The sequence below is a fragment of the Sturnus vulgaris genome, unplaced genomic scaffold (genome assembly GCF_052056855.1).
Source record: "Sturnus vulgaris isolate bStuVul1 unplaced genomic scaffold, bStuVul1.hap1 Scaffold_192, whole genome shotgun sequence".
Classification (NCBI taxonomy): Eukaryota; Metazoa; Chordata; class Aves; order Passeriformes; family Sturnidae; genus Sturnus; species Sturnus vulgaris.
In genome coordinates this window covers 9,034,587-9,178,765 of record NW_028276155.1, presented here as the reverse complement: position 1 = coordinate 9,178,765, position 144,179 = coordinate 9,034,587, and positions in this window count along the sequence as shown.

Genomic DNA, 144,179 nt, shown 5'->3' with positions numbered 1-144,179 from the left:
TACAGCCCTAGAGTGTCACAATTTCATGAGGCCTCCCAGTGTCACAATGTCCCTTTGGTTCCACGGAGCCCCTGGGTGTCACAATGGATTCTTGGTGCCATGACACCCTGCAGTGTCAGTGTCACATTGGTGTCTGAGTCCCTCTGCAGAGCCCTCCTACCCTCCAGCACATCCACACTCACACCCACCTTGGTGCCATCTGCACATTTGCTGATGCTGCACTCAATGCCCTCATCCAGATCATCAATGCAGATATTGAAATCCACGCTGGCTGGCTCTGATCCCTCAGCCATCCTGTAGGTGCCCTGTGATGGCACTCAAGGTGATCTGTTCCATCACCTCACCAGGCACCCAGGTCAGGCTGACAGGCCTGCAGTTCCCCACATCCTCCTTCCAGCCCTTCTTGGGCATGGGCTCACATTGGCACCTCCAGTCCTCTGGCACCTCCCTGCTGAGCCAGCACTGATGAGAAATGATGGAGAGCAGCTTGGGGAGCTCATCCAGCAGCTCCCTCATCCCCCTAGGATGGATCCCATCTGTTCCCAGAGACACGTGTGAGCATCTGAGTGGCTCAGCAGGTCCCCAGCTGCTTCCTCCTGGATTACAGGGTTCTGTTCTGCTCCCTGTCCCCATCTCCCAGCTCAGGAGAACACTTGTCCTCAGGACATCCTGGCTTATTGTTCCAAACTGAGGACATGAATGGGTTAAGTAGCTCAGTCTTTTTCTCATCTTCAGTTTCTCTATTCCCCACAGCATCCAATAAAGACCTGAGATTCTCCTTGTCTGCCGGTTTGCTAATATATTATTTATAGAAATATTTTCTATTATTTTTCACAGAAGTGGCCAGGTTAAGTCCTAATTGAGTTTTCACTTCTCTCATTTTCTTTCTGCATGACCTAACAACATCCTTAAACACTTCCTGAGTTGCCTGCACCTCTGTCCAAAGGTGATGCACCCTCTTTTCTCCCTGAGTGCCTGGAAAAAGCTCCATACCCAGCCAGGCAAATCATTTTCCTCACTAGATCACTTCTGGCACACTGGGACAGGCTCCTCCTGCTCATTCATGATTTCTTTCTTCAAGTGTCTCCATCCTTCTTGGAATGCTTTGTTTTTAAGGACTGTTTCCTTTTAAAAAGTCAGTTATTCCCAAATCTGTATCCTGAATAGGCTGAGTTCTGTTCTCTGTAAGGCCAGTGTAGAAATTTTGTTGATGCTTCTCCTTGTTTCACAGAATATTTAAAAACTCAATAATTTCATGGTCACTGTACCCCAAACAGCTTCTGACCACCACATCTCCCACCAACCCTTCTCTGTTTGTGAACAGCAGGAGACAGAGCTTTCCTGGGCAGTGGGAGTGTTACCAAACATTCAGTAAAATCAAAAACTCCCAAACACCAATATAGCATTAAAAAGCAGCATTCTTTATTTGGCTGGATACACAGGGGGACAGCTCCTCCCAAAGCCGTGCATGCTGAGTACAGGAAATTTCTGTTTATATTCTGTACTTTACAAACTTATTCATTGATTGTCCTGGACTAAACACATATATGATAATCATTTCCCCAAAATCATGAACATATTTCCCCTGCCCTTTACCCATGGGTTCTTCTGTCCTGGGGGTCTCTCTGGTGGTCCCTGGTGGTCAAGGACCCCAATGTTCCAGTTCAGCCTGGCTGAGCTGGCAGGACACTGAGCTGGAGAACTTCCAGTTCCCCTTCTTCCACAACGGGAATTGTGCAGGTTCCATAGGCCAGTGGTTTTGGAGAACAAACATTGTGTTAGCTCACCTGGGATGGGCAGTTTATCATCTGGTAACATGAGGTCACAGAGTGGGCTGTGACATCACAGAGTGGGTTATGTGAGGCCATTGAGCATCACAGGCTGTCCCTGTGACATCACAGAGCTGACTGTGACATCACAGGACAGAGGTGTGACATCACAGAGCGGGCTGTGACATCACAGAGCAGGCTGTGACATCACAGGAGGGGCTGTGTGACATCCCAGCAGGGCTGTGTGAGGTCACTGGGTTGGTCACTCTGCCCCAGCCCCCCCTCACATTTTCCCCAGACAAGTCCAATGCTGTTCATGCCCACCAGGGTCCCCTGTCCCCCGGTATCCCCCTGGTCCACCTGGAGCCACAGCCTCCCCCAAGGATGTTCCACAAATCAATCCCAGAGCCTGACACGGGGACAAGGGGCCAGGGCTGTGTGACCAGGACATAAAGGCCGTGGATTATCCAGGTCACTGGGGCCTGGTTTGGGTTGCCCAGGGCAGGAAAGATGTCTGGCAGCTGGAGCAGGGTGAGGGAAGGGCCTCCAAGGTGGGGCTGGAGCCCTTTGGCTGTGAGGAGAGGCTGAGGGAGCTGGGCTTGTCCAGCCTGGAGCAGGGAAGGCTGAGGGGCTCCTCATGCCAGCCTGGCAGTGCCAGCCAGGAGCTGATGGAGAACACAGAGCCAGGCTCTGCACTGGGGGGGCTGGAGGGGACAAAAGACAATGGGTGGAAGGGGAATGAGGGGAGGTCAGACAGGACATGTGGAACCTTTGTTCCCATGGGCTCAGACAGGTTCTGAGATGCTGCCCCATCCCTGGCCTTTGGGATTTTCCAATCCACACAAAAACAAGCCTTGAACCCCTTGGTCTGACCCAGTTTCTGACAGGTTTGGCTGCGGATTGCTGAGGTCCCTTCCAACCTCAGCTCCCTGATGATCCCGGCATGATGCAGTTCCCGATTTTGGAATGGGCTGGAGCAGATGTTTATGGGACAGGAGCCCTCTGGGGCTGTAGGGGACCTGCAGCTTGCAAGGTGCACGAGCACATCTCATTAACTGGGGCATTTGAGTACTTTACACAATATCCAAAATTTCCCACCAGAAGAGAAGAGAAATTTCCTGGGTGTGTACTGATGGCAGGACAAGAAATACTGATCTTCCCCTGTACCTGTGTTACCACTATACTGTCTATTATTTCATGTCCCTCTTCATTTGGGTGTTTTCACCTCTCCTGTTTAAATGGCCATGTCTAAGGACATTTCTTCCCTAGACCAGCTGCTATGGCCTTGCCATTGCTCCCAGATTTCCTCCTCCTGTTGTTCTCTGGTCATTCCACATTAGTCAACATAATAATTGTGTTTAAATCTATCATAGAATCAACCTTTCTAATGTCTGTGTCTAAAACTGTTCCTGTATGGAAATACCTTGTTCATGGTGGATACATCAGATACTGCTCTGACATTGCACAGAGCTGAGGAAAGAATTTTGAAGTTTATTGAATTTTATCATGGGTACTTTGTTTTATGTTGGCCACGAAGTGAAACCTTCTGTGCCTCTGAGTCTCACCAGTTGCTGACCCCCAAAGGACACAAACCTGATGAGTTGTGGTTCCCATTGCAGTGCTGGCACTTGCACCTCCCTCCATCCCCACAGCAGAGCTGCCTTGTCCCAGAAAGTCCCTGGCAATGCAGGGATGAAGGAAACAGGACAGGCTGTGGGGATCAGGGGCAGGGCACAGGCAGGGATTTGGGGTGGTTGTGAGCCCAGGGCAGGAGCCAGCCCTTGGCCTTGGTGAACCTCATCCAATTGTCCTGGGCCCATGGCTCCAGCCTGTCCAGATCCCTCTGCAGAGCTTCCTGCCCTGCAGCACAGCCACACTCCCACCCAGCTTGGCCTCACCTGGACACTGACTCAGGGTGCCCTGCATGGCCTCGTCCAGATTAGCAAGAAAGACATTTCACTGCCCTGGCCCCAGTCCTGAGCCCTGGGGACACCCCTGGATGTGGCTCCATTGCCCAGAACTCCTTGGGCTGGACTTCTGATTTTTATGGAGCTGTGCCTGTTTTTGGTTTTGTTTGCTGACAATAAATGAACATCCCTCTGTGTCTGGGGCAGCTCCTTCTCCAAGGAAAGCAGGTGGGAGTTGGTGCCAAGGAGCTGAAAGCTGCAGGCACAGCCTGGAGGGGAGGGTGCTCTGATTTGCACAAGGCTGCTCTGAGTGCCAGGGGTTGGATGAGGGAATTGATGGGGTGAGGGTAGGGACAGAGTGTGATTGATTATCAGCCATGAAGCGTCTTGATTTTCATATCTATTCAGACTGTATAAGGAGGTTCTCAGGATCAATATCAACTGGAGATTACTGATATTAATCTAGAAAAAGGAAAACAAAACTAAATGGGACAAAAATAGTCCCTGAATTAAAAAAACCCATGGTATATTCTCTTTGAATACATTTCTGAAATCTGTATTATTAACCACAGAAGAATTAAAGACTTAAAATGAAATTATTCCCAGGGGCTTGCTTTGTTAGGGTGTTTTGAAATATTAAGGAGCCTTTGTCGCTGAATTCCTGAACTGAAGAGCTGAACAAGTCTCTGGAGAACTAAAAGTCATTAGAGAACCTCCAAGTTGCTGAGGATCCGTCCTCAGCAGAGCAGGAATGAACAGATTCCAGGGGTTTCCAGGCTGCTCAAGAGCTGTGAGCTCACGTGCAGGCACAGGGGCTCCATGGGGACATCTGAGGGGTCTCTGGGCTCCTGAAGATCTGTTTGGTCACACTCAGTCACAGGGGCTACATGGGGACATCCCAGGGCTCCTTAATCTTCCTAAGGCTCATGAGGTGACAGTCACAGGGCTCCACAGTGACAACAGAGGTGTCTCTGCCCTGCCAAGGAGCCAATTTGTCACAGGCAGTGGCAGGAGTGCAGTGGGGACATCCCTGTGCTCCTAAAGAACAGTGAGGGCACGGACACTCACAGGGGCTCCTGTCATGGGCACACTGGGAGCTTCACACAAACTTCATTAGAGAAGCTCCTGTTGGGTCACAAGGTGCAGAAAGGACCCCCAACACCCCAATTACACCCCCAAGCTCCCCCAAACCAGGACCCCCAGGCTTTCTAAACTCCTGTGAGAGGAGCCTGGGAGTGCCTGGATGCAATCCAGCCCCAGACTTTGTCAAGGATTTATGTGTAAAGGATTAAACAGATGGAATTGAATCTTTGTACAACTTTGTCCCTCAACATTAAGGATGGCAAACCAGAAGTATTTATATATATAGAGATATGACTGATTATGATCATGATTTGACAAAAAGGTCTTAATCAGAATTATTTACTCCACAGTACAGGAGCTGTAACATCTATTTTAATGTAGTGCTCCAGGAATTGTAGCACTTGTAGCAATTGTATCAAAGCAGAACTAAGTAGAGATGGGTGTCACTCCTCGAGACCAACGATCCTGGGCTCAGGGTCCTTTAGCTCAGCCTCAAGCAGTGACCCTGAGGGGTGTCTCCACTGCAGGGAGGAATCTCCGCACCCACCCAAGAAGGGAAATGTCAGGAGATGCTGCCACTAAAATTTGGGATGGGGCTTTTCCAGTCTGAAGTGCTGCCCTGTCAGTCAGATGTGCCCAGGCTGTGCCAGCTCAGCAGCTCTGCACAAGTTCTCAGTGGTGTCACTTGGTTGTTCCTTTCTCTGGGGATTTTACCAGCTATGCCACAGCTCCAGCTCCCTCTCAGGATGTTGAACTTCGGGATGGAGGAGTCAGGCTGGTTTCAGCATTATTCACCCCGAAAGCAGCGTGACTCTCCCTCTTCATTTCCCCCTGGGGCTTTGCAATCAGGGCTTTGCTGGAGTTGTTTGAGCCCATTCCAGGCACAGCCTCCTGCTCCAGCAGGAATTGCCTTTCCTGTGCCATGGCCAGCCCAGGTCCCGCTGCAGGAAAAGCCCCAGGCCAGCCCCAGCACAGGGAAGGGCTCGGGCACAAGAGCAGAGAGCCGTGGTGGGACCTGTGCCAGGCAGAGCCTGAGGCACCAAAGGCACCTTGGCAGCAGCAGCTCCCTGCAGGCCATGGCCAGAAGCCTCCCTGGGCAAGCCAGCCTGGTGGCCACCACTGCAGAGCTGCTGGCTCAGGGGGGATTTCTGGCTGGGGTCTGTATTCCTTGCATGTCAGCACATAACAGCCCCATTGTGCCGGTAAAGAAGCCTGATGGCAGTTACCGACCAGTTCAGGATCTCAGGGCAGTCAATCAAAGCACCATTACTCGTTTTCCAGTGGTGGCCAATCCATGGACTTTACTAAGCCAATTGGCCCCTCATTATACTTGGTATAGTGTAGTAGATTTAAAAAATGCTTTTTGGACTTGCCCTCTGGATGAGAGTAGCCTGGACTATTTTGCCTTTGAGTGGGAGGACCCAGACACAGGCAGAAGAGAACAGCTTAGGTGGACGGTAACACCCCAAGGTTTCACTGAGTCACCAAACCTTTTTGGGGAGCATTAGAAGATCTCTTGAAGTCCTTTGAGTTACTTAGAGGGTTTAAGTTGTTACAGTATGTAGATGATTTGTTATTAGCAGCAGAAGGTGAAGAAGAAACTAGGAAGGGTATTATAAAGTTTTTAAATTTTCTGGGAGAAAATGGGTTAAAGATATCCAGGTCAAAGTTACAATTTGTGGAGTCAGAAGTACGTTATTTATGTCACTGGATCAGTAAGGGAAGGAAAAAACAAGACCCCCTGAAAGGGTTTCAGGAATATTGAATATGGGACCCCTGAAGTCTAAAAGAGAAATAAGAGAGTTTTGGGGTCTTCTGGGTTATTGTAGGCAGTGGATAGAGGGATTTAGTGGGAAAGTAAAATTCTTATATGAAAAATTGACTACAAATCACTTGAAATGGACTGAAAAGGATCAGGAAAATTTTGAGCAAGTTAAAGAGGCCCTGCTGCAAGCTCCTGTCTTAAGCCTTCCTGATTTAGACAGGCCATTTCAATTATTTGTTAATACAGCCTATCAAACAGCTTATGGAGTATTGACTCAGGATTGAGGAGGAAGCAGAAAGCCAGTGGGATATTATTCCAAGTTACTTGATCCAGTTCCAAGGGCTGGCCAACATGTTTACAAGCTCTGGTAGCAACAGCATTGTTAGTAGAAGAGGCCCAAAAAATAACTTTTGGGGCACCACTGGTAGTATACACTCCCCATAACATTAGAGGAATTCTTGCACAAAAGGCTGAGAAATGGTTAACAGACAGTCGAATATTAAAGTATGAGACTATCTTGATAACCTCTCCAGAATTAGAATTGAGAGTGACAAATGTACAAAGCCCAGCCCAGTTTCTGTACGGGAACCCAGGGGAAAAATTAATACATGATTGCATAGAGGTCATAGAATTACAAACAAAAATATGTCCAGATTTATGGGAACAGGAACTACGAAAAGGAGAAAAATTATTTATTGATGGATCATCTCGAGTGGTAAATGGGAAAAGAAAATCTGGGTATGCATAATTAGTGGAGAAAAATTAGAAGTGAAAGAATCTGGTCCTCTTAACTCATCCTGGTCAGCACAAGCCTGTGAACTTTGTGCATTACTCGGTACATTGTTGCTACTAAAAGATTTAGAGGGAACTATATTCACAGACTCGAAGTATGCTTATGGGATTATGCATACCTTTGGAAAGATCTGGAAAGAAAGGGGGTTTATAAACACCCAAGGAAAAGGATTAATACACCAAAGATTAGTCAGTGAAATACTTGAGGCTTTAAAAGGTCCAAAAAAGATAGCAGTTGTACACGTAAAAGGACACCAGAGAGGGAGAGAAATTAAAACAAGAGGAAACAATTTGGCAGATGATGAAGCAAAAAGAGCTGCCCTAAGGGAAAACAACAGTGTAATTATGACTTTTAAAGACATAGAAACACAAACTGAAACACCATACTTTTCTTTAACAGAGGTAGAAGCTATAAAGAAGCTAGGGCCAACCCTGAATGCAGGAGAATGGATTCTACTCGATGGTAGAAAAGTAGTCCCAAAACCTATAGCCCGACACATCCTGGACAACTTACACTGAAGAACTCACTGGGGCACAAGGGCACTTTGTGACTACTTTTTATATTTTATGGGTGTATAGGAATATTTGAAATTGGGAAACAAATTATTCAAGGATGTGTCACATGTCAGAAGATGAACAAAAAGATGTTGAGGAGTCCTCCCTCTGGAGGCCCTCGGACAGCCTATTGGCCGTTCAAAAAGATCCAAGTTGACTTTACTGAATTACCTAAAATAGGCAGGTAGAAATATCTGCTGGTTATAGTAGATCAGTTGACTCAGTGGGTAGAAGCATTTCCTGCCATTTGAGCCACAGCTCAAACAGTAGCTAAAATTTTATTGGAGCATATTATTCCAAGATTTGGATTAGTGCAAGTTATTGATTCAGATCAGGGCACTCATTTTATCTCGAGAATAATTAACTATTTAAGCCAAGCACTAGAAATTACCTGGGAATATCATACCCCATGGCATCCCAAAAGCTTGGGACAAGTTGAAAGGATGAACCAAACTATTAAACAACAACTAACTAAATTAATGATAGAAACTGAATTACCATGGACTAGATGCCTTCCCTTAGCCATGTTAAATATAAGAACCAAGCCCCACTCTGAAACTGGGATCTCACCATATGAGATGTTATATGGATTGCCTTACCCCCAAGGCATGACAATGGATCCCTCCCTGGTCGGGGACAAAACCATTCAGGGGGATCTTATAACCATCACAAACAATTTGAGGGAATTAAGAGAGAAAGGCATTTTAGCTCAAACCACTCCTCTCGATTTTCCAGTACATTCTATCTGAGCAGGACAGTATATGTTGATAAAATGCTGGAGAGGAGGAAGTTTAGAACCTCGATGGGAGGGACCAATTCTGGTTCTTTTAACCACAGAAGCAGCAGTCCAAACGGCAGAAAAAGGCTGGACTCATGCTTCACGAGTAAAAAAACAGATACAAAATAAAGATTGGAAAATTATTTCAGCACCAGGAGACCTAAAAATCAAATTTAAAAAAAAGGGAATTTGAAAATTGATTAAATTCCCACCCAGATTAAAAAAAAAAAACATATAGAAATTTTAATAACTTCATGATTAGGTGGAAAGGAGAACTTAACACCAAAAAGCTGTAGTGATAAGAAATTGGCATAAAATCATTGTATCTTGGGACCAAAGGGGAGATGTAAGATATATATGGGAAAAGATATTATTGTATGGTGTTACTGCTTGAAATATCAATTGAAGTTGTTGTGAGAAGTACATGGTTGTCATTTAGACATCCTGCATTGGCTGCCAACTGCAACCTCATTGAGTTTGGAGGCTGAACAGCGCCCATGGGAAAGAATCAGACGCCTCCTTGATGAGTGGGAAAAGCCCAGGTGGATTGAAAAGATTCTCAGGAGCTTCTGACTGCCAGCATTAACTGATTTATTTGAGGAGCTGTAACTCCAGAAAAAGAGACTGGTAACACCTATTATTGAGGAGGCCCAACAACAATTAACACATTGGGAATGTAATAATCATGGCTTAGAATGCCGCCCTTGGGTTTGTATTGTTTGTACCTGTTGTTTTAATTCATGCTGGAGGGTAAATAGGGCAAAAGAAAAAGAGAGACAATTGATTTGTTTCAGTTGTTTAGATTGTGTACGTGGACAGCTAACAATAAAAAGATTTTTAGTGACTTTTACGCTTAACCATTGAGACAAGAAAATGGGACCTTTTTTGCAGCAATTCAACTAATAGAGAACCAAGACCAACTCCTCCTCACCATATTAGCTTTTGTACAGGCTAAAGAACAAACAGTCCATAATATTATAGACCAGTGTATAATAAATGACAATTGTTGTGGAGAAGAAATCTATGTGCCACGTCATAGATTTGTTTCAGCAGCTGATTGGCATCGTGAGTGTATCTATTGGTGGTGACAAATATTTAACTACCAACCTCGATTTCATAGCAGAAAAAGACCAGTAAAACAAACTGTTTAACTGAAGCAGTGTGAAAACAAATTTTGTTATAGTTGGCATATCTCCAGAGCTTTAGCAGATTAGGAAAAATAGCTGATCAATCTAGGGAAAGAAACAGGGCAGTGCTGCAGAACTACAAATAATTGATGCCATCTTTGGAAAAGAAAAAGCTAAAATGGCTTATATGAGCTTCATGAGGCCAAGGATGCCAAAAAGAGACAAATCTCAGGATAAAAGCTTTGCTACCAAGAAGATTGACATCTCGGCCCTTGGTTGCAACCCAAGGGGCCTTGAGACAGGTAGAAAGTTAAAATTCCTGAGGATTCTTTTCACTGTGCTTAGAATAATACCCCTGGCAACTGGCCAAAACTGTAAGACTGCATGGAGCAGAAAAGAAAAAGCCATGCAGGAACAAATTCCAAGACAACAAGCAGCACAAGAGCCAGCAGTAAAAAAACGAACCATTCCTGATCCCTGTGACAAATGCAATCATTCCATGTGGGTCAAGGATAAGATGGAATCAGTTTTTGTGGCACAGCCACATGTTAGTGCTGCCTGTTACGATTGTAGCAGTTTCTTAGAAATTTGTGTGAAAAGTCCAAAATAATTTGGGATTCAATGAGTGAGCTCATTATCGTAACAATGATCAACTTTGTCCCAGATATGAAAATTTCTTGTGTTTTGAAAAGGATAAAAAAGGAAAAGAGCCAAAGAGAAAATTAATTGGAAAACAAAAAGAAACAATGAAGGATAAGAAAAAGATCAGAGGGAAAGAGTTAGAGGAGCTGGATGAGCTGTATAAAAAATTAAAACAGCACTATAGTGACTGGGATTTGCCAACTTCAAATAAAAATCTATTCGTAGATCTGATGCAAGAAATTGCCACAGAATTGGGATTATCTAAATATTTTGTTTGTGGAGGACTTAGAATGGCTGAAAGATGGCCATGGAGAGGTGAGGGTTTAGGTCCAGAACAATTTTTAAAATGGAATCATACTCAAATTTCTAAGACATTAAAACAGCCTGAGGGTTGGGTTCTGAGTCATCAAGTCATTGGAACAGTTTGTATAACTCGGGAAGGGAGAAAATACACTGAAGTGGTGGGATATACTCCTTGCCTATCTACTTTAGTAGCAAATTCAGACAATAACACAAAGACCTGGCGACCCAAGAGTCCTACTGGATATTGGGGAATAGCGACTGAAATGGATTGTGAGTGGAATAACAAAAGTGATTTGTGCTGGCATAACAGTCCTGGAGCTAATCCTTACCAATCCATAAAAGACTTAAAATCTTATTGGGAACAACCAGAAAACACAGAAAACAGATGGAAAGCCCCTGATGGAATATATTGGATTTGTGGGCAACGAGCATACAGTGAACTATCCCAAAAGTGTGAAGGAACTTGTACCTTAGGAGTTCTACGACCCTCCTTCTTTGTCAGACCAAGGTCTAAGGGCAATATACTAGGAACACCACTTTATGAAACCTTAGAAAGAAAGAAAAGAGAACTAAACCTCGACTTTCCAATGGCAGGAGGAAACCAAAAATGGAAAGATGAAGAATGGCCTGCAGAAAGAATTATAGCACATTATGAACCTGCTACTTGGGCTCAGAATAGGTCTTGGGGATATAGAACTCCAATTTACCTATTAAATTGGTTGATAAGGCTCCAGGCAGTAGTGGAAGTCATCTCAAACCATAGGGCAGACGATTTAAAGTTGCTGGCCAAACAGCATTCACAAATGTGAGCATTTGTACATCAAAAGAGAATTGCCCTAGATTATCTGCTGGCAGAAGAAGGAGGAGTTTGTGGGAGGTTTAATGAATCTGAGTGCTTTGTGGAAATAGATGATCACGGGGAAGCCATCACAAAACTTGCGGATGAAATGAAAAGAGTGGCACATGTACCAGTTCAAAAATGGAATTCTATCCTGAAAGCTGATTGGTGGGATAAACTCTTTGGGGGTATCTGGTTGAAAAAATTGGGATTCATGCTATTATGTTCTGGTTTAGGACTATTGTTTCTGCCTTGCATGACACCCTGTCTAATTAGAGTAATCCACTCAGTAATTCATTTAATGCAACTTACAGCCATGCCCATGGATCCAGAATCAACAGCAAAAAAGAAACTGAATTTCTTGATGGTACTGAAAGCACAATGCACTCACACTCGAGGGAGAGAGATCGAGAAAATGGTGAAAGAATGCAAAGAGAATACCCTGGCACGAGAAATGTTAATAAAATTTGAGAAGGAGTGTGAAAAGCTGAATGCAGCATGAGAAATATGAGAAAAATTGGAGGCTAGTATGAAGGAACATAGAGAATATCAAGCAACAACTTTTTAGACCACGAATCAATATGATCAAAAAGAGAAATGGGGGAATTGTGATAAATGTGATTTGTGCTAATTAAATTGTAACTGTATTAGCAAAATTGTATTTAGATCAATAGAAGACAATTGTTACAGAGGGGGGAGATGGGTGAGACAGGGCAAAGGACATCTTCCAGATGTTGGGAGTTGAAGAAGGATGTTGGAAGGGAATAGGAGAAGTATGTAGGTCTGATAAGCAGCATCTAGAAATAAAAGTTTCGACCTTGAAATGGGTCAAATTGGGATGATTCCATGCATGGAACTTAATTTTATTGTGGGAACTTATGCTTAGTGATATAACCTAAGCTTAGGGCGTTTGTGCTACCTGCAAGGTTACACAGCAGACACTGATGAAGAGGATGAGCCTTCATCAGAAATAAGACCCTCAAAAGGAAGAGAGACCCCTAACCATTAGTAAAGCATGCATCAAACAACAGTGACGTAGATTTTTAGGAATAGAAACTAGGAGGAGTTTTCTAGAAACTTCTGTAGCCTGCAGTATATAAGTGGGATTGTTAGCCTGGATGTTTTGGTACGAGAGGAAGGGTGAGCCCCTCCCTGTACCCCTGGTCAGTTTTGCTTATGCTTTATATGAACCTCAATTATACTAAATTACTTACTCTTAAATTTTACATATCCTGAAATATATGTATTCTATACTTTGATTGTATTCAGATCAAATACTTTGATTGTATAAATGTATAAAAATTACTCTCAAAAATTTTCTGCTAAATTTCATCTTGTTGTTTGATAAATTGGATAAATAGAATAACATTCATAACCCTCCCTCCCTCCCTCCCTCCCTCCCTTCCTTCCTTCCTTCCTTCCTTCCTTCCTTCCTTCCTTCCTTCCTTCCTTCCTTCCTTCCTTCCTTCCTTCCTTCCTTCCTTCCTTCCTTCCTTCCTTCCTTCCTTCCTTCCTTCCTTCCTTCCTTCCTTCCTTCCTTCCTTCCTTCCTTCCTTCCTTCCTTCCCCCTACTGAATGATCCTCCATCATTGACCAGGATCCCCAAAAAATGCTCCCAGCTCCAGGAGCCTTTGGACACCTCTCCCAGGGATGCACAGCCTCCCCTTGTTGGGCTGTCTGTGCAGGGCTGGGCCCTGGACTCCATGATCCCACCGGGTCCCTCCCAGCTCAGCCCCTCCCGCAATTCTCACCCTTTGGCTCAGCCTTTGTGTCCTTGAGAGGAGCTGGCAGAGCTGTTGGGGCCGGGCCAGGAGCAGGGCACCCCAACATTCCCCTCTCTGGGACACGGCAGCTGTGGCAGCCCCAGCGTTCCCCTGTCTGTGACACCACAGCCCTGGCAGCCCCAACCTTCCATCCCTGGAGACGCTCCATGGCAGCTTCCAGTCAACGCAAGGCACCGGCCACGGAGCACCCCCAGCCTGGCCTGATGGGGATTCCTCTGCACACAGCTCGGGCAAGGCCCCCCTGGACACCTTCACTGTGCCACACACAAGTGTCACACACAGCTACAGAGCTCTGCCCACAGCTGCCAGGAGGAGATGATTAAAAAATTAAAACAAAATTTAAAATTATAAACCACAATAATCAAACCCATCCAAGAAAACAAACAAATCCAACAAGAACAACAAAAACAAAACCAAAAACCACTAGAGAAGGAGAACATCTCCCCCAAATAGACCCGTTCCATCCTTCACTCGGTACACCTGCACACACACAGGGGCTGAGACTGCAATAAAAGAGAATTCCTTGAGTACATTTGCAGGAAAAGCAGGTTTAGGCCAGGCTCTCAGTTCCGACTGTTCTCAGCAGATTGAAAACGGCCCCTTTGGCACCTGCAGGGCCCTTGCCAATGGCAAGTGCCACACCCTCAGCCCATGGGGGAGAAAAGGGCTCTGAATTGACCACCCTGGCATGGAAACCCTGTTCCCAGGCTGCTTCACACACAGGATTCTTCTGGATGAATCCAGAAAGCTGAGGGTCTGCTCTGGCTCCTCCATGTCCTAAAGCTGCCTGACAGAAGAAATTGAGGGTGGGCTCCAGCAGCACAATCCCTGCTGGCCCAGGGCACAGTGCCAGGAAGGTCTCTGCGTGCCCAGCCTTTGCTCCAGCCAAGAAAAGCTCCCGGCACAGGCTCACCTTTCCTGCTCAGCCACAACCCCCGAGTGCCCCAGCAGCAGGAAACTGACGGCTCTGGGCGGCACCGATGCTGGCAAACGCCAGACCTGGGCACTGCCAGCGTCAACAATCTGCTGGATCTGCAGTGCTGGCACCCACAAATCACCAGATCTGAGCAGTGCTGGTGCTGGAAACGGGGAATTGCCGAGTTTTGGCTTTCTGTGCATGCAAATTGCTGGACTTGGGATGTGACAGGGTTGGGATGGATAACGACTGGACAGGAAAGTCTCACAGATATGTATGTATGTGATAAATGTGATTCCTGCTAACGAAATTGTGAACTATATTAGCAAAATTGTACTCATATCAATAGAAAAAAATTGTTACAAGCCAAAAAAAGGAAATGAGTGAGAGAAAGCAGATGGAATCCTCCAGATGTTAGAAGGGAGTAGGAGAAGGACATAGGTCTGATAAGCAGCATCTAGAAATAGAAAGTTTCGACCTTGAGATGGGCCAAAATGGGATGATTCAGGCATGGCATTTAATCAGAGTCCTATTACGGTAAACATCTGCTCAGTCACACAGGGCGCCTGTGCTACCTGCAGGTCACACCTTGGGCACTGAGGAAGACGATGAGCCTTCATCAGAAATAAGACCCTCAAAAGGATGAGAGACCCCCTAACCCATTGGTAGAGCATGTGCCATACACATAGTGATGTAGATTCTAGGAATAGAAACTGGGAGGAGTTTTCTAGAAACTTCTGTATGAATATGTATTAGCATATAGTATATAAGTGGGATTTTTGGCTTGATTGTTCAGTACGTGAGGAAGGGCGAGCCCCTCCCCGTACCCCTGGTTGATTTTGCTTATGCTTTATAGGAACCTCAATTATACTAAATTACTAACTGCCAAATTTTGTATATATTCAGATATACGCATCCAATATATTTTGATTTTATTCATTTATATGCAATTGTTGCTATTAAAAAAATTGCCTCAAAAATTAACCTTGTTGTCTGATAAATTGTACAAATAGAACGACATTCATGACAGAGAGAAGCATTTCCAGAGTGATCTTGGTGCTGAATGTCTCCTTAGGAGCTCTGGGCACAGAGAAGAATGAGCCCCTTGCTGGCTGGCCCTGTTTGGACAACCTGCTCCTCACCCCCATCATAACTGTGTCATGATATCACCCACCTTTGACTGACAAACCACATTAGAAAACAAAATTAAATTTCTCTTTAAATTAAAAATGTTCTTAAATATAAAAATATAATTATATTTTTCTTATTTCCAATAGTACAATTCTATATTTTTATAACAAATTTTTTATATTTATAATAAATCTCTATACATTAATAGCAACCAAAAAAATTATTGACCAATGGTTCTAAGTAACACAATTCCGTTCATTAATTAAATAATCTCTCCTGGTTATTTATTTCTCCCTCTTTATGATAATTTGAAATATTTGATAATTTGTAATAGTTGATAATTTGTAATATTTGTAGTCATTTGGTCACCTTTATTATCATCTTTTTCTCCGACAGGCTCCAGGGGGGCACTTCGGGTCCAGGGAGACATTTCTGGGGCACATTCACAGCAATTTTGGGTCTGGGGAAAGAATTTAGAAGGAACTTGAGGACGGGAGGACACTTGGGAGCGTCGAGTGGGCACTAACAGAGAACTTAGAGATGCTGAGGGAAAGTCTGGGCTTCGGATGTTACCTGGCTGTTTCAGGGAGGCCCTTGGCGGTCAGGGAGGGGAATCTGGGGCCATTCGGGGTCCGGACGGGCACTCGGGGGCTCTAAGGGGGCTCTGCGGGGCGCGGGGGGTGATGGGAGTTGTAGGCGTGGGTATAATGAGGTTTAATGGAGCCGTGGAGCATCACGGGAGTTGAAGTCGCAGCTGCAGAGTATGTCTATGCGGTGCGGGGCACGATGGGAGATGAAGTCATGGTTAGAATGGCGTTTTACCGGGACAGCGGAGCATCATGGGAGCTGTAGTCCGGGAAGTGGTTCTTACGGAGAGTTTGGGGGTCTGGGAAGGCACTTGGATAACACGTTTGCCTCTGAGTGGCGGCTTCAGATCCTAAGAGGGAAACATATACGGGAAGGGAGAACTTCGGGGGAGCCTGGGGAGCTCTAACCGGGCTCCTTACGGCGCAGGGCAGGACAGGAGTTTTCACCGGGGGGCTGGGTTATGAGGTGCTGCAAGCTCGTGGGAGATGGCAGGAGATGAATTCCCAGAAATAGCTGTAAAGAGGCATCTCTGGGGTTGGGAGCATTCAGGGGATCTGGGGACATTTTTGGGGAGTCTTGAATGGGCCCTGAGAGTGGTGTCAGGAAAATTAATCCACACACACCAGAGGTTTATGTCCAAAAAGGAGACAGAGGAGTCCTTTTTGCTTTATTCGAATAAAGGAAGAGGCCATGGGTCATTCCCCTGGGATCTCTCTAATTTTTGGAGGGCACAGCCTCCTTTTTATCCTATTTTCCCGGCCGCATTTCCCTCTCTCTTTCCCCATTGGCTGAGGTACTTGAGAGGCACAGACTTCCTGGAACGCCTCATACCTGAAATTCCCCTCTAATGTATAACCCTCCCTTTTAATTTTTAATTCTTATAGAATTCATAGTTTTTCCCACGTTCCTTCTTTCATCTTCCGATATCCAGTTTCACTTATCAGCAGCCCTGCAGTTTGTTTGCAAAGGCATGTGACCAGCATTGAACTTGTCAACTTCCATGTCAAAATGGGCTCTTGGAGGACACTGAGCTGTTTTCCCTGGGTACTTTGATCAATTATATGGAAGGGGGAAGGATGAAGAATTTGGGCAGTGTTGGAGCCAAAATGGCATTTTGCCACTTGTGATTTCCTCCCAGCTTTTGCAGAGGGGTGACAGCTCCAGCCCTGCAAACCACTCCCTTTTGCAAGGCACACTCAGACCTTGCAGGAAGCTCAGAGTTCTTGAAGGGGCTGCTGCAGTTGGCAACAGGAGCTGCTGCTGAATTTTTCATGCTGCTTAACCCCCCATCCCAAATCCCACCAAGAGGAAGGACAGAAAAAGATTTCCGTGGAAGAAGGGAGGCCAAAACCTTGGAAAAGGATGAAAGAAATGCTCTGATGATGATGATGATAATAACAAGATAAAGATTTATTTTTGGCAGCAAATGAACACCTGCCGCCCTCCAGCCCTCCCAGATGGGCAGGCCCAGTGGTGCCGTTTCCATGGCATGAGGTGCTGGGAGCCTGGGGAGAGAAGCCAGAAAGCCACGGTCAGTCACAGAAGGCTCCTGTCCCCCCTGTCCCACCAGGGCCTGTGCGTGGGCCAGGCTGCTGGCTGTGCCCAGAGCCCAAACCTCCCAACCCATTCTCTCATTTTTAGAGGAGAGCAGCAGGGCAGGCCACGCTCCACCTCTTCTGCTTAAGCACGGCACAGCAACCTCCTCAGCAGCTGCAAGAGCGAGATTCTCGTGTGCCCACTCCCATCTGCCCCTGTGCCACCTGTGCTGTGGAGCTGGGTACCCACCTCTGCAGAGCTGCTGCCAGGAGAGGAGCTGATCCCACACAAGGTCCTCGTCCTTCTTGAAGGGGATGTCCCTGCACACCGTGGCTGCCCCGGGTAGCGCCGGCACCTCCGTGGAGTGCGTCCAGTGCCGGCGCTTCCCCACCCGGTCTGGGCACTGGGTGCAATCTTCCTGGAAAAAACAAAGAACAATCGCATGAAACTCAATTCAAAATGAGACATAGAAAGAAGAAAAACCACCAAAGCTTATCAATGTTTCAAAGGGCCTGGGGAGGGTCTGACCACTCCATGCAAGAATTAAACCTCTCCCCAGGTCGGGAAAAACCCCACCTTTCCTGCCTCTAAGTCCACCCCTTCCTCAAGGGCCTGAAAAGCAGATCAGCTGGGGCATGGCTTTGGAACTCACTCCCCTCTGCTGTCCCCCATCCTCATGGATGGATGTTTTTGTCAGGCAGGCTGCCCCCACCCCAGGCTGGCTGGCAGAAGCTGTAGGCGAGGCCAGGAGCCAGCTCCCCTTCCACAGCATCCGTCCCCTGTCCCGCCAAAAAGCAGCTGGGCGGGCGGCGCAAAGATGAATATTCCCCATTGCCGCCGAGCGGGGAACCTCCGGCGCGTGGCCAGGCCGAGCCCTGGCATGCCTGGGAGCACGAGCATCCCCCCGCCCCTGCACCGGCTGGGGACTCATCTTGATTTCGTCGGGGCACAGAGCCTGTCCTGTCCTCCAGGAAGGGGCCACAACCAAAGCCCGTGGGCTTTGCCCCGCCAGCGGCCAGCTCGAGGATGGTGTTCTCTGGCTCCGCGTCGTGCTCCAGAAGAACACGCCAGCTGTGCCTCGGCTTGCGGGGACATCACGATGCCATTGAGCTGCAGGGGGATGTTTCCCCTTGTCCAGTCTGTGCCAACTTCACTGCACTGTGCCACCACTTCTCCAATAGGACGGGGAGCCCTGAGCCGCTCCCTCCACAACTCACCGGGGACCCACGGAAGCGTCTCCTCGGCCGCGCTCTCTGCTCCGTGCCACAGCCACAGGGAAATGCTCTGGGGTTTGCTTTGAGCGCCATGAGACGTGAGCAGCTGGAACTTGCTGGGCTCCTGGATCCTACTGTGCAGAGGGATGGATCTCTGCTGTCTCCTGGGCCACCTAGGGGTTCTGCAGCCAGGAATGCTCAAAAAGGTCTTCTAGGCATGGCCTGTCTGCAGGGTCCATGGATAAACACCACCTGATCAGGTGCTGGCACTCTGCAGAGAGAAACTAAAAACCCCTGGTCAGCTCCTGTCCAGGCTCTCCCAGATTCCACAATGTCCACCCCACACTAGGAGTGCTGGGGGCTGCACCCAAAGCTTCCCATCCATCCTCCCTTTTGGAGCAGAGCAGCACACATGCCACCTCCTCCAGCTAAGCCCAGGAGATCAACCTCCTCCCTCGCTGCAGGAGCAGGACGCTTATGTGCCAGCTGCCATCTCCCAAGCCCATTCTTGCTCCCTTGCCTTGAAAACATATCCCCACCTTGAGACACCCGGGGTGGCAAGAAGAACTGGCCCCGGATGATGTCCTCAGGGGTTTTGAAAGGAAGGTGCCCGCAGACCAGGTCATAGAGCAGGATGCCCAGGGACCAGATGGTGGCTGGCTGGCCATGGTAGCAGCCGAAGAGGATCCACTCTGGCGGGTTGTACTGCGGCGTTCCTATGGGACACGGGCACAGCTCATCAGGCCGATGCTGCTCCCTCCCTCCCAGCCAGCTCAAACACAGCCAGCCCCTGCTCCCGCCAAAAAACAACTTGGCTGCAGCCGGCTGAAGAAGGATTCCCCCTCCCTCCCTCCGTCTTCCCCTGTGCCAGCAAAGGGGAGAACCTCCGCTGCCCTGCTGGGCCCTGGCTTTGGGCTCACCTGCCATGTGGGTGTAGAACGTGTCCTGGAGGAAGGTTCCGCAGCCAAAGTCAATGAGCTTTGCCTCGCCCGTGGCCAGGTCAACGAGGATGTTCTCGGCCTTGATGTCGCGGTGCAGGACGCCGCGGCTGGTGCAGTGCCGCACGGCCTGCAGCACCTGGCGGAACAGCCCCCGCGCCACGGGCTCTGGCAGGAACCCCCCCGCGTCCAGCAAGTGCCACAGGTCCCGACAGCGCTCCGGACGCTCCATGACCAGCGCGAAGCCGTCGGGCAGCTCAAACCAGTCCAGGAGCCGCACGACGCCGCGGAAGCCAGGGCACGACACCATCCACAGCAGCACCAGCTCCAGTGGCACCAGGGCGCCCTTGTGCTGCGGGGGGACCGCGATGCCGTCAGCGGGGCCGATGCTGCGCCGCGCCTTCGGCACCCCCTGCCCGGCGCCACCGCAGCTCACATTGCCCGGCCCGGGACGCTGCGCGGCCCCCGCTCACTCCACGCTCGCTCCCCTCGCAGCGTCCCGGCTCCCACCCTGCCTGGCCTGGCCTTAGCCCCGCCCGGCACGCCCCGCCGGCTGCTCCCGCTGGCCCCGCTCACTCACCAGCTCAGCCCACTCCCAGATGCGATCCCGGCCCACTCGCTTGATGGCCACCTGCAAGCCAAGACAAGCGGCGGGCTGAGCTCGCCGCCCGCCAATCCCCCCCTCCCCGCTCCGAGCCGGCCCCGTCTCTTACCGGAGCGCCGTCGGCGAGCCGGGTCCCGGCGTAAACGCTGCCGCAGCCGCCCCTCCCCAGCAGCGGGCCCTCCCGGTAGAGCTGCTCCAGGGGAGGCTTCTCCTCCCGTGCGGACGGCACCGCGCTCTCGGCATTCTGCCCGGGGCACCCACTCGCCCCAGGCGCTGCTGCTTGCCCAGCCGCCCCGGGCTCCGGCGGCTCGGGGCCGGCGGCCGAGCTGACGGGCGGCGGGGCTCGCACCGGGGAAGCTGCCGGCGACGGGGCGGGAGCCGGGCGGCTGCGGGGCGGCTCCGGGCGGAACCGCGGGAGGGGCCTCGTTCGGGGCCGGGGCCGGGGCCGGGCCAGGAACCGTGCCAGGTGGAGCCAAAAGGCGATGATGCTCCAGAACCACCACCAGCAGAGTGAGGAGTTCCTGCAGAGGCTCTTCAAAAGGCGCCGCAGCCAGTGCGGGCAGAGGTGGGCAGGGGCCCGGCTCGCCCACGGGCGCCTTGCGCAGCGCGGCATGAGCCGGGCTGGGAGAGGCGGAACACGGACGGGACGGAACAGGAGTAGAGGGAGTGTGAAAGGGAGAAGGGGACGGAGAGCGAGTCGGAATTCGAGCGGAAAACCGATCGAGAGAAGCGCTGCTGCTGCTGCTGCTGCCGCTGCTGCGGAGCCGCCGGAGCGCGCGGCCGTTCTTCCTCCGCGAGCCCAACGGAGGAGCGGCCGCGCGCCCCGCGGAACGAAAGAAACAAAGAAAGAAATAAAAAACGAAGCTAATTCGTATTGGAGAAATAACCAAATATAGAAATGTAGGAATAAAGAAGATTGTTGGCTTGTGGCTTTCTTCTTTGGGTGAGATGAAGCTTTTCGTGGAGAAGAATTGCCTCTTCTGACAGTTTTGCCAGTGTGAACAGGAGAAGAGCATTTAAATTTCAAGTAGAAAAGAGAAATCTTGTCAGTATTGTCATCTGCTTCATTCTCTGTTGAGATAGTTGCAGGCTGCCAAAAGACCTTGTCTGCAATGTGGAACTTGGTCCCAGGTTTCTTTTTCTGCCCGAGGATGAGGAGGGGAGGTATCCCAGAATCATGGAGTCATGGCATGGTTTGTCTGGGAAGGGACCTGAAAGATCACATCGCTGCAACCCCCTGCTGTGGCTGGGGACCCCTTGCTCTAGACCGGCTTGTGTGGAGCTCCATCCAGCCTGGCCTCGTACACTGTCAGGGATGGGCATCCACAGCTTCTCTGGGCAACGTGCTCCAGGAAAGTGGTTTTTTTCTGAATTTCTGTTCTGAACCTACTCTCTCTCTTTCAGTTTCGATCCATTCTCCCTTTTGCTGTCTCTGCCTGCCCTTGTACAAAAAAACATTGTCTGGCTTTCTTGTAGGTTGCCGTCAGGTACTGAAAGGCCACAGTTCAGTAAAGCCTAAGCCTCAGTCTCTTTTCCAGGCTGAAGAAGTCCAGCTGTCTCAGGCTTTCCTTGCAGGAGAGCTGCTCCAGCCCTCGCAGCATCTCGCTGTCCCTCCTGGGCACCTGCTCCAGCGCGTCCCTGTCCTTGCGGGCCCTGCTGGGGAGCCCAGCAGAGCCGGACGCGGCCCTGCAGGTGCAGCGACAGCGGCTGCAGGAGACACGGCCCTGACAGCGGCTGCAGGAGCCGGCAATTGGCGATTGGCCGCCCGCTCCGCAGAGAGCCGGGGCGCGGGGCACGGCAGGAGTTTTAGGCACGGAACTGTGTTATGAGGTGCTGTGAGCTCGTGGGGGATGGCAGGAGATGAATTCCCAGAAATGGCTGTAACGGGCATCGATGGTGTGACAATTGATAAAAGATTCGTGTTGTGATAAATGTGATTCGTTCTAATTAAATTGTAACTATATTAACAAAATTGTATTTAGATCAATAGAAGACAATTGTTACCGAGTGAAAGGGGGGGAGATGGGTGAGACAGGGCAAAGGACATCTTCCAGATGTTGGGAGTTGAAGAAGAAGGTTGGAAGAAAGTCAAATAAGAATAGTAGAAGGACGTAGATCTGATAAGCAGCATCTAGAAATACAGCTTCAACCTTGAAATGGGCAAAAATGGGATGATTCCAAGCATGGGACTTTAAATTAGAGTCATGTTATGGAAAACATCTGCTCAGTCACACAGGGCGCCTGCGCTACCTGCAGGTCACACCTTGGTCACTGAGGAAGACGAGGAGCCTTCATTGGAAATAAGACCCTCAAAAGGATAAGAGACCCCCTAACCCATTAGTAGAGCATGTGCCGTGCAGTATAGTTACGTAGATTTTAGGAATAGGAACTAGGAGGAGCTTCCTAGAAACTTTTGTAGCCTACAGTATATAAGTGGGATTGTTAGCCCAAATGCTTTGGTACGAGAGGAAGGGCAGGCCCCTCCCCGTACCCCCGGTCGGTTTTGCTTATGCTTTATATAAACCTCAATTACACTAAAACACTTACTCTCAAATTTTATCTATCCCAAATCATACAACTTTAATACTTTACTTGGATTGTATTCAATTTCAATAATTTTTGTAATAATCTTTAATACTTTTGATTGTATTAATTTATAATTGTTACTATTAAAAATTTGTTGTTACATTTAATCTTTGTTGTTTGATAAATTGGAAAAATAGAAAACCATTCATAACAATGACCATGTAGCTGTGCATCTTATTTCCGCCACACTTAAAGGGTTAAAACCCCTTTCCACAGCTACAGACTCCCTTTCTCCTCAGACCTCTCCCGCTTTCCCATCGACTGCCAAGGTCCCTCTGTGCCCCCTTGGCCGGCGACCACGGCGACGTCCCCAACCCGCCGGGCCCCTCGGGCAGCCCCGAGACCTCTTCGGTGGCCACGGACGACGAGGAGCCCCGGATCCGCCGCCATCGCCCCCCGCGGCCGCCGCTCCCCCCGGCCGGGCCGGGCCGGGCCTGAGGCGGGCGCAGCTCCCGCCGCACAGCGCCTGCGCCACAGCAGCTCCGCTAGGCGGCGCCCCCCGCCCGGCGCTGAGGGGCCGCCGCCGCTTCCCGCCCTTGGCCGAGAGCTGCCGGCGATGGCGCCCGGCCGCCCTTCCAGCGGAGAAGGAAAAGCGGTTTAAATTGTTCGTTCCGCCCCGCCTGAGCGCTGGGCAGTGGTCTGTGGGCAGATCCCAGGTGAGCGCTCGGCCGCGGGGCTGCTGAGGGCAGCCCCCCCCTAAGGCTGTGCTGCTCTGGAGGCTGAGGAGGGGGCGAGGGGAAACCGCAGGGACACATGCCTAGACTGGTGCCGGGAGAGCATCTTCGGTTGGAATTTCAAAGACTTCTTCTGTTATTTTCTGTCAAAAATGTGAAAAACGAGGTTCAGTTTCCTGGTAGATTTGAAAAAGTTTAGTAAAAGAATGTAAGAGACAATAAAGCAAAAGGTTACAACAGCCGGGTGCTTGGCATTCCGCCAAGAGCACACACAAACTCAGAAAACATCAACCTGTTGCATATTTATAGACCTTTCCTGTATTATTCAAAATCACCCCCTCTAACCTGTAAATCAACATTTTTTTACCTTTTTTATTTTTTTTTCTTGTGGCTCCTCCTTGTCAGCGCACTCCCTGATAACGGAGATCAGTAAATTCCTTCCCTGGAATTCTGGTGTTCATCACCCCTGTCTTCATCCAGACAGGATAATCCAAGAGTGTGAAGAATTTCCTGATTATCTTTTTACAATTCTCTGATTTAATTGCATGAACAAAAGCTTTTTACATTACCATGTTATAGTCTAAAAAAATATATATCACACTGCTATTTTTAAGTCTTGTTAATAGCAGAACTAAAAGAAACTATATTCATACAGCAACATTTTCCAACATCATACATACAGTATTCATTTTAATGTTTGCAAAAAGCCAATAATGTAATATGTGCTTATAACACAGCTGAAGGGACTCCTCTTGTCAGCCTGTGCTGTGTGTTGTAACTGTAGCTCAGTGATGATAAATCCGTGTTTGGGGTGGCTCATTCAGCACCCAGAGCGAGCAGTGACCCCCTCAGATGCTCCCACTGCCGTTGATGTTTTGCTCTCACCAGATCAGGTGTGCAGTGAAAATGTTCCGTCCCCACTCTGAGTTATGGGAATTCAACAAGTTGTTTTTTCATGTTGAAGCTCCTTATGAAATATGTTGGGATTCAAACAGAATATTCTGACAGCAGATGAGTTATGCTGTTTACAGGATGAACTTCTATGACTTAAAAACCTTGTAAAAGGGTATTTTCATGCTGAAACAATCAGATATGGTTTAGAAGTGCCCTTGGAAGTAAAGCAAAAAAGAAATATCAGGTACTGGTCTTGAAAAAAGTAATTTGGCTTCTTGAGTCCTTTACCATGCACCAGTGCACAGACAGGCAGGAGCTGCTGAGTTCCCTGCATTGAAAACTTCCCCTTTGGCCACAGTCAAAAATAATAATAAAGAAAACTGAAAAAAACCAAGTTTGATAAACCACTGTGAAATAAGAAGCAAGCAAGTTCCAAAGCCTTCACCAAAACCTTGGGCTTTGAAATTGTATAGGCAGCTGATTTATTAATGAAAAATTCTATTTTCACATCATCTGTAGGATTTTTGGGGTTTTTTTTCAGGATTTTATAATCCTTTTTTACAAATCTACCCACAATGAACAAATTTTTAAATTTGTGCAGGGTTTTAACAAATGCTTGGAGGATGATTTTAAATTGCCATTCGATGTGTCAAACCCTGGCAAAATCACTGATTCAGGTAAGACTAAAATATTGGCCATGCACATTCTTTAAATTTTTTTATATTGTCGAGTTCTAATTTTTTTTGAGTAGTCTTAGAGTTTCACATCTGATAACACTGTTAAATACAGTTTCACTGTTAGTATTTTTTAGAAATACATTGATCAAAATCTCTTCATGTTTCAGATGTAATTTCCCAGCAAGTCAAGCTTTGCTCTGAAGTAGATGAAGAGGTCAGCTAAGTATCAACTCTGCATATCTAATTTCTTGGGATCTTTGAAATTTGTTCCCAAACAGTGCTTAAAGCATTATTGAGTAGATATTTCAGGGCTGAAGGAAGTAGTCAAAAGGGAATCGTGTTTTCTGTCTCCTGCTTAAAGCTGAATCACTTAGAGGAGATATTTGTGATTTAGTGAACATGCCTGGAGACAAATCCTTAACAATTTGAGTGATTGCAATGTTGGTTGTTGCTGTTGTTGTTTTTTCTTTATTTGAAGTGCCTATGAAGTCTGTGAGTTTTAATTTAATTTAATCTGTAAGATTTAAAGATTTTCGTTGTATTTGTGTCTCCTGTGTGGTCTGTAATGCCTTTTGATACCTACATAGTGGATGCACAAAGATTTAAACTTTGATTCCTGATCATATATAAGTTTATATCACCATCTGTGGAAAAATATTACTCTTGTGATGTTTCTAAGAGATAAAATATTTTATCTACAACAGTATTAATTAGATAGTATTTGAGATTAAATTGTGGAACCTGTTTTAATAGAATACAGAAACAAGGAATGACTTGTTCTCAAAACTCTACAATGAGGCTGAGAAGATCAAGCAGTGGAAGCTGACTATGGAATCAGAACTAAACCAGAAAGAAAGAAAACTCCAAGAAAGTAGAGAGATTATTGAAGCACAGAATAAAACCATTCAAGAACTGCAGGCCAGTATTGTACAATATACATTGAATAGATGAAGTTAAGTGCTTCCTGATTTAGTATGACAATATTATTGATCCAATTAAATATTACAGAATGTTGCAGTTTGGTTTGTGTCTTGAGCAAATGATTGTTTTGAGCAGGTGTGTGCACGTGTCCTGTATGAGTGTGTGCATGAAGAATTTACCTGTAAGTGTCTCAGTTGCTGGTAAGTCATTGCTCATTAATTATTCTGCCTTTCATGCAAAAGATGACTCAGCATGCAATACCAGTTAAATAGACTTCTGTCTGCTGATACCCAAAATTACATTTTCATGTGGGATTTGAGAAGTCAAAGTGTATTTCTAATGTATTTTTCAATAACAGTGTCTTTTTGCATTTATTCCCTATGAAATTAGTTAAAAAATGATAAACTCCATTTGAAACTGGAAGATGAAATATGGGAAAAAGAAGATCTCCAGAAAGAGTGAGTAATGTAACCAAATAGATGTTTTTCTGGTGAAAATAATCAGTTTTCATATGGGCAGTTTGATATAGCAGTTAAATTGTGAAGGTCATGTACATTGTTACTCCTTAGGTACTTGGTATAAAATTTGTCCATTAAATATATATATATTTATACTTAGTATAAAATACTGTGCACTCCTATGAAAACATGGTATTTTTCCCTCCTTTAGAGCCACTGCTTCGATGCATCTGTGTACTCTGCTCAAGGAAACCTGCACTCTCTTCACAGAAAAGACCAGCAAATGTAAATACTTTTTTATTTTGGATTTATGAGAGTAAATAAGATGTATGAGAGTACTTCTAGCTTGCTCTAAATTCACAAAAAAGTTCTCATGCTGTTCCAGATGTGTTCTCCAGCTGAGATTGGCTGGATGTGACTTAAAATGAGGAGTGACATTTAAGTGGCTCACAAAACTAGGAGTGAAGCCACAGGACTAACACACATCAGGTTTGTAATGCTAAATCCAGAGGATTTTTGGAGCCAGTCAAATCGTTTGCTGAAAGTTTCCAAGCCTGGGAGCTGTTTGGGTGCCTGAACACTGAGCCAGGTTTGAGGCAGTGCCAGACCCTGCTGAGCAGTGACAGCCACTGCAGAGCAGTGCAGCTCCCCTCGAGTCTGCTCAGCCCTCTGAGGGTTTTCAGTCCCATCCAGGGACTGTGAAGATACTGAGAGATATGAAGTGGCACTTCAAGCCTGTTTTGAGGCAGTGGAATCTACTCTAAATTCCCAGCACACTTTAAGAAATTTCCAGAGCTGGCATTTCCTGTTTGCAGCAGTTACACATTAGTGGGGAAAAAAGATCTTAACCCAAAGGTATAATGAGTAACTAGAATTCTTCTTGTGTAACTCAACAAGTCAAGACAGTTGGATAACTTAATAAAGTTGAAATTCTTGAGGTCTTTGAAACATGTTCTCGATTGGCAATTCTGCTTTATATGCAATGTAGAATTGTTATTGTAATCATTAAAATTTTACTAACTTGATCCTGGATATTTAAGAAGTGTCTATTTCTTTTTAGCCTTAATTCTAGAAACACTTGTGTATAGATGTACTGTTCTTTTTTGATAGCTCTGTTTCTTACTATTCTCTTCTATAATTGTTTTCATGGGGAAAAATAGTATCAATTAAAAGAGTAAAAGGAAAGAAGGAAAATATGGACATGGAGTGTTTTTGTAATTTTATAATGACAGTTCTGTGGTCATAGGTATCTGCTGATAAGAAGAAATTCAGTGCTAAACCCTCCATTACAGTTTATCAAATACTAACGGCTTTGATACATGATTATTCAACATTAATACTATAAGAATTAATATGGTTACATAAATTGATCCAAAATTACACTTGTCAAAAATATATATTGGGAAGGAAATTTAAAAGCTGAGCTTGCTTAATATTTCAATGAAATACACATTTTCCCTAGATTGTATGGCTTTTGGCACTGTATTTCATAATGCCTCATTTAATAAGAAATGAGCTGATAATTCCTTTTTAAATTCATTATGCTGATGAAGGAAAATGACTTGGACAGCTGGCATTCTTTTTCAAAAGAAAAAATTTCAAAAGAAGAAATTAAAAAAATTCTTGCTTTGATAGATGAACAGGAAAGAGAAGAAACAAGACAATTGTATGAGGAGCTTCATGGCAACATGGAAGTAAGTGACATAAGCTGGCTAAAAGGAATGTGAGTGTGGACATGCTGAGCTGATTACATGTTTATGTTGGGATACTTTCTGTGTCCATATCATGTCATGTGTGATGCAGGAAGTCAGGTTTTCAGTCCCTCTTCAAGAATTATTTTTGTATTACATAAAGCACATTCAATGGAGAAAGTGCAGCAGCATGAGGGATGTAGATCCATGTGATCTCTGTGATATGTGGGATGTGGATCCATGTGATGTGTGTGATATGTGGGATGTGGATCCATGTGATGGGTGTGATATGTGGGATGTGGATCCATGTGATGTGTGTGATATGTGGGATGTGGATCCATGTGATGTGTGTGATATGTGGGATGTGGATCCATGTGATGGGTGTGATATGTGGGATGTGGATCCATGTGATGTGTGTGATATGTGGGATGTGGATCCATGTGATGTGTGTGATATGTGGGATGTAGATCCATGTGATCTCTGTGATATGTGGGATGTGGATCCATGTGATGGGTGTGATATGTGGGATGTAGATCCATGTGATCTCTGTGATATGTGGGATGTGGATCCATGTGATGTGTGTGATGTATGGGATGTAGATCCATGTGATGTGTGTGATACGTGGGATGTGGATCCATGTGATGGGTGTGATATGTGGGATGTGGATCCATGTGATGGGTGTGATATGTGGGATGTGGATCCATGTGATGGGTGTGATATGTGGGATGTGGATCCATGTGATGTGTGTGATATGTGGGATGTGGATCCATGTGATGGGTGTGATATGTGGGATGTAGATCCATGTGATGGGTGTGATATGTGGGATGTGGATCCATGGGATGGGTGTGATATGTGGGATGTGGATCCATGTGATGGGTGTGATATGTGCTTAGTGCTGGGTGACTGCCAGAACTTCTGTCTTCTTTTTGGACTCTGTTTCACTTACCTGGTGATTTCTCAGAATGGTTGGGGTTGGCAGCAGCCCCTTGGGAACTTCCAGGGTTTCCAATATTGAGCTTCAAATATGAAATTTTGTTTTTAGAGAATGACAGTGGCATTTGAAGAGCTTCGTGTGCAAGCAGAGCAGGACAGATTGGAAATGAGTTTCAAACGTGAGAATTCTGTTTGTTGTGTTCATGCTGCTGGCTCAACAATTTTGTATTTCATAGCATTTATTACACATAAAAAATGTGCAGTGTCAGGGCAGACAGATGTGAATGGTGAGCAGGTCACACTGAGACACTGGGACCCTCTTTTATTCCTGCTGCCTGTATTCACTGCCTGGCCCCTTCTGCTGTTGTTCCTCTGGGCCAAATTTGGAACTTTATTTTTCAAATAGTCACTCAAAGTTCAAGTTTTGTGTGTGAAGTACAGCCTAGAGATTAATATTTATTTCCTGGAGTTGGTTTACTTAAATGGTAATGCATTAGTGTATAGCTACACAAAATTCAGGTAAATGCTGTCTCTATATGTACAGGCTGCTGTGTTCCTGTTTGTGCTCCTGTTTCATTTTCACATGCTCTTTTCTGTTAGTTTCTTATAACAAACATGGAGTAATGGACTAATTCTGTGGAAAGCTGGCAAAAAAAGATACTTTGATTATAAAATCAAATATTGCCTCAGCAGTTACTCTTGGGAAACAAAATGTACAGCTGTACAATTGCAAGCAATGTTAAACTGGAAGTTGTATTGAACTTGGAGTATATTTCAGCTAGAATATTAACTGTGGCTATTACTGTATCTCAAAAGTGAAAGAAGAAGAAGAAAAAGTGGACAAGTTTGAAAAAGAATGCAAACTGCAAGTGAGTCAGAAGAGAAGCAGGTTTGCTCAGTTTTACCATTGAATATGTGGTAACAGCTTTATTTGTGACTAAAAGGGCAATGCAAGAGCCAAGAAGTCTTTCTGGGTATTAGTAGAAAAGACAAAATAATAGCTGAAGCTGCATTTAAGTCAGGTTCTGCTAAGTTTAGTGATGTTTCAGACCTTTAGTCTAGTGGAATTCACAGTTTGATTTTGAACTGGAGGACTTTTTCATTTGGAGTAATGTGACTTGATCAATATTTGGCTAAGATCAACAACCTTATGTAACTTGAATGACAGCAGCTTATCATACCTGGGATACAAATGGAAATGAGTCTCTGTCCCTTTCCCACACTTCATGATGATATTTCTTTAATTTTGCTAGATTTCAGCTCTTACCATACAGAGAGATGAAAAAGATGGTGTAATAAAAGACATCCAGGCTCAGCTGCAGATATCACAAAATAAGATTGCTGACTTGCTAGAAGCAAAATGTAAGAGTTGTGTCTGCTGTGTTTAAATGTAATTGTTTTTAGAAGCATAGGAAACAGGGTTGTGATAGTTGTTCTGTTGCTGGTTGGCAGCAGAATTTTGGGGCTTATCTTTGAAACAGAAGCTGCTTATGTGGGATGAGAACTGGCAGGGTAATTTTTAGGGTGAGTCAAGCAGTGAGAAGTTTTGAAAATTGCAAGGGGAAAACACATTGCTTCAGTTTTACAAATTTACAGTCAGGCAGGTGCCACTGAGACCTTGATTTTCAATATTTTTAAGCCATCTATATTCAAAGTTTTTATAGTATATGATGTCAGTACCATTGGCCTTTGTTAAATTCTATAAATGTATGTATTTTCGAATTTCTAACAGCATTTTTTTAGTAAATATCCTATTTTTAAAAATATATTTTGAAAAATATAAACATACATCTTTTTGCTTAGTACATGGAGAAGAAATGTTAAAGGAATCCCAGGTCAGTCAAGAACATTTGAGGGCAAAGCTGGGAGAGGCTGACATTTCATTGCAAAAGGCAGAGGTACACCTTGCTTACAGTTTTACAGTTTAAATAAACTGGATGAGTATTTGCATAAATAATTATGGATACTTTAGATATGAAACAACTGTAGCTGTTTGTTGCAAAACATGGTTAGAAATTAGATCATGTTTTGAAGGCTACTCAGAAGAACTTAGAAGCTGAATTGCAAACTACAGTGAAAACATTAATTGAGGTCACCAGAGAAAAGGAAGCACAGGAGGAAGAATGTAAAAAAGTGAAGGCTTTGCTTGCAGCTGTGACAGAGGAGTTTGAGATTTCTACTGCCAATTTGAAAAGCTTGCTGCAAAAGGAGCAAAATAGGTAAATTAAAGAGTTTTCATTCAGAGGCATCTTACAGGTTGCAGTCTATGACAAAATCAAGAGCAACTGGAAATGAAGCTGAAATTTGGAGGTTTTTTGATACAGTGGTCTAAATGCAGGGAATTTAATGTAATTTTTTAATATTTGTGCTGGTTGATACTGGTCTATAAAAAGTAAAATTTTTCCCCCTCCAACTTCCATAATTCTGTCTTCAAGAAATACAAATTTCTGTAAGTATATATTTGTTGACTTGAATGTCTGCTGTTCTGAAGTTGTAAAAGTGAAATTTGGTATGTGTTGCAGCTGATATATTGTCTGCCTGTTGAAAGGTAAATGTTCTTCAAGTGCTTGTGGTAAGACACTGTCCTGTTGTCCTTCAAGTTTCAAATGCAGTGCTTTGTACTGTACATTTGGAGGTTTTAAATTATCATTTTCTTAGATCAAAGAAATATGAAGACGAATCAAAGCTGGTTACCTTGGAGCTCCAAAAGAAGTCTGCTGAACTGGGTAAGGCTTGTAGAAAGGCAGAAAATGAGCTAGGCAGTAATAAAAATGTTTTCTGCTGCTTTCTGGAAATGGACTGTCTGTAGTACTTGGAGGAATGATGTTACCTATACCTGTCAGGAATGCCTGCATTTATTTGGACTCACCTGACTCCCCTTTCTTTGGTGGTCATTGATCCTTGCACAGCCAAAGGGCAGTGCTGTGCAGAGCTCCAATGGCAAGGCCATCCATGCAGGAATTCTCATGGAAGCAATTTTGGTTTCCAGCTAAGACCAGTAGCACTGCAGGTGCCAGGAGTAGCAGACAGGATTTCTGTAGCTTGTAGCAGAGATAAAACTCTCCCATTAAGGTTTCTGCAGACCCTCCCCATGCTGGATGTGGCCGGGCTTATCTTTAAATCCTGCTTTGATATCGTGTGGTTTCTGGGGATGTGCTCCTCAGCCCCCAGAGTAAGAGTTCAGCCTTCAGCACTGTTTCCTGCTGTGCAGCACATGGGGCTGGATCTCATCTGACAGATGAGAAATAGAATTGGATGTCCCTGTATAGATTGAGGGCATCTAAAGAGAAATGTTCCAAAGTGAACTGCTAATGCTTGTCTAGAGCAAGGCAGGATGAGACCTGTGAGAATTCCACACCAAACACGACCTTGGTGTGGAGTACTTGCAAAAAATACCAGTATTGTGAATATGCACATAGAAAACATGTGGAAGTTAGTAATAACTGGTTTCCTTTTTCAGCATATCCATGTGATCTGAACTTTCAGCAGTTCAGATTTTTTTTTTTTCTGGAACAATGCAAATGCATGAATACTTGGAGAATACTCTGGTCTTACAGTTCATGGTTTATTTGAAGCCATAATTGTGGAAAACATAATAGGCTCTGAATTTTATTTAAGATAAATAATTCGTTTCTGTTCAGATATAGATTTGCTCATGTATTTCTTAATCATTTTTCAAAGTCTACATTTAGATTGAGTCATAAATGAGCTTTACAGTTTCTGAACTTAATCCAGTAAGTTTTGAGAACTGGCTATTGCAAAAGGATAAGTGTTTTATACTGCCTGCTAAGTATGAAAAATTATTTCTGTTCCATTAATTTTGCATTACATGTGCTGTAGAAGAGATGACTAAGTTAAAATGTGACAAAGAAGTGCAACTTGAAGAGCTGTCAGAAACTCTGGTAAATGTTCATTTTATTAATCTCATGGCATTTGCCTTTCATATGAAATTCCTCTTGCTTTGTAAGTGCCTTAAATGCCATAAATAAATACAGTCTAGTCTACCTTAACATTTCTACTAAACTTTCTCATCCACAATTTCAGTGTTTTCTTTGAAGATCTTGTTTATTACCACTGTTTTTCTTGTCTCCTATGTTTTTGGTTTTTCTTGTCTCCCCTGTTTTGGTTTTCCTTGTCAGGTTTTTGGTTATTTCCTTCTTCATTCATGCCCATTCAAATGCCTTTATATCCCTCTGGATAGAAAGTTTTCCCATTTTTTTCTTACTTACAGGAAGGTAATTAGCTCTGGCCTCTGTGCACCCTGCTGTACTGTGGCACAGGCCCATTTTCTGTCACAGGAGTCTAAGCTATATGAATTACACTATTAACAGAGGTTTATTTTCATGATGATTTTATATTTACAAGTCTAACAAGAAACCATGTCAACTAAAGTTAAGGTAGTGTGAAATCAGGTGTGCATTTCACTACCTCTGCTTGTTGTTACAATCTGTGCATTGAGTGTTCTGAACTGAGTTTCACTAATTTTCTAAAATGGGCAAATTGGAGGATTCTTGCTGAAGAAGGATCTTGAGGCTGCTGTAAAAAAATTGCAGAGAGAGAAAAATTTGGAGAGAGACATCAGAGAGGTCTGAAATAGGACAATAATAAAACATGTTTTTATAAATAGTCAAGTTACACATCCTAACTTGAACACAAGTTCATGGAAGTAGCACACAGAGCAGTGTCCCACCCTGAGCTGCTCTGCTCACAGCAGTGACAGCAGGAGATCTCTGTCCTCCTGTGCACAGGGGCCTGGCTGCTGCCCCTTGCACTCCTACAGTGCCTGTACTGAGGATGGAGGCACAGCCCTGTTGATTGCCTTTCTGCTCTATCCTATAGAACTGGAATTCTCTGATGTTTCTTTAGTCTTTTTTTTATTTAGATGAATGCAAAAGCTTGTAAAGTCTGAAGCAATTATCTTTATTTAAAGTTATGTCCAAGGACTCTAATTTAATAGTTTTGCAGACTGGGTAATGAAACTCACAGCAGGGGCCAGGTACAGCACTGGTGTCAGAGCTCTCATCTCACACCACTTCATATCCCAGCAGAGATATGTAAAGGTACAGTCTGGATAACCCATGGTGTGGATGTTGTTTGGTTCTTCTGAAAGCCTTGTGCTGTTAGCTCGTGTCTGACAACCACCATGAGTTGTAGTTGACACATGTGTGCTCAAAACTCTTCCTTTTCCTTCTGCAGAAAGAAATGCATGGTTTGAAAGCACAGCTGACTAGTACAGCTGAAAAGGAGCAAGATCATTTAAACCAGCTTTTGGCTCTGAAAACAGATCTTCAACAAGAGATGTATGACCATTTTGAAATATAGTATTTAATTCTTTTTGGTGTTATATAGAAGTTACGTTAATCCACAGTGAAATGAGCTGTGATTGTTTTCTAGTGGAAGTTTTGAATCACACAATATAACATAAATTATATACTTACAGTTGTAAATTACATTTTCTCTATTTGTATTATTCTATGGAATATGTAGTTGTTCCATATCTCTGACTTTGTTAACAAGAAGAGAAAGTTTCTGAATTCCTTGTTAATCCTGCTTTGAACTACATCATCTTCACGGACCATTATATTTATATAAAAGTTGACTCTGATTTTCTTTACTTCTTCTATCTCCTTTTTATATCACTGTGACTGCTGCAAATCCTGTATTGGTAGATAAAGGCCTGGACTTTTTTCAGCACGGAGTAACACTTGATAATGGGTATATTTAAATTCAAAGGAGATTTCAAAATGCATGTTCTTATTCCTCTTGGCCATTTGTTTTAAATTAGGTTAAAGAATGAACAACTGACAGTGTGTCTCAATAAGCTTTCATTAGAGAAAGAACAAATAGCACAGGAGAGAAATGATGTGGCTGCAGAACTCAAGAAACTGCAAGAAAAACAAGAGGCAAGTTGTAAAATTCCAGATTTTTTTAAAGGACAGTGCTCAGTTTTACAAATCAGATGATAAACTGCAACATGACATGGTTCTGTAGAGTACCTAAACTGTTTTTTGTGCTTGAATTGGGCAAGAAGTGTATTTACACTTGTGAATAAAGCAGGTCAGATGCTTTGGATGTCTTTGAATTTTTTAAGAAGTCGCTTTGAATTTTATTTCTTTGCTGACATTGGTCTTTATTTAGGAGAGTGAGAAAAAGGAAGAAAATACAAAGCAGTTAGTTGTAAACCTAGAAGAGGCAAATGGCCAGCTAAGGCAAGTAAAAACAAATATTAATATTTGATATTGTTAAAGGAAGTAGATTCAGATAGATAGTTGTGTTCATATGTTGCTTTCTGGGATTTTTTTGATTAATATTTTTCTAGATAATACAGCTAAACAAAAACTACTCAATATTGCTGTTGGCAAGTACAAATTCTATCAGATAAGAAATACCTGTTGCTACAGGAACAATGTCTGCCATCATTTTGTTTTACATAGAAAGAGCTGTCCTGTTGTGCATTAGACATGTTAGGTGTGAAGGAAATGAAAATGGAAGTTCAAGGTTATGGATGAAATGTGACAAGGCAAAACTGGCTGAGTGTTACTCTGCAGAAATCTCTGTACCATCAGTTCAATAGACAGGCAGCCTCCCATGTTTCAGAGCTGCATTACAATAGTCCAGGTTAGGATGTCTTTTCCTTAGGTTAGCTGGAACATCTTCTCCTACTTAAAATAAAAAGTATGGACAGTTCACATCTTGACTTACTAGGCATGTTGCTTCATTTTAAGAACATTTTCATTGAGCAGCTTATGAAATTCCCATCAACATCAGCAGCTCTTTGTAGAAAATAAAATATGAGTTTATTAGTACTGAAAGGAAGTTGAAGGTAAGAAGTAAATATTTACTAATGCTTGTTAATTTGGCCCTTAGAAATGAATTGGAGTCTCTGAAGGAGAAAATGGCAAAGACGGGTGAAGAGATTCAAAGTAAACTGGATGAAAAAGAAGAAAACGTACGTATGGAAATATGTTACATAACCTGCAGGACAGAATTGAAATGTAAAACGTTTGTTGGGATTTTTTGTGCAAAGCTCTGCCTGGGGGATGTGGTCTCTGCCAGGGGCTTTCTCCTGTCACAGCTGCTGCCAGCTGTGACATTGTGTGTCCACATGCTGAGCCCTGGTATTTTGAAAGACAAGCACAGTCACAGGGATGTTTATTCCTTGCTGGGAAATTGAATATTAAAGATTTGTTTGATGTCAGGCAAACAGGGAACCTGTTTTTCTTTATTTTTTTCATATATCCACTGGGTGATGGATGGGCTCTAGATTAGTTTTTATATGTAATGTGAGTTCTAGCTTAAATAGATTCAAATATTTTTACTTTCTGTAGTTTCAAAGCAACCTGGGGTTTTTAGCATTAAAACAGATTTCAGAATTTCATTGTAAAAGTCAAAGATTTACAATTCTAATTTCAGATTAAGAGTATTGAAAATGAAATTTCAAGAAAGGAAAAGCAGTTGAAGAGTCTAGAAAATAATTGGGAAAATTCATTTTTTCATAGATTGTAGGGAACTTCATACAAAGTATTTTTGAAATTGTGAAGATACTGGAGGTTTTTTCCTTCTTCTTTCTTAACTCTATAACCACTAAGGAACTGGTTCACTGCTATTAATTAAATTAATTAACATCTTGTAGTACTTTATGGCTCAAACTCCAGTCATTCTAAGATATCAGCTTGTGTTTCAGTCCCATCAGAATAAACCAGACTGGTGCAAGTGCATGTTTGGGAATGTTGACAGAAATTGCTAACACAGGGCGTAATGTTTAGGACTTAAATAATTAATGTTTGAAATATCTCTTTCAGATTAATAATTTAAAGAAACAGATGGAAAATAAAGCCAAATGCTTTGAAGAGTTGCAGCAGGAGGTGTGTAGAGATTTTGAGAGTCACAAATACATCAACACATGGTATTTTGGGGTGACTTTTCAGCATTTTTCATCTACTGTGATATCTTTAGATACACCTATGTAATTTAAAAATGTTCCTTTCTTATCCTAACTGATCAAATTAAGGAGTCGTCTTTGAAATCACTTGATCTGTTAAATTAGCCTTAATTTGAAAAAAGCAATTACAAAAATAATATCTTTAACAAATTACACTTTTTTCATTTAATATATAGTATTATTTATGTACTTGTAATAAGGACCTATCGCAGTTACCACTTCTAGAAAAGAATTCTGCACTAGCACAAATTGTAGAAACTTCACTGTGAAATATATATAACTTGTATTTTTGGTTATGACATCTTCACACCTTCTGTCAGCAGCATCTTAGTTTTAATTCCCATTCTGCCCCTCATTTGTTATTCCCTGTTGTTGTTCAGGGGGAGCCTTTCTTAAGGTCATGAAGAAACAGGATTTTCACAGTAATTATCTGAGCATTCTTTTGTTTGGAGAATTGTTCTGGAACCTGAACTGCACAAGAGAGAGTTCTGGAATGAACTCCATTCAATAACAGGAACTTGATGAAAGCTGGAATTTTGAAGATTCTGACATTCTCGACACAGTTAAACCATTACATAATTCTGTTAACTTATTAAAGTACAGTGCTTGGTTTTTTTTATTTCAACAGAATCAGGTGCTGAGAAAGAAAATTACTGCAGAAATCAAGAAAACCAGTATTCATGAAGGGGAGGTAGGTTTAAATGACATCACACAGAAGATGAAGTGAGTGTTTTTAAGTCCCAGTGTAACTAATGACAGTACTTGTTAAATACATTGTGAGCTGGTTTATGGATTTAGGATACAGATTTTGCAGGAATGAGCTCATAGTTTTTAGAAGATGCTTCCATTTTTAGTCATTGGGCAGTGACTATTGGACATTTAAAAGAGATGGACTTCACATCACAATTAATTATGTTTCCAATCAGTCCCTTTCTTTTTTTTCCTTTTATTGGTAGTGGACTGAACAGTAACCCCATTGTGACAGAAAAGCATTTAAAAGACTTACATACATTACTCACTTCAGGCTGTTCTTTAAATGTGTTCTGCACTGTAAATCCCTCTGATGGGAACATTGTGTCCAGCTTTGGGTACTGCACTTAGGGAAAGAAGTGGACTTTTGGGAGGATATTCATATGAGAAACTTAAAAGGAAAAACTGTAATCCAAATGCACAGCTGGGAGGAAAATGTCCCATAAAACCTGCGAAAATCTTACATAGAATTACAAGAGAGAGAATAAAATCTCCATCTGTATTTGTTTTTTTCCAAGGAATTCACAGCATTTAGGGTAGTCTTTCCCATTGTGCTGTTGCCATTGTTTCTTTGAGTATTTTCTAACTCACCTCAGGACAAAGTTCAGTTCTTTATAAAAAAAAAGCTGAACATTTAAATAGGAAGCACTTTAATCATATGCCTGAGAAGTAACAGTGTGCTTCTGCTCAAAAATAAGAGGTTAAAAAAAATAATTAACATATTAATTCCTAAACAAATAACAGCAGCAATTCTGCATTCTCAAAAGGTGAATAAATTGCAGTTAGAGATGGAAAATATGAACAAGCAACATAAGGAAGCAGTTGACATCTATCAAAAAGAGATAGAAACAAGAAAAGTGAATGAAAAGAAACTTAACGAACAGGTGAGAGGTGTTAATTTTTACTGCAATTAATTTTTTTTTATTTAAAATGTTTTTATGAAGCTTTATTGGCCAGAGCTCTTACATTTCAGTCTTATCCACAGAAATGGAACTTCTTGTGTATGCCTGTGAGCAAAGCTTTAGTACATCAGGTGCTTAAGTTGAAATATTTGAATATGTCTTTGAAAATAAGAACCCAGTTAAAAGTTCTTTCTTTCAAGATATAGTTCAAAGAAATTCTACCCTTGGTGTAAAGTCAGCATAGCTAAATGAGATTATAACTTCTCCCATATTAGTATTTTTTTGCCCACACATTTTTTGATGGTAATGCTAAGAAATGTTAGGGCAGAGTGCTTGAAATGGCCTTTGGGTTCAAAGTGAACTTGTACCTTTAATCTTGCCCATTTTAACAATCTGCATAAAAGATGTCAGATTTGAAAAGGATCTTAAAAACAAATAAAGTCCAAGTGGGACTACATTGCACCCATAGAGAGAAAAAGAAATTAAAGTAATATTTTTAAAATATATATTGTTATGTTTGTGAATGAAATGCAATTTACTGCTCCCAGGTAGAAAAGCTGAGGTTGCTTTATGAGGAAGCAGCAGTGATACAGAGAGAAACTGATATCCACTGTCAGCACAAGATAACTGAAATGGTGGCACTTATGGAAAAGCACAAGGTAAGAGATTTTACTGATTGCTGGCATTTGTAATGTGTTAATAACCCTTCAAACCCACAAAGAGGCCTGAGTCTGGGAAAAGGAAGCTGAACACATGCTTGACTTTTCATCACCTAAAATCAAATTCATTTGAAGATTTTGGAAACATGCCTATGGGCAGATAAATTTCATTTCTCTAAACTTCTAGGATTTAATTTTTTGTTTTAAAGTTAGGCTTCCTTTAATACCCTCTGAATGCAGTATTTTTCAGTATCAGTTTGGCCTCCTTCTCTGGGGAAATTACTTAGTGCCTGTCAGCAGTTTATCTTGATACATTTTAGTTTACCTTTCTATTACTCTCTTTTGCAGTATCTTTAGCAGATCCCATTAATAAAAATAGCATGGCTGGCTCTTAGCTGCTGAACACATATTGCATAGAAATAAAGCACTCTCTGCCAGTCCACAAAATAATACTGCATTGAGCATTTGATTTCTGCAGTTTCTGCAGAAGCATCAGTGTTTGTTCATGGTGCTTTCTGAATCTTCTGAGGAGCCTGTTTGAAAAAATGATGTTTTAAGACTGGATAGATCTATAATTGTAACATTTCCATGTTACAAATCACATGTTTTGAGTTTGTTGTTGGTTTGGTTTTTTTAACACAGAACGAATATGATAAAATGGTTGAAGAAAAAGATGCAGAATTAAGAGTATATAAAATTAATCAGCAAAAGCAGTTATCATCACAAAGAGCACTGGTAAGGAGTACTTTCCAATGTTAAATAATTCAGTGGAGGGGCTGATGTTCTTGTGTAGTGGTTTGATACTGGCTAAGCTTCAGGCACGCACAAAAAAACCATTCACTCATTTTCCTCCTCTGTAGTTGAGTAGAGGAGGGGAAAGAAAAATTGAAGGGTTCATGAATTGAGGTAAGGATTAGGAGAAAAACACTTTAGGGGTAAAACAAGTTCGAACTTAAACAATATGAAGAAAATGTATTATAAATAGATTTGAAAGCAGGTAATGAGAATTAAACCTTTAGAACACCTTTTATCCCAGTCCCTCCCTCTTGTCCACCAACAGCACAGGGAGACAAAACATGATCTCTAGTCAGTTTGTCACTTGTAAAAATCTTTTTTCAGTTTGCTTAGGGAGTTTTTTGCTGTGCTGTGGGGTCTTTCCCAATGGAGACAGTTCTCTGTGGACTTTTCCAGTGTGGTTTTATTTTTTAGGAGTAGCAGTCCTGCCCGACCTATTGCAACATGAGTCCCTCCCACAGGCAAACAGAATTCCCACAACTGTTGTGCATGGGCCATTAGTTCATGGGGTGAAGTGTTTTGAGGATGAGCTGTTCTAGTTTGGAAACAAGGGGCCTCTTTATCTTCTCTCTTTGTTTGAATTTCCCACTAGATGAGAGTTTTTTAACATCCACTCACTCCAGCATGGGCACCTTTTCTCACGGGCTGTGAGTGGATCTGTGCATTCCTCCCATGTGCTTTGTGAATTCCAGGGACACAGTTTGTGTGTTATAGTTGAGAGGAATGTTGAATTTGTCTTTACAAATGAGTTGTGGATCAGCCTGTAGATAAGGCTAGCACTGAGAGATAAAAGAAACAATGGGATGGATTCCACTGATTGATGAATGGAAAGAGATATTTGCCTTTACAAACAAACTGTAGGGCTGCTGATAAATGAAATTGGATATCGAAAGATGAAAGAAGCAACGGGGGGAAAACTATGAATTCTATAAGAATTAAAAATTAAAAGGGAGGGTTATACATTAGAGGCGAATTTCAGGTATCAGGCGTTCCGGGAAGTCTGTGCCTCTCAAGTACCTAAGCCAATGGGGAAAGAGAGAGGGAAATGCGGCCGGGAAAATAGGATAAAAAGGAGGCTGCGTCCTTTGGAGAGATCCCAGGGGAATGTCCCATGGCCTCTCCCTTTATTCGAATAAAGCAAAAAGGACTCCTCTGTCTCCTTTTTGGACATAAACCTCTGGTGTTTGTGGGTTAATTTTCCTGACAATTTGGGGGCTCGTCCGGGATCTTTCCACCGTCCAGGGCGGCGGGCAGTGAGTGGAGCTGAAGGCGCCTCACCCAGTTTGGGTGATCAGCTCCCCTTGGTGCCGGCCGGCACCGGGCGATCCATTGGGTTCCCGAGACTGTCCAGGAGACAGACGAGTGGCGGACCAGGGGGGTCCGTGAAGAGTCCGCAGGGAAGGATCACTGAAAATCTCACCGGTGAGTAAAATGGGATCTTCGGGGAGCAAACCTGGGAGGGCACCCATGGAGGGTAGCACAGGTAAACCTGAGAGGGCACCCATGGAGGGTAGCACAGGTAAAACGGGGCATCCAGAGCGAAGGGGCCCCGGCAAATGGGATGACGATCCCATAATACCCCCGGAGAGTCCCTTGGGGTGAATGCTGAGGTCTTGGGACAGATTGTATATTCACCCAGAAGTAACTATGGAAATTATGGTAAAATATTGTTATTTTGTGTGGCCAGAGTATAAGTTGGCAAGGGGACTTATATGGCCACCTTATGGAACAGATAAAATTCGTTTGTGTAGAATTTTGTGGACGTATCTAGAGGAGAATTGGAAAGGATGGATTGAAAGGGAATGTGGATTAATATGGGTCAGACAAGAAACAAGAGAAATTTATGTGTTAAGAAAAAAAGGAGAAGAGGAAAAAGAGGAGGAAGAGGAAAGTGGTGAGGATTGGGATGTTTTTCAGCACCTTCCCCCGTCTTGTCCTCCAGTGTTGCCAGCTGCAGGTCGTCTGTATCCTCAACTTTCAGAGCAAGGGGATCAGGAAAATGTTATTCCTACAGCCCCACCTGAGAAGGATAATGGTGTAGGGGGAGGGGAGCAGCATGTTGTATCACCCCCCAGAACTAGAAGAGGAACTCAGTTTAGGGCATCAGAAGCCCCCCAAGAGACAGGGGTACATCAGATGCCACTCTGTCAAGTTCCTTTGGGGGGTCAAGGGGGAGGATTTGGGTTTGTAATTGTACCACTCACTACACAGGATATAAGAGGGTTGAAAAAAGAATTACCCCCATATTTGGATGATCCCATAGGGGTGGGGGAAAAGATAGAGGAATATTTGGGAAATGCGGATTATACATGGAAGGATTGGGATTTTCTTTTGGGAATTTTGTTTGGGTCATCAGAGAAACGAATGATTTTGCAGAAAGCTCGGCAGCTGTGGGAGGATGAACACCCACAAGCAGCAGGGGGGGCTGGACCCAATGCACCTACAGTGGGTGATGCCATCCCCCAGGCAGACCCCCAGTGGGACCCAAATAACCAGGCCAGTCTGGCTCACCGTGATTGCCGTGCTTATTTGATCAGGGCAATCAAGTCTGCGGCTCCCAGAACTAACAACATAGCTAAGGCTCTGTCGTTAGAACAGGAGAAACAGGAAAGCCCCTCTCATTGGTTGGAGAGGATTAGGGATGCCTTGAGGAAGCACGGGGGGATGGATCCTGAAGGGCCAGCCTTCAACACATTGCTTAAGGTGCAATTTGTTACTAAGGCCTGGCCTGATATAAGGAAAGGGGTACAAAAAGATAAAAGTGGCAAAATAAGCCTCTAAAGGAATTGGTTAGAAAACCGCAGCAGATATGTGTAAGAAGGGATGAGGAAAAGGCAGAAGCTAAAGCAAAGATGATGGCAGAGTTTTTGCAGCCCCAGAGGAATAAACCACAGGGTCCAAGGGGTCCCCAGGGACAGAGGGGATGGGGTCGGTCACAAGGAAGGGGCAGAGGGATTCCCTCCTCGGCAGGGGACAGCCGACCCAAACAGCGGCTGGGGAAGAACCAGTGTGCTGTCTGCAGGGCAGAAGGGCATTGGAAAAACGAGTGTCCGCAAAAACAACTGGACCCTCAGGAGGAGGAAGTCCAGAGAATAATAGAAATGGATTGTTAGGGGTGTCAGGGGCTCCTATTATACCAAGGACCCACCACTCAGGAGCCCTTGATAACTTTTAAGGTGGGTCCGGATCGAGAGGAGGTGTGTTTTCTGGTAGACACGGGGGGCCTCTCGGTCCACCTTAAATTTTATACCTAAGGGGGGGAAATTGTCAAAAAGATCCTTGGTTATTCAAAGAGTAAGCGGGAAGGATGAGCGAGTGCATTTTATTCAACCGCTGTTAATAGATGTGGGGGACAGATTTGAACTGCATAAATTCTTGTTTGTTCCTAATTGTGATTGTAATTTACTGGGAAGAGATTTGATGGCTAGAATGGGAATGCAAATTAGCATTGTAAGAAGTGACATGGAGTCCGAAACTGTGATATCTTTGTGTAAAATGTCTGAAAAGGCTTATGCTAAAATAAATCCAGAAGTATGGGCAGCTCCAGGGAAATATGGGAAACTGGACATAGAGCCTCTCCAAATTACTTTGAAGCAACCAGGACAAGTGGTGTCTAAAAAGCAATACCCTCTTTCAAGGGAGGGAAAGAAGGGGTTACAGCCTGTTATTGAGTCCCTGCTAAAAGCAGGTCTTTTAGAGCCGTGTATGTCTCCCTATAACACTCCTATCCTGCCGGTTAAGAAACCAGATGGAACCTACAGAATGGTGCAGGATTTAAGAATAATAAATGAGATTGTCAAACCAAGGCATCCCACAGTTCCAGATCCATACACAATCCTAAATCAAATCCCTTCTTCACATCAGTATTATTCTGTACTGGATTTGAAGGATGCTTTCTGGGGGTGTCCAATCACAGAAGATGGTGGGCGGTGTTTTGCTTTTGAGTCGGAACAAGAGAAAGGAGCGAAAATGATGGAACAGCAATTGCCATGGACGGTGTTCCCTCAGGGATATACAGAGTCGCCGGTTCTGTTTGGGCAAGCTTTGCAGAAAATATTAAGAGAGTTTACTCCACCCTTGGGAGTCGGGTTGTTGCAGTGTGTAGATGATTTGCTCTTGTCGGGGGAGCAGGAAGGGGTGGTTGAAGAGGCTACTGTAAAGCTGCTTGGTTTTCTTGCAAAAAAGGGATTTTGCAGGTGCCGTTGCCCCAGACTGAAAAGGAGTTGCAGCGGTTTTTGGGGTTGGTGGGGTGCTGTGGAGCGTGGATCGAGGGTTTTTCTGTGGTGGCCAGACCTTTATGTGGCTTTTTGGCTCGGGGCAGTCCTGGTGTCGTGGTGTGGACACCAGAAGGAGAGAAAAGCTTTAAGAAATTAAAAGACAAATTGGTTAAGGCCCCAGTCTTGGCTCTTCCAGACGCAGAAAAAGAATTTCAGCTATATGTGGATGTCAAACAGGGTCATGCTAAAGGAATTTTGGTACAAGAGCATGGGGAAACACGGAGGCTTGTTGCCTGTTTTTCTAAGTTGTTAGACCCGGTGGCCAGAGGCTGGCCCCATTGTCTGCAGAACTGTGCAGCCACAGCTCTGATGGTGGCTGAGGCCCGAAAGCTGACAAGGGGAGGGCATCTCATTGTTAAAGTCCCACATCAGATTAAAGCTTTGTTAACTGAAAGAGCCTCTAAGTGGATGACGAGTGCTCGATTATTACAGTATGAATCTTGTTTAATGGAACAGGAGGATTTAGAATTTAAAGGTGGGGAAATTTTTAATCCAGCCTCTTATTTAAATGGCCCTGGAGAAAAGGGGGACCAGGAAGAAATCCATGATTGTATCCAGGTTATAGACCTCCAGACACGGGCTAGGGAAGATCTACGGGATATTCCCTGGCCTGAGGGAGAGAATGTGTTCATTGATGGGTCCTCCAAGGTGGTAGAAGGGAAACGATTTACAGGATACTCTATCGTGAATGGGAAGCAATTAAAGGAAGGGGGGAGGTTACCACACACCTGGTCAGCTCAGACAGCAGAGCTGTACGGGCTTGTGAGAGCCTGTGAATTATACCAGGACAAGACAGTAAATATCTTTACTGATTCTAAATATGCATATGGGGTAATACATGCATTTAGAAAACTATGGGAAGAAAGAGGTTTATTAAGCTGCAGAGGAAAGACATTAGCTCACGAGAACTTAATCTCTCGCCTATTGGAGGCAGTGAATTTACCAAAAAAGGTGGCGATAATCCACATTAAGGGGCATCAGGCAGAATGGTCAGAGAAGGCAATAGGAAACCGACTGGCTGATGAAGAAGCTCTCAAAGCTGCATTGTTGCCAGAAGTCTCTAAGATCCTGCCTTTGCTCCCAGTAACTGCACCGCTGCCAGAAAAACTCTCTTTTCCACCAGAAGAATTTGAAATAATTAAAAAGAGTGGGGCAGAGGAAAGAGAAAATAATTGGTTTACAAGGGATGGTAAGCAGTGGATACCAAAAGCTCTAGCCTTACAATTGTTAAAACAGCTTCATGAAGGGAGTCATTGGGGCTCCCGAGGACTGGCAGAAGCCTTCCTCAAAATGAACACTGCTCTTGGTCTCTTTAACCTGGCAAAGAGAGCTATTGAAGATTGTTTGACTTGTGCTAAAACCAACAACAAAGTTACAAAGAAACTGGCCAGGGGAGGGAGGCGTTGGGCAGTACTTCCCTTCCAGAGATGCCAGGTGGATTTTACTGAAATGCCTCGAGTGGCAAGATTTAAATATCTTCTGGTAATAGTATGTCAATTAACCGGGTGGCCAGAAGCATTTCCAACTGTGTCAGCAACTACAGGATCAGTTGTTAAAATATTTTTGGAACAAAAAAATTCCAAGATATGGGATGGTGGAAGCGATAGATTCAGATAGGGAAACTCATTTTACAGGAAAAATTCTTCAAGGAGTTATGACTGCTTTAGGGATACGGTGGAACCTCCATACCCCCTGGCACCCACAGAGTTCGGGTCAGGTTGAGAGGATGAATGGAGAAATAAAGAAACATCTCCTGAAGCTGGTGATAGAAACTAAAATGCCATGGGTACGGCTCCTGCCCCTGGCTTTAGCAAGGATAAGAGCCAGACCCAGGGGAGATATTCAATTATCTCCCTTTGAATTGATGTTTGGAATTCCTTACCCTTGTAATTCTCAGCCGAGTGGGGGGATAGAGATAAGTGATGTGTATTTGAAACAATATGTGGCTCGGATACTGTCTCCTGTGAAATCTCTTGGACAGGAAGCTCAGCTGGCACAGACCCTGCCTTTGGACTTTGCTGTTCACAACATCCAACCGGGACACTGGGTCCTGGTTAAGGAGTGGGAAGAAGCACCACTGGTGGCCAAGTGGCGTGGACCTTTCCAGGTGTTGCTGAGCACAGAAACAGCCGTCAAGACAGCTGAACACGGGTGGACCCATCACACTCGGGTCAAGGTCTCTGCAGCCCCAGAGATTTGGACATCTCAGCTGGAGGAGAAGGACGGGAAGCCGCGACTGACACTCGGCAGGAGGGGACTGGAGCAGCAGCCAGGGCGTCGACATCGGGGGAAGCCTCGTGTGCCCACCCACAGAGTGCCTGCTGAAATAGTCTGTGTGGGCATCCCTCCTCTCAGATCTCCAGGCACTGGGGGCCAACCCTTGCTGTCATTGTTTTCTTTATGTTAAGCTGTTTCTGTGCCTTCACTCGCCACAAGTGGTGTGAAAGACAACGTGAAAGTAAAAATTAAGTTAGGAAATTAGATTACACAATCAGAATGTTTCTCTTAATAATGTTACCTTTATATTATCAGTTAGGTTGGAGCCAAAAATGGGAAAATAATTGTTTTTGACCTTAGGAGAAAAAGTAGCAAAAACCTTTATGGGAATGGGACATGTTTTCTTGGCTACCTGGTGGACTATAGGTTAAACAATTACTTTTTTCCTCTTATGTGCTGTAGCAACTCTAATCTTTTTACCATGCACGATCCCTTGCTTAGTACAACTTATTCAACATGTGATCAAAGGGATGCAGGTAATAGCCACGCCTACTAATCCAGAAATGGTTACAAAAGGGTAGAAATTGATGTCACTCCAAATAATTACAAAAACAAAAAAAAAACAAAACAAAAAAAAAAAACAAAAAAAAAAAAAACAAAAAAAAAAACTCAGGAACAAAAAATTAAGTAAATGATAGCTAAAGTTTGTAAAGACAATTATTAAAAATAAAAGAGGAGGGATTGAGAGGAATGTTGAATTTGTCTTTACAAATGAGTTGTGGATCAGCCTGTAGATAAGGCTAGCACTGAGAGATAAAAGAAACAATGGGATGGATTCCACTGATTGATGAATGGAAAGAGATATTTGCCTTTACAAACAAACTGTAGGGCTGCTGATAAATGAAATTGGATATCGAAAGATGAAAGAAGCAACGGGGGGAAAACTATGAATTCTATAAGAATTAAAAATTAAAAGGGAGGGTTATACATTAGAGGGGAATTTCAGGTATCAGGCGTTCCGGGAAGTCTGTGCCTCTCAAGTACCTCAGCCAATGGGGAAAGAGAGAGGGAAATGCGGCCGGGAAAATAGGATAAAAAGGAGGCTGCGTCCTCCGAAAATTTGTGAGATCCCAGGGGAATGTCCCATGGCCTCTCCCTTTATTCGAATAAAGCAAAAAGAACTCCTCTGTCTCCTTTTTGGACATAAACCTCTGGTGTTTGTGGATTAATTTTCCTGACATAGTCCTCACTATGGCTTGCAGAAGAATCTCAGCTCTGATGTTTGGAGCACTTCTTTTCCTTCCTTCCCCTCACTGACTTTAGTGTCACCACGTTCTTTTCACGTGTCTTCACTTTTTCCTCTTCTCTGATTCAGGAGAAAATTGTTGTCTGCAGGTTCATTTTTACTCAAGTTCTAGCAATTGTAAAGTTCTTACAGGGTTTTGCAGCTCTGAAAGGTTCATCTCAGTTTTCCAGGGATGACAGACCAAGAAACTGGGTGTGCAGGGACATTTATACAGGGGAGGTTCTCGGGGAGGGCACAAATTCTTTACCAATAGGGGAAGGCTGGGGAGGAGCACAAGGTGAGGTTTACAATACATAACCCAAGGAAACACGGGGGGAGGGAACAATTGAAACAGATCAATGGGGCTTCAAAGAACAGGGAATTGACAGGGAAGTTTCCAAAGTAAAGGGTAGGTAAAAAGTGGGATTGACAACTTAATGGTGGGAGGAACAGGGAACATTCTGGATCAAGGGGCAGGTTTAGGGCAAGATGGACAACTAGGTGGGAAGGTACAGTTTAACAATGCAGGGGGGAATGGAACAAATTATTGAGAAGAGAACACACCACAACATCTCCCTGAAACCATGAGGGATGAGAACACACTGCAATATCTCCCTCAAACCATGAGGGATAAGAACACATTGCAACATCTCCCTCAAACCATGAGGGATGAGAACACACTGGAGCGCCGTTACTGCCGCACATTTCCACCCCTCAGAAGAAGAAGTGCACACAGTTTTTTTCTTTCTTAAATCTGTCATCACAGAGGCATTACCAGCTTTTGAAATCAGACCAGCAATGTGTCCATCATCAGCACCTTCAGAAATTGGCTCTGCTGGACTCAGAAGAAGCTTTCTCTCTCAGAAGCCACTTCTGTGGCTTCCTCCTGTGAAAAACGAGGTTCCCTTTCCTGGTAAAATTTAAAAGGTTGAATAAAAGACAATGAGACAAAAAAATAAAGTAAAAGGTTATAAAGGCTTGGTGCTTGACATTCAGCCAAGACCACCCACTAACTCAGAAAACACTTCTTTAAATGCATCAACATGTTGTATATTCATAGATCTTCATGCATTTTTCAAAATCATTCCCCCCCCCCCCAACCTGTAAATCAATTTTTTTTTTCTTCCCTGGGGTTCTGGTGACCGATAATCCAAGAATGTGAACAATTTCCTGATTATCTTTTTTTTTTACCATTCTCTCATTTTTATCGTTCTCATACATGAACAAAACCTTTTTACATCATTATTTTCTACTCCAAGAAAAATATATGTATTTATCACACTACTATTTCTAAGTTCTGTTAATAGCAGAACCAAAAGAAACTGTATTCATACAGCAAAGTTTTCCAACATTATACATACAGCATTCATTTTAATATTTGTGAAAAGCCAAAAATAAAATATGTTCTTATAACACTCCACCCCCACTGAGAGCCAAGCTGTGTTAAACCCACACACCTTGAGTGTAATAGAATTATAAATGTCATGTTTTACTTCTTCCTATTGAATATTTGGGGAGGGGTTAACTATCTGCTTTAGTGGGACTGAACAGTAAAAATCAGCCCACTAATTTATTTCCTTTTATTGTCTTACAGATCTTATTCTGGGCACTAAAAACTCCAAATGCTTCTAAAACTAAATGGGAGTACCATTTAGTGTACTAAATGGTTTGTGTCTACTCTTCCAGCCAGTGTGTCATGTTCTGACTTCACAGTTTGAATAGGAAATTTTTGTTTTAAATAGTTCAATTCTGCCCTCTCACCCCATTCTCCCAAGTGTTTTAAGGTCTTATCTTGAACACTTATGATCAACTACCTGTTTCCTATAGTACTTCAGTCTTTAATTTTAAACAAGGTAAAGCAAAGCTTCAAGTATAGGGTTGAAAACCAAATAGAATTATCTTTTCTATCTAATGAATATCCCTATTAAATATTTTGGACTGTTTTCTTTTTTCTGGATTGGGCATAGTTAACCCTAGCCTTTGTTTAATTGTTTTTAGGAAAATGAGCTGTCATGTTTGAAACGTGAACTGTCATCCCTTAAGGAACAACTGAAAGCAGAAATTGAAGAAAAGGTGGAGTTTTTCACTAACTGAGCACTGTGGGTGAGGTGTGGCCTGGGCTTGTGCTCTAGAAGTTGTGTAAGGAATGAAATTGAATAGAAAAACAGTGTCTGGTCATATATTTGTTGAAGTTTGTAACAGTCTGTGATTATAAACTGTGTTCTGTAATTGCACCAAGAAGATTCTTAACAATTGAATTCAAATAAATATTTCCTTCCTATCACATAACTCTGTTTTAGGAGAATCTTGTAAAAGAGCACTCTCGAAATATGATTCCTGAAAGTGAAAAGAAACACAAGGTAACTTTAACTTTTTAATTGGTTTTAGAGTTTGGAAGTATTTATATGTGTAGAATCAATTGAAGTGCCATGATAAATTATTTGTGTTCAGCAAAACACATTTTGTGTTCTTACTTCTCTGTATTTCTTGCTTCTCTGTAGATGCTTAATTTTTTTTTCCTGAGATAAGCAGGGATTTTAAAGGGTGATCCCATTCCATGGAGATATTAGATAGCAGTTTATGGAAGGGCTCCCAGTGTGTCATTTTTCTTTCTCAGTTGTTGCTTTATATCTCTAGAATTGTTTTACTTAGTCTTCAAAAGTGTCCATTTATAAAAGCACTTTTTTCTCTATGGAAGGGAAAAAAGTTTATATAGCTGTAAAAATTATTGAAGTATCAAAGCATTCCTGAATACTGAATGCTGCAGAACTTGCCCTTTTTCCCTGTCAGGAGTTTGCTTGTGGTTTTCATTTTGGAACAACAGAATCCACCATCGTTTTGGTGTTACCTTTCTAAAAAAGGACTGCACTGGACTATTGCAATGTTTCTCAGTTTAACTTCTAGTGAAAGGGCTGTTTCAAGTAACACCAATCTTGATATTGCTGTCAATCTTTCTCTGAAAGCCTCTTCCTGCAGTTTTGTTAGTTTCCATTTTCTGAGATGTTTGATACAGTCCACGTGTAGTGGCTACAGTTGAGAATAACCAGAATTTCTGCAGATAAACAAAAAGAACAATGTGCCATGAAACTCAACTCTTCCACAGCTTCCTGTTCATTCTCCTAGTTTGGCAACCAAAAAAAGGATATTTCTACCCCACCCCACTTTGTTTGGGTCTTTGCTTCGTGTTTGGATGGAAAGAAAATAATTCCACCACGTCTCTCAGGTGTCTTCTTGGACACTCAGACTGTAAAGTGGGTCATGAGATTGGGTTTAGACTCTATATTTACCCCATAAAATAGAATTTAAAACTACAAACATTTTCTTTCCCAGACATATATTATAAAGACTCCTCCAACAGATAAACTGCAAAGTGGAAGAAGCACAAACCTGCCCTCGGAGCAGAGCACAAGGAAAAAGCAAAAAGTGCTTGTCCAGCTGGATTGTCAGTCAGACAGCTCTGAGCACACTGACCTCCTGGTAAGAGCCAGAGAACAAATCCTGTGCTGAACAGTTCTTTGTGCTCACTGCTGTGTCTAAGAGTGAAGATCAAGGATTGGGGCTTCTACATTCAAGCCAGTATTTATGTGTATATTTTTACTTAATTGGCTCTTTCTGGAATTGTGGTTATATGTACATAATTTGCTTTCTTTGTATTCAACTGTTATGGCTCATAACAACATCTTTTTTTTTTAATAGTTTAATATCCTGAGGGGGAAAGAAAAAGTATTTTTTAATATAGTGTGACTAAACAACTTTTTAATTTATTAGAGCATAGTCTCAGAAGAGGAAATGTTTAAAAAATTGTACAAAGATTATCCACAAGCTTCACAATTACATTCCACAGCACCAAAAAAGGTATGTTATCCTTTCATAAGATTAAACCAAGCAGTTAATGAGATTGTTTACAGAAACTGATGGATGGCTTTATTTCCCTTCCTAGACACCAGCTCCATGCCATGGGAAATCTCCAGGCTCTGCACTGAAACTCCAAACCATGAGGAGAATGCGCCAGGCGGGGTGGGCGGCGGTTTCCAAAATGGACAGGAAAAGAAAAATTCAAGAAGCTGTAAAGCTCTTTGCTTAAAATGCAGAAATGCCCAGTGCCCTGGCATTGCTTCCTGGTGCCTCCACATCGTTGTTATTCTCTGAGTTAGTACTTTGTTGCATTTTTCTGTCGTGCTCAGTGTGTTTAATATTATTTTCATTTCCTTTACACATATAAACTTCATAGATCTATAACTGCATCCCTCTCCAGAACATTTTCCACCTTTCCTCCCTTGTGCTTCAAAATGTTGGGACACAAATTAGCCAATTTAAAATTTTGAAAAAAATAGAACTACATAGAAAGTTGTTTCAAAGCTGCTTCTGTCATTAGAAATTCTGGTTTTAAAGAACTTCTGTTCTTTTAAATTTACTGTTTTTCTGAATAGATAACACAGTGAAAGAAATGTAGGTGTTAAATGTATGCACTTTTGCCTGACGTCTTCTGGTTTTTTCCATTTCACTGGCTGTTAGACCTGTCTTTTTAGACTGTTTTGTTTTCACTGTGTTAAAACGGTTTTGGAATTTCTAAAATGGAAGTTTCAATAGAGTTACTTGCATTAAAAGATATTTCATCTTCATGAAGAGTAAAATATGCATGTTATAAGATATGAAAGCAATGTTAAGATGCCATTAAATTGTTTTTCTGAAATATAAAGTGTGGGACTAAATGTTGTTGCTTTAAAAATTTGAACACAGACAGAAATCACCAGCTAGCCTTCCTAGGGACCAGCAGCTTCTGCCACAGAAGTGTAAGGATAGATTAGAACATCTGTTTCTGTATTAATCCTGATTAATCTTGGTTTCACAACAATGACAACTCCCAGTTCAGAGCCTAGAGATAACAAAAAACCTACAAGTTTCTTCAAACTTCAAATAGAATGAAAAATCTTCAAATAGAATGAAAAATTTTCAAATAGAATCAAAAATCAATAATCCGAGATTTGTCTGAAGTGGAAAGTAAAACATATTTATTGCCTTCTTTTTGTGTAGTCTTATGGATAGGCCAGTAGTTTGGGTTCCTTATATTGAGTAGGGATGTAAATAAAAATTTTTTTTGTATGTGACTAACAAATATTGTGCAAAGATCTGGAAGAATATATTGTGCTTTCCACATGAGCAGTTGAAAGTGAAAAATGGAAGTTTGTACTGCCCACTTCTAGACTCAAACAGTAACTAATCAATCAGAACCTTGGTATTTTCTAGGGACATGAATCCATAGTATATCACATAATTCTCCTGATACCATGAGTGTGTCCTGTGAGGTGTTGTGTAAATCACCTCAGAAATTACAAAAATATTTCCAGCAATGCTCCAGAAAGCTTGCAGGAAATGCAAAGAGCAGGGAAGGGTGTGAAATGATACCTGCCTGTTTCTGTGCCTCAGGGTCCCTGTGCTTGTGCCATGACAAGTCCACAGCTGCATCTCTGTGTCCCTTTCTCTGGCACCTGCCCCTCATTCCCAGTTCACTGCAGCACCCACTGGGGGAGAATCCAGAGGGTGAAAGAGACCAAACAACTCCAGGGCTCAGACACAGACAGGTCCATGGGGGAAGGAAAAGCTGTGCAAGGAAGCAGAGCCAGGAATTCACTCCCTGCTTCCCCCAGGCTGGTGGGTGTTCATCTCTCCCCAGGTAAGCAGGGCTCCTTTCCAGGCACTTGACACAAACTCCATCACTTCCAGCATCCCCCCCTTCCTGCTTCTGTCCCTTCTTTCCAGACTGATTCTTCTTCTACATGGCCTGGGAGTCCCCTGGAGCCAGGTCAGGGTCACCTGTCCCAGCTGTGTCTCTCCCCCTTTCTGGTGCTCCCCCAACCCCCTCACTGTCAGGGCAGGATGAGGTACAGGAAAGGCCTTGGCTCTGGGCAGGACCAAAAACCTCCTGGAATCTTCCTTGCCCAAATCCAAGCCCAGCCCCAGAGAAGCCCCCGGGAAGGAAGTTAACTCCTCCCAGCCCAAACCAGTCCCCAGCACCAGGGACCAGCACTGTCAGTGCTGTGCACCCAGCCCTGGCAATGAGGCATCAGGATAGTTACCATGGCCACTGTCCTGGTTTGAAAGACAGGTGTTTGCTAAGAAAGGCAGAAGCCTCTCTTGAAATGGAAAAATGTAAATCTTTTCCTGCCAAATTATTATAATTTTGAAATTAAGGCACTCTCAGACAAAGATATGGGAATAGGAATAACAGTTCTTTACTAGGAAAAAAAATAAAAAATACAGTAATACAAAAAACCACAAAACATTGACAGAGTCAGAATCCAACCTGACACCCCATCAGTCAGTCAGGGTGTTGGTGCAGTCCCATTAAATGGTGGCTGCATCCTCCTGCAGTGACAGGTGTGGTTCAGTTGGAGCAGTGCTCCTGTAGAAGGTGCAGTTTTCCTCTGAAGGTCCAGTGATGATGTAGAAGGGTCTGGTTTTCCTCTGGAATCCAGTGGAAAAAGGCTGCTGTGATGTTCTAAAGCTCAGATTTTGTCTAGGTAGGAAAGTCTTGGCTCCTCCCCCTGGCTGGAGCATCTCCCAGTGGGATGATGGAATTTTATCAGCCATGCACTGGGAGTCAGTGGTCCATTAATAGGAGATATCTCCTGGAGGGAGGATGGGTTGTGGAAAAGATAAAGAACACTGCCCCACCTGGTTTTAACAGGTGGTGATAGAATGCACACTTTTGGTTACATCCTGCTTTGCAAGCCAAGACAGCAACCAACTGTAGCAATGGAGTTTTATGATGGTTGCCATGGCACTGACCTTCCACAGTACTGTGGGATCGTTTCCATGGCAAATGAGTTGTGCAAATGTTGTACAAAGTCCCTGGAAACTGGTTAATTGATGGTTGCCATGGAAATTGCAGCAATGGAGGGTGTCTATGTAGGTTGTTATGACAACCAGCCTTGGCAACAGGACCTGAAATGGTTGTGGTGGCAGCCAACCACAGCAACAGGTCTCAGTGAAATGTCCATGGCAACATGGCAGTGTATCCATGATGGTTGCCATGACAGCCATCCCAAGTGCTGGTTACCATGGAAACAGTCCCTGGCTTAGCATTTCCATGTCTGGTTGCCGTGGTGTTGGGCACCAGCAGCACGTTTGGCTGATGCTTGTCATGGTGACATCACAGCTCTGGAATTCCATGGCACAAGCCCATAGCAATGGGGTCCTATTGCTGGTTTCCATGGAAACTGAGCATCACAAATGGTTCAAGCCTTGCTTGCTGTGACACCAGATTTAGGAAGGAATCGTAAATTAACAGTTGCTGTGGTAGTTGCTGTGGTAACAAGTGTGATTGATAATTGCTGTGTTAACGAGTTCCCTGGGTGGTTGTGGATGTCCCATTCCCATAAACAGTGAAGGGCTTTGAGCAATCTGATCTGGTGAAGGATGTGCCTGCTCATTGCTGGGGGGTCAGATGAGAGCAGAGCTCTTCCAACCCAAATCATTCTCTGGCTGTATGGTGAACAGGGGCTGCTCAGTGGACTTTACTGGCTGATCCTGGTACCTGATCACCAGAGTTTGCCCTGTCCTTTCAATCTTCAGTGTTTGCTCTCTGTGTATTCCAGCTTCACTCCGTGTGTGTTTGTGTGCTTTAAGGGCCTGAGGAGCCCCGGGGCCAACTCTGTGCTGCTGTGCTGGGCAGCGGGGCTGGCCCTGGGGCTGCAGCAGCTGCCTGAGCTGAGCATCTGCTGAGCATTCCAGACACAGAGTGGCTGTCCCTGACCTGCCGTGCCTCCAGTTCCTACTGCAGGGCCAGACAGGACTGGGCTGCTCTGTGGGGCTGGGGATGGGACATGGATTTCAGTGCTGGCAGAGGGAGAGAAGGAGCAGATTGAAGCAAGGCTGTGCCTGGGACTGGTTGAGTGTCACGGGAGCTTTAGCAGGGTGTGGGAAGAAGGCAGGTGTTGGGAATCCCACAGGAATTGGCCATTCCTCAACCAAACACTGCCTTTTTTATTTGAAGCAACAGCGAGGGAGGCCAGAGAGACATCAGTAAAGCTCTGGGAGCTCCCAGGGTCAGAGGGAGCTGGGGAAATGGGGCACTGGGTAAAGTCTGCCAAGGAACCAGCACAGACCTAGGCCAGGCTAGGAGAGCTGCAGTGGGGATGACCAAAGGCCTTGGGGGGCTGGGACCCCCCCTGCCAGCAGCAATGACATTTCTGTCCCCTGGCTGTGGCTGCTGTCCCTCCCACTGAGACCCATGAGAAGACACCAGTTTATTCCAGCCCCAGGGCTGGTGGCCTCCTCTCCAATCCCACAGAGCTTTGGAGGGCTCCTGCTGCTCTCCTGCCCTCACCATTCCCACCCCACATCCCACTGCTCAGGGACAGCCACGAGCATCCTGTGAGGTCACCAGTCCCCATTGCCAGGGGATGGGGTCAGGGCTTGTGTGTCCTGCTTGGCACAGCCCAGGCAGGGCTTTCACAGCCACATTCCAGAGTCCATTTCCACCTGGACCCGCTGTTGCCTCTGAGTTCTGCTTCCCCAGCCCCAGGGACGCTCTCCTTGTCTGCCCATTCCCCCACGGTCTCTGGGCAGGGATGGCCTCAGTGGGGGCTGCTGACATCCTCAGCAACTTGGAGGCTGCTGCTGAATTTTACTGCTCCAGAGGCTTGTTCAGCCTTCAGCTCTTCAGTTCAGGAATTCAGTGCCCCAGGGCTCATGAACATTTCAAATCACCCTAACAAGGGAAGCCCATGGGAATAATTTGAGTTTTAATTCCATTCTGGTTAATTAGACAGATTTCACAATTGTACTGAAAATGAATGCATTACATTTAAAAAGTAATGACAGAATATTTTTTCCTGTTTATTCTTTTCCAGTCTATACACTGTTATCAGTAATCTCCAGTTGACATTGATCCCAAGCACCTCCTAATGCAGTCTGAAGAAATATGAAAATCAAGACTCTTTGTGGCTGACTTTGTCCCTACCCCCACCCCACCATTTCCCCCATCCAACCCCTGGCACTCAGAGCAGCCTTGTGAAAATCTGAGCTCTCTCCCCTCCAGACTGTGCCTGCAGCTTTCAGCTCCTTGGCACCAACTCCCACCTGCTTTCCTTGGAGAAGGAGCTGCCCGAGACACAGAGGGATGTTCATTTATTGTCAGCAAACAAACCAAATGCAGGCACAGCTCCAAAAAAACAGAATTCCAGCACAAGGAGTTCTGGGCAATGGAGCCACATCCAGGGGTGTCCCCAGGGCTCAGGATTGGGGCCAGGGCAGTGAAATCTCTTTCTTGCAGATCTGGACGAGGGCATGGAGGGCACCCCGAGTCAGTGTCCAGGTGAGGCCAAGCTGGGTGGGAGTGTGGCTGTGCTGCAGGGCAGGAAGCTCTGCAGAGGGATCTGGACAGGCTGGAGCCATGGGCCCAGGACAATTGGATGAGGTTCACCAAGGCCAAGGGCTGGCTCCTGCCCTGGGCTCACAACCACCCCAAATCCCTGCCTGTGCCCTGCCCCTGATCCCCACAGCCTGTCCTGTTTCCTTCATCCCTGCATTGCCAGGGACTTTCTGGGACAAGGCAGCTCTGCTGTGGGGATGGAGGGAGGTGAAAGTGCCAGCACCGCAGTGAGAGCCACAACTCATCAGGTTTGTGTCCTTTGGGGGTCAGCAACTGCTGAGACTCAGAGGCACAGAAGGTTTCTCTTCGTGGCCAACATAAAAAAAGGTACCCATGATAAAATTCAATAAACTTCAAAATTCTTTCCTCAGCTCTGTCAATGTCAGAGCAGTATCTGATGTATCCACCATGAACAAGGTATTTCCATACAGGAACAGTTTTAGACACAGACATTAGAAAGGTTGATTCTATGATAGATTTAAACACAATTACGGTGACTAATGTGGAATGTCCAGAGAACAACTGGAGGAGGAAATCTGGGAGCAATGGCAAGGCCATAGGAGCTGGTCTAGGGAAGAAATGTCCTTAGACATGGCCATTTAAAGAGGAGAGGTGGAAACACCCAAATGAAGAGGGACATGAAATAATAGAGAGTGTAGTGGTAACACAGGTACAGGGGAAGATCAGGATTTCTTGTCCTGCCATCAGTACACACCCAGGAAATTTCTCTTCTCTTCTGGTGGGAAATTTTTGGTATTTCGTAAAGTACTCAAATGCCCCAGCTAATGAGATGTGCTCGTGCACCTCACAAGCTGCAGGTCCCCTACAGCCCCAGAGGGCTCCTGTCCCATAAACATCTGCTCCAGCCCATTCCAAAATCGGGAACAGCATCATCCCAAGATCATCCAGGAGCTGAGGTTGGAAGGGACTTTAGAAAGTCTGCAGTTTGTGTTCTTTGGGGATGTCCTGGTTTTGGGCAAATTTGGGGGAAAACCTCCAGAAGGAGCCCCCAGACAGCAAACCCCACGACTCCTCCCCCCCCACCCCACCGGGTTCGGGAAGAATTTCCTTGGAGAAGAGTGGGAGAAAAAACCTGTTTATTTAACAAGCAAGACACTCCCCAGCACAGGGAAAAAAGACAACACCAGCTGACAAAAAAACTCTTTCACCGTTCTGAAGGGATGACAAACTCAGTCTCTCTGGCGAGTGGTCGCTCAGTTATCAGTCTCTGGCGCTGGGGATGACTGCTGCAGGTGACAAAGTGTAGCCTCCCGGTGTTTCTTGGGGTTCCCAGGTCCCCGTCCGTTCAGATGGTATCCAGGAGAGGGAGGGGACGGGGTGGAAGAGAAAACAGTCCAGGGAAAAAGTTGGACTGCCTAGCTGAACTAACTAATAAGCAGAAAGCAAGGGCAAAGCGAAGGAAAGAAAAAGGCAGAAGCGAGCAAGCAGGCAAGCAAGCAGGCAAGCAAGCAAGCAAGCAAGCAAGCCGAGCTAAAACCTCTCCTAAACATAGACCATGGGGGAGGTGAGCCGGCTGATAACAAGACAAAACAAAGCTTCACTCTCAGACTCAGTCCTGGAAGCACAGGACATAATACCAAACATAATCAGGACACACGATTGGAGATAGAAACACCATAACATCACCCTAGGACATTCCACCCCTTATCTCCATATCGTGAACATACTAAACAGCATGTAAAAACTTCAGCAAGTAGAAATTTCCATCTTTCACTTATTCGGACACATTTCCTTCTGTCTCATGCTGCCTCACCCCACAATCAGATCTCCCTGAGGCACACATCGTGTTGTTCCATCTCTCTGCATTACCCACCATGTACAACCTGGTCCTTGAGCAAAGACAATCCCACGAATGGGTTTGTCTGTACTCGGGGCAGAATTGATCCAAACTGCCTTCCCCAACAAACCTCTGATATGTGCCACTGGGACTTTGTCTCCATCTACTATATTCAGGGACTTAGACTGGGCAGGGCCCGCTCGGTTGGTGGAACCCCGGGTGTTAACTAACCAAGTGGCCTTTGCTAAATGCTGCTCCCAGTTTTTGAATGATCCCCCACCCAATGCTCTCAAGGTGGTTTTTAACAGTCCATTGTACCTTTCCACCTTCCCTGCAGCTGGTGCATGGTAGGGGATATGGTACACCCACTCAATGCCATGTTCCCTAGCCCAAGTGTTGATAAGGCTATTCTTGAAATGAGTCCCATTGTCTGACTCAATCCTCTCAGGGGTGCCATGCCTCCAAAGGACCTGCTTTTCCAGGCCCAGGATGGTGTTACGGGCTGTAGCGTGAGACACAGGGTAGGTCTCCAACCATCCAGTGGTGGCTTCCACCATGGTCAGTACATAGCGCTTGCCCTGGCGGGTTTGAGGCAGTGTGATGTAGTCAATCTGCCAGGCCTCTCCATACTTGTACTTGGACCACCGCCCCCCATACCAGAGGGGCTTCACCCGCTTGGCTTGCTTGATGGCAGCGCACGTCTCACAGTCATGGATAACTTGAGAAATACTGTCCATGGTTAGATCCACCCCTCGGTCTCGTGCCCACTTATATGTGGCATCTCTGCCCTGATGACCTGAGGCATCATGGGCCCATCGAGCCAGGAACAACTCTCCCTTGTGTTCCCAATCAAGGTCTATCTTCGACACCCCTATCTTTGCAGCCTGATCTACCTGCTGATTGTTTTTCTGCTCTTCATTAGCCCTACTTCTGGGAACATGGGCATCTACATGGCGAACCTTCACAGGTAATTTCTCTAACCGGGTAGCGATATCTTTCCACTCTTCGGCAGCCCAAATTGGTTTTCCTCTACGCTGCCAGTTAGCCTCTTTCCATCTCTCCAACCATCCCCACAGAGCATTGGCTACCATCCATGAATCGGTATAAAGGTAAAGCTTTGGCCACTTCTCTCTTTCAGCAATGTCTAAGGCCAGTTGAACCGCTTTGAGTTCAGCAAGTTGACTGGATCCACCCTCTCCTTCAGTGGCCTCTGCTACCCGTCGCGTGGGGCTCCATACGGCTGCTTTCCACCTCCGATTCATCCCCACAATGCGACAGGAACCGTCGGTGAATAGAGCATAGCGTGTTTCCTCTGCTGGCAGTTGGTTATATGGTGGAGCTTCTTCAGCCCGTGTCACTGGTTCTTGTTCCTCATCTGTGACACCAAAACTTTCACCTTCAGGCCAATTTGTAATTACTTCCAAAATCCCAGGGCGATTCAGTTTTCCAATCCGGGTGCGCTGTGTAATGAGGGCAATCCACTTGCTCCATGTAGCACTGGTGGCATGGTGGGTTGAGGGAACCTTTCCTCTGAACATCCACCCCAGCACTGGCAGTCGGGGTGCCAGGAGGAGTTGTGCTTCTGTGCCAACCACCTCTGAGGCTGCTTGGACCCCTTCGTAGGCAGCCAAGATCTCCTTCTCTGTTGGGGTGTAGTTAGCTTCAGACCCTCTGTAGCTCCGACTCCAAAATCCTAATGGTCGGCCTCGAGTCTCACCAGGCACCTTCTGCCACAGGCTCCAGGACAGACCATGGTTCCCGGCTGCAGAGTAGAGCACGTTCTTCACATCTGGTCCCGTCCTGACTGGGCCAAGGGCTACTGCATGAGCAATTTCCTGCTTTATCTGGGCAAAAGCTTGTTGCTGCTCAGGGCCCCAATGGAAATCGTTCTTCTTGCGAGTGACCAGGTAAAGAGGGCTCACAATCTGACTATACTCAGGAATGTGCATCCTCCAAAAACCTATGGCGCCTAAGAAAGCTTGTGTCTCCTTCTTGTTGGTTGGTGGGGACATAGCTGTGATTTTGTTGATGACATCAGTAGGAATCTGACGCCGTCCATCTTGCCACTTCACTCCCAGGAACTGGATCTCTCGAGCAGGTCCCTTAACTTTACTCTTCTTGATGGCGAAGCCGGCTTCCAGGAGGATTTGGATGATTCTCTCTCCTTTCTTGAACACTTCTGCTGCTGTGTTCCCCCACACAATGATATCATCAATATATTGTAAATGTTCTGGAGCCTCACCTTTTTCTAGTGTAGTCTGGATCAGTCCATGGCAGATAGTAGGACTGTGCTTCCACCCCTGGGGCAGTCGATTCCAGGTGTACTGCACTCCCCTCCATGTGAAAGCGAACTGAGGCCTGCACTCTGCTGCCAGAGGAATGGAGAAAAATGCATTGGCGATATCGATAGTGGCATACCACTTTGCTGCCTTGGACTCCAGCTCACGGATCATTTTATGGATGGGAACCACGGCATCTCGAGTTGTTCTGTATTGTCGGCGATGCACTATGGAAGTGGCAATTGGTACCTTTTGCTCTTCTCCTTTCAGAAGTCCTACAGTACTTGGATTCTCAGACAGTCCAGACAAGGTGTTCAATTGCTGGATGCCCTCTGTCACCACAGTTGCTATCCCAAATGCCCACCTGAATCCTTTTGGATCTTTAAAATACCCCCTTCGGAGGTAATCTATGCCCAAAATGCATGGGGCCTCTGGGCCAGTCACAATAGGATGTTTTTTCCATTCATGTCCAGTCAAGCTCACATCAGCTTCCACCAAGGTAAAGTCCTGTGATCCACCTGTCACACCAGCAATAGAAACAGATTCTGCCCCCACATATCTTGATGGGACTAATGTGCATTGGGCACCAGTATCAACCAAAGCTTTATACTTTTGTGGTTCCGATGTGCCAGGCCAACGAATCCACACAGTCCAGAAGACACGATTTTCCCTCGCCTCTCCCTGGCTAGAGGCAGGGCCCCTCTAAGCCTGTTTATCCTTCTTTCCTTGGGCATATGTCTTAGAGGTTCCTTCAAGGGGATCAGATATATCATCATCATCATACTTGGCAGCTTGGCTACGGGCAACTGGAGCTGCTCTCCTTTTGGTGGAACTTCCTCTTTGGGTCTTGCCTTCCTTCAATTCACGCACCCGTTGTGCCAGAGCAGCAGTAGATTTTCCATCCCATCTCCTCATGTTTTCTCCGCAATCACGTAGGAAGAACCACAGCTCAGCTCGTGGGGTGTACCTCCTCTCCCCATCAGGGGAACGTCTGCGTTGGATACCAGGGCCTCTAATTTGTTCTGCTGAGATTTGGAGAAGGTCCTCTTTAATCTCCTCCCTGAGTCTTTTATGATTCTCCTCTATCTTGTCTTCTAATTTCTGCAGACGTGTTTCCACAGCTGCAATTCTGGCATGTGTTGGGCCATGCACAGCATCTGCATATGCTCGGAGCTTCTTTGCCATATCAAGCACGGTCTCATGCCTCTCGTCCCGCTTCATTATTGCTAAAGCAGAAGCGTATTCATGGGGCCCAAGTCGTACAAGTTTTCGCCACATCACAGATGTACATGGTACCAAGTCCGGATTCCTAGTTGTTATGTCATCTGAGAAGATAATCTCTGCCACTGCCATTTCTCTCAGGCGTTGGATCCCTTGTTCTATCGTCTTCCACTGGGTCTGCTGCATATAAAGATCATCTGCACACAGGTATCTTTGTGCTACACTGTCCAGGACCCGTGCCCAGAGGCTGTGAGGGTTAGGCCCTCTCATCATTCCTTGGTCGATGACAGGATCATGTGACAGGGATCCCAAATGCCTGGCTTCAGTGCCATCCAGAATTGTAGCCTCGCCTGCAGCATCCCAAAGACGGACCAACCAACTAATTATAGACTCATCAGGTCGTCGGGTGTAATCCTTTCTTAGGCCACGGAGGTCCTTTAGGGAAAAAGACTCAATATTGGCCTCTGATCTTTTACCAGTTGCTTTGACTCCTGGTTTTATGTCAGGAGGCGTCGAGGGTCCTTCTCCTGCATCATCATCATCATCATCTACTGGTCGATCAGTCTTGTCTGTGCACTTTCCACTTCTCGTGCTGGTAGCAACAGCCATTGGTTGAGGCTTACTGACAGGTTTAGCTGCTGGCTTAGGCTCACTGTCTGGTGTAGTTGTTGGCCTCGAGCCTGGGGTGTTGGCTGCAGCCTGAGTGACTGGGATAGTGGCTGATTTATCTGCCTGTCCCCCTTCCTCTGTCTGCTGCCCTACAGTATCTAACAGGGTACGGTAAGCATATGCCAGGGCCCAGCTCACTGCAATGATCTTCTTCTCCTTAGAATTACCATGGCACTTCTCTTTCAGGTACTTTGCTACCTCAGCTGGGTTCTGAATTTGTTCACATGGAAAATCCCAGGATGTAGGGTCAGAAAATTCCTTTAAGATTTGGCCCATATCCTCCCATTTCCCACACCATTCAGGATTCCTCACGCCTGGCTCTACTCTGGGGTCAAGGGTCTCAGCCCCTCTAGAAATCTCAGCTCTCATTCTAGAGAAACTGCAGACTGTATAGAGAAAGCTTACTATATTAAACACCAGAAAGATGGTCTCTTTAACACTCAGGGGGAACTGAACATTCTCTAATAAGGATGTAACAAATTCAGAGGAGAAGAAGGAGAACAAAGGCTGAAAAGCCTCATCCCCTGCTTCTCCTCTAACAAACTGAGTGCACAACCACAGCCAAGAACCATACATTCCTGGAACAGATTCCAGCACCTTTATAAATCTCCTGCAGGCCATTAAAACCAAGCCCAGCCCGATGGATATTTTGGTCAATGCCCCTCTGCTACAGAAACTACGCATTAGGGACAATACCGGAGCTATTTCTGGATAAGCAAATAAACCCAGGGACCACAAAGGTATTAAGACTTCAAAAAACCCTAGGGACCAAAATCCCATGCAGGCCTCCACCCCAAAAGACATGAATTCCAACAACATAGCCAATAACTGCTCTATACCAACGCAAAAGAATTTGAACCAAATTATTATTATTAGAACAGGGTTTTTTTCCCACTTTCTCGAGCCTCGAGTTGGGCGCCAATTTATTTGTCCTGGTTTTGGGCAAATTTGGGGGAAAACCTCCAGAAGGAGCCCCCAGACAGCAAACCCCACGACTCCTCCCCCCCCACCCCACCGGGTTCGGGAAGAATTTCCTTGGAGAAGAGTGGGAGAAAAAACCTGTTTATTTAACAAGCAAGACACTCCCCAGCACAGGGAAAAAAGACAACACCAGCTGACAAAAAAACTCTTTCACCGTTCTGAAGGGATGACAAACTCAGTCTCTCTGGCGAGTGGTCGCTCAGTTATCAGTCTCTGGCGCTGGGGATGACTGCTGCAGGTGACAAAGTGTAGCCTCCCGGTGTTTCTTGGGGTTCCCAGGTCCCCGTCCGTTCAGATGGTATCCAGGAGAGGGAGGGGACGGGGTGGAAGAGAAAACAGTCCAGGGAAAAAGTTGGACTGCCTAGCTGAACTAACTAATAAGCAGAAAGCAAGGGCAAAGCGAAGGAAAGAAAAAGGCAGAAGCGAGCAAGCAGGCAAGCAAGCAGGCAAGCAAGCAAGCAAGCAAGCAAGCCGAGCTAAAACCTCTCCTAAACATAGACCATGGGGGAGGTGAGCCGGCTGATAACAAGACAAAACAAAGCTTCACTCTCAGACTCAGTCCTGGAAGCACAGGACATAATACCAAACATAATCAGGACACACGATTGGAGATAGAAACACCATAACATCACCCTAGGACAGGGGATCAGGAACTGGTGAGACTCAGAGGCACAGAAAGGCTTCTCTTCATGGCCAACATAAAGAATTGTAAACACCATAAAATTTTAAAAACATCGGAAGTCCTCCCTCAGAAATATGAGATGACTCAGCAACATCTGACATGCCCATAATCCACAAGGGATATCCATACATCAACATTTTTGGACAAAGACAAAGGTAATTGTAAAAGACATAAACACAAGATATTGACTATTGAGTTATTTAAAGTTATGAAAAACTGGGCAACTCCCTGAAGCTCAAAGTTTGAAGACACTCAATTGAGAGGCTTTGGAATGGCCAGAGCACAGCTAGAGGATGAAATCTGGGAGCAATGGGGAGGACATAGGTCCAGCTTCTCTAGTTAAGAGATGTCCTTAGACATGGCCATTTAAACAGGAGAGGTGGAAACTCATGAATGAAGAAGGCCATGAAATAATAGACAGAATATTGGTGACACAAATAGAGGGAAAGATCAATATTTCTTCTCCCACCATTGTACAATTCCAGGAAATTCCTTCTCCCTCCTGGCGGGAAAAATTTTACATTTCTTAAAGTTCTCAAATGCCCCAGTTAATGAGATGTGCTCGTGCACCTTGCAAGCTGCAGGTCCCCTACAGCCCCAGAGGGCTCCTGTCCCATAAACATCTGCTCCAGCCCATTCCAAAATCGGGAGCAGCATCGTCCCAGGATCATCAGGGAGCTGAGGTTGGAAGGGACTTTAGAAAGTCTGCAGCCCAACCTGTCAGAAACTGGGTCAGACCAAGGGGTTCAAGGCTTGATTTGGTGTGGATTGGAAAATCCCAAAGGCCAGGGATGGGGCAGCATCTCAGAACCTGTCTGAGCCCATGAGAACAAAGGTTTTCCCTGTGTCCTGTCTGACCTCCCCTCATTCCCCTTCCACCCACTGACTTTTGTCCCCCCCAGCCCCCCCAGTGCAGAGCCTGGCTCTGTGTTCTCCATCAGCTCCTGGCTGGCACTGCCAGGCTGGCATGAGGAGCCCCTCAGCCTTCCCTGCTCCAGGCTGGACAAGCCCAGCTCCCTCAGCCTCTCCTCACAGCCAAAGGGCTCCAGCCCCACCTTGGAGGCCCTTCCCTCACCCTGCTCCAGCTGCCAGACATCTTTCCTGCCCTGGGCAACCCAAACCAGGCCCCAGTGACCTGGATAATCCACAGCCTTGATGTCCTGGTCACACAGCCCAGGGTGCTCCTGCCCTGCCTTGCTGCCAGGGCACTCGGCTGCCTCCTGCCCAGCTCCTGCCCACCAAGAGTTTTCTGCCAGGGCAGATGGATGCGGGGAGGGCTGTGGATGTTGTCTACCAGAATTTCAGCCTTTGACACCATGTCCCAGAGCATTTACTGGAAAAGCTGAATCCTGTGGCTTGGACCAGTTCACCCTTCTGTGGGCTAAGAACTGGCTGGATATTCAGGCCCAGAGAGTGGTGTGGAACAGTGCCACATCCAGCGTGTGTGCAGTGGTGTCCCATAGGGATCAGTGTGGGCCCAGTCCTGTTTAACATCTTGATTGGTGATCTGGATGAGGGAATTGAATAACCTGTCAGCAAATGTGCAGATGGCAGCAAGCTGGCTGTGAGTGTGGATGTGCTGGAGGGTAGGAGGGCTCTGCAGAGGGACCTGGACAGGCTGGATCCAGGGCCCAAATCCAACAAGGAGAGATTTAAAAAGACCAAGTGCCAGGTCCTGCATTTTGGCCACAACAACCCCTGCAGTGCTACAGGCTGGGACAGAGTGGCTGGACAGCAGCCAGGCAGAAAGGGACCTAGGGGCACTGATGGAAAACAGGCTGGGCATGAGCCAGCAGTGTGCCCAGGTGGCCAAGAAGGCCAATGGCAGCTGGCCTGGATCAGGAATGGTGTGGCCAGCAGGAGCAGAGCTGCTGTACAACCCCTGACCTGCCCCCAACTCTGCACACAGACATTCCTGCTGCAGCTCCAGAGAAGGAGGATCTCCAGTGCAAACTTTGTTGGGATACCCTTTAGTTCGTTTAAAGCCACAGAGAACACAACCCCTATTGACAGAGTCTGGGGCCACAGACATGGTGGAAAGACGGAAAAATGAGAAATGTCATAAATAATGGGCTTATTTTGTGGACAAGATTCTTAGACTAAAACAGAGGTAAAAACTCCCTAAAATCAAAAATTAAGAGCTATCAAAAACGACTCATATTACAAGTGACTTACAGAAATTGGCAACAGGTTTAATGTTTCTTAAACCATCCGGAGATCAGCGTCCACACTGCAGCCTTGAGGTCCTGGTTCCTCAGGCTATAGATGACAGGGTTCAGAGCTGGAGGCACCACTGAGTACAGAACTGACACCGCCAGATCCAGAGATGGGGAGGAGATGGAGGGGGGCTTCATGTAGGCAAATGTTCCAGTGCTGATAAACAGGGAGACCACAGCCAGGTGAGGGAGGGAGGTGGAAAAGGCTTTGTGCCGTCCCTGCTCAGAGGGGATCCTCAGCACAGCCCTGAAGATCTGCACATAGGAGAAAACAATGAACACAAAACAGCCAAAACCTAAACAGGCAGTAACAGCAATGATCCCAAGTTCACTGAGGTAGGATTTGGAGCAGGAGAGTTTGAGGATGTGTGGGATTTCACAGAAGAACTGGCCCAGGGCATTGCCCTGGCAGAGGGGCAGGGAAAATGTATTGGCTGTGTGCACCACTGAATAGAGAAAGCCACTGGCCCAGGCAGCTGCTGCCATGTGGGCACAAGCTCTGCTGCCCAGGAGGGTCCCGTAGTGCAGGGGTTTGCAGATGGACACGTAGCGGTCGTAGCACATGATGGTCAGGAGGAAATACTCTGCACCAATGAAGAACATAAAGAAAAAGACCTGAGCAGCACATCCTGAGTAGGAGATGGTCCTGGTGTCCCAGAGGGAATTGTGCATGGCTTTGGGGACAGTGGTGCAGATGGAGCCCAGGTCAGTGAGGGCCAGGTTGAGCAGGAAGAAGAACATGGGGGTGTGCAGGTGGTGGCCGCAGGCTACAGCGCTGATGATGAGGCTGTTGGCCAGGAGGGCAGCCAGGGAGATGGCCAGGAAGAGGCAGAAGTGCAGGAGCTGCAGCTGCCGCGTGTCTGCCAATGGCAGCAGGAGGAAGTGGCTGATGGAGCTGCTGTTGGACATTTGCTGTGTCTTGGCGTGGGAATCTGTAAGAAAAGTAATGATGGAATAGTTCACTTTGGAGAGGATTTTAAATATCCCAGCTCAGCTTGGTGGCACTTTCCCCCCACTGCCTGCCCAGGGCTCTGCTGCCTGGAGCTGTCCCTGCCAGCAGCTGCTTCCCTGTGCCCAGGGCTGGGCCCTGCCAGTGCTGCCAGAGCCCAGCCCAGCCCTGGGGGCTCAGCTCTGCCCTGCAGACCCCTCCCAGCACAGGGCACTGCCCAGGGCCAGCTCTGCCTCTGCAGGCTCTGATGGCAAAATCACAGTAACCCTGAGGAGGCTGGAAAAGTGACACTGATGCTGCCTGTGAGGGACCCTGTGCTGATTTCTGTCACTGACCACTTTATTAAGGTCTGAGATATAAATTCCTTATTTCTCTCTACCTGAACTGAGAGATCAATATCTATGTACAATTTCCCATCTAGGAAACCCAGAGCAGTAAACTAAAAAAGCAGCATTTTCCTTTTTCTGTAGTCCTTGAGTTGCTGTGATCCCTGTACAATCTGCTTGGAAATGTTCGAGAGTTAAATGTCATGCTGAGAGCAGCAGTCCTGAACAATGCAGCGTCCTCATCACACAAGGAGAACACTTCCAAGCCTTACCAGCTGTCTCCTTCCACCCAGACGTTGTCCCCCAGTGCTGGGAGCAGCTCCCAGGGCTGGCTGAGAGCTGTCCCTGGCAGGCAGCAGAGTCCCTGCCCCAGCACAGCGCCCTGAGCTGCAGGACCCTGCTCTGCACCACAGCCCTGGGCACTCCTGGCTGCTCTACACAAGAGATCATCAGAGAATGTACTCACACAGTCTGCAGGCATTGGGATGTTCCAGCTTGAGGAGATCACTGCAGGAGCTGCAGCTGCATTGTCCTGCAGCCAGAGGCTTCCTGTGTCAAGGTCTGGGAGTGATTCTGCCCCAGTCACTTCTGAGCATCTTCCGAGTCCTGAGAGATTGAAGCTCTCTGTGCCTCTGTGCTGTGAATGGGGTGGCTGCAGGCAGTGCCCCAGCCCTGCTGAGCTGTGCACAGGAGCTGCTCATGAAGAGAAATGTGTTTTTGAAGCTCTTCTTGGTTTCCAGGATCTCCCTCTCTGTCAGGAGCCCAGCCCAGTTCATCAGCAGAGACACATCACAAGGTTTTTAATGACCCTCTTGGGGTTTGTGCTGAGGCCCTGAACATCTGTACTTGAGTGAGAGTTGAAGAAATCTCTCAAGAACTTCAAGTCAGAATCTAAAGTTTCCTAAAGTTTTAATGGGTCCCACTGAGGGACACAACTGAGAAAGTGTCCCCAGGTTCCAGTTAGAGCAGGAAATTGGAGGCAGTGATGACAAGTGGGGACAAAGTGAAGCCAAGTCTCGGTGCCCTGGGGCACAGCAGGGTCTGTGCCACCAAGGGCTGGGAGGAGACACCTTGTCCTGAGCCACTGGGGCCTCCTGGCACAGCCCCAGCAAGGCTGGCCACTGTCACCCCTTGTCCTGCCCTCAGCATCCCCCCACATCCCAGTGGCCTCAGGGATGTGCTGGGATGAGTCACTGGGGAGCCTTGGTCAGGAATGGCCCTGGGGGCTCCTTCATGCTCCCAGGAACTGCAGGTTTTTCAGAGGACTTTGGGTTTTGCTTTTGCCTTGGAGTCTCTGAGAGCTTTGTGCAATCATGGCCTCCAATTATCTGCTTTAATTAGTCTCTTGAGAACCTTTGTCAGTAACAACACTCAGTCGGGCTGATTAATGCTTCAAGATACTTCAGTTTTTTTAAGGTACTTGGAGGTTCCCTTTTTACACCAACTCTTCTAGTAGTTTATGCAATCATGGCTCCAATTATCTTCTTTAATTAGTCCCTTGAGAGCTTTATATTGACACTCAGTGTGTCTCAATAATACATTGAGATACTCAAGGTTTTAAAGGTAGTTTGGATTTTCCTTTCCTCTCTGACTCTCTGAGAGGGTTTTTGGCGATCCTGGCATCCAGTTCTTTCCTCCAAGGAGTCCATGAGGAGCCTGTGTTGGGGATGGACTTCAGTGAGACCCATTAATGCTTTGAGACACTTTGGGTTTTTCTTCTGCCTTGGACTCCTGGAAAGGTTTGTGCAATCTCCTCTCAGGCTCTGAGGTTCAAGGGCTCAGCTCCAAATGCACCACGGGGCTGACTGGGATCAAGCAAGTCCTGACAAACCATGGCTCTGCCTTGATTTCCCTCTGGTCTGGTGCCATTCATTAGGAATATTTTCAAATCCAGTTATGGAGAAATATTTCCAAGAGATTCTAAGAAATACACATTCCTATTTTGAAGACTGTATTTCATTGCTATTCTCTTTAGAGCAGAGGTGATTCCAGCATTCTGTGATTGATATTGACGCAGGGTCTCTCCTCAGGTCTCGTCTGCTCACAGAAGCTGTGCCTTGAGGTCTGACCCAGTGTGGACAACCTTGCTGCACATTCCCAAAACTCATCCTGTCTGTCCTCACTCACCTGGGACCTGCTTTGCTTGGAGAACTGGCTGCACACAGGCAGAAAGTAGTGGTCCTCCCCCCCCTTTTTTTTTTTTTTCTGTTTGGAAGCAATCTACAACTCCTTAATGTCCCCATTGAAAACAGACACCTTCTATTAGAGTGTGCTAAAGCCAAGGTGCCACCAAGCAGCTTCCCCTTCCCCAAGGCAGAACCCTGCAAGAAATGCTTGAGTCCTTTGGACTCCTTGGTTCCCTGAGGCCTTGCAGTGTCACAGAGGCCCCTTGGTTCTGCACTGTCACAATGGAGATTTGGGTCCATGGTGTCCCACAGTGTCACAATGCTCTTTTGGGTTCCATGAGGCCTTGATCTGTCACAATGGACTTTTGGCTCCTCGAGGTTCCATACTCTCAAGAATGGTCTCTGTAGTTCCAGAGTGTCACAATGGACTCTTGGTTCCAGGTGGCCCCACAGTGTCACCGTGGTCTCCTTGGTTCCACAAGGCCGTGCAGTGTCACAATGGCTCACAGGTTCCATGAGGCCCCACAATGTCACAGTGGCCCCTTGGTCCCATGAGTTTCCCCAGTGTCACAATGGTTCCTTGGCTCCACGTGGCCCAGGTGTCTCACAATGGACTCTTGGTTCCGTGGGGCCCCGCAGTGTCACAGGGGTTTCCTTGGTTCTGTAGGGTCACAATGGACACTGCAGCGCCCCCTGCTGGCCGGGAGGACCTGGCCCTGTGCGAGCACCTCCTGGTGGCCGACCCCTGCAACTGTGAGTGGCTTGTACTGGTTTGTACTGGTTTGTGCTGGGACAAGGCTGGGGTCACTGGGTAGTACTGGGTTATACTGAGAGAGGCTGTGTGAGTGTCCAGGAGGACCTAACACTGTGTGTACTGGTTGTACTGGGTTATACTGGTTTATACTGGGATGGGGTGCTGGGGTGTTTCTGGTTTGGACTGGGTTCCACTGGGAAAGGGAGCAGGGGCGTATGAGTGCCCCCTGCTGGCTGGGAGGACCTAGTGGCCGACTGTGTGTTACACTGGGTTATACTGGTTTGTATTGGGATGGGGTGCTGGAGGTCAGTGGTTTATACTGGGTTACACTGGTTTGTATTGGGATGGGGTGCTGGGGGTGACTGGGTTGTAGTGATTGATACTGGGTTATACAGGGATATTCTGTATTTTACTGGGTCAGACTGGGGTGTACTGGGTTATACTGGGAGGGGTCTTGGGGATGCCTGGCACTCCACTGGGAGTGACTTCAGGTTGTGCTGGCCTTACTGGTTTATGCTGGGAGCTGCCACCATGGGCTCAGGGGCTCAGGGGTGGCTCCAAATGCTTACTGGTTTGTACTGGTGCTTTCCCAATATAAACTTGGGAGCCACAGGACCACACAAGGAGCCCCTAGACTACACTGGGAATGGGTTTGGGTGCATGAGGCCGTACTGGTTTATACTGGGAACTGCTGCCATGAGCCTCAGGAGATCAGGAGTGCTTACGGGTTTATACTGGTGCCTTCCCAGTCCACACATGGGAACACCGGTAGGCACTTGCGGCCAGGCAGGACCTCAAGGCTGAGCTGGCCTTCACCAGGGCCTTGCTGATCCTCAGCTTCTCCAACTTCTCAGCCTGGCAACACTGCCTGTGGCTGCTGATAACCACCAGGAACTACGGCAAGGGCACTGCCCCCTGGAAGGCTGAAGGAAGGCGAGGGATTCCCTAAAAAACTCCCCCAATTTTGTGAGATCCCCAGAATTTTCCAGCCCGTCCCTCGCCTAAAGTGGGAGCTGCTGGGTTCTGTTGTGTTAAATGGGTAGGCCTGGTGTTCCTAAATCCCTATTGTCTTCAATGAATAGATCTGGTTTCCCTAAATCCCCACTGACTTTAATGGGTAGACCCGAACTCCTGGATACCTGGGTGCCCCCATCAAGATATTGGGATTTCCCCCGGTGTCTCCTAGAGATTTTGGGGTGCCTCCTTTGCCCACCCCAGAGCTGGAGCTGCTGCAGAATACCATCTTCACCAATCCCATGCACCAAGGCACCTGGCTGTACCTGTCCTGCATCCTCTCCCGAGGTAACTCAGGGCTCCCTCCCACCCCTGATGTCCTCACCTGGAGTTTTGGGGTACCCCTGAATGTTGGGGTGTCCCCTGACAGCCCCACAGCTGCCAAGGGTCACCTGTGTCCACATCGACTGGGAGGACGGTGGCCATCATCCTCTCCTGGCCTGTCAGGGTGAGTCAGGCCACTTGGGTGCCCCAAAACTCACCTGGGTACCCCCAGAAATCACCTGGATACACCTGGGTACCCCTTGCACACCTGGATCACCAAAACCCCCTTGGGACCCCCAAAACTAGTGTCTCAAGCATCCTCATTGCTTTGACTGGGTAGACCTGGTGGCCCTAAACTTTATTACCTTTAAAGAGTAGACCTGCTGTCCCTAAATTCAATGGGTTAGCTCTAGAGTCCTGTTTATCTCCATTTATCTCTATAAATTCCTCCCAGTTGCCCCACTTTTTGCAGTGCTCTTAGTAACCCCAGTGTCCCCCCTTAGCCCTTCCCAGTGTTCCCAGTTTGAACAGTAACTTCCCAATCAAGCCCTCTCAATGGGTAGACCTGGTGTCCCCAAAACCCCTAGTGACTTCACTGGGGTAGACCTGGTGTCCTTCAATCCCCTTTGACTTCAGTGGGCAGACCTGATGTCCCAAAAATTTGGCGTTAAAAGTCCCAATTTTGGGCTTGGAATTCCCAGATTTCAGGCTGAAAATGGACATTTTTGGGCTTACCTGGGGGCACAGCTCCAGCATGGACAGCAGGTGAAGGATCAGGGATTCGGGATTGGCCTCCAGGAATTCATCCAGGACATCCAGAGCATTGGAACTGTGATCCTGGAGTGGAAATTCCCAGAATTCAGCCTAAGATTTCCTCCAAATTTACTCAAATTTCCCTATTTTAGGGCCAAATTTCCTCAAAATCCCATTGATTTTAATGGATAGACCACGTGTCCCTAAATCAATATTGACTTTAATGGGATACACCTGGTGTCCATAAGGCCCTATTGATTTCATTAGTCATGTCTGATGTAAAAAAAATGTGTATTGGGAGATTGATATTGCAACTGAGAGACGTTGTAAATGATGGTTTATGGCCTCATGGTGTCAGTCTCATAGAAGTGTGAGACATTAAAGGTGTTACGTCCAATGCCATAATATCAGAAACTGCCTCATTCTTAGTTACAATGCCTTAAGTTCGTTTTTTATCCAATCAAATACTTCTGTGAAGTTTGCCAGCATCCTTTTACACCAATCATTAATTGCTTTCCTTCTCATGGCTTTGCCACAATGCATCATTTTTCAACCAATCCTATAACACTTCATAAACCTACATTGATATATCTTAAACTTATAACTTTATAACAGGTTCTGTTGCTAAACTTTACAAACTCTTACTATCTTACTTAACATACTGCTTTGCTTACAGAATGCATATTTCTGTTTGCTTAAAATAGATTTCTTCTAAAACTAAAAACTTATATTCTTGTTTTATATCAATTTTCCTTTTAATGCTCTGATTCCCCAAGCCTTCTCCAAGGTCTTAGGTCAAACCTTGGATCTATCTCAATCTCTGAGCCTGTATGCACAAGGTCCTGAGAGCTCTCTGTGACTGCATTTCCCACACCATCTGTCATCTCTGCCTCCAATTTCCTGCTCACACTGGAACCTGGGGACACTTTCTCAGTTGTGTCCCTCAGTGAGACCCATGAACGGCATCAGAAATGTTGGAGTTGGAATATTGTCCTGGGGTACAATGCAAAAATGTGTATTCTATCACCATCTGTTGAAATGTATGAGGGGTGGTGATCCTTATCTCTGTGGGAGATATCCTCTGCTGATGTGCCATCTGATAAGATTGGGGGATGATCATCGTTATCTATTCACAACCCATCCTTCCTCCAGAAGATATATTCCCTTAATGGGCCATTAAGTCCTATTGTGTGACTGATAAGATTACATCACCCCATTGGGAGATGCCCCAGCCAGGGGCAGGAGCCAAGCCTTTCCTACCTAGATAAAAAACTGGGGTTTGGGACGTGAAGGCAGACCTTTCCACTGCATCCCAGAGGAAAGTCAGACCTTTTCTACATCATCGCTGGAAAACTGCACCTTCTACAGGAGCACTGCTTCAACAGAACCACATCTGTCATCCAGGAGGATGCAGCCACCATTTATACGGACTGCGACCAACACCCTGACTGACAGGGTGTCAGGCTGTATTTCTGACTGTGTTGGTGGTTGTTTCTTTTATATTATGGCATGTATTTTATTTTTTCTCTTTTCTCCTATTAAATTGTATTACTGACTTGGAGTCTCACACTGGTTTTACTTTCAAACCAACACACAAATTTTGGGACAGACTCTTGGACTGGGATATTCTGGGCGTGGACTGATGTGGGAGGACCTATGAATTGGGGGGGATGGGTGCGGGGCTCCCAACTTTGGAAGGAAATTGGGGTCACCCCTGTATTGGGGGGAGATCATGTGATGGGTAACTCTAAATTTTGGTGGTTGTAGTTGAGAGAACCCCAGCTTTTAGGGAGTAGACACTCTTGAATTGGGATACTGTGGGAGAGAGGACCCCAATGTTTGGGGATCAACGTGGGGGGAGGGCAGTGGGGGAACCCAATTTTAAGTGAATAACTGGGGGGAGCCCCCATTTTACCCTGCCCCCTACTGGGGCGTCACTCTGGGGTTCTCCCTGACCCCCCCCTCTTCCCCAGATGATTTTGGGGCTGCGCCGGGCCGGGGGCTTCACCCGCTGGTTGGGGGTCGAGTGCTCGAGTGCGGATGAGGTGCCGGCGGCTGCTGGGGCTGGGGCTGACATCGTCCTGCTGGACAACCTGCCCCCCTCAGGTGAGCCCCAAAATCGGAGGGGGGCCAATAGTGGTGGGACCCCAAGTGTGGGCTGGACCCCAAAAATGGGAGTTTGGATTCTAAAAATGGGGATAAACCCCAAAAATGGGGCACAGATCTCCCAAAAACGGTGGGTACTGCCATAGGTTTGACCTCTGCCCCCACCAGGTGAGCTTCCAAAATCTGGCAGGGGCCCCCAAGAAAGGGAGGACCCTTCAGGTGTGAGCCTGGACCCCAAAAATGGGGGTCAAGACCCTTTAAAAAGAGAGACAGACCAGTGAAATGGGTTGAACCCAAAAAAGTGGGGGTTAACCACATAGATCTTGGCTCTGTTATCCCCAGCTGAGTCCCCAAAATCGAGGAGAGTGGCAAAAATAGGGTAAGGCTACACCAGTAAAATGGGGTCTGCTGTAAATGTGGGGCAGCCCTAATGATATGAGGGGGAATCCCAATTTCAGGGGAGTCAGAGGGTTGGGTAATCCCAATTTGGGAGGTTTAGGGTGAAGGGACCCTTGACTTGGGGAGTTTAGGTGGGGGGATTGTAATTTAGGGGTCAGTGGGTGGGCAAATGCCTGGATTGGAGGCGTTGAATAGGAGGCCACAATTTTGGGGGGTTCTGGGTGGGGGGAAAGCCCAAATTTGGGGTTGTTCTGGAGGTCAGTGGTGGGTGGTGCCCCCAGTTGGGCAGATGTTGGGTGGGAATCTATTTTTAGTGAGTTTTTATTGGGTTTAATCAGGATAACACTTGATTTGGAGGGGTTGGGGGTGGACACCCCAGTTTTGGAGCTCAGTGGGTGGAGTGATCCCTGAATTGGTGGTTTCTTGTGGGGGAGCCCACATTGGGCAGATTTGGGGGGGGATTCTGCACTATGTAGCATCCAGTATACATCCATATGTCCAGTGTACCCCCAAATTTTGGGGAGGGGGTGCTCCCTGCTAACAGGGTGTCCCACCCCAGGAGCTGCACTCGGCTGCAGTGCAGATCAAGGCTGCACATCCCGGAGTGACGGTGGAGGCCAGTGGGGGCATCGTTTTGGAGACCCTCCCCCAGTTTTTGGGGCCCCACATCGACGTGGTGTCCATGGGGTGTCTGACCCACAGTGCCCCCGCCCTGGACTTTGCACTGCAGGTGCTGGAACCCTAAAATCCATCCCCCTGACCCTGAAAAACCAGCCTAGGACCCCAAAAATCCATCCTAGGACCCTAAAAACCTACTCTGGAACCCCAAAACCCAACCTGAGATGCCCAAATCCATCCTAGGGAGGGTGAAACTCACTGTGAAACTCCAAAATCCACCCTGGGAATCCTCAAACCCCAATGGCCTTCCACTAAGGGGTCTGTGAAATCTGGTGTTCGGACCCACAAAATCCATCTTGCACCTAATCTATGCACAAAATCTATCTTGGAACTGCCTAAATCAACCCTGGGACACCCAAAATTCCACCCTGAGGCCCTCCAGAACCCACCCTGGGATCCCAAATTCCCCCTGAGACTCCACAAAGCCCACCCTGAGGATCCCAAATCTCCATCCTGGGCTACTCCCACTCACCTCCCCCCTCTAAGGTAGACCCAAAATTCCACCCTGAGGTCTCCCCATCCCCCTTTAATCTTTGTATCCCCAAATAAAGCCCTACCTCACCTCCCCCACTTGTCCCCCCCAGTTTTTTCAGGGGTCCAAACTCCAGGCGGGGGGAGGTTCCAGACCCAGTCTGAGGATTCCAGACCCCAGTTTGAGAGGTCCAGGTGCCAGGGTGGAGAGCTGAGACCTCAGTGTGAGGATCCCAGATCACACTGGAGGGCTGAAGATTCCACTTTGGGGGTACCAGATCTCAGTTTAAGAATCCCAGACACAATTTAAAGAACCCAGATTACAGTTTGAGGGTCCCTGACCCCAGTTTAGGAGTCCAGGACCTGAACCCCCCCATCTGAGGGACCCAAACCCCAGTTTAGGTGTATCAGATCTCAGTGTGAGAGTCCCAGACCCACCAGCAGCACACCTGGCAGCACCGTAACACTGGGAATTAGGATCAGGGAAGTCCTGCTGTAAATCACAAAATCAGGGTCTAATTCCTGGCCTGATCCCACCCACCCCATCACACCTGTGTGCCCACCTGCCCGCAGGTACCTTTGGGATGTCTTAAAAGAAATTTGAAAAGCAATTATTTAAAACTTTAAAAAACTAACTTTATTTACAAAACTATAGTTGGTTTTCCAGCCATAATCCTTAGGACAAAGTGATCTCCAGGCTCAACGACGCCTGTATGACCCTTCAGACTTAAAGTGCTGCCCCAGTCTGGGGCTGGGGTTGGATCCAGCCACACCCAGAGCCTTCTCTGAGACGAACCCTAGGAAGTCAAGGAGTCCTTTCTGCACCTTGTGAATCAGTAGGAGGGTGTCCCTGATCAGTCGTGCCTGAATGTCCCACTCTGGGCACAACAGGCCCCCAGCTCAGCAGTGCCAGCACCACAGAGCTCGCAGGGACTGTCCCGGTGTCCGCTGCTCCTTCGGCTCCTCAGGATCGAGCTGCTCTGAGCTGCCACACAACGCATGAGTTCACACCCATCTTTCTGCAAGGCCTGAAGTTCTGTGACCAAAACAGAGCCGAGATGAGTTCCCATGTTTGTAGAGACCCCCCACTCTCCCAGCCCTCACTCCCCACTCCCCACTGAAATCCAGAGCAGGCAGCTCCTTGCTCTGGTCCTGGAGATGTCATGCGATGGTCCCTGGGCACAGAGCTCTGTCAGCCCCTGCTGTTCCCCAGCACGATCCCAAACAACCAGGGACCACCAGTAGCCTGGATGTGGCACTGGGCAGGGGCTGGGGGGGACAGGGGCTGCCCAAAGAGGGACCCTGGGCTGGGGCTCATGAACCTGATGGTCCAGTCTTGCACAAATTCCTGAGGGTCCCTCAGCTACTGCAGGCTCTGATGAAGGTGCTGCTCAGCCCTCCTGCTGTCCTTTTCCATCTGGAGGGACCATAAAGATGTGGGCATTGTCACACATCATCCAGGTGACTGGAGCAGCCCCTCCTGGTAGCAGCCCCATTACCAAGAGCCCTCCTCCCTCCCAGTGGGTGCAGGAAGGGGAGATGGGACTGGAGGAGAGCCCCTGGGGCTCTGTTCTTGAGCCAGGAACAAGGATGCAGCTCCAGGCTGTGGGGTCTCTTCCCCAGGCCCAGCTGCAGAGCCCACGGCCCAGCACAGTCCCTGGGACACATCCTCACCAAGCAGTCAGCCATCCTCCAGGTCTGCCCTGTCTTCACCACGTGCTTCAGCTCCTTCCACTTGAGGAGCTCTGTGATAGCAAGGACGGCATTCCTGGAGGCCTGTGGAACAGCAGAAACTGGGAGATGGCTCCAGGGCCTGGGAAAGTTGACCTGGGGTGACTCTGCCTTTAGGGAGCTGCCAAAACATCCGGGAATGGCCCCCAGCTACAGGGATTGAGGCCCAAATCCCTGCTCTCCAACACCTTTGGGGACACACCTGTCCACACCTCGGTGTCCTGACCTGGTGCTGAGCCCTGCTGGAGTGGGCAGGGCAGGTGCTGGAAATGCCAACTTGGCTCTGCAGGGACCCTTCCCTGGGCTGTGCTTGGGGAATGCTGCCCAATGCCTGGAGCCCCAGGGGGGGTCAGCCACCCCTCTCCGTGTCAGTGCTCAGCCTTGGCAGCAGTGCCTGGCCCACCCTGGGGGTCTCGTCATTCATGGGGAGGATGAGCAGGGCCAGGACACTGCACGCAGTTCTTCATCCACTTCTTCTCCTTCCCCAGCACTGCCCTCAGCAGCCTCTGAAGGAGCGCATGCAGCGCTCCCACACCCAGCTTTCCTCCTGGAAGGAACGAGGAAAGGTGAGCTTCAGGAGGCAGCAGCTCCCTGCCCATAGTGATGTGAAAAACGAGGTTCGCTTTCCTGGTAAATTTTACAAGGTTTAATAAAAAAGTAAACAAATAAGAGACTAAGACAGTAAAGCAAAGGGTTAATGTGGCTGGGTGCTGGGCATTCAGCCAAGGGCACACACTCAGAAAACACTTCCTTAAATGCATCAACGTGTTGCACATTTATAGACCTTCATTATTCAAAATCATCAACCCCAACCTGCAAATCAACTTTTTTTGTAGCCATCCTGTCCTACTCCCCATCAATAAATTCCTTCCCTGGAGTTCTGGTTATCTTCATCCAGATAGGATAATCTAATGTCTTGGTTTAATTTGAATTTTTGAATTTCCTGGCCAACGCACCAAATAATGTTATAGTTTTGACTTGCCAATTTAAATATACTCATTTTCTGCTGTGAGACAGAACCAGGAGCAAAAGAGCAAGTCAGGCCTAAAACGTAAAAGAGTATAAAAATCTTTATTAACTACACAAAGAAAGAGAAAAAAAAGCAAATTCAGAATAAGATCTTCAGACCATTCTTTCCCCTTGTTGGGGGTTGAATTGTTCCCTTTTCTTTCTGTGGAATTTTTCCCATTGTTATGTTAAGTATTTGTGGCTACACCTTAGTAGCAATAGTTTTCTCTTGCAGGGGGGTGGGGGGATTCGGGGACACCGGAAAAGGAAAAGGTGGGAAAGGGGTCGGGGGGGGGACTCTTGCTCTCTCACTTCGCCCATGGAGAGAGAGGAGGATGACCCGTGCTCCGCTCTGGCATCTCCCCTGCCATCCAGGCGCTGAGATCCACGCTCCCTACCATTGGACATTGCTCTGCTGCTCTCCCACCTCACCCTGCTACCTCCGGACACTCTGCTGAGCACCACGACCGACACCGTGAGGGAGGAGTCACTTCCCCATCCCTCTCACCCCTGGGCTGTGGCCGCCATCACCCAGCCCCTCTTCAACTCTGATTTGAAACTAAAATAATTAGAAGGGAGGTGGTTGCATTCTGCATCTCAGGAAAGGGGTTCTCACCTTTCCTTAGAAAAATACCTGTCTTTCAAACCAAGACAAGGTGACGCTGGCCCGATGCCAGGCACCCACCAGAGCCACTCTGACCCTGCCCCTCCAGCTGCAAGGGAAGAGAATGTTTAACCAGGAGCTCCAGGATCAGATTAAGACAGGACGAGCAAACACACCAAACAGAAAAACGGGCATCAGACACAGCCTGGGCACAGCGAGGGAATTTATTACCAACCAAATCATAGCAACAGAAGGAAAAGAGAGAGAAATCTCTCCAACTACTTTTCCCCACCCAATGGGGATCACCAGGACCACGGATCACCAGGGCTCTGCCCAACGGGGGTCACCGGGGATCATCCAACACCAATCCTCCCATGGGAGATGGAGCTGGAGTAGAGCACGCAGCTCTTCCCACACTCGGGACACCCACAGGGCTTCCCTTAGTGGTGTCTCCGTTGGTGTCGGGTCAAGTGAGTGAACTGTGAGAAGCTCTTCCCACATTTGGGACACTCGTAGGGCCTCTCCCCAGTGTGGATGTGCCGGTGGACATTGAGGTTGCCATTTTGCTTGAAGCCCTTCCCGCTGTCGGGGCAGCAGAAGGGCCTCTCCTCTGTGTGAATTTGCTCATGTAGGAGGAGATTGGAGCTGGTCTGAAACCTCTTCCCACATTTGGGACACTCGTAGGGCCTCTCCGCAGTGTGGATGCGCTGGTGTTTTTTCAGGTCAGAGCTCCATCCAAAGCTCTTCCCACATTCCAAGCAGGTGTAGGGCCGTTCCCCAGTGTGGACCACCTGGTGCCGGAGCAGGTCAGAGATCTCACTGAAGCCCTTCCCGCATTTCCCACAGTCGTAGGGCTTCTCCCCAGTGTGGACCCTCTGGTGTTGGATCAGCTTGGAGCTCCGACTGAAACCCTTCCCACATTCCCCACATTTGTAGGGTCGTTCCCCAGTGTGGATCCTATGGTGTTCGATCAGCCTGCACCTGTAGCTGAAACCCTTCCCACATTCCAAGCACCTGTGGGGCTTCTCCCCTCCATGAGGCTTCTCCACCAGCTCTGAGCTCTGCCTGCATCTCCGGCCGCCTTCCCGGCTCAGGGAGGGTCTTTCCTCCTCGCAGCTCCCTGGGCTGGGTTTGCAGCCCCTCCTCGAGAGAGATCTCCGGGGCTTTTCTGCCTCCTCCATCCCTGCACACCTGAGGAATGAAAATTCCTGGTTTAGGGGGAAATAACAAGAAGAGAGCTCCATAAACTGGGTGTTTGTTCCTCCTTGCCCAAGTTCATCTCCGGAAGTCACTGAGCATCTTGTCTCTGTAATATCCTCCCAAACACCAAGATTCAGACCCAAAATCCAAAAAACTTTAAGACACGGATCAAAACCTCCCCAAATATCAAGATTCAGACAAAATCCAGTCCAAAATTGTGCTGGTTTGAAAGCAAAACCAGTGAGAGACTCCAAGTCAGAAATACAATTTGATAGGAAAAATGATAAGAGAAATAAATTACATGCAATAGTACAAAAGAAAACAACTGACAGAATCAGAATACAACCTGACACCCCGCTAGTTAGGGTGCTGGTAGCAGTCCAGATGACGTGGTCATGTTGTAGTAGTGATGCTGTAGAAAGGTCTGGTAACTCTGGTCCTCAGGAAACCAGTGGGTAAGGGCTGCCTTGGTGTTCCAAATCTCAGATTTTATCTAGGTAGGAAAGGTTTGGCTCCTCCCCCTGGCTGGAGCATCTCCCAATGGGATGATGGAATTTTATCAGTCATGCAGGGGGACTCAATGGCCCATTAACAGAAGATATCTTCCTGGAGGAAGGATGGGTTGTGGAAAAGATAAAGAACACTGCCCCACCTGGTTTTAACAGATGGCCCATTAGCAGAGGATATCTCCCACACAGATAAGGATCACTGCTCCACCACTTTTCCACCACTCTTTGTTCTTTTGTTTCTTCCCGGGATCTCTGACTGGTTACTTCATGTTTGCTGCTGATTTCCTCTCCCTTTTGAAGATGAAAATGGTAAAAGTGTCTTTGACCTGCCTTGCTGGATATTGTGAAGAGGAACAGTCATCTTCTGCAAGTGGAAGTGTCACAGGTGGAGCAGAGTTCTGTGAGTGCTGTATCAAACCAGACCTCGTCAGAGCTGCCAGAACAACTGGTCCATGCTGCCCTTCACTGCTCTGCCTGTTCCCCACTGTTTCATGCCAGAGTAATTTAACTGTTGTTAATTGGGTGTCTATTTCACTCGAGCCAGTTCAGCAGAACCAGCAGAAAGCAGCCTCAGAATGAATGGGGCTCTGCAGAGGAGCCCCAGACTATTCATCAGCCTACCCGCAGAACTGGCTCCAACTCTGAACCCTTGTGACCACACTCTGAAGAAGACACACTTCTGATATTTCTGATGCACTTATGACTGAGGCACTGCATGTGCTTGTGCAGGTGAGAATCCCAAAGTTCTTTCCTACTTCAGGAAAAATCCTGTAGCAGTGCATACCCAGCATCTGCTATCAGCACATCCTGGCTGCACGTGCAGGAGAAGCAGCAGCAGCATTGTACACGTGGGTTTGTTAAGCTGAACTCCCCGACACTTTGAACAGTGCTCATCACAAACATATTTAATGGCACACCGATGCCATACATTTCTCCTAAAAGCCTCCCTTGTAACTAAACTTTGCTAGAAAGTTAATGCCGAGGATGAACGAGCAACTTCGGTCTCAGTCCGGAGGCGGAGGGGTTCTAAACACTGACTTTCCGAGAGCAGCATCTCTCCTGAAGCGCTCGGGGCCACCCGAGCCGCCACCGGGAGCGCGGTGCAGAAGCCGGCCCGGACTCAGCCGCAGCGCCGGGCACCGCGCATCGCTGCTCTGCAGGGCGGCCCGCACGTCCTCCAGCAGCTGCCGCAGGCTGCCCTTCTCCTGCTGCAGCTCGGCCATGCGCTCCTCGGCCCGCTCCAGCGCCACCATCTCCTCGCAGCGCTCTCGGGAGCAGGGCCCCGGCGGCCGCCGCTCAGGCTGGGCGGGGGCTGCGCGGGCGGATGTGGCTCTCGATGTGCTCGCCCTCCCGGCCCAGCGGCAGCCACGGCCCCGCGCGGGTGCTGAAGTGGCCGCAGAGCCGCGCGTGGAGCTGGCGGAAGGTGAGCTCGGCCCAGAGCCCGTCCCACAGCCCCGCGCACTCCTCGGGCTCTGCCGCCTCCTCCGGCCCCAGCGCCCGGCACAGCGTGCGGGACTCCTCGCCGGGGATGCGGCCCGGCCCGGTGCAGTCCCGCTGCTGGAAGATCTCCTGCAGGGACTGCTCCGGGCCGCTGGCCAGCACGACCATCTCGTTCTCCACGCCGCGCTCCAGCCCGTAGCGGTGGGCGAGGGCGCTGAGCAGCCACTGCGTGCCCCGGGCCGGCCGCCCGGAGGGGTCCCAGCCCTCAGGCGGCTCCATCGCGCCCGCCCGGCCCGCGGCGCTGCCCGAGCATCCTGAGCGCCGCCCGCCCGAGCGCTCGGCCCCGGCCCCGGCACGGAGCGCCCGGCTCGCCCCGCACGGAGCCGCGTCCGCCTTTGTCCAGTGGGAGCAGGGACTCGGGCAAAGCGGGCAGGTGCCGCCCTGCTCCCTTTGTCTGCCAAGCCTGAGCCCCAGGTGTGGTTCTTGTTTCTTAGCTAATTTCTCCCTGGTTTCTCTCTAACACAAGCAAGACAATAGCATCGCACAATCCAGTTTGACAAGTAAGGCTTGTGAACGAGTGAGTGCTTCCACTAAATTAAAAACTCGATGTGCTTGAATGTCGACCTTGTGTTGGCTCAGGCTCCTGACCTCTGTAGATGAGGTGACTTCCTGGTGTTGGTGTGTGGATGTTAAGAGGTCTGTGTTAGAGATGAGTAAGTGTTCAACTCGTTCAAGCGAGCTGCTCAAAGCAGTGATTTTGGTCTCTCTTTGGCTGGGCAGTAGGACCGGCGTTGTTGAATGCAGGCAGCGGCACGAGAAGGCCTCCTCCAGCAGCAGGGACACGCCAGGAGCCAGAGGGGACCGTGGCACCAGAGGGGACCGTGGCACCAGCCGTGCCCGAGGTCTGAACAGGCTGCCAAAGTCAGGTGGTGCTGACAGGCTGCGTTAACAGCCCAGGCAAGGTGTGGTGAGGAGCCAGGGCTGGGGGCCACCCAAGGAGTCCTGTCAAGAGTAAATTGTTATGATATTCTCTCTAGGACAAAAAAGGAGCAAACCAGTTCAGCTGATATGTGAGGAAAAAGAATTCAAGTTCGTTTAAAACACTGCTCAATACAGGGTTGGGTTTCTTTTGAGTGAACTGATGCTAATAAATATTTGCTCCCATATGATGGGGTTTCTCTGCAAATAGGCCTTGATGGGAATTTTCTGACCACCTTTAGTTTTGCTATTTCTTAAATTGAGCACCTGAGTAGCTTTGTTGAGGAATGGAGAACTGTTTGTAGCTCAGTATTTTCTCAAGAGGAGCCTTACATTTTAACACAGGAGGAAGGAAAGGCAAAGGTTTGAAAGGCTTCTCCTGATGAAGTGACACACTTTGAGAGGACTCTGCGAGGAGAAGTCCCCTCAGGCACTGCCAGGGCTGTTTGCCTCCTCTGCAGGCTCAGTATTCTGGGAGTTCCACAAGTCTCAGCTGCCACTGTATTTTCCTCTGAATATTTCTTGTTGTAGAGTACACAGGGAGAATATTTTGTGCCAGATTCTCCTCTGGGCTTTGAGGTGAATCTCAGTAATAGTGGTGACTTTCATGTCCAGATGTACTTTTTATTGATAGTAAGGAAAAGGCAAGAGGTATCATGGAAAATTAATTGCTCAAAATGTGAGTGGCCAAGCACACCAAAAATGAAGTCTGAAGTGAAGAATTTTTTTATTTTTTTTCCCTCGATAGGTGGGGTAAAACATGCAGTGTTAAAAATGTTCTTTGAAGAGATTCAGCCAGCACCCAGGTGTATGAAAATCAAAACAGCAAAGGATGAGGCAGGGCATGGGAAGAATCTTCAGCCCTTCCTGTTGGAGGCACAACAGTATGAAAAGGGCCTCTGGATGTTTTCCATAGGTAACACGTGTTATTTGTAGAGAGGAGCAGATGTCCCAAGCTGTTGGTGGCCCAAGTCCTGCCATGGCTGGCCCAGTTTCAGTCCTAGCTGGACCAGGGTGGCTGGCTGGGCAGGGGAGGAGGTGGGGGGATCTCGGGGGGCTTCCACTTCACGGCCGGGCTGGGGGGCCATGGGGGAGGCAGGAAGGGCTGGTGCTCTGCTTTCCTGGGCGACTGCTGCTGCTGAGGCCATGTGTGAGAGCTGTCAAACCAGACGGTCCTTGGGCTCCCTGGGGGCGAGGGAGAGTTGCGCCTTCTTGGCCGGGATGGTGGAGCTGCAGCAGGGCGAGTGTGGAGAGAGGAGTGGCTGAGGCCCCAGCTCACACAGGGACCCTCCTGCACAGCAGGGCCCAGAGCTGGAAAGGTTCCCCAGCATGGCTGGAGCTGCTGGCACACCTTGGCCCAGCTGGACAGCTGCTCCTCAAGGCCCTGGCGAGCAGGGGATGTGTTTTAGGTCACAGGATGTGACCAAAAGTATGTATTCTATCACCATCTGTGGGGCAGGGATCCTTATCTCTGTGGGAGATATCCTCTGCTAATGGGCCATCTGTTAAAACCAGGTGGGGCAGTGCTCTTTATCTTTTCCACAACCCATACTTCCTCCAGGAAGATATCTTCTGTTAATGGGCCATTGAGTCCCCCTGCATGACTGATAAAATTCCATCATCCCACTGGGAGATGCTCCAGCCAGGGGGAGGAGCCAAGCCTTTCCTACCTAGATAAAATCTGAGATTTGGAACACCAAGGCAGCCCTTACCCACTGGTTTCCTGAGGACAAGAGCTACCAGACCTTTCTACAGCGTCACTACTACAAGACCACGTCATCAGGACTGCTACCACCACCCTAACTAGCGGGGTGTCAGGTTGTATTCTGATTCTGTCAGTTGTTTTCTTTTGTACTATTGCATGTATTTTATTTCTCCTATCATTTTTCCTATCAAATTGTATTTCTGACTTGGAGTCTCTCACTGGTTTTGCTTTCAAACCAGCACAATTTTGGAAGGGATTTTGGCTGAATCTTGATATTTGGGGAGGTTTTGATCCGTGTCTTAAAGTTTGGAGGATTTTGGGTCTGAATCTTGGTGTTTGGGAGGTTATTACAGACACAAGATGCTCAATGACTTCCAGAGATGAACTTGGGCGAGGAGGAACACCCAGTTTATGGAGCTCTCTTCTTGTTATTTCCCGCTAAACCAGGAATTTTCATTCCTCAGGTGTGCAGGGATGGAGGAGGCAGAAAAGCCCCGGAGATCTCTCTTGAGGAGGGGCTGCAAACCCAGCCCAGGGAGCTGCGAGGAGGAAAGACCCTCCCTGAGCCGGGAAGGCGGCCGGAGATCCAGGCAGAGCTGAGAGCTGGTGGAGAAGCCTCCTGGAGGGGAGAAGCCCCACAAGTGCTTGGAATGTGGGAAGGGTTTCAGCTACAGGTGCAGGCTGATCGAACACCAGGTGATCCACACTGGAGAACGGCCATATGAGTGTGGGAAATGTGGGAAGAGCTTCAGGAGTATTTCTCATCTGATGGAGCACCAGGTGATCCACACAGGGGAACGGCCCTACACCTGCTTGGAATGTGGGAAGAGCTTTGGACGGAGCTCTGGCCTGAGAAGACACCAGCGCATCCACACTGGGGAGAGACCCTACGAGTGTCCCAAGTGTGGGAAGAGGTTTCAAACCAGCTCCAATCTCCTCCTACATGAGCGGATTCACACAGAGGAGAGGCCCTTCCGCTGCCCCGACTGCGGGAAGGGCTTCAAGCAAAACTCCCATCTCATCCTGCACCGGCGCATCCACACTGGGGAGAGGCCCTACGAGTGTCCTGAGTGTGGGAAGAGCTTCTCACGGAGCTCTCACTTGACCCGACACCAACGGAGGCTCCACTAAGGGAAGCCCTGTGAGTGCCCTGAGTGTGGGAAGAGCTTCGTGCTCTGCTCCAGCTCCATCCCCCATTGGAGGATTGGTGTTGGATGGTCAAAAAAACCACAAAAATAAAACCAACAAACAAAAAAGTTTAGTTTTCTTCTAAGGGTTTTTTTCTTATAGTTTCTAGTAATAAAATTTCTCTTTATACCTTTTAAAGTAAAACCTGTTTTTTGTCTACTTCTTAATCCTCTCTCACAACAAAAAAACTCAAATTAATAAACCAAAACTACTACATTTAACCTCAGTGATTCCAGGATTTTGATTTCCTATTACCCAAGGGTGTCTTCCGCAGCCAAATGGTGATGAACTCAGGCAAAGACCAAGATTTTGGAGATAGTGGGGTGGAAACTCCTCCAAAAATGTTCTTCCCTCCCTCCCAAGCACGTGGATCTTCAGCTTGCACAGACACAGAAATTCTTTTCTTTTGACCTTGATTTCCTTATCATTTCTCTTCTTCCCTTTAAAACATCCAACACTGGGGTAAAAATAAAGACACTGAACTGAGACATGGGTCGGACATGGAGGGACAATGACATGGTGGGACACAGACCTGGAGAGTGACATGGGGACACATGGACATGGAGGGGGATGTGGCCATTCGTGGGGACATGGGGGGACACAGGCATGGATGGAGATGTGAGGGACAATGACAGGGATGGAAACATGGTGGGGACACAGCCATGGGTGAGGACATGGTGGGACATGGCCAGTGACATGTGGGGACACGGCCACGGCCGGTGCCGTGGGGGGAACTTGCAGGGGCTGTGGAGGATGCTGGGTTGGAGGGAGTTGAGGGTTCCTGGCAGGGACTTGGGGCTTGCTGAGGCCTTTGGGGACCCCAGGCCGAGCGGCTCCAGCTGCGCTGGGAGACCCTGGCGGAGGTTCTGGGGCAGTGGCTCAAGGACCCCCTGCCCTGGAGCCCCAGCTGGGCACTGGGCTCCTGGAAGAGAATGAACGTCCTTGTCCCCAGCAGGACAGATTTCTTATTTCTTGCAGGTGCAAATGGTTCTCTTACCAGAATAGCTTGTTGTGTTAATTGTTTTCATGCTTAAGATTGTTTTCACATGGAAACAATCAAGTAACTTAGCTGCACATAGAAGAAGTGACAGGCTAGCTATTAATTTAGCAGAGAGCAAGACCCGATTTTATGAAGCCTTTCTTTTATAATTTGTCTACCAAACTGCAACATCTCACCCTTTTTCATTAATTCAAAGAAGGTTCATATGTTCTGATGATAAAATAGCTCTCTCTTGTGAGGATGTTATCTCATTAAGGTTATTACTGGTTATCTGTTAGATATGGGATAAGATACATAAACGACAGATTACAATCAACAAAACTTAGCAAATTCTATCAGGTCATTGACACAGGGTTTCACAGCATAAGAAAACAAAAGAATAATGTCCAATGTCTCCTAGGCAAATGGGAATAAATGACCATTGTTTTAAAGTACAAATAGTCAATTAGCTTGAAATGTTAATCTTTGACATCACTGAATGTGCTCTTGGATCCTGGAACAGGGAATTACTGAAGAAGGTTAGTAGGAACACTATACTGTGATGATAACCTAAGGCTTTCCTTGGCAATTTACCTGTAAATTTCCAGACACAGCTATGTCTTGGCAGTCCTACTTCTGATTTTGCTCTGGCCACGAAGGCTGCATGGTGATTAGGTTCTTTTTCTTCTCACTGGGCTTCATTTTCTTGGAGGCAATTGATATTTGGCTGAAAAAACAGGTGACTACTTTGAAGTTGTTGATGATAAAAACACATGCACACCTTCTCCTTAAGTTAATGAATTAATTAGTCTTTGTCATTGTACATTCAATTGAAGAGCCTTACATTAAAAATTTTACTTTTTTTTGTATAAATATTGCAAATTTTTTTTTTTGTAAATATGTAAATATTTAGGAGCTAACTCCCCCTTCTTTGTTTTAAAAACAGCATGCATGATTCTTGCCATGAAAGGAAGTTCAAAACAAAACAATACATGTAGTAAAACCAAAAACTTACAGTAACTGGGAATAATTCTGATATAACAATCCAAAACATTTCCGATGACAGATATAATTAAAAACACTTGTAAAATTAGATTATTACCAAACATTAAAACATTGTACCATCATCCCAGTGTCTGCAACAGCTGATAAACCTCAAATCAGTGGAGAACTGGATAAGCGTCTGTTGGGGGTTGGTTTTTCCTTTCCTCTCTGCCTGTGGAATTTTTTTCCCATTGACATGCTAAGAAGCACTGATGGTTAGGTCCTAGCACCAGGGAGGGCATCCCTGTTTTTTTGGGAGTTTCTCTCGGAGGGTGGGGGGAGGGAAAGGGGGAACACGGTGAGATTGGAAGCAGGTAAAGGAGGGTGGGGGGCAGTTGCTGGCTCTCGCTCGCTTTTGGCTCTCAGAGCAGAAAGGTCATTGCTACCTCCCCACCATCCCAACGCCGGGAGCTGCCTCTCTGTTTTAGACCCTGCACCCCTGCTTGGACGCCCTCCCGCTTCAGCTTGCTGTTTTCCCAGCATCCTGCCTCTCCTCCATCCTTTCCCATCTGGGACACAGCCGCCATCACCCCCAGCCCCTGCAGGTGCTGGGATCGTCACATCTGCCCCGTCCACCGGGAACCTGCCAGCGCTCACTGCCAGCGGTGACGGTGACTGCAGCACAGGGGAAAGTGCCTGAGGCCGAGAAGGACTGGAACTGGGTTCCTGTTCTGCTTCTTGTTAATTCCAGAGTTGTTGTTCTGTTTGCCTTCTTAGATATACTGGTAAAGAACTGTCATTCCTATCCCCATATCTTGGTCTGAGAGCCCCTTAATTTCAAAATTGTACTAATTCAGAGGGAGGGATTTGCTTTCTCCATTTCAAGGGAAGGCCCTGCTTTTCCTAGCACACACCTGTCTTTTATTCAAACCAGGAGTGATTTTGGCACCCGACGGTGGAACCTGTGGGCATTGAGTGGAAAGGCTGGAAAAGGAATAATAGTTCTTGTGTGACCTGATTTTGTGTTTTAGGTGGCACCATGGTGTCCAGCTTACCCTGGCTCGGGCTGCACGTGGTCACAGCTACATCTCTCCCACTTGCAGCCCCTTATCTCAACACGGGTGCTATCACTAAGGGTACTGAGACTATTATAGAATTCATTTTGTGGGTTGATAAGGTGAGGAATTCATGGATTTTTAACTCTCTCTGGAAGGTAAGTACATGTATTCAGAGCTATCACACTCTATCTGTGTGCTTTTGGGATTACTTCAATAATGGTACTTAATGTGAGGAAGTGAGAGCAGGGGAAATTTTCTCCCAACCCATCACCCAGTTGTTTAGGTCCACCCCACCAGTTTTCAAAGGCTTCAAATCCACTCTAAATGCTAATGATATCATACAGTGGCTGGTGTTGCTAATCTGCCTGTTCTGTTTAACATTCAGAGACAAGGGGACATTGACTTGGATAACAACCCCAGGAAATCGGGATGCTGCTGCAGAGACTGACCCTGTTCCAGAGACTAGGGATGTTTCCACAGAGCCTAACCCTGCCCCAGAGCCTGACCTTGCCCCACAGCCCACTTCAGAAAGAAACCACCCAGAGTGGGTAGGGGTTACAGTGAAGGAGATACATGAGATGGGCCAGATGCTGAAGGAGTACCTTGCTCCAGCTGGTGAGAAACCCTCCCCCTGCCTTAAAGAGGGAGAGTCTGATGGTGCAGCAGTGGGACCCACAGACATTACATCTGTCCAGGTTCCAAATGTACTGCAAGAGCACTTGTAGCCAGCAGCAGTCACCCCTGTGGAAACTAAGAAATCTAGGATGAGAACAAAGCACCTAGTTAATAAGGTGTCTTGGTTTGAAAGACAGGTATGGTCTAAGGAAAGGCAGGAGCCCCTTTTCTGCGATGCAGAGTGCAACCCCCCTCCCCTTTAATTATTTTAGGTCCAATTCAGACACCTTCAGGCAGGAGATATGGGGATAAGAATAACAGTTCTTTACTGGTATCTAACAAAGCCGAAAAACAACAACAGCTATAAAAATTGGCAACAGAAACAGTCTAGCTCCGCTCCAGTCCCTTCTGGCCGCAGGCCGTCTCCCTGTGCTGTTACCGGTGCTGTGGGGGCAGGGCAGGTCCCGCGCAGTTGAAGAGGGCTGGGTGATGGCGGCCGCGGCCCAGGGGTGAGCGGGGATGGGGAAAGTTACTCCCCCCTCACGGTGTCGGTCGTGGTGCTCAGCAGAGTGTCCGGAGGTAGTAGGGTGAGCTGGGAGAGGAGCAGAGAGATGTCCAAAGGCAGGGAGCGTGGATCTCAGTGCTGGGATGGCAGGGGAAGATGCCAGAGCAGAGCCCAGGTTGTCTTCCCACTCCACGAGCCAAGCCAGAGAGAGAGAGCCCAGCTCCAGACCCCCCCCCCGTCCCACCTTTCCTTTTCCGGTTCCCCCCCCTCTCCCTCCAGCCACCCCCCTACGAGAGAACATTATCTGTCGTTTTAAGGTGTAGCCACAATTACTTAGCATAACAATGGGAGAAAATTCCACTTAAGGAAAAGGGCTTAATTCAACCTCCAACATAAGGATAAGAAAGGAGGGCACTCACAAACAGCAGGGGAGCCAGAGGTTGAGATCATCACCGAGTCCCTGTCATATGAAAGTCTCTGTAATCTGTAAAAAGACATTATATGATGGGGCCGTGAGGCTTTTAAAACTTGGTTACTTTGGGTCTGGGACCTTATGGGTACAGGCGTCCAACTGGATGGTATTGAGGCAAGGAATTTGGGACTCTTGACCCAGGACTCAGGTGTGGAGCAGGTATTTGTAAGGGAGCCAGGCCTCCTTTCCCTCTGGGAGTGACTTTTAATGAGTGTGAGAGAGAGGTTTGTCCACAGAGACAGAATGCAGGAGCACCACCGTAGAATGCCTTGGAAGACCCTTGAGGAAGGGATCCAACAGCCGAGAGAAGTGGCAGTGCTGGAGGTGCTCTTTGGGAGGGACAAACAGCATGACAATGACCCTGACAAGGTCAGGTGCACAGGGCAGAGATGGAATCTGACAAACCTGGGGCCATCTCACTACACCACCTTTAATGAAACAATTAATGCTAATAACAACTGAGAGACAGTGGGTTCTGTCACCAGCAAATTTAGAAATTTTGGGAGTATGATCAATGGCCCGATGCAGGCTCCTGTCTCTGCCATGGTCAAGGGCCTCCAAGAGAAGATGAGGGAGATGAGGAAAATCAGTGCAGCACCAGTGTGAGTCACAGGCCCCAAAATCAGAGCCCAGTATCCCCCAGCAAGACAGAGAAGGTACAACCCATGAGCTCACCTGTGGTTCTTTCTGTGTGATCATGGGGAAGACATGAGAAGGTGGGATGGGAAACCCACTTCTGTCCTGGCAGCACGGGTGTGTCAGCTCAGGGGGGAAAACACAAACTGAGGGAGCTCCACTAAAGTGAAGGTAGCCTCAGCCTCCCATGACTGAGGTGTTGGGTATTACAGAAGGGAGGATGATCTGTCAGATCCCCTTGAAGGAACCTCCAGCATGTATCCCCAGGAAAGAAATAATAACCATGGCTAGTGGGGCCCTGCCTCTAGCCAGAGAGAGGGACGGGAAAACTGGATCTTTTGGATGGTGTGGATCCGATGACCTGGCACATTAGAGCCACAGAAATATCGAGTGTTAGTTGATCCTGGTTCACAATGTACCCTAATGCCATTGGGACATGTGGGGACAGATCCTATGTCCATTGCTCAGGATTCCCTGTTTCCCCTCAGTGACACAATGGCCTCAGGCTTTCATGTGCCCACCAGTGTCACAATGGCCCCACACATCTGGGAGGTCCTGCAGTTTCCCAATGGCCCCACGGTTCCATGTGTCCCCTCAGTGTCACAATGGCCCCACGGTTCCATGTGTCCCTTCAGTGTCACCACGGTCCCACGGTTCCAAGAGCCCCTGCCGTGTCACAATTGCCCGATAGTTCCATGTGTCCCCTCATGTCACAATGGCCTCACGGTTCCATGTATCTCCTGACTATCACCATGGTCCCATAGCTCCAAAAGACCCTGCCGTGTCACAATGGCCCAACGGTTCCATGTGTCCCCTCATGTCACAATGGCCTCAGGTTTCCATGTGTCACAATGGCATCATGGTTCCATGTGTCCCCTCAGTGTCACAATGCCACACGCTTCCAGGAGGCCCTGCAGTGGCGCAGTGGCCCCAGCGTTCCATGTCCCCTCGTGTCACAATGGCATCAGGGTTCCATGTGTCCCCTCAATGTCACAATGGCACCAAAGTGTCATGTGTGTCCTCAGTATCACAAGGGACCCAGAGTTCCATGTGTCCCCTTAGTGTAACAATGGCCCTATAATTCCAAGAGGCCCTGCAGTGTCACAATGGCCCCAGGGTTCCATCTGTCCCCTCAGTGTCACAATGGCCCCACAGTACCATGTCTCTGCTCAGTGTCACAATGTCCTCACATTGTCACAGACGAGCAGCACTGGGGTGGGAGCAGCACCACTGGAGGGGTTGCAGCTGCACTGGAACAGGAGCAGTGGCTGTGGAACAACAGGGGAGAAGCTGTGGAACACAAGTCCTGTGAGGAGCAGCTGAGGGAGCTGGGAATGTTTATCCTGGGGAAGAGGAGGCTCAGGGGAGGGTGCCGCCTGGTGGGGGTTGAGCTCTTCTTGTAGGGAACAGGGACAGGACAAGAGGACACAGCCTTAACTGCACCAAAGGAAGGTTTATCCTGAACAGTAGAAAAAATTTATTCACAGGGTGATTTGGCATTGGAATGGGCTGCCCAGGGAAGTGATGGAGTCACTTGTAAATGAGGTAAGTGAACCACCTAATTAGTGGTTTGTCTTAATTTTCTTTTGTTTTTAATCAGAGTCAGGATTAAAAACATGAAGGAAGTGAATTTTCTCGAGTTTGGGCTTGGTTGTTTAATAAATCATATTTAAAGTACAGAGAGTTCTGCAACACGTCAAGCCACCAGCTAAAAGCCAGCAAGTGGAGGCGTATCGAGCTAGTTACAAGGTTTTTAAAGTTAAAAAATTCTATAAAGAACTAACACCTATATTAATTTATACTTTTCACTAAATAACCAAACTGCTGTGACCCACTGGGCAGCATTAACTGTCCAATCAGAAACTACTACCTGAAACCATGCAGAAGAAGGAAGAAGAAGACAGAGAGAAAACACTGTCCTGGGGTAAAATGCAAAAATGTCTATTCTATCACCATCTGTTGAAATGTATGAGGGGTGGTGATCCTTATCTCTGTGGGAGATATCCTCTGCTGATGTGCCATCTGATAAAGTCAGGGGGATGATCATCGTTATCTTTTCACAACCCATCCTTCCTCCAGAAGATATATTACGTTAATGGACCATTAAGTCCTATTGTGTGACTGATAAGATTATATCAGGGCTTATCAGAGATTCTGACAGGACCAAGATCCCTCCCCTGACTGGGCACCTCTGTTTGCCCAATTAGCTCCCAATGGCTGCTCTAGGAGAAGTTCCAACTTCCCCATGTTCCTTGGGATGGGCACATCCTGCTCAGGGCCAGTGCTGGCCTGGGCACAAGGCCAGGGCAGTGCAGAGACCCTGTGTGGGGACAAGGGCCTTGGGGAGCTGTGGGCAAGTCCCAGGCAGGGACAGAGCTGGAGTGGGAGCCTTGTTGGGGATGGGGTCGCTGGCACCCCCCATGAGTGGCAGCTGTGCAGAGCAGGACCAAGGAGCTCTGGGAGGGTTTATTGGCTGCAGGTGTGACAGGATGAGGATCAGTCCCAGAGCAGGGAATATTCCCACCTGGACTCCACCCTGAGGCTGAAGATGGGACCGGTTTGGGTCATGTAGGGAAAGGAAATTATGGGGTGGTGTGGATGTGGAAGTGCCACACCTGAGCAATTCCCCAAGCTTCAGCCTTGTCTTGAGGTGATCATCTCCCAGTTCTCCCCAGTGACTCCAGAGCCTGGAGATCCAAATCACCTGGCTATTTCCCAAGTTCATGACACCTCTGTCCTATCATATCCCAATTTTCCAATATTCTGGAGTCTTGTTGTCCCAAGAAGAGGGGTCAGTCCATCTCCTGCTTCCCCATGGGGCAGGAGGAGGAACAGTGACGATTCTGCTCAGACCCACTGGGTGAGTGGCTGGGGTCAGCTCTGGGGTGTCTGGAAGGAAAAACCCTTGGAGAGGAGGGTTACAGGGAGATGGGGGAGTGGCGCTGGGGGCTGTTGGAGGATGGATTGTGTTGGAGTGGGGGTGTCCCCACAGGGTCCCCAGCTGCCTTTGGATCCCTGCCTGCCCCCCTCGGCCCCCCGGGTGCCCGGTCCCCTCCAGGGGCAGCTGCCCCGTGCAGGAAGCTGCAGGGATGCGGGGAGCAGGGCTGGATCCGTGCCACAGCCGGGATGGACTCTGTGCCAGGGCTGGGCTTGTGGCCGGGGCTGGGGGCTGTGCCAAGCCGGGCTTTGGCCTGGGGGCTGTCAGGGAGGGCGCATGGACGAGTCCCGGCAGGGATAAAGGTGCTCCTGCCCTGCTGCAGCCTCAGCCAGCGCTGCCCAGTGCGAGAGGAAGATGAAGGTGGCTGTGCTCAGCGTGGCCCTGCTCTTCTCCATCCTGCTGTGCCCCCCGGCACAGGCCAAGGTGAGGCACCAGACAAACGCTGTCCCCACACCTTGCCCTTTGTCCCCTCCCATCCCACCCTTTGGGTCCCTTCAGGAATTCCGTCCCTGCTCCCTCCTCTGTGTCCTCTCCAGGGTCCTCAAACGTCTCCCACTGACCATTCCCGAAGCCTTTTCTTCCATGTCCCTCGCCCTGAATTCTTTGCTTTTCTTCCTGGTCACAGCAGCGGGGTCCCCTTCAACAGTTCCCCGAGTCACCCCTCCTTCCCAAATCCTTTCTCATTCCTGTCGCTTATGTCCCCACCCATCCTCGTTCTTCTGTCCCCACCCAGCCCCTCCCTTGCATTCCCATGTCCCTACCCTGCAATTCCTTTCTCCTCCCCTGTACCTCACACCGAGCCCCTTCTCCAGACCCAGCCCAGTCCCTTGGTCCCTCCACTGACCCCAGTTCAGTGTCTTTGGGTCTCCCCCCACCTCAAACAGATCTCCTTGGAGGCCCTGAATTCCCACCCCATCACCTCCACCCTGCACCCCTGTCCCCCCACAGCCCCAAAGGGTCCAAACCACGTTAAACTTTTGTTCTTGTTTCCCAGGCGCTCCTGGAAGGAACCCAAGATGATCTGCGGGAGGTGAGTGGGGTGCTGGGATTGGAGGGCATCCCCTCTGGGAATTAGGGGCAGTTGTTTCCCCCCATCCTTTGCTGGCACCGGGGCCATCCCAGTGCCCAGCGAGGTCTCCTGGTCTCTCTGCAGATTGATGTAGACGATGTCGTGATCCTGGAGACGCCTCTGGTGGGTACCACGAGTTCTGGCAGTGTCAGACCCTCCCCTTGCATGGCCACCACACCCCAGACCATCCCAATTTGTCCCAGCACAGCCCAGTGCACCCCTACTGACACCCCAGACAACTCCCCTGCCCCACAGATCCTCCCCAGAGAACCCCTTTCCCAGGCCCCCATTGCGTTCCCATCCCTGTTCCCCCAGCACCCCCCTGGGTGACCCAGGACGCAGCCCCTGCCCCAGCTGGGCCTCTTGGCAGGACCCCAGGGCTTCTGGGCAGGAGCACAGCAGCTCCTGCCCCCCATTTCCCCCCGCAGGCCCCTTCCCCAAGGACCCCTGTTCTTTCCCCCACCTCCCAGTGCAGCCCAGTGTCCCCAGGGTGTCTCTAATGCTGTGTTTGTCCCCAGCCCCCAGTTGTTGAGAAGCTGGAGGCTGTTCTGCGGCAGAAGCGCCTGGCTGCCTCTCTGGGTGCCTAGGTGAGCCGTGCCTGCAGGGAGAGGGGTGGGGACAGGGCCCCTCTCATTTCCCAGTGGGCACCAGAGGTCACCTTCTGGGTTTTGATTTTTAGGATTGCAAGCTGTGGGGACACCGGTGTCCCGATCCCCTCTGGTGGCATGAGGAGATGATCATCCCTGGAGGAACCCCTTGAACCTTTTGAGCCCCGGGCCATTTCCCCTGAATAATCAATAAACCCTTTGAGCAAAGCTTTGCTCTGTGTCCGTGTGTCTGTGTCCGTGTGTATTTTACAAACAAAAAACGCCCAAATCTCCAAGAGCTTTCCCCCAGAAGTGTTGTCTTGTCCCTGTGTCCATCTGCACATCCTGTCACTCTGTCACTGTCACCTCCCCACATCTCTGACCCTGCTGGCACCTCCCACATTGGCACTGAACTCCTCCCTCCCACTCCCCACCATCAGGAATGACCATGGGAGGGAGCTCAGACCAGGAGCACCCAGGCCAGGCATGGATAAGGAGCACCTGGCAGAGGCAGGGAGAATCCCCCATTCCAGGGGTTTGTGGGGTACAAGGGGGGCACCTGTGTCCCCTCCCAGCCCTAGGGCTACAAACCAGGGAGGAGATGCCTCTGCTGCCTCAGCTCAATCACTTCCCTCTGGCCAAGTCTCCAGCTGCAGCACAACCTCTAGAGGAGACTTTCCACAAGGGAGACAAAAGAAAGGAATTGTTTCTTCCCTCTTCCTCATCCCTCCCCCTCCTGCTAGTTTTCTTGTCATCTCTTACCAAAACCAACAGAAAAGCGTCTGCAATGAGGTGTTTCTGAGGGTGATTTACTAAATCAGGCCAAAGGAAGGATTTCTGCCAGGGCAAAAGCGAGAAACATGGGATTTGGTCAGGTAGTTTAAAACATGACAATTTCTAAACACTGGAAATCCGGAGGCTACTAAAACAGAGTTTGTAGTTGGAATGGTCCATTATCCATTATCCTCCCTCTTTCCACTGCTCATTTGTCACATCCCAACTCCAGAGGAGCAGATTATGGAAAGCAGACCTGCAGGGAGTGGTGGAGGCTTAAATCCAGAGAGAGGAAGAAAGAGTGAAACCAGGAAAGAAAGGAATTCCTGTTGTTCCCTTGATCATAACTGTTGGAACCCTGGACCCTGAGAGTTTTAGACTTTCTGTGCTGACAGATACTGACCCACAAGAAATACAGTTTTTGACCTGAGGCTGTGGAGAAGGCTTCGAAAACTGAATGATAGAACTGGGATCACTGGTGTGAAGTTTAAATAAAATTGTGTAATATCACATGGTAGAAATTTTGGAATTTAGGGTTTTAGAATATAGTAATATGTAGAAGGCAAGATGTAGGTTTCTTTCTTTTTCACCTTCTTCTTCATGGGTCTAGGTGGGATCTTGTTTAATTGGATAGGAAATTCCTCATTGCAGGTCACGGGTGATTGGTTATTGGGTTAAAAGTAAAACTAATTTAGATGTTCATTCTTAATTGGACAGTTAGGCCTTAAAAGGCCTTGTAAAGACAGAGATACATCACCATTTTTAGCTTGTTAGCTAGAAGTGCTGTAGAACTCACTGTAATTTAGATAAGAATAAACATCAGAGTCAAAACATGAAATACCGTCTCTCGAGCTTTTAATCCTGACTCTGGCAGAGGAGAAAAAAGAAGACAAAACACAATAAGAACAACCAGAAATAGCTCTGTACTCCATAAGCAATATTCAGAGGATGAGGTATGTTGCTCGTTTTTAATGCCAAATTGCAGTACCTTGCAAATTGTTCCTGGATTACAGCAAACCACAGACCAATAACTGACCCAGTTTGGCTCCTATATCAGAAATCATTAAACCAAGATGTGTTTCCCTGCAGCTGAGAAGGCACTTTGATTCCTTTTGTTCTGAGTTTGTCCTGAGTTCATGACTTCAGATGAACTGGAAGGGTCCTGGCACCACAGAATGTGGCTGCAGTGACAAGAATCAAACTCCCAAATCACCATTAAATGCACTCGATCCACAGCTCCCATGGCCCAGCAGCAATTCCTGCCTCTGCCCCCTGCTCTGGGTCAGCCTGACGGGCACGGCTCTGGTGTGCAGGGCTGGCTCCTGCAGGACACAGCGCTCAGAGCTGCTCTGTGTCCCGCAGCTTCGGCATCTCCGGCACCGCTCCATTCCCGCTCTGCCGCCGTTCCCTTCGGCATCTCCAGCACTGCTCCCAGAACAGCTGCCGGGCCTGTTCCACTCTTTATCCACCCATTTTCCATTGATGCTCCATTGAATCACGGAATCACAGAACTTAGGTTGGAAAAGACCTTTGAGATCATCCAGTCCAACCAATGACCCAACACCACCTTGTCATCAGACCATGGCACTGAGTGCCACATCCAGTCTTTCCTTAAACACTTCCAGGGACGGTGACTGTTGGATCCCAGAAACCTGGGAGTTTTGAACTTTTTGTACTTTCTGATACTGACCCCCAGGAGAACACTGCTTTTGACTTGAGGCCTTGGAGAAGGCTTCCAAGTTTGAATAATAGAGTTGGAGTCAAAGGTTTGTTATTGGAATGAAAGTGTGTGATTTCACAGGGTGAAGGGTTTGGAATTTGGGGTTTTTAGAATATAGTAAGAAGTATGGGACAAGATGGAAGGTTTTAAGAGCTTGTGTTGGTTTGAAAGTAAAACCAATGTGGGACTCCAAGTCAGGAATACAATTTAATAGGAAAAAAAAGAAAAAATAAAATACATGCAATAATACAAAAGAAAAACCACCAACAGAGTCAGAATCCAAGCTTACACCCTGTCAGTCAGTAGCAGTCCATATAAATGGTGGCTGCAGTCCTCCTGGATGACAGATGTGGCTCCGTTGAAGCAGTGCTCCTGTAGAAGGTGCAGTTTTCCAGCGATGATGTAGAAAAGGTCTGACTTTCCTCTGGGATGCAGTGGAAAGGGCTGCCTTCACGTCCCAAACCCCAGTTTTTTATCTAGGTAGGAAAGGCTTGGCTCCTGCCCCTGGCTGGGGCATCTCCCAAAGGGGTGATGTAATCTTATCAGTCACACAATAGGACTTAATGGCCCATTAACGGAATATATCTTCTGGAGGAAGGATGGGTTGTGAAAAGATAACGATGATCATCCCCCTGACTTTATCAGATGGCACATCAGCAGAGGATATCTCCCACAGAGATAAGGATCACCACCCCTCATACATTTCAACAGATGGTGATAGAATACACATTTTTGCATTTTACCCCAGGACAGTGTTTTCTCTTTCTGTCTTCTTCTTCCTTCTTCTGCATGGTTTCAGGTAGTAGTTTCTGACTGGACAGTTAATGCTGCCCAGTGGGTCACAGCAGTTTGGTTATTTAGTGAAAAGTATAAATTAATATAGGTGTTAGTTCTTTATAGAATTTTTTAACTTTAAAAACCTTGTAACTAGCTCGATACGCCTCCACTTGCTGGCTTTTAGCTGGTGGCTTGACGTGTTGCAGAACTCTCTGTACTTTAAATATGATTTATTAAACAACCAAGCCCAAACTCGAGAAAATTCACCTCCTTCATGTTTTTAATCCTGACTCTGCTTAAGAACAAAAGAAAATTAAGACAAACCACTAATTAGGTGGTTCACTTACCTCATTTACAAGTGACTCCATCACTTCCCTGGGCAGCCCATTCCAATGCCAAATCACCCTGTGAATAAATTTTTTCTACTGTTCAGGATAAACCTTCCTTTGGTGCAGTTAATGCTGTGTCCTCTTGTCCTGTCCCCATTCCCTACAAGAAGAGCTCAACCCCCAGCAGGCGGCACCCTCCCCTGAGCCTCCTCTTCCCCAGGATAAACATTCCCAGCTCCCTCAGCTGCTCCTCACAGGACTTGTGTTCCACAGCTTCTCCCCTGTTGTTCCACAGCCACTGCTCCTGTTCCAGTGCAGCTGCAACCCGTCCAGTGGTGCTGCTCCCACTCCAGTGCTGCTCGTCTGTGACAATGTGAGGACATTGTGACACTGAGCAGAGACATGGTACTGTGGGGCCATTGTGACATTGAGGGGACAGATGGAACCCTGGGGCCATTGTGACACTGCAGGGCCTCCTGGAATTATAGGGCCATTGTTACACTAAGGGGACACATGGAACTCTGGGTCCCTTGTGATACTGAGGACACACATGACACTTTGGGGCCATTGTGACATTGAGGGGACACATGGAACCCTGATGCCATTGTGACATGAGGGGACATGGAACGCTGGGGCCACTGCGCCACTGCAGGGCCTCCTGGAAGCGTGTGGCATTGTGACACTGAGGGGACACATGGAACCATGATGCCATTGTGACACATGGAAACCTGAGGCCATTGTGACGTGAGGGGACACATGGAACCGTTGGGCCATTGTGACACGGCAGGGTCTTTTGGAGCTATGGGACCATGGTGATAGTCAGGAGACACATGGAACCGTGAGGCCATTGTGACATGAGGGGACACATGGAACCATCGGGCAATTGTGACACGGCAGGGGCTCTTGGAACCGTGGGACCGTGGTGACACTGAAGGGACACATGGAACTGTGGGGCCATTGTGACACTGAGGGGACACATGGAACCGTGAGGCCATTGGGAAACTGCAGGACCTCCCAGATGTGTGGGGCCATTGTGACACTGGTGGGCACATGAAAGCCTGAGGCCATTGTGTCACTGAGGGGAAACAGGGAGTCCTGAGCAATGGACATAGGATCTGTCCCCACATGTCCCAATGGCATTAGGGTACACTGTGAACCAGGATCAACTAACACTCGATATTTCTGTGGCTCTAATGTGCCAGGTCATCGGATCCACACCATCCAAAAGATCCAGTTTTCCCGTCCCTCTCTCTGGCTAGAGGCAGGGCCCCACTAGCCATGGTTATTATTTCTTTCCTGGGGATACATGCTGGAGGTTCCTTCAAGGGGATCTGACAGATCATCCTCCCTTCTGTAATACCCAACACCTCAGTCATGGGAGGCTGAGGCTACCTTCACTTTAGTGGAGCTCCCTCGGTTTGTGTTTCCCCCCCTGAGCTGACACACCCGTGCTGCCAGGACAGAAGTGGGTTTCCCATCCCACCTTCTCATGTCTTCCCCATGGTCACACAGAAAGAACCACAGGTCAGCTCATGGGTTGTACCTTCTCTGTCTAGCTGGGGGATACTGGGCTCTGATTTTGGGGCCTGTGACTCACACTGGTGCTGCACTGATTTTCCTCATCTCCTCCCTCATCTCCCTCATCTTCTCTTGGAGGCCCTTGACCATGGCAGAGACAGGAGCCTGCATCGGGCCATTGATCATACTCCCAAAATTTCTAAATTTGCTGGTGACAGAACCCACTGTCTCTCAGTTGTTATTAGCATTAATTGTTTCAGTAAAGGTGGTGTAGTGAGATGGCCCCAGGTTTGTCAGATTCCATCTCTGCCCTGTGCACCTGACCTTGTCAGGGTCATTGTCATGCTGTTTGTCCCTCCCAAAGAGCACCTCCAGCACTGCCACTTCTCTCGGCTGTTGGATCCCTTCCTCAAGGGTCTTCCAAGGCATTCTACGGTGGTGCTCCTGCATTCTGTCTCTGTGGACAAACCTCTCTCTCACAATCATTAAAAGTCACTCCCAGAGGGAAAGGAGGCCTGGCTCCCTTACAAATACCTGCTCCACACCTGAGTCCTGGGTCAAGAGTCCCAAATTCCTTGCCTCAATACCATCCAGTTGGACGCCTGTACCCATAAGGTCCCAGACCCAAAGTAACCAAGTTTTAAAAGCCTCACGGCCCCATCATACAATGTCTTTTTACAGATTACAGAGACTTTCATATGACAGGGACTCGGTGATGATCTCAACCTCTGGCTCCTCTGCTGCTTGTGAGTGCCCTCCTTTCTTATCCTTATTAACTAGGTGCTTTGTTCTCATCCTAGATTTCTTAGTTTCCACAGGGGTGACTGCTGCTGGCTACAAGTGCTCTTGCAGTACATTTGGAACCTGGACAGATGTAATGTCTGTGGGTCCCACTGCTGCACCATCAGAGTCTCCCTCTTTAAGGCAGGGGGAGGGTTTCTCACCAGCTGGAGCAAGGTACTCCTTCAGCATCTGGCTCATCTCATGTATCTCCTTCACTGTAACCCCTACCCACTCTGGGTGGTTTCTTTCTGAAGTGGGCTGTGGGGCAAGGTCAGGCTCTGGGGCAGGGTTAGGCTCTGTGGAAACATCCCTAGTCTCTGGAACAGGGTCAGTCTCTGCAGCAGCATCCCGATTTCCTGGGGTTGTTATCTAAGTCAATGTCCCCTTGTCTCTGAATGTCAAACAGAACAGGCAGATTAGCAACACCAGCCACTGTATGATATCATTAGCATTTAGAGTGGATTTGAAGCCTTTGAAAACTGGTGGGGTGGACCTAAACAACTGGGTGATGGGTTGGGAGAAAATTTCCCCTGCTCTCACTTCCTCACATTAAGTACCATTATTGAAGTAATCCCAAAACCACACAGATAGAGTGTGATAGCTCTGAATCCATGTACTTACCTTCCAGAGAGAGTTAAAAAGCCATGAATTCCTCACCTATCAACCCACAAAATGAATTCTATAATAGTCACAGTACCCTTAGTGATAGCACCCGTGTTGAGATAAGGGGCTGCAAGTGGGAGAGATGTAGCTGTGACCACGTGCAGCCCGAGCCAGGGTAAGCTGGACACCATGGTGCCACCTAAAACACAAAATCAGGTCACACAAGAACTATTATTCCTTTTCCAGCCTTTCCACTCAATGCCCACAGGTTCCACTGTCGGGTGCCAAAATCACTCCTGGTTTGAATAAAAGACAGGTGTGTGCTAGGGAAAGCAGGGCCTTCCCTTGAAATGGAGAAAGCAAATCCCTCCCTCTGAATTAGTACAATTTTGAAATTAAGGGGCTCTCAGACCAAGATATGGGGATAGGAATGACAGTTCTTTACCAGTATATCTAAGAAGGCAAACAGAACAACAACTCTGGAATTAACAAGAAGCAGAACAGGAACCCAGTTCCAGTCCTTCTCGGCCTCAGGCACTTTCCCCTGTGCTGCAGTCACCGTCACCGCTGGCAGTGAGCGCTGGCAGGTTCCCGGTGGACGGGGCAGATGTGACGATCCCGGCACCTGCAGGGGCTGGGGGTGATGGCAGCTGTGTCCCAGATGGGAAGGGATGGAGGAGAGGCAGGATGCTGGGAAAACAGCAAGCTGAAGCAGGAGGGCGTCCAAGCAGGGGTGCAGGGTCCAAAACAGAGAGGCAGCTCCCGGCGTTGGGATGGTGGGGGGGTAGCAATGACCTTTCTGCTCCGAGAGCCAAAAGCGAGCGAGAGCCAGCAACTGCCCCCCACCCTCCTTTACCTGCTTCCAATCTCACCGTGTTCCCCCATTCCCTCCCCCCACCCTCCGAGAGAAACTCCCAAAAAAACAGGGATGCCCTCCCTGGTGCTAGGACCTAACCATCAGTGCTTCTTAGCATGTCAATGGGAAAAAAATTCCACAGGCAGAGAGGAAAGGAAAAACCAACCCCCAACAGACGCTTATCCAGTTCTTCACTGATTTGAGGTTTATCAGCTGTTGCAGACACTGGGATGATGGTATAATGTTTTAATGTTTGGTAATAATCTAATTTTACAAGTGTTTTTAATTATATCTGTTATCGGAAATGTTTTGGATTTTTATATCAGAATTATTCCCAGTTACTGTAAGTTTTTGGTTTTACTACATGTATTGTTTTGTTTTGAACTTCCTTTCATGGCAAGAATCATGCATGCTGTTTTTAAAACAAAGAAGGGGGAGTTAGCTCCCAAATATTTACATATTTACAAAAAACATTTTGCAATATTTATACAAAAAAAAGTAAAATTTTTAATGTAAGGCTCTTGAATTGAATGTACAATGACAAAGACTAATTAATTCATTAACTTAAGGAGAAGGTGTGCATGTGTTTTTATCATCAACAACTTCAAAGTAGTCACCTGTTTATTCAGCCAAATATCAATTGCCTCCAAGAAAATGAAGCCCAGTGAGAAGAAAAAGAACCTAATCACCATGCAGCCTTCGTGGCCAGAGCAAAATCAGAAGTAGGACTGCCAAGACATAGCTGTGTCTGGAAATTTACAGGCAAATTGCCAAGGAAAGCCTTAGGTCATCATCACGGTATAGTGTTCCTACTAACCTTCTTCAGTAATTCCCTGTTCCAGGATCCAAGAGCACATTCAGTGATGTCAAAGATTAACATTTCAAGCTAATTGACTATTTGGACTTTAAAACAATGGTCATTTATTCCCATTTGCCTAGGAGACATTGGACATTATTCTTTTGTTTTCTCATGCTGTGAAACCCTGTGTCAATGACCTGATAGAATTTGCTAAGTTTTGTTGATTGCAATCTGTCGTTTATGTATCTTATCCCATATCTAACAGATAACCAGTAATAACCTTAATGAGATAACACCCTCACAAGAGAGAGCTATTTTATCATCAGAACATATGAACCTTCTTTGAATTAATGAAAAAGGGTGAGATGTTGCAGTCAGGTAGACAAATTATAAAAGAAAGGCTTCATAAAATCAGGTCTTGCTCTCTGCTAAATTAATAGCTAGCCTGTCACTTCTTCTATGTGCAGCTAAGTTACTTGATTGTTTCCATGTGAAAACAATCTTAAGCATGAAAACAATTAACACAACAAGCTATTCTGGTAAGAGAACCATTTGCACCTGCAAGAAATAAGAAATCTGTCCTGCTGGGGACAAGGACGTTCATTCCCTTCCAGGAGCCCAGTGCCCGGCTGGGGCTCCAGGGCAGGGGGTCCTTGAGCAGCTGCCCCAGAACCTCCGCCAGGGTCTCCCAGCGCAGCCGGAGCCGCTCGGCCTGGGGTCCCCAAAGGCCTCAGCAAGCCCCAAGTCCCTGCCAGGAACCCTCAACTCCCTCCAAGCCAGCATCCCCCACAGCCCCTGCAAGTTTCCCCCCATGGCACCGGCCGTGGCCGTGTCCCCACATGTCCTCACCCATGGCTGTGTCCCCACCATGTTTCCATCACTGTCATTGTCCCCCACATCTCCATCCATGCCTGTGTTCCCCCATGTCCCCACGAATGGCCACATCCCCCTCCATGTCCATGTGTCCCCATGTCACTCTCCAGGTCTGTGTCCCACCATGTCATTGTCCCTCCATGTCCGACCCATGTCTCAGTTCAGTGTCTTTATTTTTACCCCAGTGTTGGATGTTTTAAAGGGAAGAAGAGAAATGAAAAGCAAATCAAGGCCAAAAGAAAAGAATTTCTGTGTCTGTGCAAGCTGAAGATCCACGTGCTTGGGAGGGAGGGAAGAACATTTTTGGAGGAGTTTCCACCCCACTATCTCCAAAATCTTGGTCTTTGCCTGAGTTCATCACCATTTGGCTGCGGAAGACACCCTTGGGTAATAGGAAATCAAAATCCTGGAATCACTGAGGTTAAATGTAGTAGTTTTGGTTTATTAATTTGAGTTTTTTTGTTGTGAGAGAGGATTAAGAAGTAGACAAAAAACAGGTTTTACTTTAAAAGTTATAAAGAGAAATTTTATTACTAGAAACTATAAGAAAAAAACCCTTAGAAGAAAACTAAACTTTTTTGTTTGTTGGTTTTATTTTTGTGGTTTTTTTGACCATCCAACACCAATCCTCCAATGGGGGATGGAGCTGGAGCAGAGCACGAAGTTCTTCCCACACTCAGGGCACTCACAGGGCTTCCCTTAGTGGTGACTCCGTTGGTGTCGGGTCAAGTGAGAGCTCCGTGAGAAGCTCTTCCCACACTCAGGACACTCGTAGGGCCTCTCCCCAGTGTGGATGCGCCGGTGGACAGTGAGGTTGCCATTTTGCTTGAAGCCCTTCCCGCAGTCGGGGCAGCGGAAGGGCCTCTCCTCTGTGTGAATCCGCTCATGTAGGAGGAGATTGGAGCTGGTTTGAAACCTCTTCCCACACTTGGGACACTCGTAGGGTCTCTCCCCAGTGTGGATGCGCTGGTGTCTTCTCAGGCCAGAGCTCCGTCCAAAGCTCTTCCCACATTCCAAGCAGGTGTAGGGCCGTTCCCCTGTGTGGATCACCTGGTGCTCCATCAGATGAGAAATACTCCTGAAGCTCTTCCCACATTTCCCACACTCATATGGCCGTTCTCCAGTGTGGATCACCTGGTGTTCGATCAGCTTAGAGCTGTAGTTGAAACCCTTCCCACATTCCAAGCACTTGTGGGGCTTCTCCCCTCCAGGAGGCTTCTCCACCAGCTCTGAGCTCTGCCTGGATCTCCGGCCGCGTTCCCGGCTCAGGGAGGGTCTTTCCTCCTCACAGCTCCCTGGGCTGGGTTTGCAGCCCCTCCTCAAGAGAGATCTCCGGGGCTTTTCTGCCTCCTCCATCCCCGCACACCTGAGGAATGAAAATTCCTGGTTTAGTGGGAAATAACAAGAAGAGAGCTCCATAAACTGGGTGTTCCTCCTCGCCCAAGTTCATCTCTGGAAGTCATTGAGCATCTTGTGTCTGTAATAACCTCCCAAACACCAAGATTCAGACCCAAAATCCTCCAAACTTTAAGACACGGATCAAAACCTCCCCAAATATCAAGATTCAGCCAAAATCCCTTCCAAATTTGTGCTGGGTTGAAAGCAAAACCAGTGAGAGACTCCAAGTCAGAAATACAATTTGATAGGAAAAATGATAAGAGAAATAAAATACATGCAATAGTACAAAAGAAAACAACTGACAGAATCAGAATACAACCTGACACCCCGCTAGTTAGGGTGGTGGTAGCAGTCCTGATGACGTGGTCTTGTAGTAGTGACGCTGTAGAAAGGTCTGGTAGCTCTTGTCCTCAGGAAACCAGTGGGTAAGGGCTGCCTTGGTGTTCCAAATCTCAGGTTTTATCTAGGTAGGAAAGGCTTGGCTCCTCCCCTGGCTGGAGCATCTCCCAGTGGGATGATGGAATTTTATCAGTCATGCAGGGGGACTCAATGGCCCATTAACAGAAGATATCTTCCTGGAGGAAGGATGGGTTGTGGAAAAGATAAAGAACACTTCCCCACCTGGTTTTAACAGATGGCCCATTAGCAGAGGATATCTCCCACAGAGATAAGGATCCCTGCCCCACAGATGGTGATAGAATACATACTTTTGGTCACATCCTGTGACCTAAAACACATCCCCTGCTCGCCAGGGCCTTGAGGAGCAGCTGTCCTGCTGGGCCAAGGTGTGCCAGCAGCTCCAGCCATGCTGGGGAACCTTTCCAGCTCTGGGCCCTGCTGTGCAGGAGGGTCCCTGTGTGAGCTGGGGCCTCAGCCACTCCTCTCTCCACACTCGCCCTGCTGCAGCTCCACCATCCCGGCCAAGAAGGCGCAACTCTCCCTCGCCCCCAGGGAGCCCAAGGACCGTCCGGTTTGACAGCTCTCACACATGGCCTCAGCAGCAGCAGTCGCCCAGGAAAGCAGAGCACCAGCCCTTCCTGCCTCCCCCATGGCCCCCCAGCCCGGCCGTGAAGCGGAAGCCCCCCGAGATCCCCCCACCTCCTCCCCTGCCCAGCCAGCCACCCTGGTCCAGCTAGGACTGAAACTGGGCCAGCCATGGCAGGACTTGGGCCACCAACAGCTTGGAACATCTGCTCCTCTCTACAAATAACACGTGTTACCTATGGAAAACATCCAGAGGCACTTTTCATACTGTTGTGCCTCCAACAGAAAGGGCTGAAGATTCTTCCCATGCCCTGCCTCATCCTTTGCTGTTTTGATTTTCATACACCTGGGTGCTGGCTGAATCTCTTCAAAGAACATTTTTAACACTGCATGTTTTACCCCACCTATCGATGGAAAAAAATAAAAAAATTCTTCACTTCAGACTTCATTTTTGGTGTGCTTGGCCACTCACATTTTGAGCAATTAATTTTCCATGGTACCTCTTGCCTTTTCCTTACTATCAATAAAAAGTACATCTGGACATGAAAGTCACCACTATTACTGAGATTCACCTCAAAGCCCAGAGGAGAATCTGGCACAAAATATTCTCCCTGTGTACTCTACAACAAGAAATATTCAGAGGAAAATACAGTGGCAGCTGAGACTTGTGGAACTCCCAGAATACTGAGCCTGCAGAGGAGGCAAACAGCCCTGGCAGTGCCTGAGGGGACTTCTCCTCGCAGAGTCCTCTCAAAGTGTGTCACTTCATCAGGAGAAGCCTTTCAAACCTTTGCCTTTCCTTCCTCCTGTGTTAAAATGTAAGGCTCCTCTTGAGAAAATACTGAGCTACAAACAGTTCTCCATTCCTCAACAAAGCTACTCAGGTGCTCAATTTAAGAAAGAGCAAAACTAAAGGTGGTCAGAAAATTCCCATCAAGGCCTATTTGCAGAGAAACCCCATCATATGGGAGCAAATATTTATTAGCATCAGTTCACTCAAAAGAAACCCAACCCTGTATTAAGCAGTGTTTTAAACGAACTTGAATTCTTTTTCCTCACCTATCAGCTGAACTCGTTTGCTCCTTTTTTGTCCTAGAGAGAATATTAGAACGATTTGCTCTTGACAGGACTCCTTGGGTGGCCCCCAGCCCTGGCTCCTCACCACGCCTTGCCTGGGCTGTTAACGCAGCCTGTCAGCACCACCTGACTTTGGCAGCCTGTTCAGACCGCGGGCACGGCTGGTGCCACGGTCCCCTCTGGTGCCACGGTCCCCTCTGGTGCCACGGTCCCCTCTGGCTCCTGGCGTGTCCCTGCTGCTGGAGGAGCCCTGCTCGTGCCGCTGCCTGCGTTCAACAACGCCGGTCCTACTGCCCAGCCAAAGAGAGACCAAAATCCCTGCTTTGGGCAGCTCGCTTGAACGAGTTGAACACTTACTCATCTCTAACACAGACCTCTTAACATCTACACACCAACACCAGGAAGTCACCTCATCTACAGAGGTCAGGAGCCTGAGCGAACACAAGGTCGACATTCAAGCACATCGAGTTTTTAATTTAGTGGAAGCACTCACTCGTTCACAAGCCTTACTTGTCAAACTGGATTGTGCGATGCTATTGTCTTGCTTGTGTTAGAGAGAAACCAGGGAGAAATTAGCTAAGAAAGAAGAACCACACTTGCGGCTCAGGCTTGGCAGACAAAGGGAGCAGGGCGGCACCTGCCCGCTTTGCCCGAGTCCCTGCTCCCGCCGGACAAAGGCGGACGCGGCTCCGTGCGGGGCGAGCCGGGCGCTCCGTGCCGGGGCCGGGGCCGAGCGCTCGGGCGGGCGGCGCTCAGGATGCTCGGGCAGCGCCGCGGGCCGGGCGGGCGCGATGGAGCCGCCTGAGGGCTGGGACCCCTCCGGGCGGCCGGCCCGGCGCACGCAGTGGCTGCTCAGCGCCCTCGCCCACCGCTACGGGCTGGAGCGCGGCGTGGAGAACGAGATGGTCGTGCTGGCCAGCGGCCCGGAGCAGTCCCTGCAGGAGATCTTCCAGCAGCGGGACTGCACCGGGCCGGGCCGCATCCCCGGCGAGGAGTCCCGCACGCTGTGCCGGGCGCTGGGGCCGGAGGAGGCGGCAGAGCCCGAGGAGTGCGCGGGGCTGTGGGACGGGCTCTGGGCCGAGCTCACCTTCCGCCAGCTCCACGCGCGGCTCTGCGGCCACTTCAGCACCCGTGCGGGGCCGCGGCTGCCGCTGGGCCGGGAGGGCGAGCACATCGAGAGCCACATCCGCCCGCGCAGCCCCCGCCGAGCCTGAGCGGCGGCCGCCGGGGCCCTGCTCCCGAGAGCGCTGCGAGGAGATGGTGGCGCTGGAGCGGGCCGAGGAGCGCATGGCCGAGCTGCAGCAGGAGAAGGGCAGCCTGCGGCAGCTGCTGGAGGACGTGCGGGCCGCCCTGCAGAGCAGCGATGCGCGGTGCGTGGCGCTGCGGCTGAGTCCGGGCCGGCTTCTGCACCGCGCTCCCGGCGGCGGCTCGGGTGGCCCCGAGCGCTTCAGGAGAGATGCTGCTCTCGGAAAGTCAGTGTTTAGAACCCCTCCGCCTCCGGACTGAGACCGAAGTTGCTCGTTCATCCTCGGCATTAACTTTCTAGCAAAATTTAGTTACAAGGGAGGCTTTTAGGAGAAATGTATGGCATCGGTGTGCCATTAAATATGTTTGTGATGAGCACTGTTCAAAGTGTGGGGGAGTTCAGCTTAACAAACCCACGTGTACAATGCTGCTGCTGCTTCTCCTGCACGTGCAGCCAGGATGTGCTGATAGCAGATGCTGGGTATGCACTGCTACAGGATTTTTCCTGAAGTAGGAAAGAACTTTGGGATTCTCACCTGCACAAGCACATGCAGTGCCTCAGTCATAAGTGCATCAGAAATATCAGAAGTATGTCTTCTTCAGAGTGTGGTCACAAGGGTTCAGAGTTGGAGCCAGTTCTGCGGGCAGGCTGATGAATAGTCTGGGGCTCCTCTGCAGAGCCCCATTCATTCTGAGGCTGCTTTCTGCTGGTTCTGCTGAACTGGCTCGAGTGAAATAGACACCCGATTAACAACAGTTAAATTACTCTGGCATGAAACAGTGGGGAACAGGCAGAGCAGTGAAGGGCAGCATGGAGCAGTTGTTCTGGCAGCTCTGATGAGGTCTGGTTTGATACAGCACTCACAGAACTCTGCTCCACCTGTGACACTTCCACTTGCAGAAGATGACTGTTCCTCTTCACAATATCCAGCAAGGCAGGTCAAAGACACTTTTACCATTTTCATCTTCAAAAGGGAGAGGAGATCAGCAGCAAACATGAAGTAACCAGTCAGAGATCCCGGGAAGAAACAAAAGAACAAAGAGTATAGGAAAAAACAGGTGGAGCAGTGATCCTTATCTGTGTGGGAGATATCCTCTGCTAATGGGCCATTGAGTCCCACTGCATGACTGATAAAATTCCATCAACCCATTGGGAGATGCTCCAGCCAGGGGGAGGAGCCAAGCCTTTCCTACCTAGATAAAATCTGAGATTTGGAACACCAAGGCAGCCCTTACCCACTGGTTTCCTGAGGACAAGAGCTACCAGACCTTTCTACAGCATCACTACTACAACAAGACCACGTCATCAGGACTGCTACCACCACCCTAACTAGCGGGGTGTCAGGTTGTATTCTGATTCTGTCAGTTGTTTTCTTTTGTACTATTGCATGGATTCTTTTTCTCTTTTGTTTTTCTTATGAAATTCTATTTCTGACTTGGAGTCTCTCACTGGTTTTGCTTTCAACCCAGCACAAATTTGGAAGGGATTTTGGCTGAATCTTGATATTTGGGGAGGTTTTGATCCGTGTCTTAAAGTTTGGGGGATTTTGGGTGGGAATCTTGTTGTTTGGGAGGTTATTACAGACACAAGATGCTCAATGACTTCCAGAGATGAACTTGGGCGAGGAGGAACACCCAGTTTATGGAGCTCTCTTCTTGTTATTTCCCCCTAAACCAGGAATTTTCATTCCCCTGGTGTGTGGTGATGGAGGAGGCAGAAAAGCCCCGGAGATCTCTCTTGAGGAGGGGCTGCAAACCCAGCCCAGGGAGCTGTGAGGAGGAAAGACCCTCCCTGAGCCGGGAACGCGGCCGGAGATGCAGGCAGAGCTCAGAGCTGGTGGAGAAGCCTCATGGAGGGGAGAAGCCCCACAAGTGCTTGGAATGTGGGAAGGGTTTCAGCTACAGGTGCAGGCTGATCGAACACCAGAGGATCCACACTGGGGAACGGCCCTACAAATGTGGGGAATGTGGGAAGGGTTTCAGTCGGAGCTCCAAGCTGGTCCAACACCAGAGGGTCCACACTGGGGAGAAGCCCTACGACTGTGGGAAATGCGGGAAGGGCTTCAGTGAGATCTCTGACCTGCTCCGGCACCAGGTGGTCCACACTGGGGAACGGCCCTACACCTGCTTGGAATGTGGGAAGAGCTTTGGATGGAGCTGTGACCTGAAAAAACACCAGCGCATCCACACTGCGGAGAGGCCCTACGAGTGTCCCCAGTGTGGGAAGAGGTTTCAAACCAGCTCCGATTGCCTCAAACATGAGCGAATTCACACAGAGGAGAGGCCCTTCCGCTGCCCCGACTGCGGGAAGGGCTTCAAGCAAAATGGCAACCTCAATGTCCACCGGTGCATTCAGACTGGGGAGAGGCCCTACGAGTGTCCTGAGTGTGGGAAGAGCTTCTCACAGAGCTCTCACTTGACCCGACACCAACGGAGTCACCACTAAGGGAAGCCCTGTGGGTATCCCGAGTGTGGGAAGAGCTGCGTGCTCTGCTCCAGCTCCATCTCCCATGGAAGGATCGGTGTTGGATGATCCCCAGTGACCCCCGTTGGGCAGAGCCCTGGTGATCCGTGGTCCTGGTGATCCCCATTGGGTGGGGGAAAGTGGTTGGAGAGATTTCTCTCTCTTTTCCTTCTGTTGCTATGATTTGGTTGGTAATAAATTCCCTCGCTGTACCCAGGCTGTGTCTGTGATGCCCGTTTTGCTGTTTGGTGTGTTTGCTCGTCCTGTCTTAATCTGATCCTGGAGCTCCTGGTTAAACGTTCTCTTCCCTTGCAGCTGGAGGGGCAGGGTCAGAGTGGCTCTGGTGGGTGCCTGACATCGGGCCAGCATCACCTTGTCTTGGTTTGCAAGACAGGTATTTTTCTAAGGAAAGGTGAGAACCCCTTTCCTGAGATGCAGAATGCAACCACCTCCCTTCTAATTATTTTAGTTTCAAATCAGAGTTGAAGAGGGGCTGGGTGATGGCGGCAGTGGCCCAGGGGTGAGAGGGATGGGGAAGTGACTCCCCCCTCACGGTGTCGGTCGTGGTGCTCGGCAGAGTGTCCGGAGGTAGCAGGGTGAGGTGGGAGAGCAGCAGAGCGATGTCCAATGGCAGGGAGCGTGGATCTCAGCGCTGGGATGGCAGGGGAGATGCCAGATTGGAGCACAGGTCGTCCTCCTCTCTCTCCACGGGCGAAGTGAGAAAGCAGAGTGCCCCCCCAGACCCCTCTCCCACCTTTTCCTTTTCCGGTGTCCCCGCGTCCCCCCACCCCCCTGCAAGAGAAAACTATTGCTCCTAAGGTGTAGCCACAAGTACTTAGCATAACAATGGGAAAAATTCCACAGAAAGAAAAGGGAACAATTCAACCCCCAACAGGGGGAAAGAGTGGCCTGAAGATCTTATTCTGAATTTGCTTTTTTTTCTCTTTCTTAGTGTAGTTAATAAAGATTTTTATACCCTCTTACGTTTTAGGCCTGACTTGCTCTTTTGCTCCTGCTTCTGTCTCACAGCAGAAAATGAGTATATTTAAATTGGCAAGTCAAAACTATAACATTAATTAGTGCGTTGGCCAGGAAATTCAAAAATTCAAATTAAACCAAGACATTAGATTATCCTATCTGGATGAAGATAACCAGAACCCCAGGGAAGGAATTTATTGATGGGGAGTAGGACAGGACGGCTACAAAAAAAGTTGATTTGCAGGTTGGGGTTGATGATCTTGAATAATGAAGGTCTGTGAATATGCAACACGTTGATGCATTTAAGGAAGTGTTTTCTGAGTTAGTGCCCTTGGCTGAATGCCCAGCACCCAGCCACATAAATCCTTTGCTTTACTGTCTTAGTCTCCTATTTATCTTTTTTTTTTTTTTTTAATTAAACCTTGTAAAATTTACCAGGAAAGTGAACCTCGTTTTTCACATCACTATGGGCAGGGAGCTGCTGCCTCCTGAAGCTCACCTTTCCTCGTTCCTTCCAGGACACCGAGGTGTGGACAGGTGTGTCCCCAAAGGTGTTGGAGGGCAGGGATTTGGGCCTCAATCCCTGTACCTGGGGGCCATTCCCGGATGTTTTGGCAGCTCCCTAAAGGCAGAGTCACCCCAGGTCAACTTTCTCAGGCCCTGGAGCCATCTCCCAGTTTCTGCTGTTCCACAGGGACTCTCACACTGAGATCTGATACACCTAAACTGGGGTTTGGGTCCCTCAGATTGGGGGTTCAGGTCCTGGACTCCTAAACTGGGGTCAGGGACCCTCAAACTGTAATCTGGGTTCTTTAAACTGCGTCTGGGATTCTTAAACTGAGATCTGGTACCCCCAAACTGGAATCTGCAGCCCTCCAGCGTGATCTGGGATCCTCACACTGAGGTCTCAGCTCTCCACCCTGGCACCTGGGCCTCTCAAACTGGGGTCTGGAATCCTCAAACTGGGTCTGGAACCTCCCCCCGCCTGGAGTTTGGACCCCTGAAAAAACTGGGGGGGACAAGTGGGGGAGGTGAGGTAGGGCTTTATTTGGGGGTACAAAGATTAAAGGGGGATGGGGAGACCTCAGGGTGGAATTTTGGGTCTACCTTAGAGGGGGGAGGTGAGTGGGAGTAGCCCTGGATGGAGATTTGGGATCCTCAGGGTGGGCTTTGTGGAGTCTCAGGGGGGATTTGGGATCCCAGGGTGGGTTCTGGAGGGCCTCAGGGTGGAATTTTGGGTGTCCCAGGGTTGATTTAGGCAGTTCCAAGATAGATTTTGTGCATAGATTAGGTGCAAGATGGATTTTGTGGGTCCGAGCACCAGATTTCACAGACCCCTTAGTGGAAGGCTATTGGGGTTTGAGGATTCCCAGGGTGGATTTTGGAGTTTCACAGTGAGTTTCACCCTCCCTAGGATGGATTTGGGCATCTCAGGTTGGGTTTTGGGGTTCCAGAGTAGGTTTTTAGGGTCCTAGGATGGATTTTTGGGGTCCTAGGCTGGTTTATCAGGGTCAGGGGGATGGATTTTAGGGTTCCAGCACCCGCAGTGCAAAGTCCAGGGCGGGGCCACTGTGGGTCAGACACCCCATGGACACCACGTCGATGTGGGGCCCCAAAAACTGGGGGAGGGTCTCCAAAACGATGCCCCCGCTGGCCTCCACCGTCACTCCAGGATGTGCAGCCTTGACCTGCGCTGCAGCCGAGTGCAGCTCCTGGGGGGGACACCCTGTTAGCAGGGAGCACCCCCTCCCCAAAATTTGGGGGTACGCTGGACATATGGATGTATACTGGATACATAGTGCAGAATCCCCCCCCAAATCTGCCCAATGTGGGCTCCCCCACAAGAAACCACCAATTCAGGGATCACTCCACCCACTGAGCTCCAAAACTGGGGTGTCCACCCCCAACCCCTCCAAATCAAGTGTTATCCTGATTAAACCCAATAAAAACTCACTAAAAATAGATTCCCACCTAACATCTGCCCAACTGGGGGCACCACCCACCACTGACCTCCAGAACAACCCCAAATTTGGGCTGTCCCCCCACCCAGAACCCCCCAAAATTGTGGCCTCCTCTTCAACGCCTCCAATCCAGGCATTTGCCCACCTACTGACCCCCAAATTACAATCCCCCCACCTAAACTCCCCAAGTCAAGGGTCCCTTCACCCTAAACCTCCCAAATTGGGATTACCCAACCCTCTGACTCCCCCGAAATTGGGATTCTCCCTCATATCATTAGGGCTGCCCCACATTTACAGCAGATCCCCATTTTACTGGTGTAGCCTTACCCTATTTTTGCCACTCTCCTCGATTTTGGGGACTCACCTGGGGATAACAGAGCCAGGATCTATGTGGTTAACCCCCACTTTTTTGGGTTCAACCCATTTCACTGGTCTGTCTCTCTTTTTAAAGGGTCTTGACCCCCATTTTTGGGGTCCAGGCTCACACCTGGAGGGTCCTCCCTTTCTTGGGGGCCCCTGCCAGATTTTGGAAGCTCACCTGGTGGGGGCAGAGGTCAAACCTATGGCATTACCCGCCGTTTTTGGGAGATCTGTGCCCCATTTTTGGGGTTTATCCCCATTTTTAGAATCCAAACTCCCATTTTTGGGGTCCAGCCCACACTTGGGGTCCCACCACTATTGGCCCCCTCCGATTTTGGGGCTCACCTGGGGGGGGCAGGTTGTCCAGCAGGACGATGTCAGCCCCAGCAGCCGCCAGCACCTCATCCGCACTCGAGCACTCGACCCCCAACCAGCGGGTGAAGCCCCCAGCCTGGCGCACCCCCAAAATTATCTGGGGAAGAGGGGGGGGTCAGGGGGAACCCCAGAGTGACGCCCCAGTGTGGGGCAGGGTAAAATGGGGGCTCCCCCACAGTCATTCGCTTAAAATTGGGGTCCCCCCACTGCCTTCCCCACATTGATCCCCAAAAATTGGGGTCTTCTCTCCCACAGTATCCCAATTCAAGAGTGTCTACTCCCTAAAAGCTGGGGTTCTCTCAACTACAAACACCAAAATTTAGATTTATCCAACACATGATGTCCAGCCAGTTCAGCGGTGACCCCCCAATTTCCTTCCAAATTTGGGAGCCCCACACCCATCCCCCCCAATTCATAGATCCTCCCACATCAGTCCAGCTTGTTCCTTACTGACCCGGAGCTTTTCCAAAGTGTTTTCTCTGCAGGTGGCCTCGAGGACAGACTGCAGGACACGGTGTCCTGTAGCCTTCCCAAGGCTTCTCTGTTGCCTACAAAGCACAACTGCAGCACTTGCTCATCTGGAGCTTTTCTGAGACATCTCTCTTGCAAGCAGTCCTAACTCCAAACAGTGACATGGAGCAGACGCCACCCAGAGTGCCCAAGCTGGCCTGGGTGAAGGAGGAGGAGGAGGCTGCAGCTCCCTCAGCACAGCAGCCTGAAGAGCTGGAGCAGATCCAGCTGCTGCAGGAGGGTGAGTGGCAGAGCTGGGCCTGCAGCCAGCTTAGCCCCATCCCAGGGATCCCATCCCATCCCATCCCATCCCATCCCAGGGATCCCATCCCAGGGATCCCATCCCATCCCATCCCATCCCATCCCATCCCATCCCATCCCATCCCATCCCATCCCATCCCATCCCATCCCATCCAACATGCCCATGGATAGGACAGAAGAGGGGCTGGGCCTGAATGCCCAGGCAGCCACACCCCATCCCTGGAGCATCCCAGGGCAGTCCCTGCCTGGGAATGCAGGGCTGGCCTGTGTTCTCCAGCCTCTCTCTCTTTTGGCATCCTGGCTGGTGTGCATGTCTTCCTGAGGAGGTACAAGCCTTCTGGGTGCTGCTGTTCCTGTGCACACTCTGGTGATTTTTCTCCGGTGTCCACAGCCATGTTGACAGCAGCAGCTCCACAGGCCAGCTCCAGGAGACATCGTTCTTGCCATGGTGGCAGCAGCTCTGTGGGTCCCGAGCTCAGTGTCAGGGGAGTCTTGGCCACACAGCACAGTGGCCTGGGCAGCTCTGGGGACCCGGGCTGATCGCCAGCGCTGCCACTTCCCACTGCTCCTCGCCTGCAGCAGCCAGTGGCCGTGCTCCAGCAGGGCCTCCTTGTCCCTCCTTGTCCCTCCTTGTCCCTCCTTGTCCCTCCTTGTCCCTGGCCAAAGCAGCCTGGCCACCTCGGGGCTGTCCCCACCGTCCTGCTGAGGCCAGGCCTCGAGGCCTTCTGCCACAGGCACCAGAGAGGCGTCGGGGAAGCGCCAGAGCAGCCGGCTGGCAGCAAGAAGGTGGCTGTCTGGGGGCTGCTTATGGCCTCTGCCACCCAATTGCTCAGGGATTCCCACCTACCCATCCACACAAGTCCTCCTGGCCCATCACTGCCTCCAGCCACCCACTGCCACACGCATCCCCCTCACGCCTTCCCACTGCCTTCTCCGAGCAGGCCTTGGCAGCACCACAGCCCTTCATGGCCTCCCACTGTCCCGTGCTCTCCAGGCCTCCCCCAGGCCTGCCTGGCTGCTGAAGGAGCTCCAGAGGAGCCGCATCAAGCGGCACCTCAGAGCCTTCAGCAATCCAGCCAGCAACACACGGGCAGGACACAGATGGCGCTTCCAGGCTGGCAGAGGGGTGCTGGCCATCTCCAGGGACCGGTCTCTCAGGGATCCCCACCGCAGCTCCGGCCTCTGCCCGCCTGCTCTGTCAGAAGCCTTAAGGCTTCCACAGAACCACCAAAGGCCAAGGGCCTTTTGGCCACTTTCCCTTCAACACCGCACGCTTGGCCCACTTGCCGGGCACCAAAAGACAGCTCCTGGACCTCTGTGTATGACAACGGGAATTTACTAATCCTACAATGGGGTGAAACAAAGTGCTTGCAGAGCAGAGATGTTCCCTGCAGGCTCAGGTGGCCCCAGCAGACGCAGCCTCCCGGATCAGTTCTCCACACTGCTCACGCAGGACAACCAGCCCCTGCGACACAGGGAAGGCCGTGACTTCCAGAGCCGGTGTAATCGATCTCTCATTTGCTGGAGTCGGGAGGAGGGAATGCTCTGTACAACTCTGTTGATGTACAGAGTCTGAAGAGCCAGGCACGAGATGGCAGGGCTGGTGTCATCCGTCATGTCCTGAAGGGCTGGAAGAGACAGGAACAGAGCCACAGTCAGAGCCTGCATCTGCAGGGACCTGGGGAGACCCTCCTGCCCCATCCATCCCACACGGCAGCTCTTGCCATGGCCTAGAGGAAGCAGGAGACAGCAAGGATCAGCTGGAAGGCGCTGGCCACGAATGTCCCTCCCGCAGGCCCCTGGAAGGTCTCTGTGCTCTGCCCACGCCGCCCCTCGTGCGCGCAGGGAGCAGAGCCCTCCCAGCCGGGGCAGGGAACGCAGCTGCCAGCGCCAGCCCCCGCTGACAGCCCGCTGGCCTCACTCACCCCTGCACATGAGCTGCAACTCTCGCTGCTGCTCTCTCAGGAACCGCCCGGCCATCCCTGCCAACACAGAGCCTGTCACGGCCCCAGCCGCACAGCTGCCCCGCAGCGGCGCTGCCAGCTCTGTGGCCACAGCAGCGCCTTCCCCTGCAGGGCTCAGGCCCGGCCCTCGCCGCATCCTGACGCCCAAGGACACGGCTGCGAGAGGGCGGCAGCGGCGCCGAGGGCAGGCGGGGCTCCAGAGCCCCGGCCCGGATGGCGCTGCCGGGGCAGCAGGCGGGGCTGGGGCCGAGCTGCGGCGGGGCGGGGAGGGAGCCGGGCTTGTGGCTCACCAAGAAACCTGACGGCCGCCTCTCGCAGGGGCTCCTGTGGGCTCCGCAGGTACGGCAGCGCCTGGCGCAGCAGCTCGGCCGCTCGGCTCCTGTCCTGTGCCAGCTGGAGAGAGCGGAAGGGCACGGAGGGAAGGGTTGGCGCGGGCTCTGTCCCTTGGCCCCGGCCTGCCCTGCCCGCACAGCCCTGAGCGGGGCAGAGGGCCCGGCAAGGCGCGGTGCTGGCCCGCAGCAGAGCCCGGCTGGCTCGGGGCTCCATCAGCTCCTGGCCTGGGGCCAGAGGAGCCTGGAGAAGAGCCCGCGTGGGCAGCCCAGGGAAGGGAGCAGTGTGTGGGCCGCAGGCCAGTGCCCCTGGGTGCAGCACTGGGCAGGGGCCACAGCTGCCAGCCCCACAGACTGGGCACCGTGGGCAGGGGGCTTCTCCAGGCGGGGGCTGGGGTTTGCAGGCTGTCCTTACCAAGCACTCGCCAAACCTCCACATCTGATCTGCCCTCAGCAGGTGCTCAAGGTCCCTCCTCTTCAGGAAGGTTAGCGCAGAAAGCAGTGTTTCACAAGAGGCCTGCAGAGCAGCAGAGACCCAGAGATGGCACCGCAGCCCAGGGCACAGGACCTGCCTCCCTGTGCCAAGGCCAGGAGGAGGCTGGAGCCCATGAGGTGCCCGGGTGCAGGGAGACAGCTGAGCCCCCTGCCAGGAGGACAGCAGCGCCCAGGAGTCCTCACCTCTGCCACACGCATGTTCTCATCGTGGCAGTTGAAGAAGAGTGGCAGCAGGCTCTTGCTCACAAGCATCTTGAGGGACTTTTTACCCTTGGCCGCTACCAACCTCATCACCTCTTGGAAGAGGCGAATGGAGAGCAGCTGCACATGGCGGTTGTCCTGTTGGAAAGGAAGCAAAAGCCCTCCACATCAGCTGCTCCAGGCCCCTCTGTGCACAGGCCCAAAAATCCACGGGGCCCCACACTTGGGGGCAGCACCCAGTGGCCGTGGCTGGGGGCACAGAGCCTTACGTTGTCCAGCAGTAGCCAGAGCGTGCCAGCCAGCCGCAGGGCGATGGGGCTGGGTATTGCGAGGTGTCTGTGCGAGAGCAGAAAGCTGAGCACCGCGACGGTCATCTCAACGATGTCTTCATCTGCATCCCGCAACAGGTCCACAAGGCTTTCTGTCAGGCTGTACATTCTAATGTTCTGCACGGAAGACAAGGCAGGGCAAGCCCACGCTGCTGCTGCTGCTGCCGTGGAGCCCAGGGGCCGAAGGCCTGTCCTGAAGCACTCGGGCAGCTGAACAGCAACGCAGGAGAGCTGGGAGCAGCTGCCACGGCTCCCAAAGCCCAGCCCAGCCCAAGGGACTGCTTTCCCCAGCCCCACGCTGCCAGCACAGCTTCAGCCGCTGCTGTCTTCTCACCATCGAGGGGTCCTTGCTGAGCTGCACGAGGCCTCTGAGCACCAGGCGACGCATCTCCCTGGACGTGCTCTGCAGGCGCCTTGCCATGATCTCCAGGAGGCTGTCACCCCATTCTTTGATGTCCAGGAGGTCCAGGACCTGAAAGGCACAAAGCAGTGACCGGGGTGCCCAGCTGGCAGGAGCTCAGAACTGCACAGGCCTGAGCCAAGGCAGCAGCACAGGGCACGGGCACCGTCCCAGGCAGCTGCGGCTGTGAGAGGGCAGAGAGGTGGGAGGCAGCTCAGCTCTGCTGCCCATGGGGCTCACCTCCACAAGGAATGCCATGGCGGGCAGCTGCCAGTCTGAAATGTCTTGGCTGAGGAGCTCCAAGAGGCAGGAGATGAAGCTGCAACACCAGATCATGGAGACACAGCGCATCTCCCTGGTGGGGGGGAAAAGGCATTATTGCCCCTGAGCCGGGTGGGCAAAGCTCTCCCAGGAGTGACCCACGGAGCTCTGGTCTTTTCCCAAGCCCCCCGTGGGCGCTTTGGGAGGCAGCTGTTCCCAGGCACCCTCCTCTGCCAGCCTTTTCCAGTCTGCTCGTCCGTCTCTTTGTGACAAAGCCCTCTCACCCATGCCCATGGGAACTGTGTGGGGCACCCTGGGCACAAGTGCCGGGGGCAGCAGGGAGAAGGGGGTCTCACCTGGCCAGGAGTCCCACTGCATAGTGGTGGGTGTCAGTACAGAGCAGCGTGTCCCAGCCAGCCTTGCCTTCCATGGCTACCACAACACGCTCACACTGCACTCGGCAGAGCAGGACCTTCAGGGTCTGCACCGCAAACCTGTGTGCAGAGCAAAGCCCAGGTCATGCTGGCAGCCCTGGCTCCTGCCTTGGAAGGGATAGGGAGACTGGGAGGACTGGGATGGAGCACCTTTGGGGGTTGGTGGCAAGGCCCAGTTGCTCCTGGCACCCCTTCCAGAAGGTATCAACCTCCTCTGGCGTATCCAGTGCGCTGATGTAAACTTGGAAGAGCAGACACAGAAAGAGACGGGGAAAATACTCCAACACTATAGGTGGGCACCAGGTCAGGTTGAAGACCCTCCACAGTGTCACGGTTGCCTGCAAAAAATGAACCACCCAGAGACAACACTCAGTGCCAAGACATCCGTGTGGCAGGGCACGAGCATGCCAGGGAGAGGCCGGGGGAGACACCGTGCGGGGTCACCCAGCCTGGTGCCCCTGAACCTTGCCCCTAAGGCAGGTTTCAGCCCAGTGCCTGAGGCAGAGAGATGCAGTTGGGGGAAGGACAGAGATCGAGCTGCTGGAGAGGTGGCCTAGGGGCAAGCCAAGGTCAGTTGCAGGAACTCACAGCCAGGGCAAAGACTCCTGTGCTGTCCCCATCGGAGGTGTACACACTGTCCACTGGCCAGGCGTTCAGCACATTGAGGAGTATCTGCAGCGCCGGCTCCGCAGTCCCAGTGGAGGACATGATCACTCCCCACATGGCCGTAGCAGCTCTGTGGGGTCAGAGCTCTGTGTCAGGGGGGTCTCGACCACAGCACTGTGGCCTGGGCTGCTGCAGGGGCCCGCGCTGGCCGTCAGCCCTGCCTCTGCCCACTGTCCCTCGCTGGCAGCACCCAGCCAGCCCACGGGGGTGCAGGCATCTTGAGGGGCAGGGAGGGAGCGTGGCAGCACGCTCAGGGGCTGACATGGCAGCACTGGCAAACGGAGGAGCCAGAGGCTCCTGGAACTGTCCGCCTGTCTGGCAGTCACCAGGGACAGGCTCTACAGGGTAACGGGCCGGGGAACCCTAAACCCTCAAGGCAGGTGGGGCTGCCATACCTGTCACCCGATGGGGCCCAGCGCAAGAGAGTCATCAGCACATCGCAGGGGTATTCCCTGGTCAGCTCCAGAAGGGCCTTGTCCAGCCTGTGCCCAGCAGACTCATTGGCCGTGAGCCACTTGTGGATGTACCTCACCATGGCTGGCACCTGCAGAAGGCCCGGGGAGACTTGGATACCTGCCCGAGCAGCAGGTTCCCCAGCTTCCCTTGAGAAGTGCTGCCCTTCCTACCCTATTGGTCTGGGCCTCAAAGACTGAAGGAACCCAGCAGAGCTGGCTTGAGGTGCCACACAATTCCTGGGGTGATCAAGCCCTGGCCACAGGCTGCTTACTTGCTTTGGATTGGAGACACCCTTCTCCACAAGCAAATCCAGCATGGCTGCCCCGGTCTCATCACTGAAGAGGTGAAAGTTTGCCAAGAGCCCAGTGCCCACACTGGTGGTCTCTTCCCGCCAAATGCACATGATGAATTCATAGATCATCTGCAGGAGAAGGGCAGGAAGAGAGGGAGAATCCATGGAGTGCTCCAAGCACGGTGCTGGGCTGAGCAGTGACAGCAGGCCCAGCCCAGGTGGGGATGGCTGCAGTACCTGCGCTGTTCTGCGGAAGCGGCCACGGGCAGGGTCCTGCTCTTGTGTCGGGTCCATGGCGGCACCTGGCAAAGAGCGAGCGCAGCCAGGGCTGAGGGGCTGTGGGAGAGGCCAGAGAACACAGGCCAGCCCTGCATTCCCAGGCAGGGACAGCCCTGGGATGCTCCAGGGATGGGGTGTGGCTGACAGGGGGTTCAGCCTCAGCCCCTCTTCTGTCCTATCCATGGGCATGTTGGATGGGATGGAATGGGATGGGATGGGATGGGATGGGATGGGATGGGATGGGATGGGATGGGATGGGATGGGATGGGATGGGGCTAAGCTGGCTGCAGGCACCAGCCCTGTGACCCAGCTCTGCTACTCACCCTCCTGCAGCAGCTGGATCTGCTCCAGCTCTTCAGGCTGCTGTGCTGAGGGAGCTGCAGCCTCCTCCTCCTCCTTCACCCAGGCCAGCTTGGGCACTCTGGGTGGCGTCTGCTCCATGTCACTGTTTGGAGTTGGGACTGCTTGCAGGAGAGATGTCTCGGAAAAGCTCCAGATGAGCAAGTGCTGCAGTTGTGCCTTGTAGGCACCTGCAACAGAGAAGCCTTGGGAAGGCTACAGGACACGGTGTCCTGCAGTCTGTCCTCGAGGCCACCTGCAGAGGAAACGCTTTGGAAAAGCTCCGGGTCAGTAAGGAACAAGCTGGCTGTGTGGGGGCTCCTCACAGCACCGCTCTCTCCGTCCTGTCTCGACGAGTGCACCGAGCACTGTGGTGTGGCCGTGTCACCGCCAGCACCTATGTCACAATGTGTCACAAAGGGTCACCCTTGTACGCTCTGTCCCTTTCCTATTGCACGGTGACCACGGTGCACTGTGTCACAAAGAGCCCTAGGACACACCTCCACGTGCCCTGGGGACACCCACACCCCCCCCAAAGTGGCCCAGCTTGCAAGGAAGACGTTCCCTCAAGGTTCGAGGACAGCCCAACAGGAATTTTAGGAATGGCTCAAACAACAAGCAGATGCTCCTCTGCTCTGCCTGCTCAGGGCAGCAGAAGGAGCCCCCACGGTTGCCGATGCAGCTGCAGCAGGAAGGGCACCGGGGCCTTCCACAGCAGCTGCCGGGGCCTCTTTGGGACAAGACCCGGTGCTGGGTGGCTGTCACACACACGGGAGTGTGACACAGACACGGGACGTATGGCCCAGGGCACGAATGCTGCTCTGAGTCCTGGGAGCACTGAAATCAGCAGGTGTGGCAGAGTCCCTGCCAAAGGAGACCTGCCGCCCCCAAGGCCTGCCAATGCTGGTGCCTGCTCCTGCCACAGAGACCTGTGTCCCCTGGGGACTTCTCTGCCAGAGGACAGCCAAAGCCCACGTGCGTTGGTGTGTGTGCTCCTTTCTGCAGGCGGCTGTTGGCAGGAGCACCTGGAGCAATTGTTGGCAACACTTGGTTTCTGTCAGAAGGTAGAAGCTGTTACTCCTTCCTGGAATGATTTTAGCTTGGAAGGGATTATGTGCAGTGTCCACGCATCTCCCCAGCCCATCGCTGCCTCACACACGAGGTGACCACCAAGCCACTCTCCGGCCATCTGACCCGCAGCTGAGCCCTTCCCAGAGTGCCCGCACCCGCAGGGAGCACAGGGCTGGATTTGGCCGCCAGAGAGTTGGTGACCCTCGTGAGATCCTCGGTGCATTTAGTTCCTACAGGAGTGTGGGCACCACTGGGAAATGATCTGCATGCCTTGTTAATTGGATGTTCTTCCACTGCTAAGTTGGGGCAGGATCTCTCCTGGTCCTCCTGTCAACTCCCGGGCCTCTCCTCAGCCAATCAGAGAAGGCACCAAAATAATTGAGCCAATCAGAGCGCGCGGCGCTGATGACTCCTCAGGCAGTCCCAGAGCGCCCAGAGCTCCTCACCTGGACTCCACCCGCGCCCCGCCCCCAGCGCCCCCCGCCAGGAGAATTTGGGGTGGGGAGTATCACGTTTTATCTTTTATTCTTCCAGAGTCAGGATTAAATGCTCGAGAGACGGAATTTCATGTTTGGACTCAGATATTTATTAATTCTAATCTATATTACAGTGAGTTCTACAGCACTTCTAGCTAACAGGCTAAAAATGGAGACGTATCTCACTCTCTCTCTACAAGGCCTTTTAAGGGCCAATCTGTCCAATTAAGAACAGACAGATAAATTCTTTTTACTATTAACCCAACAACCAATCACCCATGACCTGTAATGTGGAATATTCTATCCAATTACAAAAGTACCACCTAGACCCGTGAAGAAGGTGAAAAAGAAAGAAAACTCCACCCTAAAACATTCATCTTGGTTTATATACATTACTATATTCTAAAACCCCAAGCTCTAAATTGTCCACCATGGGACATTACACACTTCTATTCAAACTACACACCAGTGATCCCCGTTCTATCACTCAATTCTGGAAAGCTTCTTCACGGCCTCAGGTCAAAAGCAGTGTTTTCCTGGAGGTCAGTGCCTGTCAGCACAGAAAGCCCAAATCCCTCAGTTTCCAGGTTTCCAACAGGGGGGAGGTGTCAGACCCTGCCCAGCGCTGGCCATGGGGCGTGTGGGGCAGCTGGGGCCCTACTGGTGCCACTGGGAGCCCCCCGGGCTGGGGGCGCGGAGCTCTCGGGTGAGCGGGAGGGACGGGAAGTGGTGGGATGGTGGCTCTTCCAGTCCGTCCCAGTCTCTCCCAGTCCATCCCAGTCTCTCCTAGTGCCTCCCCAGGCCCTGCCAGTATCCTCATAGTCCCTCCCAGTGTCACCAGAGTCCCTCCAAATTCCTCTCAGTCCACAGTCATTCCATTCCAAGTCCATTCCCTGTCCTTTCCAAATCCTTTTTCAGTCCAATTCCAGACCACCACCCTATCACCCATTGCCCCAATCTGCTCCACTCCCTCTCCATGTTTCCCCATTCTCTCCAGTTTCAATCCCAGTCCCTCTCAGTGCCACACCAGCCCTCCCCCATCTCTCCCAGTTCCCCCAGCTGATCCCAGTGTGTCCTCACTCTCTCCCAGTGTCCCCCCGTGTATCCATATCACCATGGCCCTCGAGCTCCCAGCCCGGCCCCAGCTGCCTGCTCTGCTCCGTGATGGATTTCTACTCTGCCGACATCCAGCTGAGCTGGTCCAGGGCCAGCAGGAGCTCTTGGGGCACATGGTGGCCACCGACCTGGTCCCCAACGGGGACTGGATTTCTAACAGCTCCTGGTGCTGCTGGAAACAGCCCCCGGCACGGGGTCAGCTCCAGCTCCAGGTGGAGCACGTCAGCCTGGAGCACCCCCTGAGCCGGCACTGGGGCACAGCCCGGACCCCACAGTGTAGAGGGAGTGAGGAAGGTATTGGGGGGGCTGGTAGGGGAATTGATGTGTGCTGGGAGTAACTGGGAGAGAGTTTGAGATAGCCTGGTTTAACCTGGGAGTAAGGCTGGGGGTTTTAGAATGGCTGAGAAGGAGTCTGAAGGATGTTGGGGAGGGTGGGGTGGGGTTCCGGGGGTCCTGGTGGGCACTGGGAAGGAGTCTGGGGATGCTGGGTGTAACTAGGAGGGATTTGAGTGAGCCTGAAGGGGATGGAAGAAGATCAGGGATGGAAAAGCAGGGGTTGGAATGAGGTTGGTTGTGCTGGAAAGAGACTGGGAGGAGATTTTAAGGGGTCCTGCATGGGCTGAGGCAATTGGGAGGGTGCTTAGAGGGGTTTCGGGTATCTGTGACAGGTTTTGGGGGGTTCTGACCCTTGTGAACCCCCAGAGATGTTGCCAGACACCATCGACACCAAGGTGCTGATGGGGATTGGGGGCTCCGTGCTGGGCTTCATCTTCCTGGCACTGGAGTTCGGCTTTTACCTGTGCAAGAACGTGAGAACGGGTCCTAACGAGTCGTGTGCCCCCTCCTCCAGAGCCTGTGTGCTCCCCCTGGGGACCCCTGGCTCAGTGTTACCCCCTCTTCTCTGCCCACAAAGCTCCTGTCCCAGCAGCCGCTGCAGACCCTGCCCAGGTGGGGAACACTGGGTGCTGCGGGTCTGCCCGGCAACCGGTGAGTCATCACAGTTCCTCTCGCTGATTGGCTGAATCTTCTTCATCGCATTCTCTGATTGGCTGAGGAGAGGCCCGGGAGTTGAGAGAAGGAACAGGAGAGATCCCGCCCCGAGCACCGGCACGGGAACAACAGACCCAGCCTGGGCACAGCGAGGGAATTTATTACCAACCAAATCACAGCAGCACAAGGAAAAGAGAGAGAAATCTCTTCAACTCCTTCTCTCCACGCAACAGGGATCACCGGGACCAAGGATCACCAGGGCTCTGCCCAATGGGAGTCACTGGGGATCATCCAACACCGATCCTCCCATGGGAGATGGAGCTGGAGCAGAGCCCAGACCCACACTCGGGGCACTCACAGGGCTTCCCTTAGTGGTGACTCCGTTGGTGTTGGGTCAAGTGAGAGCTCCGTGAGAAGCTCTTCCCACACTCAGGACACTCGTAGGGCCTCTCCCCAGTGTGGATGCGCCGGTGGGCAGTGAGATGGGAGTTTTGCTTGAATCCCTTCTCGCAGTGGGGGCAGCGGAAGGGCCTCTCCTCTGTGTGAATCCGCTTATGTCTGAGGAGATGGGAGCTGGTCTGAAACTTCTTCCCGCACTTGGGATACTCGTAGGGCCTCTCCCCAGTGTGGATGCGCTGGTGTCTTCTCAGGTCAGAGCTCCACCCAAAGCTCTCCTGACATTCCAAGCAGGTGTAGGGCCGTTCCCCTGTGTGGATCACCTGGTGCTGCATCAGATAAGAAATAGTGCTGAAGCTCTTCCTGCATTCCCCACACTCATAGGGCTTTTCCCCAGTGTGGATCCTCTGGTGTAGGATCAGCTGGGACCTGTAGCTGAAACCCTTCCCACATTGTGAGCATTTGTGGGGCTTCTCCCCTCCAGGAGGCTTCTCCACCAGCTCTGAGCTCCATCTGGATCTCCAGCAGCCTTCCCGGCTCAGGGAGGGTCTCTTTTCCTCGCAGCTCCCTGGGCTGGGTTTGCAGCCCCGCTTCCTGTGGGATCCCTGGGACTTTTCCTCCTCCTCCATCCATCCACTCCTTGGGAATGACAAATCCTGGTTTGGAGGGAAACACAAGAGAGCACCTTGGGCTGAGGGTTCCTCCTTCCAAAGTGCAACTCAGGAAGTCATTGGGCATCTTGTGTCTATAAGAACCCCCAAAACACAATGATTCAGCACAAAAATTATTGAAACATCAAGACAGATCAAAAACTCCCCAAAAAGCAAGTTTCAGCCCAAATCCCTTCCAAAATATAAAGATTCAGCCCCTGCAAAAAATCAAAGCACCAACATTTAATCCAATAAAGCTCACAAACACCAAGATTCACCCCTGTGAAAATCATGCATGGTCCTCTTCAGTCACCTGCTGCATGTGGGGAGACAACGCTCCTGGGGCTGGGGGAGGCTGCAGATAAAGGAAGAGGTGGAACCTTGTGGTGTTTACTGATTCTGCTTCTCCTCCTCCTGTGTCCCTACTCCTTCTCACACTCCTCTTCCTCCTACTATTCGTCCTCCTCCCGCACAATGCCACCTTCTCCTCCCACGTACAGTATTTGACCACTTGGTTCTTCAACCCTGCTTCTCCTTCCCTTCTCCTGCTGCCCCCCGGCCCAGCACCCACTGCCGGCTCCCTCTTCCCCCCAAACCCACAGCATCCCAGCGCAGGGGCAGCGATGGAGCTGGGGCAGCTCGGGCTGGGGCAGCGCTGGGCTCTCGGCCGCTCCCGCCCGCACTCGCTCCCCACTGCAGCCGCTGCCGCCACCACAGCGCGGGGGGCCCGGCCTTGGCGCTCCCCCCCTCCCACCTCCCCAAATTCCCCTGCCGGGGGGCGCTGGGGCCAGGAGACAGACGAGTGACAGATCAGGGGGGCTGGGAAGAGTCGGCAGCCAGAGAGCACTGAAAATCTCAGCAGTGACTCCAGTGGGATCTTCGGGGACTAAACATGGCAGGGCACCCATGGAGGGTAGAAAGGGAAAGCCGGGAAGGGATCCCAGCAAAAGGGATGATGATCCCAAAATATCTCTGAAGGGTCCCTTGGGAGCATGTTGAGAGCGTTTGGACATTCTCACAGAGGTAATCGAGGACATGGAAACCCAGGGAGGCAATAAGGGAAGTCCAGAAGGGATTTAGACAACAGAGGATGGATGGTGTTGGTGTGCTGGGAAGGGATTGGATGAAGAAGGGGAGTGTGCAGGAATATGGGTCAGGAGAGAAGAAACAGGAGCAAGGTATGTGGGAAGAAATAATGAACGATGGTAAAGAGGAGGAAGAGAAAAATACTGAGGATGGGGATGTTTTTCAGCAGCCTCTCATCCTCAAGAGTTGCCAGCTGATGCAGATTCTTTGTATCCCCGGTTCCCAGGACAGGCACACAAGGAGGTCAGGATTCCAGGGGGTTTCTCTGTGCTGGGCAGCGGCAGGAGCGGGCGCAGAGGGGCGGCACCGGGAGCACGGGCTGGGGGCCTGTGGGGAGCTGCGGGGCCGGGCCGGGGCTGTGGGGCAGCCGGGGCTCAGCGCCGGGCGCTGCCTGAGCCCAGCACCCCCCGGCAATTGCAGGCCCGGCAGTGGCCCCCGGCCCCCAGGAGGCTGCGGGACGCCCCGGCCGCTGCCCGGCCCCGTGGAGCTGCCGGCCCTGCCCGCCGGGGGGGCCGCGTTTGGACACTGCGGCAGGACAGGCACCGGCTCTGGGATACGGGCTGGCCACGGCAGCGACAGCACAAGGAGCAGCAGGAAGGAACAGCCGGGAAATGGAGATTGGACGTGCAAGCATCCAGATTAGCTTTTAAGCATTTTCCTTGGGTCACTGCAGAAAGGAATGATTTTGCAGAAAGCTCAGCAGCTGTCAGAGGATGAGCACCCCCAGGCACTGAGGGGGCTGCAGGAGGGGCAGAAGAAGCCCCTGGAGCACTTGGTCACAAAGGCACAGCAGGGGAATGCAAGTGCTGCCCGAAACCCCAAGTAAAACACAAACTAACAGAGTGTCAGTTTATGCGGTGCTTTATTCAGGGCCCGGGGACCTGCGGACTCGCGTCCCAAGTCAGGATCCCACTGGTTCCCTTTTTAGAGGGTTTTTTTATACCCTTTTTACAAATGGTTTATGTGCAGAAGTACACATTCTTCTATAGATACATTCACCTTGAAGATAGCATTTTGCGTCATAAATCTTACATGGTTGCTTATCTTAGGACTATAGTGTTCTCCCCCTCAATCTCTCTCTTACGCCACTGCCCACCACCAGTACTTTATGTTTATACTTTAACCTTATCACTAACGGTTCTGCATGCTCTCAGCACAGCACATTCCTAAGTTAGTTTCCCAGGGCCTACTCTGGGGACTGCAGTCTTCAAGCCTTAGCATTACTACTACTATTATGGTTTATACACTTTATATTCTAATATTCAGGATTTCTAGTCCATACGGTAACAACTCCCCCCTTTTGAGCATTCTTTAGAGTCTTCTGCAAGGATGCTCAATTCTTCCAAGTGATAGTTTCTAGATATGATGGTGGAGGGTTGTTTCGAGAAGTTGGTTGAATCACTTCTTTTCGAGTCAGGGCCTTCATGATTTGCCGTGTGTGTATTCCTTCTTTAGCAATTATTCCTAAAAGACATCTATACATAATCACAATTACTACAATGATTATTACAATCATTATTCCATTTTGAATAACTGAGGATAACCAACCAGAGACCTGGATTCCCAAAGAACTGAATAAAGCTCCAACCCAATTATGTTCTGCATCCTTTTGTACTTCATGTATGTTTAATTCAATTCGCTCCAATTGACCTATATCCTTTTCTACTTCCTTCGTGACATTTGGGATATGTACACAACAGTGATCATCCCTTCCTTGTAAATATCCACAAACTCCGTGTTCCTTTAATAAGAGCAGATCTAATGCCATTCTATTCTGGATTGTCATCCTGGTTGTGGCTTGTAATTGTAGATTAAGATCTCTAAATCCCTTTTTTGTTACTGCTGCCAATCTTTCTGTCTGCTCTAGTAATTTATATAACATTTCCCGGTTTCTATATGTAGATACAGGTGCAAATAAAGATTCAAGCATCCAACCGAATTTTACACTTTCCCCTGGCTCCTGCCATTCATTCTCTAGATTTACTGCTTCGACTGTCTCAGGGCTTAATCCTCTTTTCGTCCTTTTCTCTTGGTCTTCCTTGGTTAATTTGGACTGTTTCCAAAATGGACACAAGGTTGGTATCCCTAACGTTATTTGAGTAATCAGACCACCTATCGGTAAATGTGTAGTCCATTGGCCATGTCCCATTACCCAGACTGAATTTCCGGGGCTTCGTACTGTGGTTGATTGACAATCTTTCCGAGCTCCTTTTAATTCTCCCGTTATTGTATGGTTGTATCTCTGACATTCACATCCCCATTTCAACAACACCCGAACAGGTACTAATCCGATTTGGGATTCTGGGGTATCACAGGTTATGACTTTACTACAGTTCCAACCTGATATTTGGGCTAGTCTGTTGTGGTGCACTGTTTCAGCTTCGAGGGCCCCTGGATGTTCCTGTTTTCTTGACCACTCGATACACCAGTGTATTGATCCGATATAACTATAGGGTTCCAGTAGGCTAGGACCCCAAATTGCTTTCCATTGCTCCCACTCTTCTTTCCCTTCTTGACACACTATCTCATGATAATAATCTACTACAGGTTTTCTTCTTTTCTGATTTACTTCAAATGTGCACCACCCAACATTTTTGTATTGACCTATTTCAGTGAATACAGAATTTGGTAATTTTAAACATTCCGATCTTTGCCCTGGGGTTGACCACCGTCTTCCATAGGTATAAACCTCTTCTACTATTCTAGTGCGATTTCGTAGCTCTCTGTGGCATTTCCTCGTTCCATTTACTATTTTTGGGGGCATTTCTCCTAATGGGATGATTCCCCACGGTATAGGGTCACTTGCTGCCTTTGGCAAGGGCAAACACGCTGTTATCGCTGTTACATTTTGCATTTTCCCCAAATCCCTAATTAATCCCACTACCAAATTCTCTTGCCCCAATTCCTGTTTCTCATTTTCCATTTCTTTTGCTTGTTGGACCATTCTAGTTTTTCTCATCCTGCAAAGATTCCCTAATTTAAGAGTACAATTGATTCTCAATGAAGGACCATCCCACATGTCAATTCTCATACTTGTGGGTGTTACTTGTATTGGATAAGAATGCCCTTCTGTCTTAAAACCCTCCACCAAAATTTTTACATCTAAGTTCCCATAATCGAAACTTTCCCTAATCCATACCATGCATGAAAATTGACCAACCTGGGCTTTTTGCAAGTGTGAGATCATTAGGGTAGTATTACCTTTCTGCTGTTTCATATCCCAAATTGTCACAATTTCTTCTGAAAATACCTTATTTGTAGTGATCAATTTCCATTTCGTCTTTACTTCATCGAATCCAGCTCCCCGGTTATCAGAAAACAAACAGGTTAGATTTACATTTGCCCCTTGTGGTACAATCACTGTTGGTTTAGGGACAGTAACTTTAACAAAGGCAACTCCGATACGAGCAATGCTCAACATTAACATCGCAATCAAGGCCTTGCCCTGAACACCAGTTTTGTGTCGGTTAAAGGTTGGACTTCCCATTGTGACGGGACTTTCTTGATTCGGGTGTAGTGTATCCAATTGTCGATCCCTTGGACCTTTACGGCTGTGTATGTAGTCATAATCACTTGTCGGGGGCGGTCCCATGTTTCTTTTAGTGGTTCCACATTCCAGTTTTAAATGTAGACTTGGTCTCCAGGCTGTATATCGTGGACGGGATTCTGCAGAGGCAAAGGTCGATTCCACTGCAACGCCCCCCGTAGTGCTGTAAGAGTCTTATTGAGAGACAAAATGTAATTTAACAGTACTTGATCTCCCACCACATTAGGGTCCCCTTTGTAAGTTGCAGCATGATAGGGTTTGCCGTATAAAATTTCATACGGACTTACTCCTACCTTGTCTCTAGGTTTGATTCTGACCCTTAACAGAGCTAAAGGTAATGCTTGAGGCCATTGTATCTTTGCTTCTTGGCAGATTTTCTTAATTTGGCCTTTTAGTGTCTGATTCATTTTTTCTACTTGTCCACTAGACTGAGGTCTCCAAGGTGTATGGAGATTCCATGTTATCCCAAGTACCTTAGCCACTTCTTGCACTATTCCTGCCACAAAATGAGGTCCCCTATCTGAGGACATCCCTAGCGGGATTCCAAACCTAGGGATGATTTCTCGAAGTAAAGTTTTAATCACTTCTTTTGCTTGGTTTGTTCTACATGGGAATGCCTCTGGCCAGCCTGAGAAGGTACATACATAGACTAAAACATACTTATACCCCTGTGCTTTTGGTAATTCTGAAAAATCTATCTGCCAATAATCTCCTGGTTGTGGGCCTATTTGCAATTTTCCCATTTGCACTTGCCTACGTGTCATTGGGTTGTTCTTAATACAAACTGGACACATTGCATTGATCCTTTTGGCCATTGTTAACATCTGATTGGAGATTATTTCTTGTTTTAGAAATTGCACTAAAGCTTCTGCTCCCCAATGCCATTTGTTATGTTCAATTTCTAATATCATTTTCATTATTTTTGTTGGCAATATCACTTGTCCTACGGCAGTTACATACCATCCGGCCGCATTCTTCTTAGCTTGTACTAGCCGTGCTAATTTTTCGTCTTCTGGTAGGTATACTGGTACTTCGTCCATAAAAGCTTCCGCAGGGTTGGTACGTGCTGGTAGCAACGCCATTTGGGTCCATACCTCGCGAGCAGCCTGTCTGGCTGCTCTGTCAGCCAGACGATTTCCCTGGAATGCTCTTTCTTCTCCCTGCTGGTGTCCTTTTACATGCATTACTGCTACCGCCTGGGGCTTATGTACTGCTTCCAGTAGTTGCACAATTTGTTCTCGGTGTTTAATTAACGAACCCTGTGAATTTAATAGTCCTCTCTCCTTCCATAATGCCCCATGTACATGTATTACCCCAAATGCATATTTAGAATCAGTCCAAATATTTACTCTTTTCCCTTGACTCAATTCCAAGGCTCGGATGAGGGCTTGGATTTCAGCTTGTTGTGCTGATGTTCCGGGAGCCAAGGCTCTGGCTTCTATAACCTGTCTTAGAGTTACCACTGCATACCCGGCGTACCTGGTTCCATTTTCCACGAAACTAGATCCATCGGTATACAGCTCCCATTCAGGTTCGTCTAAGGGCTCATCCTTTAGATCCTTGCGGGTAGCGTATACCTGTTCGATGGTCTCCACACAGTCTTGTACCAGGTTGCCTTCTTCTTGGGTGGCTCTAAGAAATTCAGCTGGATTGAGATGGTTAGTTACCTTCATTTCAACATCATCATGTTCCCTAAGGATTGCCTGGTATTGCAGCATACGGCTGGAGGAGAGCCAATGCCCCCCTTTTTGTTCCAAAACTGCTATTACAATATGTGGGACAAACACTTCCATTTTCTGCCCCATAGTTAGTTTTCTAGCTTCTTGTATCAGAAGCACTGTTGCAGCAACAGCTCTAAGGCAGCCAGGCCATCCAGCGCTTACTGAATCGAGTTGTTTTGAGAGGTATCCCACCGGGCGCTTCCATGTTCCCAATTTTTGTGTCAACACCCCAATCCCCAGTCTTTGCCTCTCATTTACATATAGTAGAAAGGGTTTTGTGAGATCTGGCAACCCTAATGCAGGTGCCTCTTTTAGAGCTTGCTTCAAGTTCTGAAATGCCTTTTCTTGTATTTTATTCCATTTAAATTCAGGATTTTTGACTGCCTCATACAGAGGTTTTGCTTTTAGTCTAAATTCTGGAATCCACAACCGGCACCACACTGCCATTCCTAAAAAGGACCTTAACTCTTGTGGATTTCGAGGTGTCGGTATAGCACATATGGCCTGGATCCGGTTCACCCCTAATTTCTGAACTCCTTGTGATATCTCGCATCCCAAATAAATGACTTGTGTTCTTACCAGCTGGGCCTTTTCTTTTGACACTCGGTATCCAGCTTGTCCGAGCATGTTGAGGAGTTCAATGCTGTGTCTTCGACAGATGTCTTCTTCTGTTGAGGCTAGAAAAATATCATCTACGTACTGTAGAAGAATAAATGAGAAAGGTGACTCCTTTACCTGGGTTAGTCTCCATTCTTCCAGTTCCCGGGCTAGTTGGTTTCCGAAGATGGTTGGAGAATTCTTGAATCCTTGTGGTAAACGTGTCCAGGTGAGCTGTCTTTTCCGTCCTGTAGCAGGGTTTTCCCATTCGAAAGCAAAAATTTTCCTACTTTCAAATGCCAAAGAGATACAGAAGAATGCATCTTTCAAGTCAATTACTGTGAACCATTTAAATTTCTCCGAGACAGCTGTTAGCAATGTATATGGATTTGCTACTACTGGATGAATATCCTTTGTTATATTATTAATTGCCCTCAGATCTTGAACTAACCTGTACTTACCATTGGACTTCTTTACCGGAAATATGGGGGTATTGAATTCTGATTCACATTCCTGTAATATCCCTAAACTGACAAACTGATCTATTAAGGGTGCTACTCCTTTCCGAGCCTCTAGTTTCAGAGGATACTGCCTTATCCGTACGGGTTGTGCTCCTTCCTTCAATTCCACAACTACCGGTTGTGCTGCTTTTGATTTTCCAGGGATCCCTGTCTCCCATACCCATGGTACCACAGCCTGTTCTATTTCTGTGGGGATTTCTGTTGCCTCTACTTCTTTCACGGTAAATAATTTGGCTATATTATCTTCTGGAATTTCTAATTTTACTCTTCCTTTTTCAAAAATTATTTTTGCCTCTAACATTGTTAACAAATCCCTCCCCATTAATGATTCCGGGCTATTTGGCATGTATAAAAATTGATGATCAAATTCTTTCCCCCCAAACTTTATATCCAACGGACGTAAAAATGCCCTTTCTTCCACCTGTCCTGTAACCCCTACCACCCGAATGGTAGAATCACTTAGAGGTCCTAATTTGGTATTAATTGCAGAATACGTAGCCCCGGTATCTACTCTAAATTCCAATGGTTCCCCGTCTACTTCTAAAACTACCTTCAGATCCCGATCTAGTCAGCTTTGATTCTGGTAGCTTCCCATCATAAAGGCTTGGACGACACCTTGTGGCCCTCCCTGAACTGCACTTGAATTATTTATCAACCCTTCCCCGCTATTTAGCCCGAATCCCATACCTTGATTAAGTGGACATTCGTTTTTCCAGTGTCCTCTGTTCTTGCACAAGGCACACTGATCCAATCCCAATCTCACTTTTCCTTGTCCCATTTGTAATTGGTTTGGGAATCCCCTTCCACCCATCGAAATTCCTCCCCTAGCCATTCCTCGCCCCCGTCCGCGCCCCCGGCCACCTCCCCACATACCATTCCCCGTTATCTGCTGTAGTACTGCCAACATACTAGCTTGTTGCTTCTTAGCAGTCTCTTTTTCCCTATTATTATATACCTTCCACGCAACTTCTAAAAGTTTATCCAAATTCCGTGTATCTTCCCCTTCTAATTTCTGCAACTTTTTCCGAATATCCTCTTGGGATTGTCCCATAAAAAATTAAAGCTAGCTGCAATTTCCCTGATTCCCCTTCAATTTCCAAACTGGTATATTTTCGAGCAGTTTCCTTAAGCCTTTCTAAGAAAGCTGACGGGGACTCATTTTTCTCCTGCTTTACTGAATACAGCTTGGACCAGTTTAACGTCTTAGGTATCCCGCTCCGTATTCCTTCTATCAACAATTCTTGATAAGCCTTAAGTCTATGGTAACCCCCTGTTGAATTAACATTCCACTCTGGATCCTCCCGCGGCACCAAATCGTTTAATGTACCATCCGCTATTTGCAACCTAATCATTTCTCGTGCCTTTTCCCTCATAGCTCTAAACACCATCTCTTTCTCAGTAGAGTCCATTATTGTATCCAGTAAAACCTGTAAATCATTCCAGTCTGGATTCTGTGTTTTAATCATCATTTTCACTACCCTTGCCGCCCGTTCAGGATCCTCCCGATAAGCCCCCACAGACTGCTTCCAAATTAACAAATCATTAGGAGAAAAAGGAACTTTCACCATTACTCGTTCCCCGTGGGGTCCGACCGCTTCCCGCAACGGAGCCATCAATTGTGCATCCCTTTTTCCCTTCTTCTCCCGCCCGCTACGGGTCCTTTCACATAGAGGAGTACGCGGCTTATCAACGACTTTTCCTTTCTCTAAATCCCCCCCTTTTTCTTCCTCATTCACCTCTTCGTCCGACTCACTCGGTTCACTCTCTTCCGGGGGGGGTGCACTAGGTGCTACCAACAGAGAAACATCCTCCTCAGGGTCTGACAACTTAACAGAATACTCCTTCCCTTTCTGCCACCCTTTGCAGCCCGCACAACCATCTGTTGCTGTTTTTAAGACCATGATGCCACACTCCTTCTGCCACTCTGACTTATTTTTCAAATAATAAAACAAATCAAGATACGGGATTTCTTCCCATTTCTCATTATTTTGTAAGAAATGCATAAGAGGAGTTATAATATCAGGATTTAGAGTACCATTTCGGGGCCATTGCATACCCTCAGGTTCGTATTGGGGCCACACATGATTACAAAAATCAATCAATTTCTTTTTACTCAGTTCTTGACCAAAATTCCCCACCTTCCAGTGTTGCAACAAACAGCCCAAGGGTGAATCATTCGGAATTTCCATCCCCGAACTTGCCAGAGCTTTAAAGGTTTTAAAAGGCATCATAACACTCACACTCACACACTTTACTATTATTTCCACACTCACACACCCTTTACCACAATTCTTGCCTTTCTCGTCACTGCGAGTGGCAAGTGCTGGATCTGCGCAATCACTGTTGCGTCTGACGACCAGCTCCTAGGCTTCCTTTTTCACAACCTTTAAGACGTCCTTTGCCCCCGGTGCGGGATCACCGTCCCGTCTTAATCGGCGGGCTTTCCCTTTCAATAAAGAATAAAGCACCTTGCGGGCTTACCTCACAGTCGTCCGTCAGGCGCGGGGTCGGGCACGGGTTGATGTCTCCCCAGAAATCACCTGGTGCCGGCGTGGAGTAGATCAGCTCGCGAACCGCCCCTGCCGCCTCCGGAGTCCTGCCGCGGTCGCCAAAACTGCTGCCCGAAACCCCAAGTAAAACACAAACTAACAGAGTGCCAGTTTATGCGGTGCTTTATTCAGGGCTCGGGGACCTGCGGACTCACGTCCCAAGTCAGGATCCCACTGGTTCCCTTTTTAGAGGGTTTTTTATACCCTTTTTACAAATGGTTTATGTGCAGAAGTACACATTCTTCTGTAGATACATTCACCTTGAAGATAGCATTTTGGCGTCATAAATCTTACATGGTTGCTTATCTTAGGACTATAGTGTTCTCCCCCTCAATCTCTCTCTTACGCCACTGCCCACCACCAGTACTTTATTTATGTTTATACTTTAACCTTATCACTAATGGTTCTGCATGCTCTCAGCACAGCACATTCCTAAGTTAGTTTCCCAGGGCCTACTCTGGGAACTGCAGTCTTCAAGCCTTAGCATTACTACTACTATTATGGTTTATACACTTTATATTCTAATATTCAGGATTTCTAGTCCATACGGTAACACTACGAGTGTCCCAAGTGTGGGAAGAGGTTTCAGACCAGCTCTGATCTCCTCAGACATGAGCGGATTCACAGAGAGGAGAGGCCCTTCCGCTGCCCCGACTGTGGGAAGGGCTTCAGGTACAATTCCCATCTCATCAGGCACCAGCACATCCACACAAGGGAGAGGCCCTATGAGTGTCCTGAGTGTAGGAAGAGCTTCTCCAGGAGGTCTCACTTGTCCAAACACCAACGGAGTCACCACTATGGGAAGCCCTCCGACTGCCTGGAGTGCGGGAAGAGCTTCGTGCTCTGCTCCAGCTCCATCTGTCATGGGAGGATCAGCTTTGGATGATCCCCAGTGACCCCCGTTGGGCAGAGCCCTGGTGATCCGTGGTCCTGGTGATCCGTGTTGGGTGGGGCGAAGGGGTTGGAGAGGTTTCTCTCCCTTCTCCTTCTCGTGCTGTGATTTGGTTGGTAATAAATTCCCTCGCTGTGCCCAGGCTGGCTCTGTTGTTCCCGTGCAGGAGCTCGGGGCGGGATCTCTCCTGTTCCTTCTCTCAACTCCCGGGCCTCTCCTCAGCCAATCAGAGAATGCGATGGAGAAGATTCAGCCAATCAGCGAGAGGAGCTGTGATGACTCACCGGTTGCCGGGCAGACCCGCAGCACCCAGTGTTCCCCACCTGGGCCCCACCCTCCCCGCCCAGTCACGATCCCCTCGCGGGGTCCCCCCAAGTCCCTCCCCCCAATAAACGGGTCCGGGGTGAACTGGGAAGTTTTCTTTGGATCCCTGGGAGAAGCTGGACGTGGGCAGAGTGAAAGCAGGGCAGGGGGGGACGCACCACCCCCCTCCTAAATCAGCGTGGGGACGGAGCGGGGGTCCCGGCCGGGCCCGAGGTAGCGGGGAGGGGCTGCAGCCACTGCTGGCTCAGGAGCTCTGAGGGCAGAGAAAAGGGGGTGACTCCGGGCTGGGGGGAACACACACGCTCCGGGGAAGGGGGCACACGACCCCCCCGGGACCTCCCCTCACCTTCTTGGACAGGTAGAAGCTGAGCCCCAGCACCAGGACAGCTTCTTCAACCTTCTCTCAGTCCCTCAGGGTCCTGCACTCAGACCCAAATCCACAGAGGAGCTTATTAAAATACAGAAAGTCCTCAGGAGCTCTTTATCTTCCTTCAATTGTCTTCACATCTCCAGGCCTTGTGCAGCTGATTTGAGTCAGTTTGGAGTTCTTTAAGGAGGAAGATTTCGAAGTGCACATCATGATTTTTGTTTTTAATCAATGGAATATTTTTTTACTTTTCAGCTCAGAGAAGAGCTGATAGAAGCATTCCCCAAGTGATCTTGATACTGAATGTCTCCTTAGGAGGTGTGGGCACACAGAAGAATGAGCCACTTGAGGGCTGACCCTGTTTGGACAACCTGCTCCTCACCCCCAGCCTCACCATGTCTGACATCGCCCACCTGGGACTGACATCCCTGTGCCCTGCAGCAGAACCTTGTCCCCTGAGCTCTGCAGCTGGGTGTCCCAGCCCATTGCACCATGTCCCACCTGCTCTCCTCAGGGCTCTGCCTGCACACAGGCCCAGGAGAAATTTTCCTGTTTGTGAGGAAAGAATGGAAAAGCCTGAGCAGGTTTCCTGAACAACAAACCCCATTGTGGAGCCACATAGTCAGTCCAGGCTGCCTGGAGTGATGTCACCTTTCTACAAAGAACATTGTGTCCAGCAATGATCTCTGTAAGCAGAATTCTCTGAGTCAGCTGACTTCTCTGTCCCTCTCCTTTCCCTGGATCTCTGTTGCAGATGGAAGCTGCTGGTGCCATTCTCACCTTTAACCCCTCTTTTGAATGCAGACAGATGTTCCCAGGTGTGTTAAGCAGATGTTGTTCAATGTTTATGCAAAGGGTTTGTGTTCCTCATTTAACCAAGGAGACAATTGTGACAGTTCAGAGCCTCACAGAAACAAGGCTCCATTGTGACACTGAGGGCAATCGTGGAACCCAGCAGACCATGGTGACACAGCAATGTCACATGGAACCAATGGTCCATTGTTACACTGCTGATTGAAGGAGACCATGGTGACACTATGGAACCTCATGGAACCACAGGTCCAGTGTGAGACAGTGGTGCCTCATAGAACCAAGGGTACCACAGTTACATTGTGGGGCCTCATGGAACAATGGAGACTATTCTGACACTTTGGGACTCACTGGAACCAAGGGGCCGTTACAGCATGGCAGGGTCTCCTGGAATCAAAGGCACTACAGTGAACAGTGTGGGTCTGCATGGGATGAAGGGTCCATTCTGACACCATGGAACCAAGGAAACCATTGTGACACTATGGGGCACCATGGAACCAAAGGTGCATTGTGACACAGCAGGACCTCATGAAAACATGGAGGCCATTTTTACACTTGGAGGCCTTGTGAAACCAAAGGGCCATTGTGGCACTTCAGAGCCTTGTGGAGCCAAGGGGACCATAGTGACTCTGTGGGGCTCAGTGAAACCAGTGGTCTGTTGTGACACTGTGGGGTCTCATGGAATCAATGGTCTATGGTGAAACTGCAAGGTTTCATGGAATCAATGATTTATTTTGACACTGCAGGGCCTTATGGAATCATGGAAACTATTGTGACACTACAGGTGATGCCTTGGAGTGGCTACCTAGAGCAGAGGTTAGACACGGTTAAGAGAATAAAGTGGGTATTTATTAAAGGCCTTCAATAGATTCACCTTGGGCAGGTAAAAGCCTCCCAGGAGCTACACTCAAGATGGATTGTGATGATGAGTTTTTCAGACAGATTTAAGTTTGGTCCGTTTGCATATCAGGGGTTAATCCTGCAATTACAGCTTCAGGTAATGAAGCCATATTCCCTCAGTTTTCTCACCCCTGAATTCACTTTTTTTTATACTTTTCAGACCCTGAGACTGTAGGGTGTCCTTGAGTTTCAGGCCTAGAGTTGTTTTGTCTGACCAAATGTGAATACAGGTAACTAACATTTTATATGGAGTTTAGAGTTATGCACTATTAAGTATAGGATTTGAAAAATATATAGGCTAAAATCTTAAAGGCATCACAGGCCTCACTGAATCAAGGGGCCACTGTGACACTTTGTAGCCTCATGGAACCAAGGAGTCCATTGTGACACTGCAAGGCCTCATGGAAGCAAGGAACCATTGTGACACTCTGGGGTCTTGTTGGGCCAAGGGGTGATTGTGTCACTGTATGGCACCATTGAACCAAGGAGTCCATTGTGACACTACAGGGACGCATGGAACTGAGGATTCATGGAACAGTGCTGGACCCCATGGAACCAAAGGTCCATTGTGACACTGTGGGGTCTCATGGAATCCTGGAGGCCATGATGACACTTTGTGGCCTCGTTGAACCAAGGGGCTCTGCAGGACCTTGTGGAACCAAGGAGACCCTTCTGACATTGTGAGTCTCCATGGAACCAAGGGTCCATTGGGATACTGCAGTGTGGGAAATGCAGGCACAGAGAGCTCTCAGGGCCTTGGGCATACAGGCTCAGAGATAGAAATGGATACAGGGTTTGACCTGAGACCTTGGAGAAGGCTTAGAGAATTAAAGCATTAAAGCGAAACAGACATAAAACAAGAATATAAATTTGTAGTTTAAGTAAAAATAAGTTTCAAGAAAACAGAAATATGGATTATGTAAGCAAAGCAGTATGTTAAGTAAGATACTAAAAGATTTTAAAGTTTAGCAAAAATAACTTGTTATAAAGTTAATTAGATGTTTAAAATGTATCAATGTAGGTTTCTGCAGTGTTATATGATATACTGAAAAATGATGCATTGCACCAAAGCCATGGGAAGCAAAGCAATTAATGATTGGTGTAAAAAGACACCAGGAAAGTTCATAGAAGTTTTTGATTGCCTAAAAACTAACATAAGGCATTTGTAACCAAGAATGAAGAAGCTTCTGATATTATGGTACTGGATGTAACACCTTTAATGTCTCACCCTTCTATGAGACTGATGAAATAAAGCAATAAACCATCTTTGACAATGTCTCTCAGTTGTTCCATCTCTTGTAATATTCATCTCCCAATAGAGATCTTATGGACATCAGGTCTACCCTTTGAAATCAATGGCAACGTAGGAATAGCAAGTCGACCTAGTTTAAAAAATCAAAGGGGATTTAGGAACATAAGGTCTACCTTTTGAAATCAATAGGGATTTAGGGAAACCAGGTCTGCCCATTAAAGTCAATGGGGATTTTGCAGAAATTTGGTGCCAAAATGGGGAAATCTGCGGGAAATACTGGGTTGAATTCTGGGAATTTCCATTTCAGGATCATGGTGCTGACACTCTGGAAGTCCTGGCATAATTCCTGGGAGCTAATCACAAATTTTTGATCCCACACCTTCATCCCGTGCTGGAGCTGTGCCTCCACTTAATCCCAAAATCTTTGTTTTCAGTCCCAAATCTGGAAATTCTGAGCCCAAAGTTGGGATTTTTGGCAGAAAAAAATGCAGACATTGGGTTTACCCACTGAAGTCAAAGGGAATTGAGGGATACCAGGACTACCCATTAATAGGGCTTGATTGGGAAGGGTTAGTGTTTCAACTGGGAGCATTGGGAAGGGCTAAGGGGGGACACTGGGGTTACT